The 144,179-nt window shown below is 34.1% G+C and overlaps 2 protein-coding genes across 7 annotated transcripts in view; both read left to right on the top strand.

Annotated features, from left to right (window-relative positions):
* LOC118203244 (neprilysin-2-like) overlaps positions 1–15,049 on the top strand; it is a 22,915-nt gene extending 7,866 nt beyond the window's left edge. The window contains exons 4-5 of the mRNA XM_035375511.2: positions 14,510–14,583; positions 14,839–15,049. Coding sequence (XP_035231402.1) covers positions 14,510–14,583; positions 14,839–14,938 — 174 coding nt within the window. The 3' untranslated portion in view covers positions 14,939–15,049. The remainder of the gene's footprint in view (positions 1–14,509; positions 14,584–14,838) is intronic.
* An 18,112-nt stretch (positions 15,050–33,161) lies between these two features.
* On the top strand, positions 33,162–132,757 carry LOC118192035 (solute carrier family 52, riboflavin transporter, member 3-A-like). Of its 6 annotated transcripts, XM_035362913.2 has the most exons (7): positions 33,162–33,206; positions 61,391–61,482; positions 102,663–102,902; positions 103,160–103,639; positions 126,567–126,779; positions 128,912–129,142; positions 131,719–132,757. In XM_035362913.2, exons 2-7 carry the CDS (start codon positions 61,396–61,398, stop codon positions 131,917–131,919), a joined length of 1,452 nt encoding a protein of 483 aa, XP_035218804.1. In that variant the 5' UTR covers positions 33,162–33,206; positions 61,391–61,395; the 3' UTR covers positions 131,920–132,757. The 6 variants fall into 6 exon arrangements, with proteins under 6 accessions (XP_035218804.1, XP_085682757.1, XP_035218807.1 ...); XM_085826631.1 differs by lacking the exons at positions 33,162–33,206; positions 61,391–61,482 and adding an exon at positions 68,626–68,647; XM_035362916.2 differs by lacking the exons at positions 33,162–33,206; positions 61,391–61,482 and adding an exon at positions 70,494–70,646.
* Positions 132,758–144,179: the final 11,422 nt, after the last annotated feature.

The raw sequence follows: 144,179 nt of genomic DNA, 5'->3' as shown, positions 1-144,179 counted from the left end.
CGCCACTCGCAGAGGGACGCCAAATGGTCTACAAACAAGATTTTCATCATATCACTGTGTTTTTTTTACGGGGGGGGGTGGCGCGCCAAAAAGGTATTTTGCCCTGGGCGCCAGTTATGCTCGCTACTCCACTGCTCTGAACCTCCCGAATACGCGTCCAGTATGCTTTCAGTGACACCACGAAGGAATGCGGAAAAAGAAGGGAGAAAATACCTTATATACCTCCTCCTTTTAAATTATTATTATTATTTGGAATTATGGAACCCAATCGCGAAATCTCGGTGGTGACGAATTATTGTCTACCACTTTTAGTTCGGGGGCCACTTGTAGTGTCACTGGATTTTTTGATGTTGGAGACATGAAAAATGTGCAATGTCATCGCCAGAGGAATCAAACTCTAGACCTCCCGAATACGCATCGAGTATGCTTTTAATTACACCCTAAGGCATGTGGAAAGGAGGAAAAGAATACTCTACGGCTTATAATATTGATAGGTACTTAACGGTTTGTAATCGATTGAATGCATAGAAAACCGATGAAAGCTTGACCGCTTTACAGTTCTGAAACGTTTCTCAAAAGTATTTGTGCAGTTGTTCTCGGTATGACTGAGTACAATCAGTAGTTACCACTAAGAACGTTAAAGATAGCGCAATGCAAAGCCCATCTAAAGAGCGAAGTTCGCACGGAAATCTCTCAATACCCCGAACTCAACTGAAAATTGAGAGCGGTGCAAAATGCATCTTAAAGCGAAGCTTGCACAGTGATCTTTCAGTACTCTGAACTCAGTAACATGAAATCTCTATACTCTGAGTTCAACTGAAAACTATCGTATCGTATCGCATTGATATCGGTAACGTTATGCCGCGATACTGCGAATTTCGTAATGTATCCGGCTCAATAAAAATGTTGGCCTAAAGGCACTTCATGTAAAAATACATCAAGTGAGATTACCAGAAGAGAAAATTTAGCAAATATGGAAGAGAGGAGAACATTTTCTCCTAGGTTTGAATGATCAAACTGGAGTCTTAATAGATTGGAATATGATATTAAAGTCATAGCATAGATAAAAATAGAGACAAAAAATACAAACAAAAAATTCAGATAGAGATAGAAAATAATAGGAATGCATGTGTAGAGTTTATGTTGGTAAATTTAAATCTCTTAGGAAACGTGCAGCATAAGGACGTACTTTTTTGCCCTCTTGAAGAATTTCGTATTGAAACAATTTAAAATTCATGAGATGGTTACAAGTAATAGCTTTTTTATAGAAATTTCAATCCATATTGTTGAGAAACTTATCAATAGTTTCAATACTGAGGTCCTCGTGCAGTCTTTGGTTGCGCACGTGGAAATGTGAGTCTGTAATGATACGCAGATATTGATATTTAGTTTGCACTTTTGCTGCTTTGGAGAAAGGTAGTTGATGACTTTTCTTGCTTTATTCTTAACATTTTCGATGTGATCCTTTCAATTAAGTTTGTTGTTGAAAGTGATGCCAAGATTTTTGGCTTTGTGAACTTTCGGAATAATTTCATCAAAAAGAGTCACGTTTTTCTTAGGTAAAATATTCATTTCCTTTTTACGAATAACTAACAACTGAGATTTATGGATATTGATGGATATTCTCCATTTTGTGCCTCATTCTTTAGTTATTGACATTTAATCTGGGAGCTTTCGGATCGCATGGTTTGCATTTGCTGATTTGACAGCCAAAGCGCTGTCATCAGCATAACAGCACATAAAATATTTTATATAATTTTACTGGTTTGGGAAAGTCCATCACGTAAAAGAGGTACAGGATAGGACCTAGGATAAAGCCCTGTGGAACTCCAGCTCTGATTTCTCATAAATAGGATTGCGCTTTGCCAACAATAGCTGTAAATGCCCTATCTGTAAAGAAGAACATTATCAGAAGTATGATTTCTCTATGGAAATTCAAGTTTTAGCCCCTCGTTATCCTTTCTTCGGCCTTGTATAGTTCCCCCTATCCACTCGCGAGTTTTGACGACTTTCAAAGATTCTTCTCAAAACTGGCATTCAAAATTAGTTGTCAAAACCATCGTCAGTTATTTGTCTCAATGTTAAATGGACTTATCCTGTAATCCTATTTTTCCAGCAATGCTTAACTTCTGAAGTTTTTCATATTACATTATACAAAAGATACTGCTATTTACATGTATACAAATTTCGTAATAATGCTTCTTTCCCAAAGACTGCACATCCCAGGCCAGTAGATTCCCTAAACAGATAAGCGTTATTTTATTTGAAGAAAACTAGTAACTGAATACTAAATGAAATACAAAAATAATAATTTCAATAAATAACGTACAACTATAAAATACTGAATCTATAAATAAATGCATGAATTTACGATTTTATATACACAAAGGACTATGGTCTTAGCATACTATTTACATTATATATACCCCGTGGTGTCTACACACTATGACCATAGTAAAACTCTAGTTTCAAGAGTTTCAGTTACGCACTTCGCTGCTAAGTTTCTTTTTAATAATACTGATATATTTTTCAAAATTCTGTTCTTATACTGCCCACCAGTGGCCGAGCGGTAAAGTCGCTGAACGCTGGTAGTTCGGTCCGAGGTTCGAATCCCGCGAACGGGCTGGCTGCATGGGTGTTTTCGTGGTTTTCCCCATGCGTAACGTGTATACGAGCCTGTTACCCTTAGAAAGTCCTCCACGAAGGCTTCCTTCCTCTTAGGCAGATAGCCCTCGAGGCTTAGCCGTAATTAAATAACCTAACCTAACCTATTCTTAAACTTATTTTCATAAAATAAGATTTTAAATTTTAATTTGCTTTGAAAGAATTTAATTTTGAACCAAAATTTAATTTTTCTTCTTTTTTCAGTACTTATATGAAGGATTCAAGAGAACTTTAGAATTCGGATCCAGATTCGTATTCAAGAAAATTTAGATTCGTTCTTTGTTTAAATATTGTGCTAATTATTTAAGTTTAATTGCTATATTTCTAACTAAGTTTAAAAATATTATCAAGACTTTTGACAGCAGGAAACACGAAAAATCAGCTGTACCGTTTCATATATTCAAACCATGGGATCTTCCAGGCACTAAATAGATCCACAAGGGCGATCCACTTGTGCGGCCCACGCCCCACAAGGGGACAATGCGACTGTTAAGGGGGCAATTAGAAAATGGACTCGTTCAGAGTTTAAGGGGACAAAGGACGTTCTAAATATGTTTCATGAAGTCAAAATTTTTCGAAATTTCATTTTTTATTCGCCAAAATAAAGAAAAATGTAAGTGATGTATACATATAAAAGTTTTTAAATTGCGGTGCATTTTAAATATTTTATAAAGAATTATCGCTGTAGACATGGACATTTAAATGCTTTTAAAGGCAGTTAAATAACTGACACATTATGCTTTCCAGTCGTTTCTCGCACATTTCAGCCAACGAATTAATTTTATAATTTACTGTAGGAATGACAACCGGTATATTATTCTTTCCTTGAATGGCAACAGCAGCTGCTTTCAGCTTTGTTTATATTGATCTTATATTTATTTCTTTCAGCCCTTAGTGAAATGAGGGGTGCAAGCAAGAAAAACCGTTCGTCGGTATTCGGAGGCATATTTAAAATTTGGTTTCATACCCGTCCATAAACTGTCAACTTTTGTCTTTTTATGCCAATAATGCCTGACCAACAAATCAATGAAACTATGCCTTGAGGCACATTAAGGCGAAACATAATGCTGATATAACTCAGATTTGAATTATTTTCACCCTTTAAGGAAAACTTTTGAAAATAGAGTAATATTAAAGTGTCTATTTACTGCTCATAATGCAACTGTTAATCGTGCTCTTGAGGCTATTTATCAAATTTCGTTACTCATCACTTAATCTGGGAAGAGCCGTACTATAGGGGAGAAATTAATCAAACCATCAATATCAGCATTTAAACTTTTCTAGGAAAAGATGACGAAGACGTTAAAGCTATGCCACTAAATAACAATACTGTTTGCAGAAGAAAGATTAAATGAGTGAGGATATTGAAATACAACTTGTTGAAAAGCTGAAAATAAGAAAATTTTCGGTGCAAATGGATGAACCAACTTTGAGAGACAGTGAGGCCGTACTTGTAACTTATGTAAGATATATTCATAAAGGGGATTTTGCCGAAGAAATGTTCTGTAAATCATTAGAAATCACCACTACCTCCAAAGATATTTATAGTAAGCTAAAAAATTACTTAGATATAAAAAGTATACCAATAAAAAATAGAATACATCTTGTACTGCAGATGGTGCTCCTAATATCATGGCTGAAAAATAAAATAAAGCACGGAATAAGAGAAAGGGTTGCTTAAAATTGATAAAAGATGAGAATCCAGAAATGCTTCTTGTGCATTGTGTTATTCACAGAGAAAAGCTGGTAGCTAAAAACAATTCGCCTGTTCTAAATGAAGTACTAAATTCAGTTATAAAGTGTATCAATGCTATTAAAGCTAGGGACAAATGTGAACGTCTTTTCAAGTTATTTTATGAAGAAAAAAATGAAGACTATATGAGACTTGTACTTCAATTGAAGTAAGAAGGCTGTCGAAAGGGAACTGCTTGGAAAGATTTTTGGAAGTATTTGATACTCTTAGTTATTTTTTAAGCGACAAACCTGAAATGAAAAATCCGTTAACGGATGATAACAAGGCAATTGTGAGTTATTTAGCCGATATCTTTGAAAAATTAAATATATTAAATAAACAACTTCAAGAAGAAAATAAAACTTATGATGCAAAAGAAAGATATTTGGTTTCATTATTTTTGTTGAATTATGTCAGGCATATACTATTTACCACAACAATTTTGAAAAGTCTCATTGGCTCCAAAATGTGACATGACTACCGCTATACTTGTTATTGTCGATTATCTGAAAATTTTATCGGCTGATTTAAAAGATTTTGTAACTTAAAACTGTAAGGATCTTAAGTTTTACTAACGTTTATTTTATTTTAAATCTTTACTATCACTTCTTATTTTCTACTTCCGGCCAGAATTATAAGCGTGAAGGTTTTTATGCAAAGTTTGTCTGGCGAACGCCAAGTACTTAAGTTGTGGCTTTTTGCCAAGCAAGAAAGAGAGGAAGCAGTAAGTCAACGCAGGCCGCTTACCTTAGAAGTTACGCAGTTGCTGTTCGCCTTCCAGGCCAGAGGTTTTAATCCTCTTGATAAATTAAACGTATTGTAGTGTTCACAGTCTCTGTGCTACATACGCTTCCTGTTATTATAAGGCCAATCTTCCACGTGTATTATTCTAAAGTTAAATTAGAGTTTAGTTTTATTTTTTATACTTTTTTTCGTTAGACCCCGAGTGGAGGGTCAGTGTATTCCGAAGTACGGAAGTTATTGTATATAGAGAAAAATAAAGGGTTTTGTATACCCTTCGTCTGTATCCTGTCTACTTACCACAATTAGTGAACATAGCTTTAGTAAGCTCTCTGTTCCGAGTCAGGTATTTGTATGTTCCCGAAGAAGGTTAGAAGGAACATTGAACCTGATAGTGGCGCCCAACGAAGAAGAATAACCATGGCCGAGTTTCAAGAAGAACCTGTGCTGCCTGCAGAAACGGCTCAGAATCCAGAAATGCCAGCTGCCGCCCTGGAAGGATTCGGTTACATCGTCCAGACCATGCGCGCTTCGATGAAACCAGAAGCAACGTTTAATGGAAACTCACCGGTAACCAGTTTTTTGGAAAAATTGGATGACCACTTCATGCTCTACACCGTGCACGAGTTTCAAAAAGTTACCTTAGCTACCAGCGCTTTGAGGGGCCAAGCGCTTAACTGGTTCAAATGTATCGGCAGAAGTCTCTTGGGTCAAGCAGGAAGTCCCACCTATACTTACGAAAATTTCAAGACTGCCCTACTAAAAGCCTTCCCTGTTGTAAGGGATCGTGCGAAATTAGAAACGGAACTTTTTAGTATATATCAACAAAGAATCGAAAACCTCTCGAGCTTTATTTTAAGAAAAACTCACGTTTTCAAGCTCTTGTATGGAAACCGTCCAGATCCTGAAATAATTCAAGTGATTTTGCCGAGGTTACTGCCCCAAGTGCAAGACTTTATTGAATTAAGAAATCCGACTACACTGGAAAAGTTATTTGAGCTAGCAATCCAGTTTGAAAGTAGAAGAACGGCGGACGTCGAAAGAAGACGCCAATATCAACAGCGAAACCAATTTGGTACGCCAAGACTACAGCAAACTCAAGCATACGGCTACGGAGAAAAAGCGAATCAGTGGGCAAGGAAACCCGAGCATTCAAAAACAGCCGGCGAACGTCGACAGTTCAATAGCAACCCAGGAAAAAAGTCTCAAGGCCAGGGGAAAAAGAAGGAAAGCACGGAAAGGAAAAATAATTTAAACTAAAACGGATTTCTGCTGACGAGAGGGTGCGGAAATCCGAAGGCCACGAAAACCCCTCTTCCTACAAGATAAATACAGTAATGGTGAAAAATTTGACTCTTCCGAAGATTGAAGTCTTGGTGAATAATATCCCGGCCACCGCACTCCTGGATACCGGCGCGCAGTGTTCCTGTGTGGCAGAGGAGTTTTTTTAGAAAGTATATTCGCAAATACCGCATATATAATGCGGATAATACAACAGTGTTAGCGGCGCAAGGAGAAAAATGTAAGTGCGTAGGTAAAGTACCTTTGTATATCCGTATCAAGGACGAACAAGTAAAGGTGATGTTTTTTATAGTAAAGAATCTGCAAGCACATTTGATCTTAGGAATAGACTTTCTTTCAGGCGCACAAGCTACACTGGATTTTAATGAAGCGTCCCTTAAGCTGACAATGAAACCAGTGCGTGTAGAAAAGGTTGAACCGCCAAGGTTAAATCTTGACCACCTGCCTAATGACGAGCAAGATAGAATCCGACAAGTGGTAAGTGAATTTGCTTCGTTATTTAGTGATATTCCAGGATTTACTCAGGTTACTAAACATAGTATTGACACCGGAGATGCATTGCCAGTTCGTCATAAACCATACCGGTATGATAAGAATAAGGAAAAAATTATAGAATGGCATATTACCGATATGCTACGTAAAAAGATCATAACGCCCATCTCAAGTAGTTATGCTAGCCCGGTGGTTTTATGTAAGAAAAATAATGATTATCCTTTGGAGCATCCAAAAAGGTGGAGATTCGCTATTGATTACCGTAAATTAAATTCCATAACGAAATATCCGGTATATCTGTTGCCGATCATTGAAGAAATTCTAAGGAACATAAAATCAACCAAATTTATGACGACTTTAGACTTAACGACTGGTTATTTTCAAATAGGGGTTAGGCCTGAGGACGTGCCTAAGACTGCTTTTATAACCAAGTCTGGCACTTATGCATTTTTGCGTATGCCGTTTGGCCTTTCAGGGGCCCCGGCAACATTTCAGCGATGCATGGACATTGTGTTAAGACCTGTTATTGGAAAGTCCGCATTTATCTATTTAGACGATATCATTATTACTAGTGATAATCTAGACCAACATGTACAGGATTTAAGGTAGGTGTTTTCTTTATTAAATGAGGCCGGTCTAAAAGTTAATGTCGAAAAGTGCAAATTTGCAGCCCCGGAATTAATATATTTAGGTTACAAAATATCTCAAAAAGGAATCGAGACAGATGAATCAAAAATAACCGCTGTACAAAAGTATCCGACTCCAAACACGGCAAAGAAGCTGTCTTCTTTTCTAGGACTTTGTTCATATTATAGGTCCTTTATAGATTTTGCAGCTATTGCTGAACCATTGTTAAAATTAAAAAGGAAAAAGGCAAGATTCTCGTGGACGGCCGAAGCCAATAGTGCTTTCGAAAAATTAAAACAAGCATTAACGCAAGCCCCTGTGTTGAAATTTCCTGAAAAGGATGAGAATTTAGAAATTTCAGCGGATGCTTCGGATTATGCAGTAGGAGCGGTACTTTCGCAAAATCAGCAGCCCGTGGCATTTTTTAGCCGAACTTTAAATCAAACACAAAGAAACTATTCCGCCACCGAGAGAGAGGCACTTGCAGTTCTGTTAGCAGTGCAAAAGTTCCGAGTCTATTTTGGAAAGGCGCCAATAACAGTGTACTCTGATCATGCGGCGGTAACTAGATTGTACTCAGGGAAAAATTTATCCCCAAGTTTAATAAGATGGGCACTCAAGCTGCAAGAATATAATCTGGTAATCAAGCATACCCCCGGAAAGGAAAATATCGTAGCAGATGCCCTATCAAGAATTAAAATAGATGAACAAGGTAATACCGTAAAGGTGGCAATGCTCACAGCATGTACAATAAATTCCCGAGAAACTGTAATAACCGAACTGGGTAAGGATCCTGAGTTTGGAAGCATTTATGAGTATTTGAAGGATCCTGAAAATTTTAGCCACCAAGATATTGTGGCGATAAGAAATAGGGCGGCCCATTACGAACTAATAGATGGTCTATTATTCTATACAAAAACTACGAATTCCAACAACGAATTTCGACCTGTTATCCCATCTAGTCTTAGATTAAATATCCTGCATGAGCTCCATGACAGCCCTTTAGCTTCTCATGCTGGTATTCGAAAAACTATCCAACGCGTACGCGAGGCAGTCTACTTCCTGAACTGCAAAAGTTAACAAGGGCGTATGTCCAGTCCTGCCCAACATGTCAAGCAGTTAATTATATTAATTTCCGCCCGGCCGGGTTTCTAAATAGTATTAAATCCGAATTTCCAAATGAAATAATTGGCATCGATTTATTGGGCCCTTTCCCAAAAAGTCAGTTAAATAAAAGTCGCTATCTCCTTGTTATGGTTGATCATTTTAGTAAATGGACCGAAATTGTTCCCTTAAAACGAGTCTCCGCGAAATTGGTTACCGATTCTATTTTAAATAAATATATTTTAAAATACGGGGCGCCCCTAAAAGTTATATCGGATAATGGTCCTCAATTTGTAAGTAATATATTTGAAGACATGTGCCAAAAACTGGGCATACGTCATTTAAAAATGGTCCCGTATCGGCCGCAATCAAATATAGCGGAACGGGTCAACAGAAATATAGTGAAAATTATCCGTATTTATGTTAAAAATTTTCATAAAAGCTGGGATAACTATGTCAATGAACTTGCTTTTGCCCTTAGGACCGCAAAACATGATACAACGGGCAAAACTCCTGCTGAGTTATTTCTAGGCAGAAAGATTATAACACCGTTAGATAAACTATTTTATGTGCAACAAAGAGCCCCAGAATTTAAAATGGGTGATATAGAAAAACTAATAAAAGAAGCAAAAAAGAATACGGAAGTAGCACAAAGAAAACAGAAATTATATTATGATTTGAAACGACGGGGAGTAACTTATAAAGTAGGGGATGAAGTTTTAAATATTAAGCATTCACTTTCTTCAGCACCAGAAGATAAAACTGCCAAATTGTTTCCACGATTTGAAGGACCATATGTTATAGAAAAAATAACTCACGCTGTTGTAGTTTTAAAAGCCAGAAATGGTGAAACCTGTTCCGCAAACATTGATCAAATCAAGCCCTACTTCGATCGTAATAAAATGCAAATCTTTTCAGATCTTTTGCAGGATCCGGCACGGCAGACACCGCAGGTACAAGTTCCAGAGGTGAAAAAACGACAAGTACAAGGGCAAGCCAATGAGAGACAGAAGCAAGTGAAAAGAAAATTGCCCCGCGGAAAAATGGAAGGTAACAAGAAAAAGAAGCCGTTCCACCGTCCAGAAAACAGAGTTCACGAACACCCCCAGAATGAAGAAGGGAGAAGGACGACGTATGTGTAGAGGACCAGGAGAAATGACGGCAACTATAATCCGGCTTTAAAACGGAAGATCTACTCATCCGACAGAACTCTCCGCAGCAAAAGTCGCCGAACTGCGGAAGGGCCATCAGCGGCGGAGGAAAAAGTACAAGAAAAATTTGAACGGCCAACAACGAGGTCCAAGCAGGATCACGACAGAAGTTTCCCGGTTCCGCCAAGACCAGCTGCCATCAAACGGCAAAGACCACAAGCAGAGGAGAAAAGGAAAGTATTCAAGGGTGGCCGTACTGGTGAAAAAAGGAAGCTTCCAGAGGAAAGCACTGAAGGGCGAGCCCGTACAAGAATGAGGATAAACCAAGCTACTATCTGCAGTACCTTTAAAGACTGGGCCCCCAGAAAAGGATGTCCGAATATTACAAAGATAAGTAAAATTTTATGTTACTTTGCAAACTTAAGTTAATCTTTCATTCTTACTGCAAGTGGCAGATTTCAAGAAGTTTTACCTCATGCGAGGTCTACCTTTATCGCCAAAAGGGCGAGAAATGAGTTGTGACCGATTTTCGTATTATGTTTTTAAATTACTCGTGCGTAAAACTAAATTTGATGTATAATAGCGTTGTGTAAAGACTTAAATATTGTAAAAAGTTATTGTATAAATTTTATTTAAAACATTCTAGCAAGAAAGAAGTTTTAGTCTGAAAGACGTTTTGAAATGTAGTATTATTTCAATGTAGAAAGAATTGGCACTTGCTTTGAAAAGAATAGAAGTTAACAATGTACTACTAATGTATGTTTTCAAATGTGTAAAATTAACGGCATGTTGATATGTTCTTATATACATGTGAACTGTTATTTTAAATGTTGAGAAATACCGTGATATGGTAAAAGTGAAAGTAATGTTAAAAATTTGTTATTCGTGTGACTGTAAAGATTAAATCATGGCGAATATGTGGTAAAGGTTGAATGATGTAGTTAGGCTCTCTGACGCTACACTTTAGAGTTAGCCACTTTTAGAATAGTACCTCAGGGTTTAGAGTTGAAAGTAGGGTGTGTTAAGAGGTCTCGTTATGTTGAATTTTAACACGTTAGTGTTTTGATTGTAGGAGGAAGTGTGGCACACGTAGACAGAAACACATTGGTGTTTTTTTACAACACATGTCAGAGAGCACGGGGAGAGATAATTAAAATAGTCATGAATGAAATAAGAATGTTAAGAGAAGTATATTCTATATGTTATTTGCAATGTCATTGTGTAACATTTCATTAAACTAGTTTTCCTTCCAGATCTCTGGAAGGAACCAGAATTGAATAAAGCTCCTGTTTAGATGCAGTACAGATGAAAAAAAGATTGTTGTATATCCTGGGAGCTGCTATTGTAACAAATTTCTTTCTTTTAAATTTTCTAGTTTCTAGAGAAGTTATGTTGTAAAAGATTGGCCTCGCGTTAGTTTCTAGAGCTAAAAGTTTTCAACAAGGTCGTTTTAGACCTCAGTTTCAAACTAATTAACTCTGGCGGGAAGTATGTAAGGATCTTAAGTTTTACTAACGTTTATTTTATTTTAAATCTTTACTATCACTTCTTATCTTCTACTTCCGGCCAGAATTATAAGCGTTAAGGTTTTTATGCAAAGTTTGTCTGGCGAACGCCAAGTATTTAAGTTGTGGCTTTTTGCCAAGCGAGAGAGGGGAAGCAGTGAGTCGAAGCAGGCCACTTACCTTAGAAGTTACGCAGTTGCTGGTTGCCGTCCAGGCCAGAGGTTTTAATCCTCTTGATAAATTTTAAACGTATTGTAGTGTTCACAGTTCTCTGTACTACATACGCTTCCTGTTAATATAAGGCCAATCTTGCACGTGTATTATTCTAAAGTTAAATTAGAGTTTAGTTTTATTTTTTATACTTTTTTACGTTAGACCCCGAGTGGAGGGTCAGTGTATTCCGAAGTACGGAAGTTATTGTATATAGAGAAAAATAAAGGGTTTTGTAGACCCTTCGTCTGTATCCTGTCTACTTACCACAATTAGTGAACATAGCTTTAGTAAGCTCTCTGTTCCGAGTCAGGTCCTTGTATGTTCCCGAAGAAGGTTAGAAGGAACATTGAACCTGATAAAACAAATTGATTTTCCAACTTGGATGATGCAGCCAATGCTAGTGGATTTGGCCGATATTTGAAATATGCAGTAAAAAGAAGAACTCGCAGAAATTCAAAATGATGAGTCAATTAAAACTTTATTTAATATAAAAGGAGCGATGACATAGCTTTGTGAGGAAACCAGAATCAGATATCCAAATGCAACAAAATTTGCAAGAGAACTATTGTAACCGTTTCCATCTTCATATTTTACTGCTAAAAAAAAATCGGTTGAATATAATGAAACCGAGAGACTTGAGACTCAAGTTATCTAAATTGGAACCTGACATAAAATTTCTTTGCAACAAGTATCAAGCGCAAGGAACTCTCTAAATTTAAATAATAAAAATTACTAATACTTAAAATAAAATTTAAAAAAAAAACGTTCACTAAAATGAGTTTTTCCTTGAATTTCAGTTCTCCATGTTTTTAAAGTTCACTTACTATGTTTGCTCACAAAATTTCGTAGTCATTTCTTCCTAAAAACTATCATTCAAGTTTCTTTCGTGAATATTTCAATTTTTAAATATTAAAAATTATGTATATGCTAGGGGAAGCTTAAAAATTTTAGAGAGGATTAGGTGGGGCATAGCACAAAAAAGGTTGGGAAACACTGAGTTAGCGTCTATTATATTTTAGTTCCCGTGCCAATCCAAAGACTATTGAGATTTCCGATACCTTTTCGGGAATTCGAATCGCAGGTGTTTTGGTTGTAATGCTGGGCGTGTTAGCCATTTACCCCATTGCAGAAATGTTATAGTTTCTTTCGAGCAGGGCAAATAATTCTCATAAAAATGTCCCAATGTATTCAAGGTTAATTTATATATATAAAGAAAGAGTTTGTGTGTTTGTGTAACTCAGCCACTACTAAAGCTATCGTTACCAAACTTTCTACGATTCTTTTCTGGATCCTGAAAAAGGTTGACGTCTACTCCCCCCCCGAAAAAGTGGCTGAAATCAGAGATATTGATTAAAAACTCGGAAAAACAATCATTTTCGCCCTCACTTTTCCCAGTGGCAACAGTCTCGCAAGCTGGAAATGAAAATCTGCTTTATTTTCAATAGTTGTTGCTACTGCTCGCTTTCAAATCCTGGAGTTTGTTAATAGAAAAGTTTCTAAGTTTTACGATGAAATACAAATAGTATTGCCAAACATTAAATACATTATTCCCGATTCCCAAACTTCGTGGGAAGCCATTTCGACTATTCCCATCTTCTTACAACTTTAATCGGCCGAAATATTAATTAAAAACTCTGAAAGCACTAATTTTAAAACTCCCTTTTCCGAGTGGCAATAGTCTCGCGCGTTGGAGATAAAAATGCTTTATTCCGAAAAGTGTTGCTACTGCTCGCTTACCAATCGTAGAGTTTGTTAATTTAAAATTTGTAAGTTTTACAAAATCTCTCTATATATGTAATAATAAAATTCCATAGTCAAGAATACACTTAAAATTCTAACTGTATGTTCTTTTCATTTTTTAATGGCGACGTTCTCTTATTTGAAAGTACGTGGAATTAAATCCACAGCCCCGTAGTCAAGTTGTTTTTCCCGCCTTTTCTATACGTACAGTTTTAGAATGTTCTGGAAATATTTAAAGCGAACTGGAATGGCTGACGAGGCTGACGTCATTTATCAGAAGCTCCGCCTTTCCAGAGGCTATAAAAGGACTCGCAAAAGCATATCGGGGGCTTTTCTTTAATGCAACGATGCAGTAAACTTCATACAAAAAGTTATTAGTAATTCTTTTTATTTACTCCGGATATCTCATTTTGTAACTGCTATTTCTCCTGAATAATCATAATTGGATCCTGTTTTTTAAACTTATCGTCGGATAATTTAAGCTATGACTACATCTATATTTCCTCAACGATCTATTTATTCTGGACAAAAGCTGATACATCACATATATACGTATATATATATATATATATATATAAAGGAGAATGTCTGTTTGTGCGTTTGTTTGTTTGTTCGCGTTAATGATTCTGATCAATTATGATATTTTTTTTTTGCTACATTGAATCGACTAAAATTGAATATAGGTGAAATATTGGATGGGACTTGAGCTTTTACGACCCTTTGATTAGAAAGACGAAAATCATTTGAAACTGCGTGCCATTGTTGCTGATATAATGAGAGAGAATTACTTTATTTTTCTATCGAAATTTTTTATGTGGGCTCCATATCGCACCAGACTGAAAAATGTATAATCATATTTTTTGCACCGTTATTAGAGAAGGATTACAGCGGTACTCTTAACTGACATAGGGTACTTCCGCTAGTATTATATAAAGATGAATATGCTATTGTAAAACAATCGGAATAAAATGCAACGATATTACAGATCCCTTTATACGTGCAGCTATTCTAACAGATAACAGTAAAATAATAAAAAAATAAATGAATTTTAAAAAAAATTCATTTATTTGTTGTTTAAAATGAATTTTAACTTTTATTTCATCCAAATATTTCTGTTTTCTGTAATTTTAATAATCAGGCAGTGGTTTTCAAAATAAAGTTTTCCGTTGCTTGAATATTTACGCTCTGAGCACAAATATGAATGTTTTTTTAATATACTACATTGAAATTCGTTTCAGGTATTATGTGAAAAGCAAGCAAATATAAGCATGAAACAGGGCGATATCAATGAATCACAAACTCCAGAATTTCGGTAAGGGAAATATGCACAATTTTATTTTGATATTAAGAATTTACATAAAACAAATGCAAGTGTTACTTATTTTGATAAGGAACTATTAGTGTTTTTATACGAGCAAGTTAAAATTAATGCCAAATTTACGAACATATAATGTGTGATTTTCGTTTATTAATTTTTTGTTAATACAAAATAAGCATTTTTGGTTAAAAAGCAGCAACAAAGAAATGTCGTATTCTTGAAAGCCTTTAAACATGTTTTCTGTTTCAGAGTGATAAGCTCGATGTCCAATTTACCAGAGTTTGCCAGAGATTTCAGTTGCCCAGTAAATACAGCAATGAATCGAAAAAATAAATGTCAAATTTGGTAGAATGGAATATTCAAGGTGCAAATTAAAATCATTAGTGAAAGTTATGTGATATATTTACTGGTTTTATTTTTATGTATCACATGCAAAACTGCTATTAAACAGTTCTATATTTACGAGCAGTTTCTTTTGTTTAAACATAAGCACCAGTTTTAATTTTTGTGAGTGTAAATCTAATCACATGAACAATAACTATTACATATATTACAATTACCATTACAAATAACTAACAATAATTTATAACAACTTTTTGAAGATATACAAAATGCGTTCGCTTGTATCTTATGTAAAAAGGAAAAATACACACGCACCAAAAAAAAAAAAAAAAAAAAAGGAATTATTTGAATGGGACGAAATTCTTAAGTTTGATGTATATGTATGGAAAAAGAAGAGATTAAAACTTCAGACGAATTCAAGAAATGCAGCCCTATACAGCGATTAAATCAATAAAACTTTGGCCCACATCTGAAAGGTGTTGTTCTGCTTATCATTCACTCACACATATGGCGGATAACATTTTGCGGGATTGCTTGCCAAATTCTCTCCAACTGTAGAGCTAGAATGGCGACATCCTGGAACGGTCAGAAGGCCTACTCCTCAGACCCTAAATATTCTTTATTAGGTAAATTTGATAATTTAGCTGGCCAAGAAAGTGTTTGAGAAACCTGAAGACAATTAACAGAAGTAACTGCTTTATGTGTCTGGGCAATATCCTGCTAAACCACAACTTGGAATGCCTAGAAATGAAGGGCAACATAACACAGCGGAAAATATTATCGACTTTCGACGTTGAATTGTTTAGACATGGCGACAGAACACCGAAGAGCAACTCTTGCCCTGCTTATTACCTTTGAGGAAAAATCGTCCGATCTCCAGGAGACCATCCAAGCAGGCGTAACCCCCGCGGTCCCCTCTGAGATTTATCAATAGCAATGGACGAAAGATAACGTTCAGGGAATAAAAAGTACGATGTCGCCTTTGCAACCGGATACCGTCGCAACGATTATATTCGATGTAGTGTTCCATCCGCTAAGCTCCCAGCAAAGGACCGAATGGAGCCTATACCCCAAGGAAAGCCTCATAACTAACCATGTTGCGACCTCACAACCAAGGGGCAGACAAGACAGTACCATATGGACCCTGCCTAGCGTGAACTATCTCCGATTGAACGTATGTTCTAGAGTCCTGTGAATACTGATTATGTACCCCCGTGGCAGAGACTGCTTAAGTACAGATCCCAGCCAGTAGCTTCACCGGCTTTTCTGCGTCGACCCCGGAGGGGAAGGTATGTCAATGCACACAAGATATATCTGCCTAAAAAAGGAATGCTACCGTTGGAAGGCCTTTTTAAGGGAAACTATCTCAAATTCAAGCCACATACTGGTAAACCCCGGCCCAAACAGCCAGCCCGTTCGCGAAGCTATCTGGTACTTACTTTATTCGCAATGTGCAGCTAAATATAAGACCCTTAAAAGCCAGGATGTCTAACGGGAATACGAGCCATTTTCCCTTAGAAAGTCTTCCATGAAGGCATGCCTCGCCTTAGGCACCTTCTGCTTCATTCCTCATTTCAGGAAAACCTAACTTCACCTAATCTAGCCTTATATGCACATATATAATGTTATCTCTTCACCACCTTAAACTAAAGATGTTTTTCTTATATCTTGTAACGAAAGCTAAAGTAAGCATTGTCATTAAAAAGTTTTTAGAGGGTTATTTTTCTATTTTTTTAAGCAATTAATATAAGAGATACTTTTTTATGTATGGAAAAATTTTACATGAAAATTGTTTGGTGCTTCTATTGTAACGGAAAGCATTCAGAATTTGTATTCGAGAAACAAAAGGGCGAAGACAAAGATGTTTACTGCTTCGATTAAAAGAAAAACCTATACACTGGAATGCGTCTAAAGGATATAATAATTTAACTGGTCGTTTTATTATTGTTCCATCAGCAATTTTTAGTTCACAAGAACGAACTTTGTTACCACGACCACGGAAAACGTTTATCACTCTACCACAATTCCACAAGAGTTTGCACTTATTGTTGCCTTCAATTAATACAAGATCATCAACTTTTAGATCATCATAAACGTTAGGATTTTTTAATTGATGAGCTGTCCGAAGATCCATCAAATATTGTTTTTTCCATTTAGTCCACAATTGCCTAACCAATAAATCTTGATAAATCTTTCTTTTGGTCAGAGAGGACTTGGTAGAGAAATCTTTAACAATGGAATTAAAGTTAATAGGTAATGTAGAATCTTTGTTTCCAAAAATCAAAAAATTGACTGGCTTCAGTGGCAAGTTCCTTGTGGTCATTGCACACATATGTCAAAGGACGAGAATTCAAAACAACTTCCACTTGTGCTAAAACTGTTGATAATTCTTCAAACGTTAGTAAAACTTTACCTAGAAATTTTCTTAAGCACTCTTTCACTGATTTTACTAATCTCTCATAGAAGCCTCCCCACCAAGCCCCTCGTTCTATTATAAACTTCCAACTGATCTTTCATTCGACAGAAAATCTTGGAATTTCTCATTCGACAATAGTTTCGAGAAATGTTCGAATTCCTTTTTTCCCTTTTTAAAAGTTTTCGAGTTGTCCGAATAAATTACTCGACAATTGCCTCTCCTAGATGTGAATCTTTTAAATGCCATCAGGAAAGAATCTGTAGAGAGATTCGGTACAAGTTCCAGATGATAGCCCAATTAAATAATGTTACATAGGCTTTTTGACTTCCTTCGATGTTTTTTACGTAAATGGGTCCAGCAAAATCGATACCAGACACGTAGAATGGTGGTGTCTCATTGATTCTGTCTTCTGGAAGTTGAGAAGTGGTCTGGTCAGCAGATTTCAATGAATATCTTTTACAAATAAGACACTTGTTTATTATTTTCTTGACAAATTGACGTCCTTTTGGGATCCAAAAACGACTTCGAATTTCAGCTAAGGTCATTGCTACTCCTCCATGCATCATTTTAACATGTGCACTTTCTACTATCAAATTTGTTAGCCAGGAGTCTCTTGAAAGAATTGCCGGATGTTTTTCATCATGTGACAAACTAGAATGTTCTAATCTTCCACCTGTATCAGTATCCCGTTCTGGTCTAAAAATGGGTTAAAAAGATATAAAGCTGATTTCTTTTCGACTTTATTCGCTTTCTTCAGAGACTCGATTTCTTTGGGATAAAAACGTTCTTGTTTAGATCGAATCCAATAATTTTCGGCATCTACTATTTCTTCAGTCGTTAATGAACCTGTCAAATGGTTAGTTTTCCTAATTTTACCAATGAACCGTTTCCTCCAACCAGTTATTCTCAACAATTTCCTTAAATTACTATATTTTGAGATGTCTATAAGCCTTTCTTCAACTGCTGTGCACACAAATTCATAAATATCATTAATATTCTTGCGGTATTCTAATTCTTCTTCAGTGACAGGTTTCTCTTCATTCTGTCGAGGCCACAATTCAGATGACATTCTAAGCCATTCTGGTCCTTGAAACCAGATAGGATTGCTTTTCAATTCATGAAGTTTAGCTCCTCTCGAAGCCAAATCAGCGGGATTGCATTTACCGGGACAATAATGCCAATTTTCTGGGGATGTCAAATTTTGTATTTCCTGAATACGATTTTTAACGAAAAGCTTAAATTTCTTTGCACAGTCTTTTATCCAGAAAAGTGTGATTTTTGAATCAGTCCAAAAAAAAAAAAAAAAAAAAAAAAAAAAAAAGAAAGTTGTACCTTCAAAACTTTAGTGATGCTAGTACCTAATTTGACTGAGAAAAGAGCTCCCATTAGTTCCAACTTAGGTAAGGTGAGAGGTTTTAAAGACGCTAGTCTAGTCTTTGAAGCAACAAAACCGTAAATATTTGTTCATTGTTAGAAATTATACGCAGATACGCTACTGTCCATACGCCTTTTTGCTAGTGTCAGAAAAACAGCGCAGTTCAATCCTTTCCACATCACTATTACCGATTGCAGAAATATAATATCGTGGAATACCGATTTCGTCTAAATTGGAAACTTCTTTGCACCATGCTTTCCAAACAGAACATAAATTTTCTGGTAGTTCATCATCCCAATCTAAAACAAGTGTCCAAATTTACTGCAATAAAATTTTGACTCTAAGTAAAAACGGTGATAATAGACCTATAGGATCAAAAATTCGTGCTATTGCTTGTAGGACAAAACGTTTAGTATTAACTTGTTTTTATAGAAATGTTATCAAATTTTTTACATCAAAGTAAATTATGTCACTTTAATTGTCCCAAGCGACTCCTAACACTTTCAATGGAGGATTTCTAGCTTCCGAAACATGACTAGATTCCTCGGATTCAATACCTTCTTTGATCCATAATTCGCGCAGTTCTTGAGAATTGGTGTGCCATTTATGTAGAATCATACTAGCATCTCTAAAACTGTTAACGCATTCTAAACTGGTATTGAAAGCAACGTTTTGCTGTCCTCCAATGATGTCATCTACATAAATGTGATCATTTAGAAATTTGCAAGTGACAGGGTAGGTTTTCTTATATTGTTTCAAATGGTGTTTAATGGTTGCAGCCAGTAAAAACGGACTGCTATTTACGCCAAATAACACACGTGTGAACCAATAAGTTATAAAATTTTGTGAATCATCGAATGGGTTTTTAGTAAACAGAAAACGCGTTACATCTCTGTCCTTCTCATCTACTTCTATCTGAAGAAAAGCCTGCTTTATGTCACTTGTAAATGCTACAGGATGAAGCCTCAGGCTAATAGAAGTTCAAAAATGTCAGGACAAATTTGGACCAATATGCAAGCAGTCATTTAACGAGATTTCACCAGGTCCATGTGAAGACGCGTCGAATACGATACGTAGTTTACTAGTAGTTCGATCACTGCGAACGATTTCTCTGTGAGGCAAATAAAATGTGATTTGAGATTCACTATCAACAGTGTCTGGAACTGGTTCAATGATGTTTTGTTGTAAATAATCTTGTAGAACTGTTTGGTACGAATAAAAGAGTTCAGGGTTATTCTGAAATCGCTTTACAAGTTTCTCAAATCGTTTCAGCGCAATCGCTTTATTGTCATGTAACTCATATTGTCTATCAGATTTCCATGGCAGCCTAACCTTGTAACGAGAATTTTTGTATAAAATTTCCCATTCGAATTTTTCCATTATGGTATTGCTTAATGGGTCGGATGATTCATTTTCAGGTTTTATACCTAAACTTTCAAGCTCCCAAAATTTCTTTATCTGATCGGATATTATCTCTTCCTCGACTATGATATTAAAGGCTGTGGAATTATACGTTGTACCTTTGGTGTAACCTAGCAGAGACCAACCGAATAACGTTTCAGCAGCTACTAAATGTTTGTCTAAACGCTTAAGTTTCCCCGTTACTACATCATAATAATGATCAGCTCCTATCAAAAGAGCAATTTTTTCTTTGCAATCCCAAGAATCTGCGAGTTGTAAACCTTCTAACTGTTTGCCTAAAATGTGTCTTAGGAGGTGGTAAATCAGAACTTGAAATTTGTTCAGTCATGAGAGCTTCAATTTCGATTTTCAAATTCGGTGTTTCCTTGTTCTGTAATTTTATCTTAACAACGTCAAATGCTTTTCTAATGGGTGTTTTATTTCCAAACGTAAATACCGAAAGAGTCTCTGTTCGAATAACAGGAAGCTTCAATTTATCCGCGATTTCTTTTCTCAGGAAGGAACACATACTACCTGAATCCAGTACAGCTCTAATTAAAACCGACTGCGTATTCGTTCGAAGTGTTATGCAACACGTTTGAAGTGAAATAATTTCAATTTTGCTGCGCGAGAATGCTGAAAGAACATGCGAATCTTCTATACTTTCATTTTTTTCATTTCGTTCTTTCTCAGCACGAAAGCATATTGAACGATTATGTCGACCTTTGCACTTGTAGCAGACGAGATCGCTTCGACATTGATTTATACGGTCGTTTGATTTCAGACAAAGGTAAGTAGTATAAAAATGACAGTTCTGCGGCAGGAGGGTCAGAGGGTCAGGGGGCGTGGTCAATGACGTCACACAGAGGGCGGGCCAAAGGCAACGTCATCACACTAGGACGCGTGGTTTCGAGTGGAGTTGAGTTGTTGGTAGACTGCTGGTTGAGTTGTAGACTTCCTGCTTTTCATTTAAAGTTAGTTTTTTTTAAATTGGCAACGGGGTCATGGCGTCCTCTAGGGATGAAAAATGAAAATAAAATGTTTAGGAATTGCTCATGGCGTCCTCTACGGACGAAAAAAGAAAATAATTTATTTTAGAAATTTCTATTTTTTAAAAAAAAATACTCTATTATTCAAAATATAGAATTGAACTCTCAAACAAAATATCTCACCAGCTCAGTAGTTTGAAGATTTTAACCACTAAGCTGATGTGATACATTCAGATTCAGGTAAAAAAGCCTATTTAAGAAAATGGAATTTGAATCGACTCATCAATTTATTCTGATACTTTTATCCTTTCTAGTTTTTCATGAAACTTTAACTTATTTCTCAGGTTTTCTGTTTCATAATAACATATTCATTTACTGTCATATTTTTTTTAATACTTAACGTTTCTAATTTGTAATATTTTATTTAATTTCCACATACTATTTTTTTCATACCTTTCATAAATTTCAGAATACCTGATTTTTAACTTATACGTTATATTTCACAAACGTTCCCGCACATGCTGTTTATTTGTTACATTACTTAATTTTAGATGCAATTTCACACTTTTTTTAACGCTATAATGTTCAATATATTCTGAATTTTAACTTCATTTACTTTTTTTAAACCATTCTAGTATTCTATACACACTTTAACTTAGTGGTATGAAATTGTATTTAAAAAGAAACGTTTATTTTTCATGATCTTAGTTCTTTTACTAAATTTTCTACAGAATTTCTAATTTCTTTCACGTGTTTAACAATATCTTCCTTACATTACCGAATATTTTTTAAAAAATCTTAAGTCTATAACTGTTAATTGCTTTTCTTACGTTCATGATTTCCCTGTGTTTATATTTCTTAATTCTAGCTTAACTTATTTATTATAATGTTTTTATTTCTGTCTCATCACTCGTAATTCCAACATTTTATCCCTTTTTATTCATTTTAACGATATGGATTGTTTTCATTTACTCCATATTCAAATATTTCCTTACAATTTTTATAATACTTGTTTTATTCCTAGATCATAATAGAACATCTACAGGTTTTACTCAGAAATTTCCATTCACAACTTTACAGTTTAATACCATTTATATCTAAATGTATTTCTTTCTCATATAGTTTTATGGTCTTCAAAGTTTCTAACATCATATTTAGTTTTAAATCCCTATTACCTTTAAGTGTGTTGATAATTTTCATTTTTAATTTTACAACCACGTTCAGTGTTTCATCCACACATACCAAAATATTTCTTACATTTTCTGATATTTAGTCTATGTCATATTTCAGTACTTCAAATGAATTTACACTGCTCACACTATTATTTTTTCATGTTTTAGAGACACTAACTATACTAATTTTACTATTTTTCCTGCACTAATTGCATCTATGTCAGCACTCATGATAAACTAGCAATTGTTTTGCATCACATGCATAAAGAAACTCTTAAAACCAACTTTTGCAATATCGTACTCAAATTACTGCTTTCCAGATAGGAATTACCAGTATTCTTTTTAAATTTTAACATCTTACTTTTAATTCTAACATACATCTTTTAAACAGTTTTTTCTTTTAATGATAGGCTTACCTTATTTGTTCAAATGAATTCTTTCATTCACCTTCTTTACTACCTTTCAGTACCTTCATAATTCACTATGCAAACGCAATGTCTTTCACTGACATTCTGTTTAATATCCACAAGTTTCCTTAATTGACAAAAAGCGAATTATTTCTCATTTCAAAATAGAACTACTATATTTTTGCACAAACATTTCCTTTATCCATTCAGGCCACCCCTTAACCTGTAACTGATGTAGCGATAGGAAAGGAGATTCTTATCATATGCTCTTTCGACATTTGAGGTTTCTAGAACTTCTTTGACAAGTATATCAATACCATCAGAAAATATACTTAACACTTTTACCCAGTTTAAAGGCAACATACTGTTATAAGTATAAGGCAACATACTGTTGACAAGACAGAACTTCTTTGACAAGTATATCAATACCATCAGAAAATATACTTAACACTTTTACCCAGTTTAAAGGCAACATACTGTTATAAGAATGGTTTTAGTTAAATTTATAACACAAATAAACGCATTTTGTGCTAAATAGGCATAAACATTTAGATTCAGAGTATTTCTTTTTAATCCGATGTAAGACTTGAATTTCATTCATGATACGGATTGTCTCTTGATTTTTTTTTTTTTTGTTTTGTTTACCTTACACTAATAGAAAATTTTTATTTTACAAGTTCAGCTTTTAATGAAATAGAAATAAAAACTACGATACACCTGCTGATTTTAAGAAAAGGAACTTTGATATATTTCTCGAAATGTAAATGCTTTTAGAGTTTTCTTTCAATAACGTTGATTTTCATTACTTTACTAACTTCAATAATTCTCTTATTAGCTAATATGTATGAAAGAAGATTGTCAAAAATGTGACACAGTATAATTCTTACGAACATATGTACCTTTACCAGCATACAGATATTACCGATTGAAATGAAGAAAGATACAGATATTTTACTCCAATCTACATTAAATTAAAAAAAAAATATTTAAACTTTCATACATTCCAAAGAATAAACGAAAACTCAATAGATATTGTCATGTTTGTATATATGAGATAAAAGTTTTATGAATGGTATTTAAAGTAATGCTTAGAACTTCATAAAAGCGAACATTCACTATGTTAATACACATATCATCAGTTATTTACATTAATCAATGTAATATTAATCATTACATGTACTATATGCATATATATTTAAAGTTTAATTGTCTTACAATTGAATAATTAACTATTGAGAGAAAGAGGTTCATATCTTACACTATTTAATTCACATGGAACAAATTTTTCCATCAACCACATTGAACCAAGTTTATTAAATTCGCCAAAGCTCTTTTATTTCTGCATTTTCACACTCACGACACATTTTAAATTTAACTATTGATTACCATTTCAAACACCGATATCACAACTCAGTGTAAAACTACATCATAACTCATTTTTTCCCTACTAACTACAATTTTATATATTCAAGAAGTACATCTAAGACATGATCATTTTCTATGTTCTAGCAAATCGATTCAATTGCGAACATACTATTAAGACTTGCGATTTTAGAAGACTTGCATGTATTAACGATGTCAACGTTTCTTCGTTTTTATATGATTCACATCAAATCATGTCGCATTCGAATGTGGTGTAAGAGATCACTTTTTCTTTTAAACACTTGTAAACAATGGATGCAATTTATAAGAAGAGAAGTATCATGCTGTTTCAAAACATCATCATCAGCATATTTCTGTTTCTTTTGACACCGGCAAAATTAAAAAAAAAAAAAAAAAAAGGTTCGTGAGATTTTCTTCAAATTCTGTTTTACTTGAAAAAATGTCCGAACATTCAATACGATGTAAAGATTCATATTGTTTTAAATTCTTATGCTCACTAAATATTTTTTATCACGATTTACTCTTAAAAGTAACTTTATAAGTTTTCATATCCTTTTTACATGAAAAGAACTTGTGATTATTCACTACAAAATTCTAAGACGAGAAGCTTCGCGACTTTTCAAACTACAAACTTAAATTTCTTAGGACATACACTACATCTGATGTTTCTTTCATGAGATTTCAAATATCTCTTCAGATTACTCGTATTCAAGAAACCTTACAAATATATCACATAAGTTCAGCGAATAATCGCTTCATAAACTCTTAAATTTTCAACACGAGTGAATCACTTGAAGCATATACTGCACTGTAAACATACAATACTTAAAAAAATTGTTATAAAAAATAAAAATACATTCATTTCACCAAGAAGCTTTTCTATTTAAATACATTTATTTATTTCCAAAGAACAAGTTTCTGTATTATACATAAAATATACTTAGAATTTTCTTTCATTAGTTAATATCAAATTAACAACAATATCCATTTACTGATATTTGATATACATGTTTGCTTTAAAATTAAAACTAAAATTTCAATATATTTCTATTAAAAAAAACATAAGGAAAAAAAATACTCATAACATCAACCAAAGACAGAAATTTAAATAGAATAGCTGTACTTATATTAGTGCATTTTTATAATCTTCATAATATTTCGATTCAAAAAACCTATTACAAAATAAATGAAACATTTTTTTTGCCTTAAAGAATCTCTTATATTTTTAAAATTAATACATAAAAATATATCTTCCCCAATATATTTAATTCTATCCTCAACACTTATTATAATGCAATCATGTCTTGTTTGTGAAGGATGATTTACAATACAACCTTCGCATTTAAATAGTTTTTTAATCACTGAATTTAATTCAGTTTTGATAGAGTTTACGAGTTCTTTAAGAAGTTCATCATCATCACTTACCATATCCGAACAATTGTTTTTACATTTGATTTGCAACGGTAAAATAATTTCAAAAATACTTTTATATAAAGTATTAGATACATCAGGAATAATTTCTTAAATTTTTTTTTAAATATCATAGTTTTTTTTAATAGAAATATATTGAAATTTTAGTTTTAATTTTAAAGCAAACATGTATATCAAATATCAGTAAATGGATATTGTTGTTAATTTGATATTAACTAATGAAAGAAAATTCTAAGTGTATTTTATGTATAATACAGAAACTTGTTCTTTGGAAATAAATAAATGTATTTAAATAGAAAAGCTTCTTGGTGAAATGAATGTATTTTTATTTTTTATAACAATTTTTTTAAGTATTGTATGTTTACAGTGCAGTATATGCTTCAAGTGATTCACTCGTGTTGAAAATTTAAGAGTTTATGAAGCGATTATTCGCTGAACTTATGTGATATATTTGTAAGGTTTCTTGAATACGAGTAATCTGAAGAGATATTTGAAATCTCATGAAAGAAACATCAGATGTAGTGTATGTCCTAAGAAATTTAAGTTTGTAGTTTGAAAAGTCGCGAAGCTTCTCGTCTTAGAATTTTGTAGTGAATAATCACAAGTTCTTTTCATGTAAAAAGGATATGAAAACTTATAAAGTTACTTTTAAGAGTAAATCGTGATAAAAAATATTTAGTGAGCATAAGAATTTAAAACAATATGAATCTTTACATCGTATTGAATGTTCGGACATTTTTTCAAGTAAAACAGAATTTGAAGAAAATCTCACGAACCTTTTTTTTTTTTTTTTTTAATTTTGCCGGTGTCAAAAGAAACAGAAATATGCGTATGATGATGTTTTGAAACAGCATGATACTTCTCTTCTTATAAATTGCATCCATTGTTTACAAGCGTTTAAAAGAAAAAGTGATCTCTTACACCACATTCGAATGCGACATGATTTGATGTGAATCTTATAAAAACGAAGAAACGTTGACATCGTTAATACATGCAAGTCTTCTAAAATCGCAAGTCTTAATAGTATGTTCGCAATTGAATCGATTTGCTAGAACATAGAAAATGATCATGTCTTAGATGTACTTCTTGAATATATAAAATTGTAGTTAGTAGGGAAAAAATGAGTTATGATGTAGTTTTACACTGAGTTATGATATCGGTGTTTGAAATGGTAATCAATAGTTACATTTAAAATGTGTCGTGAGTGTGAAAATGCAGAAATAAAAGAGCTTTGGCGAATTTAATAAACTTGGTTCAATGTGGTTGATGGAAAAATTTGTTCCATGTGAATTAAATAGTGTAAGATATGAACCTCTTTCTCTCAATAGTTAATTATTCAATTGTAATACAATTAAACTTTAAATATATATGCATATAGTACATGTAATGATTAATATTACATTGATTAATGTAAATAACTGATGATATGTGTATTAACATAGTGAATGTTCGCTTTTATGAAGTTCTAAGCATTACTTTAAATACCATTCATAAAACTTTTATCTCATATATACAAACATGACAATATCTATTGAGTTTTCGTTTATTCTTTGGAATGTATGAAAGTTTAAATATTTTTTTTAATTTAATGTAGATTGGAGTAAAATACGAGTATCTGTAACTTTCTTCATTTCAATCGGTAATATCTGTATGCTGGTAAAGGTACATATGTTCGTAAGAATTATACTGTGTCACATTTTTGACAATCTTCTTTCATTCATATTAGCTAATAAGAGAATTATTGAAGTTAGTAAAGTAATGAAAATCAACGTTATTGAAAGAAAACTCTAAAAGCATTTACATTTCGAGAAATATATCAAAGTTCCTTTTCTTAAAATCAGCAGGTGTATCGTAGTTTTTATTTCTATTTCATTAAAAGCTGAACTTGTAAAATAAAAATTTTCTATTAGTGTAAGGTAAACAAAAAAAAAAAAAAAAATCAAGAGACAATCCGTATCATGAATGAAATTCAAGTCTTACATCGGATTAAAAAGAAATACTCTGAATCTAAATGTTTATGCCTATTTAGCACAAAATGCGTTTATTTGTGTTATAAATTTAACTAAAACCATTCTTATAACAGTATGTTGCCTTTAAACTGGGTAAAAGTGTTAAGTATATTTTCTGATGGTATTGATATACTTGTCAAAGAAGTTCTGTCTTGTCAACAGTATGTTGCCTTATACTTATAACAGTATGTTGCCTTTAAACTGGGTAAAAGTGTTAAATATATTTTCTGATGGTATTGATATACTTGTCAAAGAAGTTCTAGAAACCTCAAATGTCGAAAGAGCATATGATAAGAATCTCCTTTCCTATCGCTACATCAGTTACAGGTTAAGGGGTGGCCTGAATGGATAAAGGAAATGTTTGTGCAAAAATATAGTAGTTCTATTTTGAAATGAGAAATAATTCGCTTTTTGTCAATTAAGGAAACTTGTGGATATTAAACAGAATGTCAGTGAAAGACATTGCGTTTGCATAGTGAATTATGAAGGTACTGAAAGGTAGTAAAGAAGGTGAATGAAAGAATTCATTTGAACAAATAAGGTAAGGCTATCATTAAAAGAAAAAACTGTTTAAAAGATGTATGTTAGAATTAAAAGTAAGATGTTAAAATTTAAAAAGATGTAACAGAGTAAAACCAAAGAATACTGGTAATTCCTATCTGGAAAGCAGTAATTTGAGTACGATATTGAAAAAGTTGGTTTTAAGAATTTCTTTATGCATGTGATGCAAAACAATTGCTAGTTTATCATGAGTGCTGACATAGATGCAATTAGTGCAGGAAAAATAGTAAAATTAGTATAGTTAGTGTCTCTAAAACATGAAAAAATAATAGTGTGAGCAGTGTAAATTCATTTGAAGTACTGAAATATGACATAGACTAAATATCAGAAAATGTAAGAAATATTTTGGTATGTGTGGATGAAACACTGAACGTGGTTGTAAAATTAGAAATGAAAATTATCAACACACTTAAAGGTAATCGGGATTTAAAACTAAATATGATGTTAGAAACTTTGAAGACCATAAAACTATATGAGAAAGAAATACATTTAGATATAAATGGTATTAAACTGTAAAGTTGTGAATGGAAATTTCTGAGTAAAACCTGTAGATGTTCTATTATGATCTAGGAATAAAACAAGTATTATAAAAATTGTAAGGAAATATTTGAATATGGAGTAAATGAAAACAATCCATATCGTTAAAATGAATAAAAAGGGATAAAATTTTGGAATTACGAGTGATGAGACAGAAATAAAAACATTATAACAAATAAGTTAAGCTAGAATTAAGAAATATAAACACAGAAGGGAAATCATGAACGTAAGAAAAGCAATTAACAGTTATAGACTTAAGATTTTTTAAAAAATATTCGGTAATGTAAGGAAGATATTGTTAAACACGTGAAAGAAATTAGAAATTCTGTAGAAAATTTAGTAAAAGAACTAAGATCATGAAAAATAAACGTTTCTTTTTAAATACAATTTCATACCACTAAGTTAAAGTGTGTATAGAATACTAGAATGGTTTAAAAAAAGTAAATGAAGTTAAAATTCAGAATATATTGAACATTATAACGTTAAAAAAAGTGTGAAATTGCATCTAAAATTAAGTAATGTAACAAATAAACAGCATGTGCGGGAACGTTTGTGAAGTATAACGTATAAGTTAAAAATCAGGTATTCTGAAATTTATGAAAGGTATGAAAAAAAATAGTATGTGGAAATTAAATAAAATATTACAAATTAGATACGTTAAGTATTAAAAAAAATATGACAGTAAATGAATATGTTATTATGAAACAGAAAACCTGAGAAATAAGTTAAAGTTTCATGAAAAACTAGAAAGGATAAAAGTATCAGAATAAATTGATGAGTCGATTCAAATTCCATTTTCTTAAATAGGCTTTTTTACCTGAATCTGAATGTATCCCGTCAGCTTAGTGGTTAAAATCTTCAAACTACTCAGCTGGTGAGATATTTTATTTCAGGGTTCAATCCTATATTTTGAATAATAGAACATTTAAAAAAAGAAACTTCTAAAATAGATTATTTTCTTTTTTCGTCCCTAGAGGACGCCATAAGCAATTCCTAAATAAATTATTTTCTTTTTTCGTCCCTAGAGGACGCCATGACCCCGTTGCCAAATTAAAAAAAACTAACTTTTAATGAAAAGCAGGAGGTCTACAACTCAATCAGTAGTCTACGAACAACTCAACTCCACTCGAAACCACGCCTCCTAGTGTGATGACGTTGCCTTTGGCCCCGCCCTCTGTGTGACGTCATTGACCACGCCCCCTGACCCTCTGACCCTCCTGCCGCAGAACTATCATTTTTATACTACTAAGGTAACATTCGGCATGTTTACGTTATAAATTTCTCTTCTCATCAACTGTTATTGATTCACAATCTTCAGTAACATGTTTGGATGTATTACAAAATAGACAGCAATTAGTAGTTTTGTTTTCTTTAACCGGCGCCAAGAGCAGGTAAGTGGAATGGGCGATACTCCCCTTCCCTCCCTTCTCTTTATAAAAACAGGAAGTGTTTTCTGATTTATGTGTGCAGAGCAAAAGATGGCTTTTCTCGCGACTTTCCAGTTCTGAATAAACAAACTGCAATAATTGGTCAACAAAAAAAAAAAAAAAAAAAAAAAAAAAAAAGAGGAATCCGTTTTACGATTGAATTCTAAGGTTGTATCAGACGGCAGAGTTTTCATTATGGCTGGAATCAACATATAACTGTATTTATTCGGTGAGACTTCTAATGATTTCAAGCTGCGTATTTGAGTTTCTATAGTGTCACAAAGTTTGCGAAGTTTTAAAGAGTCACTGGATTTGGTTACCGTGGTAAGGTTCAGGAGTTTTTGCATGTGTGAGTTTATAATTATATCTTTCCTGCCAAACCTGTTTTTAAGTATTTCGACAACTTCATCGTAATTTGGTTCCGAAATGCTAAAACCTTCTATCGCGTTTGCAGCGTTGCCGCATAAGTACGATTTTAAATAATTAAATTTTTCGATCTTTGTTAAAGATTCATTATCGTGGATTGCTACCTTGAAAGAGTTCCAAAAACTTGTCCACTGGGTATAATCTCCATAGAATTTAGCGATGGTTAATTTTGGCAGACGCGTACATTTATTGCTTTCGATTTTAGAATTAGTTCCGTTAAGAGAGTTTTCATTATCCGAATTTGTTACTTTATTTAATTCTTTCAATTTTTTATTTGCTCTGAATTGCCATAACTGGATTTTCTCTTCGTATTCGATACAAGATAGAATTTCTGTTTCAAACACTTCGGCCTCTGATTTCAAGTCACGCTCTATCTGTGCATCTAATTCACTCAGAGTTTTCGATTTCGTGATTAATTGGTCTAAACTTTCTTCTAATGTATTTGTATCAATTTCTTCTTTATTCAACTCCGATTCGATTTCTTTTAGAATCTTGGTGACGGTAGTCCTGATAACTTTTCTTTTCGATTTTAATTTAGCAACAGACTCTTCCGCCATAGTTACTCTACAAATTAGAAAATTTAGTCTTACCTTTTGCTGACTTCGCACACTTGCAATGTGCTAAATCCAATTCTTTACGGCCTTATGCACCAGCTGTTTCAAAATATTCTAAGATCTATAAATCGACATCAATCACTTTAAAATGTAACTTTTAATATGTACAATATTTACAGATCATTGATCAAACATGGTGGTTCAGTTGACAAACAAATCTATATTCTTTCATAATCGAAAATCGAAATCTTTTAAATAGGAATCGAAGTGTTCCTAATCAAATAGTGTGCGAAGCATCAGACATCCATCTATCGAACTGCCGGTAGAGAGTCTATGGAAACTCAGAAGGCACGTCGCGTCGCGTTAACACGCAACGCTAGCGCCATCTATCAATTAATCAAAATAATTTCCACAATTACTGTGATAAGAGTTGAAGAAATAAGAACTCTTTAATTCAGATTAGTAAAATCACTGTTTGGGAATGAAAACCCTGCATATTCTCTGTCTAGAGGAGACAGCTTGGCTGCTTTGAACGGCAAGGATTATGGTGGAATGGACCTCCCTTCATGAAACATGAAGACTATTGGCCACAGACGAGTATTGGCTGAATCTGAAATACAGTAATCGATTGTGTTTTTTACAGAAACTGAATTAAAAACTCGTTTTGACGTAAAGAAATTCAACAAATTTAACAAAATACTGTACAAAATCCGAGATACGATCTCGCCGGAACTTCGGAAATCAAAATGGTCTTAATCGTGAGTGGTCATCTTTGAAAGGTTATACTGCATTCAGAAACCGGCGATTTTTATTGTATTTTAATCTGCACTTTTAAGTACAATTTCTTAAAACCTTTCACTTTTTGGGAGATTTATTATTTATTACATAATTCTTAAATCTTAATGCAAAAAGAATAAATGAAACAGAAAAGAAATTATTCTGTTTTTAAAAATTATAAGTACGAAACCAAGGAAAAAATGTAATTATGTAAACGGCACTTTTGATTGAGGAAAATCACCTCAAAGCCTGAGAGACGAATGCCTTCGTGTATAACCTTATAAGGGCAACTGATTCCCATTTACTTTAATCATAGGTAAAACCATGAGAAATCCTATGGGGTAAACTTTTTCGCTGTGATGCGAATTCGAGTCTAACTACTAGAGTTTAAAGGTCTTATCTACTCTGCCGGCTGTAGGGTGCTTGGTTAGCAACAATAATTTATTATTCTTAAGTTTGACAAGCAATTAAAATTTCATCTAACTTAGATAGTAATAAATTACAATAATAATTGGTATTGTTCTATTATTATTATCAGAAACAGATTCAGAAATAAATGTACTTATGCATGCATGTATGGATGTGTACATATACACATATATGCATACATTTCTGAATCCGGTCCCGATAACAACAATTATTTGTCCTAATAATTAATTGTTGGCAGATATAAAAATTAGGTACTTAATACATAATTAATAGTTTACTTATTCAACACAAATTCTATTTTCAAAATTTGTAGCGTATTTATAAGATCTGCTGAGAACAAAACTCACAGAAGTTCTGATACTCACAAAGTCTCATTGTATTGATTCTCACAAAAAGTAGACTATCAAAATTTTCCAAAAACTCTTCGCAAGTATTAAACAAGTTTCGCACACATAATAAGTCTTAAAGAAGAATGAATGTAAATCGGAAAAAGAAAAACATCTCGTTTTCAAAGACAGAGTATATATGAAAAGAAATAATAAAATTTGTTGGCCGTAGATGAACTAATTCCATCTACTTTTTACTGGCAAGTGAAACAACGTCTGAATTCTTAATAGAAGTTAGTATAGAAAACGTAACTAAAAGAACTGAAGTATACAATACAGAACGTAAGTAAAGAGAAGAGAAGAGAACAAAAAAACAACCAAAAAAAAAAAAAAAAAAAGTAGTAAATTAAGAACATGGCTGCTACAAAGCTATCATGTCGAAGAGGAATGAAATGCTGAAACTGCTGTCATGAGATTGCCAACATAGCATTATTTATCGCCATTTTGGCGATGTTTACATTTTGCGGTGTCTAGAATAAAAGTTCGCTAACCCTAACCCGCTATCTGATGCTTCATGTTTTTAGTATAAAGTTATCAGATTATGATTGGCGCTAAATGCGTTTTTTTTTTATTTCTTATTTTCAATAGTTTTAAGGTAAGCTGTATTTAAATATCATTATTTATTTTACTACCTAGCATGCAAAAAATAATAAAATGCAATTACATGATGCCGTTTAATTTTGCATTTTGTTCTTCCTTGGTCTGTAACATTCTTATTCATGCACTAAATTTACATTAGGCAAATCGTTAGCTTTTATTCTTAAATTAAGTACTTCATGTAAGGTTTCTTTCTTTGCAGTGTTAACGCGTGATCTAGGCATTATCACTGCATAATCAAATATACTTCAGAAGTGTAGTTAAGAAATAAAAATAAACCACGTTTTATGATAGGTACTTTGGTCAGCAAATCATCTTATTCATAATTTATGGCTTTTAAATTAAAGAAAATAATTTATGCAGTAATATATAGATGTAATTAATTATTCATATGTCTACTGTACACAAGGAAATTTATAATATTGATTAAAATCTTAGTGACAATTCTGTTACAGCTTTTCTTTGAGATTGTATAATATTACTGAGCCAAAATTAACCATGCAATTTGTCATGCATTACATTGGTGGAAATCTTTTCAGTTTCACTGTTTTATATGGATTTAATGAAACATTAAGTCATCAAAGGACAAGGTACAGAAACAAAATATCACTAAGAATAATTTTAATTTGCAGCTGCATGCATTTCATTTATAATAAAACTGTATTTTTCTTGAAGGTTGAAATAAAATTTCAAATAATAAAGGTAATAAATACTATTTAAGAACAACAGTTTAATTTTAAATAATTTTATTTGAAGTTCCAGTTTTAATTCATAAGCACACATGATTTCATTGTGTAACATTCTTTCAGAGTCTAAATAGCAGAAAAAGTTTGATTTTAGAACAAAAGGAGCATTGCATAAAGTGTATGTATGGTAATAATCTTCATATAGAACTATAAAACATTACAACTAATTAGTTTCTTAAACTTATCAATTTTTGTCTCTTACGTAAGCAGTTCACTGTTGTATTCATGCAAAAAGTTCATTTTGCAATGTAAAATAATAAAATAGAATACATTTTAATTTAATAAGAGTTAAAAATTTAAATTAATAAAAATCATTTTTATCCATACATATGTTAACAATATTAATACAAAATCTCAGTATTGCATTAATATCTCAAGGAATCTAATTCAGTTTATATATTAATATACACAACAGAGTTCCCATGATAAACTATAAAACCAAGTTATATTACACTGTATGTCTTTTACCGTGTTACAGATTTTCCCTCTCATTACAAGGTAAATTCATTAATACACATTACATCTTTATTCTCACTTAAATATGTTAAAAACTGAATTTGTGCATAATAAAAAAATAAAAAGTAGATCTGCATAGGGAAAGACATATCTGGTGTTTAGATTTGCATATGATATGGTTTCTGAAACTGCATAACAAAATAAATCTTCTTGATTACATGTTCATGGTTTTAAGTATTGGTCCTTTTACAATTTTTGCCTTTCAGGCATTTACAAATCATAAAATATCAAAATGAAACAGTCTTTTATGCAGATATCAAATTGGTGATGCACAAGTGTGGGATACAAGCCATTAAATTATTAGAAGGCATATTAATTGAAATACTTATGTATACATATATTTAATTAAAAATGAAACAATGAAACCTTGAGCATTACATATTATGCTAAAACATAATTGTTGGATGTACATAATGAATTTTTAAACTGGAGTATGTATAGAAGTCTGGTTTCTAGAAAAGATACATTAAGAAATAGTCCTATCTGTTAATTCATCAGTTACATTAAAAATTCTGCAGAACCATATGATTTTAAAACATTTCAGGAATAAAAGGTTTTAACAATTTTGTGTTTATAGGAATCTCTAACAGATTATTACATATATTTATTACACATAATCGAAAAAATTCTACATTTTTTCATTTAGGAACTAATTTAACTACACATGTTTCTGAAAGTTTTAAATTTTCTGTTGATCTATGCTGTAGATTTATCATGGTAATAATCTGTTTATTAGTTAGAAATAATACATTTTTATATTGCATGCTAAAATTCCTTTCTGAATAACATTTTCCTTTCAAAATTCACATAAATTAAGCATACAAAGTTTTAATTTTTATTTCATTTAATACATAAATAAATAAAATAGTTCCAAAATAAGGAGTTTTTATATCCTGTATATAAATTACCTTTCAGGTTATATTAGTGCCTGCAGTTCTGTGTTAAGTAGTGGCTATATATGGGTTAGCACCTAAGGTGCTATGCTTTATGAGGTCTGGTGGCAAAATATTAATTTAGAAAAGATTCTTTTCCTAGTGTTGATGCTAAATTACAGACAGCTGAGATACTTTGCAAGAGTTAAAATATGTTGAAAAATGATATCATACTGCAAATGAAGAGCTTATTAACGTCATAAATACAAAGTGTCAGGATGATGTGAAATTAATATATGCAAAAAGAAACATATATGAAGATATGAAGTTATATATTTATAGAAGATGTCTTTCTATAACTGTATCAATCACTGCTGAGCTCTTTCATACAATTTTTTACTCAGTAATTAAGTTCCCCCCCCCCATAGAATTCCAAGAAAAATTTACTTGAGGATGAAACACACTTCTCTGGGTACTTTTGTAAATTACTTAATCATATTCGGTTATATAAAAAGGTCTGATTCATATACATAATTGTAAACACTGCATAAAATAAATCTGAAATGATTAAATATGTGATGTATTTTAATGTATATAAATCATTCCAAGTTGAACTAAATAATATTTTAACATATATTAATCTTAGCCTTTGTTATAATATTAACAAACCAAATAAATAATACAAAAGAAGTATTTACTAAATTCACAATGAATGAATTCTGCCTTCAAGGTAATCACAGCTTAATATATTGACAGAATATAGAACTTCTGTTTATTCAGTTTAGTACTTTCTTTGAAGTTCTCTTGATATAGATCTATTCATATGCACAGAAGACATAGTCGATTCATAGTGCAGTCAACAACATTTATTACAGTCAAAAGTCGTTAATTCGGACACCCATAATCCGGAATGATCTATAATCCGGAACTCAAAGCTAAAAACTTTCTGCGCATGCGCCGCGTTGACACATCCGCATAGGCATTTACGCGTGCGCGTAAGACCTTTACGACTGCGCATATGCTTGTGCGCAAGCGCAGAATACGTTTTCGCGTGCGCGTTTAATGTATAACGGACGGTATAAGCTAAAATTATCTAATTATCTATTTCAGTTAATGTTGATGATTGCGTTGTTCCTTAATCTTCGAATTGGATCCGGCTTATTATTTTTTGCAGACTGTAAGAGCAATTTTATAAAAGTAAACTTGAATTTTCGATTATGTCAAATAGAATTTCCGATGCTGGAGCTCCCAAAGGATCTACACAACGAAAGTATGTTTCGATGCCCATCAAACAAAAAGTGGAATTGCTGCAAAAAATGGATAAAGACATGAAGAAGGTGACAGAGAGGTTAGTGAAAACGAAAAAATTTCGATTGACAAGTTAGTCGGTATTCTCGGCACAGCAATTACGGAACTTTGTAACTGAACAAGAAATTATGTCTGTTTATAGAATTAAAGAGAAAGTATTATCACGTAAAACAAAGCAACTTAAACAACTTACATTAAAAGAAATGTTTAAAAATAAATATTAAGCTTTTTTTTTTTTTTTTGTAAATTTTGATACCCTTTAGATCGTAATTGTTCTTTATTTCATAAATTACGGTTTCATATTTTTAATTTTAGAATTTCTGCATGCCATCTTACGAGATTTAAACTGATGATCTATAATCCGGAAAAATCGATAATCCGGAATCGCCGAAGTCCCGACGACTCCGGATTAACGACTTTTGACTGTATTCAGTTACTAGGAGATAACTGATACAAGAACAAAACTGCTTTATATGCTCTGTTGATTTAATTAATATTATTCTTCCATATCTACTTATGTTTCTGAAATTGACATATGTTTTCTTAAATTGATACATTTTACTTTAACCATTTACATGAAGTTTTTAATACTTTGCAATTAAAAATGCTGCTACTGAACAAAACAATTCTGCACACAAAACTGAAAATGAGTATGACATATGCATATATCAATAAAATTTTATGTATGATACAAATGAAAACGTTGTTAGACAAATTGAAGCACTTAAATATATACACAAACACATGTATATGTATTCCAGGTAAAAATGGAACATTTAATATAAGTTGTCTTATCGCGAAGAATTGTGCATTTAGCATTGTAATCTATAGGATATTTGCGAGTACAAAAAATTAATATTCTGATGAATGTATTAACTACATTAATAATTATGCAGTGTCGTATGATATGAAATATACCAAGCATTAAAAATGTATACAAAAGAATAACAGTGTTTAAAGGGATTTATTTTTATTTATTTATTTGTGTTTACTGTATGCACATTTTACTGAGCAGTAATGCATATGATTCATGTCTAATAATTTAAACTATTTCAGATATCATACATGCTTTTAAAAGTTACAAAATCGCTTTTCATCTACTCTATATTTATATACTTATTAAGAATAATATATTTTAATTGTATATGCTTTTTATACTTTCTCAGCAACCATTCAAAAACTGCATCATGCTTATTTATGAGAAAGTTTGTAATTCACAATTTTGATGAATTTTATGTTCAGTTAAATACTTTATTTAATATCCATATACTGAACTACAGTCAAAAGTCTTTAATCCGGACGTCCATATTCCGGAATGATCTATAATCCGGACCTCAAAGCTACAAACTTTCTGCGCATGCGTAAACGCATAATGCGTTTTTGCAGGCGCATAATCCTTTACGCATGCGCATAATACGTTTACGCATGCGCGTTTCATGTATAACGGACGGTATAAGCTAAGCTAAAATTATCTAATTATCTATTTCAGTTAATGTTGCAGATTGCGTTGTTTCTTATTCTTCGAATTGAATCCGGCTCATTCTTTACAGACTGTTAAAGCAATTTTATAAAAGTAAGCTTGAACTTTCGATTATGTCAAAAAGAATTTCCAATTCTGGAGCTGCTACAGGATCTACAAAGCGAAAGCATGTGTTTCGATGTCCATCAAGCAAAAAGTGGAATTGCTGCAAAAAATGGATAAAGGCATATCCTTTGTTTCTCTAACCATTCCGAAATCTGTTTATCAATTTGACGCTGCTCTGCGGGGGGGGGGACGTCGCGGCGCGCAATGAACTGGAAGTTGATCTGTCAGCACTATCCTTATCTTTAGGGCAGATGCTTTTATTTTATTCAGCTTATAATTCCTTACTAAATGTAGTATTTCATCTCGATGTACTCCGTCTTTGATATGATTTAAATCAAATTTCTCGTCATTATAAATATCACGAATACACATCAAATAGTTTTCTGGTTGCAATTTTCTAATTTCGACTATGCGTAATGTATGCTTTACGCATGCGCGTGTTGAAAGAAATGTTTAATAAGCTTTTCAAAAAAAATGTTTAAGTTTTTTTTTTTTTTTTTTTTTTTTTTTTTTTTTTGTAAATTTTGATACCTTTTAGATCATAATTGCTCTTTATTTCATAAATTACGGTTTCATATTTTTAATTTTATAATTTCTGCATGCAATCTTTCCAGACTTAATTTGATGATCTATAATCCGGAAAAGCCGATAATCCGGAATCGCCGAAGTCCCGATGAGTCCGGATTAAAGACTTTTGACTGTATAATTTTATATAGCTGTTCTTAAATAAAACAGTATAAGAAAAGGATGAATAAAAATTCTACATGTGGAATAAAGTTCTTAATAATCAGCTATCAAACATTTTTCTTCAACGATCATAACTAAGAAAAGGCACAAATAATGACTGGAAATAAAAATTTTAAATGTTGTTTTGTGAAACTTACTTTTGTATGCTAGTGCAGTGAAGTATGTTAGCTATTAACAGTTTTAAATGATAATGAAATAGCTAATATATTCACTCAAAAATCTGTTAGACGGAAAAGAACAGAAAATAGTTTTTATACACGAAAGTTTTCGTTTTGTCTTCGCAGGCAAGTTTGTTAAGGGAAGTCCGAAAGTTAAAGTAATGTACAGTTGTTTCACACAGTACTTTCTTTATATACGAGTATGCTTATTTATATCCACTGGGCAACTTAAATATTGTATCTAACTCAAAGATTCTTTGCACATTGTGATTACTCCCAAAGTGTAGTTCCTTTGCAACTCCATTGTGATTCAAATTTTACATTCAAAAGTTTCTAATGACTTAAATTACTATTAAGTCATTAAAAAGCATGTTTAATTTTTTATGAGAATTTACATTTTATTCATATTTAAAAAAATGGAATAATGAAAAGAAGCAGAAACTTAATTATGATCTAAAAAAAAAAAACTCTCAAACTGCATGTTTAGTTATGAAATAAAGTGTTCTATCTACAGCTGAAGCATTTTACAAATGAAAAGAAATTTAAAACCACATTAAAATATGATATAAAAAGATGTACTGATAGCATGTAAAGATATCATCCAACTGGCTATTTTTTCCAAAAGACAATTATACATAAGAATTGTTTTTAGGGTAATGATATCGATTAGTGAAAAAATAAGATTCCCGGCGAATAGGATTTTTTTATTTAAATACTGATTACTAAAGCTGTGATTTATAACAAACGGTGCCATAGTACATTATTCTGTGGGGATATGTATGCATCTGTTACAGAAAAATGCAAAAAACTGATACATTGCCAGTTAAATGATTGGCTAAAAATTCTGGAATACGGTAGTTTATAAAGTGCTATAAGAACCTGTTGTTATTTACATGCCATACCACTAAAGAACAACAACCATTAGAGAAAACTGCCGAAATTATGGTTGTTCAGTATAATAATTATTTCTGTTATAGGTGACTGTCACAGAACTTCAGTCGCTCCATTTTCAGCTTTAAGTTATCCCAACGCCGAAATATAATCATTCCGATTACAGTACGAGTGCCACTGAAAATCAGCGATACCGTACCGCAATCACGTTGTGCATTTTGTTGTGTATCGAACCTTATTTCGGCCAAGCTTTGGTTTCGGCCGATTGGGCATATTTTTTTGATGAAAATAGAACCAACAACGGTTATCGCGCCAATAGATTTCACTATCAAACGAAGTTATCGGTCCGTTATTATTAAACTGAGATATTTTGGAACATGTTACATTTAATATAATTAACATCAGTTAATGATTTTTTTTAGCCTAGGTGTGCGTTAGCGCATAAGGGCTGATAGTCTTGAAACGGCAACGGCATTTTGCGTCGAATCATTTGAAATGTCCGAATCACTTTTCTAATTGTTGCCATCAAATATTATCGCCCTATATTAAAGAAACTACATAATGAAGAAGCTATATGAATGTATGTATGTTTCTTGCATTGTGGAAAGACAATGGTACCTAGAGTCATCAAATTCTGAATAACAAAGTCCTTCTCCGAAACATGGGCACCTGGAAGCCCGAATTTGGAATTGTTTTATTCTTTATTTCAGATTTTGTAAAAATTTAACGAATTTTTGATTAAAAAACTCAATATTTTCGAAGTGGGGTGACAACACTGTAGGGCGAAAACATTTTTATCTCCAGGGCGTGAGATTGTCTATCGAAATTCTTGAAGATAATCTGTTTTTAAATACGTTTAGTCCAATGTGTGTGTGTGATTACGGCAAAGCCTCGAGGGCTATCTGCCTAAGAGGAGGGATGCCTTCGTGGAAGACTTTCTAAGGGAAACTGGCTCGTATACACGTTACACATGGGGAAAATTACGAAAACGCCCATGCAGCCAGCCCGTTCGCGGGTCTCGAACCTCGGACCGAACTACCAATGTTCAGCGACTTTACCGCTCGGCCGCTGGTGGGCACTAGTCCAATGTGGCTTTAGCCAAATGTTCTCGAATCGTGTATGTGTCTGTAAATGACAGGGCAGATTTTTTTTTTTTATTTCAATACGTTGAAACTGAAAGTTGGTATTTTGCGCATTTCAAGACTAAGATAACACTATTTATTTCTCAGAACAGCAGTATCATAGAACAGATTCAAAATATTAGTAAAATAATTCAAAGAAAGTTTTTTTTTCACGCGAATACATTTGAACTCAAATTAATAGAACCATATCGCCGTTGATATTCTTGTCATCTTTGATACAAAACATAATACACATTAGTGTGAATAAATAATCAAAGAAAAAATACAGTACGAAACAATAAAAATAAAAGGGTGTAATGCCCGGTTTCATAAACTGGTGCTTAAAGTCAATAACATTCCACTGGTAACTGGTCTATAACATTCCACGAGTGAGAAAAGAAATCAGAAAAAAATAAAAGGTTAATGATCGTAATCTTTGAAGTTTTAGCATTGCTCTAAAATTCATTATCAAATGAAGCGAGCATAGACAAGTCATTTCCAATCACAGGAAACATGTAGTAAATAAATTCTTTCGGAAGAAGTTTGGCCTTAAAAATTTCTCCTTCTGAAATATAAGATTCTGTTTATTTCAATATTAATTCAAATGATAATACTCAGTTCACTTATTTCATTTCCCCCCTCAATTTGCGTGCAAATTTATTAACTGTAAAATTAAATGAAATTAAAGAAAACTGTCTTCATTGTCTTTAATTTTCAAATGTTCCTTTAGTAGTAGGTTTGCTTTAAATTCGATGCCCTCCTTTTTTTTTTGGCCTTTTGCTCATTTGTTCTTATTCTGGTTTTATTCTAAAAATTTTATTTTCTCTCTGTCTCTAGATATATGTATATATATATTGAATGATCTAAAATTCATTGAATTCGAAAATTTAACTTCGTACTTATGGGTTCCCTCATTTTCATATATTCTACTAAATTTATATTAGGAGATAATATAATCAATATTTCTTTAGTAAATAAATTATTATATACACTCTTAGACAAAAAAAAAAAAAAAAAAAGACGCACCAAGAAGGAGTTATCCGAATGGGACGAAAACCGGTAGAAGTGATGTACATGTACAAAAAAACAAATGATTACAGTTTGAGAAAAATTGGATGATTTATTGAAGTGATAGAGCTTCACAAAGCGAAAAAGTCAGTAACGCGTTTGTCCACCTCTGGCCCTTATACAAGCAGTTATTTGGCTTGGCATCGATTGATAGAGGTTGCGGATGTCCTCCTGAGGAATATCGTGCTAAATTCTGTTCAACTGGCGCGTTGGATCGTCAACATCCCGAACTGGTTGGAGGGCCCTGCCCATAATGCTCCAAACGTGCTTAATAGGAGAGAGATCCGGCGACCTTGCTGGCCAAGGTAATGTTCGGCAAGCAGTAGAAACATGTGCAGGGTGGTGTGACATTAAGCCCAGGGTGGTGTGACATGAAGGACAACACAACGGGCCATAGAACTTCGTCGACGTACCGCTGTGCTGCAAGGTTGCGACGGATGACAACCAATGGGTTCCTACTATGAAATGAAATGGCATCCCAGACCATCACTCCTGGTTGTCGGCCTGTCTGCCGTAAGACAGTCAGGTTGGTTTCATACCGCTGTCCTGGGCGTCTCCAGACTCGCCTTCGCTGGTCATCGGGGTTCAGTTCAAAGCGGGACTCATCACTGAAGACTATTCTACTCCAGTCAGTGGTATTCCAGTGCGAATGAGCCCGACACCACTGCAAACGGGCTTGACGTTGTACAGAGGTCAATGGTAGTCGGCGCAACTCAGCCCCCTGTCTATGAGCCGTCTATGAATAATAATAGTGGCATCGCTATTACTCAAATGTCGAGCTATTCGCTGATAAAACCAACCGGCTTCTTTGAGCCCAACTACACGGCATCTCTCAAATTCTGACATCTGCGCATATCGTTCGCGCACCTGTATGTGAGACATAGTTACTGTCTACCAGAGTATGCGGAATGAAATTCGTGAAGAATATGTGACCTGGAATTGTAATTTCTCCTCTTAAATATCCTGCCAGTTACGCAGATCAGATGCGCTGTAGCGACAACCGTCCATTCATTGGCAGCCAAAATGTAAAATTTTGCATTTTCCGTTGAAACCTGTCTGCATATCAATTTGTGACCAATTTGCTTTATATATTCTCGGTGCGGTTTTTTTTTTTTTTTTTTTTTTTTGTCTGTTTAAGAGTGTATATAGTCGCGTGTGTACGGGTTCGTAATAGATTGAATGCATACAGTACCTATGATAGCTTGGTAAAATTTATTTTTACCAAAAAAAACATTTTATAGTTCTGTAACTTTCCACTAAAGCACTCGTACAGCTTTTCTCAGTATCACAGAGCATAATCAGTACTTACACTTCAAACTACTAAGAACGTTAAACACATCGCAGAGCTCGCATCTGAAAGGCGAAGCTCCCACGGATACCTCAATATTCCGAATTCAGCTTTGAACTAAACAACTAATACTGAGAGACTGATGTTCTTCCCGGTCTTACATAGTTTTCCCCCGTCCGCTAAGAAATCTCTAGTGTCTTCCACTTTTTGAAATTACTGGAAGTCATGTGACGGCCGGATACGGTTATAGTTACGTATAGAATCAATTACACTTATCCGATTACTACAATACCCATTACAGTTATGCAGAGGTTGGACCAGAATGTCGCCAAATGACCGCTAAGCTTGGCATTTTCTCACCAAATTTGGCGAAAAAATTTGTTTTTAAAACTTGGCTTTGCTTGGCGATATTTCGCCAATTTAGCAGGTAGCCATTTACTCAGTGTTATATGGACTTGCTCCTGTATTCTTATTTTTTAGGCACAGCACCTTTTCTTTCAAGCATCTCATGTTACGTTATACAAAAAAAAAAAAAAAAAAAAAAAAAAAAAAAAAAACACCTGTAGTTTCATGTATTATTTCACTAAAATTATTTACATATGTGTAAATTTCGTAACAATATGTATTCTGTAATTCCCCTAGATCTAATGTTACCATGATAATTTTCTTTGATTTGTTTTGCTTTAATTGGCATTACATCTTAATAATTACTCTTAATTTTGAAACTAGATTACATTTTTGATTTTAGAATTACTTGAATAAAAATCTTCCCTGAAGAAAAAGGTAAAAGGTAATCCCTTGAAAAATCCATTTGACGAAACCGTCTCACTTTCCTGAATGTTTGGATTTCGACCTGGGTTCGTTCCCAGGAGAACGGCTTGGATCGTGCATGGTTGGTTTTCCTTATGTGTAATGTGAATGCAAATCAGTTTCCTTTAAAAATCCTCTATGAAGGCAATCCTCCCCTTAGGTAGATAGTTCTCGTGAGCTCTGCCGTATTCAAGTAACATATCTTATTGTTATAGTAAAATAAGTTTAGGTACGCAGTTGCTTTCTTCTCATTTTTTGCTTGATTGTAAATCTCCCCCCCAAAATTAGTCCATATGTGCATTTTTTTAGCAGCTATCTTTGTCTATTCATTTCCTTTTGTTGGCTGTTTCTATCAATATTTTTAGACACCCTTTTAGTTTTGCTGGTGGTTTCCCAGGATTCCCTCCTGTTTACCTCCTTGTACGAAGTAAAAAGGAAGTATTGTAATCGCAAAAAACTCTAGGCATCATATTTCAACGAAAATATCTATTTTGACCGCAACCGAATAGAATTTAACGATATTTTTGCGTGACATCCGTACGTAAGGACAGAATAAAGGACTCTTTCACCCCCCAAAAAAATTATAAAACTTATTTTCGTGGCGTCTGTGCGTACATAAGTACGCACAACGCATAGACGCCACGTACGTATCTCGCATAACTAAAAAAACGAGTAGCCTCAGAGCGTTGAAATTTTGTATATAGGATTGCTACAACATGTAGATGTGCACCTCGTATTTTGATTGCAATCCGCCGCACCAAAAGTATATAAACATATGTATATATTGTTTCACAAGAATAAAGTTAAATTAAATTTAAATAATTCTCTTGCGCCATTACTGCAAGGAATGAAATTTGAATTTAACAAATATTCTCTATTCGTATAAAGCAAATATAAAATTTAATTTTAATTAAGAAATTTTAATTGCAAAGAAATAAAATAAAAATAATTATTACTGCTGCGAACTAATTTAAATTCTAAGAGCATATTTAATTGAAGAGGGAGCTAACCTACAATACAGTGAATTTTTAAAGCAAAAGTTATTAATTTTTGGACAGGAAAAATTTTAAAAAACTCGGAATCTAAATGGTATTGCTAATTTAATTTTTAAATATTTTTACGCGTAACTAAATTTTTTAACTTTATTTAAAATTTTAACTTGCAGTATTTTTAATAACAGTAGTCCCAGTATTAAAATTTTCCGATCCGAAAATTAAGTTAAAAATTTTTACTTTAAAAATTCACTGTATTGTAGGTTAGCTCCCCCTTTAATTTACACATGATCTTAGAATTTAAATGATATTGTAAATTAGTTCGCAGCAATAATAATATTTTTTATTTTATATCTTTGCAATTAAAATATCTTAATTAAAATTTAATTTTATATTTGCTTTACAGGAATAGACTATTTTATATTTGTTTTATAGGAATAGAAAATATTTGTCAAATTCAGCATATGTCTATGTACTGTTACTCGGCTTTGTAATCTCAGTTTCTTTATTCTTATATGTTTGTAAATTGTGCACTTTTCGCTTTAAAAATGATTGAATTATATTGTTCTTATCTTCCGGTTAAGGATTTTATGCCTTTAGTAAATCTGCATGCAATATTTTTAGAATTATCAACAAATCAAAAGTTGTTTAAGTGCCGCTAAACCTAATTATTTTTGCCATGGCGGCCAAGTTTGTTTACATTTGAAACAGCAAAATAGTAGATTTGTTGCCAATCTAGAGGAATTAAGTTTCGCAATAACAAAGATAACACCCTCTTTTATTATTGCGAATTAAATCATGCTTAATCCATTCTGGAATTTATTCGAAGAAATAAGTATTTAAGATTTACTTCGTAATTTTCAACACATATATTTTGAGTTTTTATGTATTTTTGCCTTGTCGCGAAGTGAAAACTGGATTAGTTGAATGAGAAATACTGAATCGTCTGTGAAAAGTTTCTTTTTGTTGTTATTTGCCTTATTTCTTCTATACATCGTTTTAGATTTATAATAGCATTTGAATAGAACATGTAGCAACGCTTAGATAATTCTTAAGATAATATAAATTTTGCGCATTCTGAGTTAAAAAATGAATGAAATGTAGCGCTGTTAAGTGAACCTAGGGCCAGAGTGTCGCTGTGGTAAACAAATATCGTGATTTTAAAGAGTGCATTTATTCTGTTGTGGTTTATGCGCTATCGACGAAGTAAATTTAATGCAATCCAATAAGTTTAAATGAAATGCAAGAAAAAATGCGTATAATTTAATATTCCGTACAAGGAAGTCATGTGGTGTACACATCAGATTTTTCCCTGTTAACCTTTTATCAATTTAACTGTGCTATTTACTTTTTGGAAGGAGAATGATAGGCAATAATAGTGACTAGTACCCGTTTTGTTTGCTATTTTAGCTTTGTTTCTTGTAGGCTGATGGGACTTTATTATGCAGCCCATTTTAGCCTAATAGGCTGTATCAATGTATGGGTATGTTTTTTATAGATGTTTAGATTTTATCTTTATCTTAGATTTTTAAGAACAGCTGATCTCTTACTGAAGTATTATATAATCACCAAATTTTATTCAATTTATTATTATTCCAGAGTAGATTTGTTTTAAAATGCAAAATTCGTTGATAATATCATTGTTTAACATTATGGAAGTATTTGTTTTCAGTAGAGCTTTACCTATGTAAATGCTTAATCAAAAGAGTATCCTTCCTCTTCCCAGTGATATGGTGTTTTAAATATTTCTACGTAACTGCATTTGGCTGTACATGTAGGAGCAGCACTGTCCAGTACGATATTCACTTACGTTAATAATATATAGTTATGCTGAGTTCTTTCTGTTTCGTTTTACGTATGTTTAAGACAACTGATTTTGCATTTTCAAGTTTGCATTTTCACTAACTGTTATCAATGATTTAATAATGCATGTAAAATTATTAATAATAAGTAGAATATACATATCCCTCGATTTACACGGTACTCGTTTTACACGATTTCGATTTTACACGGTAACAAATTAACGGATCTCAAAAACTTGGTACAAATATATATTCGGCTGAATATACACAAATACATATATTTGCAGTCATTTTTGAATCTCATTCCTTTGATAATACTGGTGGCAACAACAAGTATGGGGATTCCCCGTGTTGTAAAAGGGGAATGCCCGTAGTACGTATATGTATTTCACACACCAGTAAAGCTATTTGGTTCATGTGAACTAGTGTAGTATCAGTATTTTAGCAGCAAAGCTTACATCACTTTTATCTATATATATGAATGTTTACTAATAAGTTTTCAATAATTATATTTTTTTCAAAAGATGCCAAAAGATTTGAAACAAAATCAATTAAAAAGAAAAGTTATTTCTTTAAAAACAAAAATTAAAATATTAGATCGTCTATATAATAGAGTAAGAGTAACAGATGCTGCTAATTTTACTCCATGAATGAAGTCACAGTAAGGACAAGTAGACAAAGTCTCTATTAGAAAAAGTGTAGCAGCTGGAACTTGCAGCACTAAGAGCACAATTTCATATGTAAGAGATGATACAATGGAAAAAAATGAATAAGGAAAATATAAAATATGGATTACATTTCATATGTAAGAGATGATACACTGGAAAATATGGATTAGTGATATGAATAGAAGACCAAAATCAAAAACGGATTCCATTAGATACTAATGTTATTACAAATAAGGTTTTAAAGATTTATAAAGCACTTAAGAATCAGCCATTGTCGACTTCGTCAGATGAAAAAAAGGTATCTTTTTCCTGTGATGACAGTGATTCAACTTATAATAATTTTTTGAATGATCTTATATTTTCCTAATGTAAAATAAATTAAATATGTGATTCTATTACCTACATATATTTGTAATTTTTTGAACGAAGTATAACTTTGTTTATTTTAAGATGTCTTACTTTGTTTTATGTAAATACATAACTAAAATTATGCGCATTTAGTGTGTTTTTCGTTTTACACAGCAAAATCAAAAATTTCGATTTACACGGTTTTGTACGGAACCTATCATCCGTGTAAATCGAAGAATAGGTATATTATTACTTATAACCATGCATTTGATATTGTTTACTATTTTGTATTTGCTTATTATAGTAAAAAATTTCCCCTCGCCCCCCCCAAAAGATGAAAATAATAAATGTAATTTTTTTCACAGTCTAACGTTTTAAACGCTTTTCTCTCTAAGACTGAGTATCACTTGGATTCAGCTTCTGATATTTTTAGATTATTAATTAATAATTATTAATAACTTTTTTAGCCCCTCCGCTAAGTTTGTTTTTTTTTTTCTAATTTTTCCTATGCGTATTCCATACATGATTAAATAAGAGTATACTAGAAAATTTTATTTTTGTCCGTTTGACTATGCTAAGAAACACAGAAGAGAAGATAATAAAAGAGAATCGAAATTTCTTCTAATGTATACTTTAGAATTTCACTAGAGTTAGTAATAGATTCCATGGAGATATGGAGAAAGAAATACTCCTAAAATAGACCTTAAATTTAGATAATATTTCACGCAAAGTTATTTTCAATCTTTAAAATAACATTAAAAACATCTTTGGATTATTAACTCTATAAATTAAACTTAGTTTTAGATTATTAATTCTTTTTTAATAAATTTAAAATATCTTTAAATATCTTTAAATTATTTTATGTGATCCATATATCAGTGGCTTTTCAGCTTTTGATGGCCAGTCATTGGAAGAATAAATAAATACCTCTACATATACGAAATCAGCACAAAGTCAGCACAGAAATAAAATGTATCAACAATTTGTTCTCCTATTTTACAATAGATGCTTCATTATTGTTATTACAAATACATTAATTTATGTCTAATACAATACGATACAATTCATAATAAATACAATACCAAATACAATTAAGCGCTGTTACAAAATATTTCCGTAAGTATACAATAAAAATTTGATTACGATATATTTGTTGTAAGTGAATCAGCTTATTGTTAATTACAGGGCAGTACTTTTACAAAATGAGTCTGATGGAATTCAATTTGCTTTTGTAAGTATTCCAGTTTTCGATTAATACACTACACTGCTGCCTTTACAAAATATTACAGACTGAGTAGTATGTATTATAGATTTTAATACTTGGATTACAATGAAATTCTTTTACAAATATTCCTAGAACTATGTTCATATGTATGCCCTTATCACTATTATTGCAATGCAGTTCATGTTTAAGACTTTTCGATATGTAAAGCAGTACGTTTAAAATGCTCTCATGTTTGTACGAAGTAATGCTAATTACGCACAATATTTCTTTTACGTGTACAATTTCACTAGTAATGCGACACCAAGCAGTACTACTAAGTAGAATAAATTGTAATAATTGATACCTTTTTTCCCGTTACAAACATGGCACACATTTTTTGCGCCACATGGGCGCATTTTGCATTTTACCATTGGCTGAGTGCTAGAAGAAACGGAGCGGTCGGGAACAGCAACAAGGAAACATTCTTTAATTTCATGACAAAATTCTTTCATATATTTCTTTGTAGAAGAAGAATGCTACTTATGTTATCTTGTGTGGATAAGTTTCCACAATTTTGTTAAGCCCATGGATTTTAACTTTAGGGCAGCCTAGCTCTTCGTTTATGTAATTATTTCAATCAACCGTTGTGTTAGTCGCCCAGACGGTATAGTGGCTAGGGAAGCCTACTACGGCACCAATGCGCCCGGGCTTAAATCCCGGAGAAGACATGGATGTTTGTAAATGTATGGTGTCGGTGCGGCATGGCTGCACTCTAAATATGTGGTGAGCCGAAAGCTCTCTCATGTGGATTGGTGGGAGAGGAGAGGGATGAGAGACCCCGGGTTCCTCCCCTGTGTACTCTCCCTCAAAACTCGGGGTGGAAAATAGAAGTCCATCTTCTCTTCGGAGTAGGCTCTGGCAACCATTGTAGCATGTAATATGGACAAGACAACAACACAAACAACAACCGTTGTGTTGTGATTCAATTTCAAACGAGCTTTGGTTCGCAAACCCCAGTAAACGACAAGTTCTGACACCAAAAGTAAATTATTAGTATGGTAGTAATGAAAGGAATACGTAATCTAACAAGTCACGTTGTTCTATTGGACTGGAACTTTGTGTTCGAACACCTTTTTTTTACTGGTATGAATGAAGTTGTACAAGGCATGTCATATTTTAATTTCATGAGGTGGGTATTCGAACACAATCTTTCTTTGTGACTAAAATCACTTTCTTGATGAAACAGGATAGCCGCTTTTTCATCTCTTTATATCCAAGTCGTTAAATCCATTGCAATTTTAAAAAAAAGAAAGACGTGTTTGCTGGAACGATGGTTATAAGCAAGCAAGGAATTACACCCAAACAAGAAAAGCGCCAAGTGGTATGGCTTTAACGGAAATGTATCCAATATATTTTAACTAAAGGATGTCTAAAAATAAAAAATTTAAAAAAAAAAATATTATTTCCAGCCACGGTTGAAAAAAATGAGAATGGCTGTTTTTGAAGAAAAAATAAGTTCAGGAAAGTAATTTATGTTGTTTCTCAATTCTGCTATGATTTCAGAATTAAAAGAACGGTAGATTTTATTAGAAAAATAAAGGAATTGCATATAAGGCAAATTCAACATATCAAGTTTGGTGTTTTGAAAGTGTTGTACTATATCATCTAAATAAGGAATTTTCAGCCACTAGGAAATTGCTGAACTTAAGATTGGTTATCCCAAAGTCAGAGCTGGATTAATCATCAAACTAAATAAGCATTGCTTATGGCATCAAGGAAAGGAGACCACAAAAAGGTGCTTAGGGACTAAAAAATGGGGCATCACAAAAGTTTCCCATTGTCGGTTTTACTATGGAATGTATGGTGCAGCTAATCCAAGACTAAGAGAAGAAATGGGAAGCGAGTGGAAGTGCTGTTAGGACCAGACGGCTTCGACACAAGGTCGAACCTCCATCGAAACTGACTTATTATTATGAAATATTGTTATGGCCCGAATAACTGTTAATGATAAGGAGTTACTTGAGAATTAAACGAAGTACAAGGACGTCGTCGCGCGCATAAAATTTAAGAAGTGGTGATTAGCTGATGACCTGTAATTAATTGCTAAAAGTTCTTAGGCAATCAGCTAAAAGTTCTTGTCAAAGTATATGTGTTCCATAAGCAAGTGGAAAAAGTTTAGGCAACATTCATAATACACTAACATAGAAGCAATAAGAAATGGTACAAAATTTGCATAGCTAGGAAAAAGAATACAGAAATATAATGAATTATTTACAAATTATTAAATAAGATGGCCATTGGCCGCTTCCCAAAGTTTCGAGAATTTTAATCATAATTATAGATAGGAATGATACCATTATTTGAGTTCCTAAGATTCAAAGGGAAACTCTGTACCAGTATTGAAGTAGGCACGAAATTGTGCTATGCCCAGTTCTTTGTGGATCGCATTATTCCTGATAAACCACGGGCAGCAGGCGCTTTATATTAGGATGCAAGTCTGCAGAGCCTGAAGTTGTTTTCGATTGGTTTTGCACGAGTATGCCCAAACAGAGTAAGCATAATTTAGCATGAAACGTAATATGGTTTTGTAAGTGCGTAACTTGATGCCTAGAGATAAAAAGACCGTTTTTCCCAATTAAGAGAAAAAGTTTAGCTTTATGAACCCTGAAATTCTGGATATTAGATTGTGTATGTGGGGACCATGTGAGATTTTTGTCGAAGATTACGCCGAAACAGGTGCACGCTTAGCCCAGGGCAGAAGGGAATCTCACACAGTTTTATATTTCCGTCAATCTTCCTTTTCCTTGTGAACAGAATTGCTGTAGATTTGTCTGCACTAATTTCTATTTTCCATTTAATCAGCCAAGTCTCAAGTGCTTTGATATAGTTTCGTAATGCTGGACGAAGAAAAGCATTTTGTGAGTGTATGGAAGTATCATCAGTGCTAGTGTAGTGTTGTCTTTTTGTGGAATATCGTTGGCATATAAATTGAAAAGTGTAGGTCCCAGACGCAATTCCTAGGATACCCAGTTTAGGATAGCACTGTGGGAAGGTTATGCGTTTCAGATGTGAGCGGTGAAGTCTCTACCTGTCAGGTAGGATTTAGTGATGTTCATGATGTCTCTAGAGGGTGAGTAATTTGTGAATTAAGCCATCCAGCCAGACCTTATTGAAAGCTTCGGATATATCCAGGAAGAGTCTCGCTGTAAGCTTTTTCTGTTGAATGCCTTCAGCAGTGTGATCAACCAAACTGATGCGGAATAATCAGATTCTTTTCTTCGATAAGAGAGTTTATTACTTTCTAGAATTGCAGTCTCGACGATCTTGCTAGGTAGCAGGCTTATCGAACTGATACTGGAGTCTTGTTCGGTTTCAGGATCAGTATAATTGCTGCTGTCTTCCATGATGACAGAAAATGCTCATGTTTCAAGAGAAGATTAATGATCTTAGTAAGGAAGAAAACTGTCTCCAAGAGGAACTTCTTAATCATCTTGTTTGTGATATTGTCTAATCTTGAGCTAATTTTCTTTTAATTTTCTTGATATATCTGCAGATTTCCGAAGGGAATACCGGACTAATTTTGTTTCATGTGGGTTGTCACGAATTTATATATAATGTCTGAAACTTCGCTTTGTGTCTGGTAATCTTGAATATGGTTTGTGCGAAACTGAGACTCCATATATGCAGCTAAATGTTCTACCTACTGAGTTTCGAGGTAAGTGGACGTGGATCTTTGTTGGGCCTTTAGGGTCATAACAGCAGTGTAACTTTTCATAAGTCATGCCACGGCATGCCAAATGGAGCCATCATCCTCAATAAAAGAATTAATACAATTTATCCAGCGTTGCCGAAAAAGAAGAAATAGGAGGAAGAGACATTTTACTGTATATGGCAAAGCATATCTAAGGCGTGGTTAAAATCATATGACCCAAAAGTCCTAAAAAAGGTAAATTAAGGCTTCGCATTAATGTTTATATTCATAGGATTCACAATGTATTGTATTGACATAGCATGGAATCAACTCCTGCATACAACATATACTAATTACCGGTGTATGACCAACACAAATTTACTTATAATATAATAGTGAGTAAGAGAATTAATGTTTATCAGTTACCTAAATACAGTTGCTATGGGTCTACGATTGATACTATAGAGTCGCATCGCCTAGCGTTGAGACTGCATATAATGGACATGGCATAGGACTTGCACAGCATAAGACTGACATAAGCAGAGTGTATGATCGACATGGCATTGGACTGACACTGCATAGAATCGACACTAGAGTAGAATCGACGACCACATGCCATTGACATATCGTAACGTAGCCGAGAATTATAATTAGCAAAGGCATATAATTAAGAAAGAATGAAATTGGTTAATTTATTATCATTCTAGGGTGCTTACATAGTATCGACACTGATATGAAATTGACACAGGCATAGGTATTATTTAGAGCTGATACAAGTATATCATAGAAAATGAGTAGGATCTGGGCGGTGTGAGACTAAGAATGCATAGAGTTGACACCGGCATAGGACCAAAACCACGTAGGATAAGGCCGGCAGGCACAGCATATCCCAAGATTATAATTAGTAACGGTGCATAATCAAAAAGGAAATAATATAATTAAATTATTATTTTAAAAGACCTGCATAAAATCGACACCAGCGTGGGATCGAAACTGTTTTTTGAATCGATACTAATGCTGGCAGATAGGCTGAGTATTCTATGCAATGTCGATCCCGTTGCCGCATTTCCTGCGTAAGCGCAGCGAAATCAATGGAAGCGTTTACTAATTCATAGTCATTAAATATAAAAAACTGAATTATAAACACATGTCTATAAATAGGCTTCCGCTTTGACCGGGACTGTCTTGGTTTGATGGTGTGATCCTTGCGTCTCGGCCAGTTTGTCATTTTCTCCCGGTCATTTGATAAAATTTAAAAGTGCCGAATGTATAAGAAGTAAAAATAGTGCAGTCTTTGCTAAATCAGCGATTTGGATACTGCCAGTCTACGTATTTTATATCTAGATTTAAGTACTTTTAATGTTGTTTAGAAGATGTCTTCCTGCAGAATGATGACAGATGTTTTTATTACATTGAGATATGGGAAAACTTATTTTGGAGGTGCTGAATCTTTTACGTGGATAAACAGCAATGAATTAACATGCTCTGAAATTGAAGCTTCGGGTGAAAAAGTTAATGAAACTTTTCGCGAATAATACAAAAACTATGGCTTAAAGTTTTGACGAAGTTGTGATTGGAAAAGAGAGGGGTCAGCTCATTATTAAATTTGAAAAATTAAAGGAAATTTGGAATAAAAAAAGTTGTGAAGAAAAATGAGTATAATAGTATTTCAGTCATTTAAAAAAATCATTCCTTAATCATACTCAAATAGCAGAATACATTTTCAGCAACTAAGGAACATCGACACCAGTCGAAACAGTATCCTCTATAATGTATATTACATCGATGGTGTCACTAAACTCTTAAACGAAGGACCATATAATCCGATCCCTAAAGATCCTTCACCTTCCGACTTGTCAAAAATAAAAACTGCGATCAAATCTTCGCAAATCATTTCAAGCAACTTAAAACATTCACTTATCCCATCTGTTGCGAATTGTGCCAGATTATATGCTCTTCCCAAAATTCATAAAAGTGGTATTCCTTTCCGCCCTATTTTATCAAATTTAGGTACTGCCTCGTATCCATTAGCTAAATATTTGGTTTCTCGATTTTCCATTCTCTTAGAGAATAACATTTACACCATAAAAAATTCAATAGAGTTTGTAAAAAAGGTTAAAAACATTTCTCCTAGTAATTTACTCATGGTTTCTTTTGATGTAAAATCATTATTCACCAATGTCCCGGTGGAGGGTGCATTAAGATGTTTAGAAATCAGACTTCGCGAATTTCATTTCTCTTGCATCGAAATTGATGAGCTAATTTCTCTCACTCAACTCTGTTTGAAACAAACACATTTTGTTTTCCAAAATAAATACTACAAGCAAACTGAGGGATTAGCCATGGGAAGCCCCCTCAGTCCCATCCTGGCTGATATCTACATGCATTATTATGAATCAAAATTGTTTGAAACTTTAAACTTCCCGGCATGGTTCCGCTACGTAGACGATACTTTTACCCTGTTTGAAGGTAATAAAGATGATTTAAATAAAGTTCTTTCAACAATGAATTCTATTGATCCTGCTATTCGGTTCACTTTTGAACTTGAGACTTGCAATTCTCTTCCGTTTCTCGACATTCTGGTCACACGTAACACATCCAACTTCAGTACTACAGTTTACCGTAAACCTTCATCGGTTTGCCTTCCACCACACTTTAAATCATGTCATCCGACTAAACAAAAGTTAGCTTCATTTTATTCCTATGTTTTCCGTGTTCTTCAAGTTTGCTCCTCCAAATTAGCCCTTGATGAAGAACTAAATTATTTAAAAGCAATAGCTATTGACAGGGGCTTTTCACCCAACATTATTAATCAAGCAGTTAAAAAATTCTCATCTGAACACACTAAAAGCCACACTCTTATTTTAGGAGATTATAAAAATTCTGTTGTCATTCCCTTCTTTCCATCAATTAGCTATAAAGTTGCACATATTTTGCAGAAATTTAACTTTCGGGTTGTTTATTCTCCCATCAATAAAATTCCAATTTCTATACTCAAGGACCCCATTCCGGACATGAATTCCTGGGGTATTTATAGGATTCCTTGAGAGTGTGGTTTAATTTACATTGGCCAAACTAAGAGAGCCTTAAAATTTCGCGTCAAGGAACATGAGGCATATGTTAGAAAAAAGGAAACACAGAAGTCCTCTGTTGAGCAACATTGTTGGTCCGAAAATCACACTTTCAATTTTTCTGCTGCCAAAATTATTCAAAAAACATCTTCCATTGGAGAAATGGATTTTCTAGAGGCATTTCACATTCATAAAAATCTTTCTGTTCTAATTAACGATCCTAATTCCAATCCAAATTTGCCTTCGGCCTTTAAAGAAATTATGTTTTAGTTCTGGTTTCACCAACAGATGGCGCCACTTGCTTATTCTTGTCCAGGCTTTCTTATCTTATCTAATCATTTTTTCCTATTTTGTTCATTTGCGGTTTTGCAGCTGAGGATGTTGGTTCGGTAAAACCATCGAAACTAGTCCTGTGGAAATTTTGGAATGTAACGCTGATTTTTGTTGTTTGTCTTCTGAATTAGTATTTATTCGGCGTGTTATTGTGTCTTAATTATATCATATGGTCTGAAGTATAAGGCAGAATAGCTGAATCAAACATAAAAGTTTTACAGAGCTGTAAAATTAACTGTGAACTAAATTACAGTGAATTTTTCTATACCATTAAAAAGAACAAAGGCTTTGTAAAAGAAGTTCATACCAGTGATAAACACTAATAACTTCATCTTAGAGATATTGAGTTAATAATAATTTATTTTCCTTACCTGTTGTCTTATGTTAACAACCTAAGACTTACGTCTTACGTTAACTGTTATTTAGATTTTTCAGAGTTACTGATCGTAGTAGGTTTTGTTCTCTGTTGTGAGTATTTTCTGGAAATTGTCCCGGTTTGAGCAAAAAGATATTATGGTTAGCCTATCTGTAATAGATATTTATTAAATACGTAGAGCGTTTAAATATGAAAAAGCCTTTATTGGCCGAGCGTCAGGAAGGATATTAGTGCATGATTGGACGTTGAGGTCGTTAGGTTGGGTTGCTAAAGGGAACCAAACCTGGCGGTTTGGCTCGTGTTTCGTTTACGAGATCTTATAATAATTGTGATGAGGTTTCCCATCTCTGTTGAGCAACTCATAATTATAAAGTTCGTCATCCGTTGAAAGCATGAAACTAGGTGAAATTTAGTGCAGATTCCAAGCCCAGATCGGAAAGAGAGTCCTTTTATGGTCAAGAGTGTGGGTATGGTGCAACGAATTCAAGCAAGGCCGTGAAGGCGTTTGCAAATCAAGCTGTTCTCCGTCATTCTCGCGATGGTCAAAAGGCTGCACTACAGCTCGCATTTCTCAGTTGCTTCAAACTAGTTTTGAAGAAGAAAGGGGATAAGGAAAAAAGGAAGAGCTATAACGAGATATGAATGCATCAATATACCCTAGAATCAAAGCGTAGAAGCATAGAATGGAGAAGGAGAATTAAAATTCGATAAAAGTCAAAATTCGATTGTCTGCGCTGAAGGTGTTGGCCACGGTTTTTTGGAACAGGATTTTCACATGCTTGGACCTGTCAAGAGCATTTGAGGGACAAGCGATTTAAGACCGATGATAAAGTGGAAAAATTTTTGCTGGTAGGTTAGACACGAACCCAGCTTCATTCAATGAGAACGCAATGAAAGAACCTCCGGAGCGTTGGGGAAAACGCATCGTAAAAGGGGAAGACCATGTAGAAAAATAATTTGTATAAATAGTAGATCATTCCTATAACATAAATTTTGTTAAAAAAAGGCTCGTTCATATTTAATCGACTCTCATGTAATGTACCTTAAATTTATATATTAATATATACCTTTATTTATTTGCATACTAAAATTTAGAAAATATATAATTTTTGAGTTTCATGTATGATTTGGAATAAATTACTTAAATGAGGGGAAAAGAAAGAAAATGGCTGGGGAAGTATGACTAGCTTGATGAGATAAGGAGATGGAGCAATGGAAACTGGGTTGATCAATATCCATTGTAAATATTGTAGCAGAGGAAATAACTAATTGTAAAGATAAATGCCAAAAGTTAATTTATACTATTAGAAAGCATCACTTTAACCTTAAAATATTTAAAAGCTATAAACAAACTATAAATAAAATTCAACTCCTATATTGTGTTAGATTTGATACTGCATATTAGGTTGATAGCTAACGTACCTTACAATAAAAGCACGGTCTATTCTGATGCTACTTTCAGATGTCATGAAGGGAATGTCTCGAGTGAGTTGGAGGTGTGATATTGTGTTGTCATTATTTTATCGAAGCAGAATTGTTGGAAATGCAGAGGTATGATAAAATGGTGCTCAGATCCATATGGAGGGCTATGAATGTATAGGAGAGGCTTTCTTACGCCTCTTTGGGCTGGTCCAATCACACGAGCCGAAACTGAAACGTTAATCGAATATATAGCATCATCACTGATCCAAGAACCACGAGCTTAAAAAATTATCAGAACCTCATTGTGAAAATTATGGTGATTCTCATGTACGAATGTGAGGCATTATACTAACGCCATCTCAGGGACAGATTGTCAACATGCAATATTACTGTACATTTTCTTAGAAATAAATTTGAGACCAGCGGTTGAAAACAAAAAGGCTAAATTTCTGCAGAATTCTCTTATCGTTTTTAAGACATGTGGAGCATTTAGAGCAATTCACCATGCACCATATTTTTTGGACTTAAAGTTTTATTTGTATCATTTGATTTCTGAGGTGAGCGAAATACTTCGGCATTATTTTCGTAACTGTTCCAAAGCTTGTTTAAGGGGACGGTGGACTTTAAAAATTAGTTTTTTAAGTTTTTGTGTTTTCAACAAGAAATTTTACACATATACACATCAGTTTATAAAATATATGTTCAAAATTTCAATTTATTTTAAATTAAAAATTTTTAAAACTAATAATTAATTATTTTAATTAAAGCTTAAAAATGCTCCTTGCGCTCTAATTTTCAATATTTTTTCCTAATTTTTCCTTTAAGTTAATTATAAAGACTTGACAAAAGTTTTTGTGTATCCATTATTGAATATGATGGATCAGAAATTTTTAAAAAGTATTTTTGTGGACTTAAGCCCAGTTTTCGGAAAAAAGTCACCTTTTGTTAAACATTATCACGAGTTTAAACTTCTTAATAACTTCATATCCAAAAATGCATACACAGATCTACTGTAACATATAAAGATAGTTTCTTCCAAATATCATTCATTTTGAACTAAAAATGAGTCGCATGGAGCATTTTCAAGGCATAGGAACTGCCAAATATTTGTTTTGTGAAAACCGAATTTAAAGTTTTTCTTCAAACTTACCTTTAATACATGGTTATGAGAAACAGCAAATTAACTTTACATATGAATTTGTAAACACTAACTAGGTAACATTTTCGTATCATGTAGCTATTTTTAATCTCATAATATTAAAAATGACAAATATAAACATATCTCAAATTGGTATGTGATTCAAAATTATAGGGAGAAACAATTTATGCATTATATCCAATGAGACTTTTAAAATTCACCTGCACCATATGTTTTACCTTCATTTGTCACATATGCATTATCTTTTAATGCTTTACAATATTTTTTTACTATTTCTGTTTTTTTTTTTTTTTTTTTTTTTTTTTTTCCAAGCAGGTAAACTTCTCTTTTTGCTTTGGTTCAAGCGACGTTGATCACGCGTTTTTGTAACGAGTAAGGAAAACGAGTTTGTTTCTTCCTGTTCTATACGTATAGCATTTACATAACCACAGTTAATTCATTAATAGTTTTCAATACTGTCATTTCTAGCCTTTTTTTATAAATAAGCACTTCTTTTGGGCAAATATATAAATTATAACTCTTTAAGTACATTGTTTCTTACATTTTCTACAAAATTTAAAGGGCAAAGTTTACATTGTTTATACATTTTAAATGCTTGTAACTTCTTTAAAAATTTTTGAATTCGGTTTTTTGCATACGATATAGTTACGTATATGGAATATCACGAGAGTAAAAAATCAAATTCAATATTTTGGTTGATTTTTAGCTATTTTAAAGTCCTCCGTCCCCTTAAGAAAGAGTCTTGTCCATTCGAACCATCGACAAAATAGGCATTGCTACAGACGTTGCCTGCAACTTCCAGATCACTAGCAATACTGGTAATAACATTTGAATTACATGTGCCCTGTTGTAAATAAATAATTGTCATTATTACAGTTTCAGCTTTCGCAATTTGTGTAAATTATGTTTTCTGAGCGATAAGAAAAATGGCCTTTTGAATCATATTTTCCGGCTAATGTGGTTCAGAAAAACAAACTGAATGAGCTCTTGATCCATAGCAAAGTGACTGTGCATATGTGTGTGTGTATAAATAAAAGCTGAGATAAAGTCGTGCAATATGCTGCGAAATTAATTGAAAAATCGAGAAATAAAAATTACTAAATCAAAAGTTTTTTTTCAATTTTGAATTATTTTTGATTAATTTTGATTTAAGTACTTCCTTTTGGAAAGTTTTCTCTTTCATTAGCTACTTTTGATTTAATTATTATCTCTTGATTGTTCCATTAATTTCGCAGCAAACTGCTTGACTTTAATAATTTGAAATCTTGATTTAGAAATTTCTGAAAAATATACATATAGATATTTACAGCACGGATAACCTAAACTATCAGCTTTCATGCATATTGTATGGGTCTAAAAAATTACTAATTTTATTTTGTTTTTGAGAGCTTTTTAAATATTTGTCGAATTTCACTACGTATTTTTGGAAGTGCTGTTTTATCACTGTATTCGAATCCCCTTTAATCGAATATGTTAAACAGAGTTTCAACACAGAATACAACAACAAAGTCATTGCTGTCTCGGAACTAAATGTAATTGTCAGTATTTTCTTCGCTTATATTTTCAGTATCACTCCCTACCTTTTCTGTTCTTGTGAGATTTGAAATAATATCCGCATCGCTCAAAGACTGAAAGCCCAGCTCGGTTGATTCGCCATCGAACCACTTCTCGATGTTTTCCCGATCGAGATTTCTTTTACATTTTCAATTTTTTTAGCATACGACTTCAGATATTGCCTGGTGTTCTTCACAATTAAATAAATCTCCTATTTCTGTGTTAAGAAGACTCTTTCTCAAAAAGCGAACTTGCGTGTTTTTTTTTTTTTTTTTACACATTCTCATGCACAGCCTTGAGTGTGCACGGCCACGTACGGATAATCTTCACTTAGATAATCGAGAGTACACTGTATATAAACATTCAAGTCATTATAAATTATAACTAGATCTTGCGAACTTATTTGGCAATTGTATTCTAATTTATATTTATTTATTCTATTTTTTTAACAGTTGTAATGAATAATATTTTGGAATATTCACTCAACAATGATTCTGTCGAGGACAACGAGGATGATGATGATGAAGCATCTGAATCTGTGGAGGTAGGTCTTATTTTGTTCTATGATATATTTTATGATTAATTTTGTCCTGATATATTTATGAGCCCAGAATTATCTGTAAAAATAGCTAAAAGTCATCTGCATTCAGTTGCCGAATGAAGTAAGCAAGAGGTAGCAAATGGTAGAAGACTGACTTAGCTCCTGCACTTGCTGATTTTATCTGGGCAAAAGGAAGCTGGGCAGGGACTATATTTCTCGCAAACCATAAAGGATGCCCCCAAATATTAAACCTAACCATCATTCTGTGGCTGCTCTATAATACCCCAATAAAGCCTTTGACAAAGTGTAGAAGCATAAACTGATCATAAAACGAAATGGCACTTTTAAAATTCGAGGCAATACACTGACTTGGATATCGGACTTCTTGCGGCATAGTCTATCAAAGTGGAAATTAATAAAATTTTTCAAGTCCATGTGAACTTAGCCAAGGAAGACCCTCAGTAATCAAACCTTAGTCCTATGCTTTTCGTTATGTACTTCGCTGGTGTAGAGATGGTGCCTTCTTTTGCAATTAGAATTGGCATATTTACAGACGATATTGTTCTCTGGTGCTCTGGCATTGATACTGACAAAATCGAATCGAGACTTAATGACTGTCTGGCGGATTCAGACTCGATAAGGCTGTAAGCTATTTGAGATATGGGGCCCTTTATAAGTGTGTTATATTTTAATTTGCGGGGGGGAGGGGCTCCAAAAAATGGAGGGCCCTAAGCTATAGCTGGTACTGCTTATACATAAATCCTGCACTGGGCTGATTGGTAAAACTCTGAAACCAAGCTAAAATCTTCCGTCTTCTTCACTACTAATAAGCACCTATACAGATATCAGCTAAAGTTGAAGCTAGATAATCAGAAGCTGATTTGTGAGAAGCACGTCAAATATCTGAAGTTCATTTTAAACCCCAAATTTATGAATACCAAACATACTGAGCATATTGTTTCAAAAAGTAGAAAACGGCTGAACATTCTTAAATACATCGCAAATAGGACTTGATGCTGTTACCCTTAGAACATGTATTTGGCATTCATCCGCCCCATTCTTGAGTTCGTATTTCCAGTTTACTGTGCTGTGTTTATGATACCAAACTGAAGAAATTAGAATAAATCCAGTTCAGCACTGCCTGTATCATTACTGCTATGAGGCATAGCTGTCCTTCAGAAATTGCCCTTTTTAAGGCCGACCTGCAACCTCTTCAATTTAGAAGACAGGCTGGCCTTGTGAAATATCATAAAAAATTTTCTAGCTATGGCCAACATAACAAAAGTGATAAGTGGAGAAATCGTCAAAGGTTAAAGAAAAACAGTTTTTTTCGGTCAAATCGCATCTCAGCACTTATATTATTGTATCGTTGAGCCTTACTCCGTACAATATTGCTTGAATCTCTCGGAGGGACGAAATCACCCTATATGCGATCAGGTCGTAAATTTAGAACCCCTTTTTTCACGGGGGGGATCTGAAAAGGAGGGGATAATCTTGCTCGTGATCTTGAGAAAATGTGGGGGTCGTTTAAACATTTAACTTCTCTACATTCAGTTTTTATACAGAGGAAAATACAAATTTAATTCTTCGAATGAATGCAATTTTGTACAATGAAAATGTATTATTGAACTATAAACTGTAAGGCAAATAACATCTTTTTTTAAAGTAGGAGTAGAATGACAGATATTTGTTACATCAATGAATTTTTAGTAAATGTTGAGTTTTTCATTTCGAATGTTATGCTACATGTATGCGAAGTAGCTGAGTATCTGAGAAAGTAGTCATAACCCAAATGGCTTTCAATTTTTTCACGTCTAAGGACTGTTTTTCAATTGCATTGTGATCGCTGCTTTTTAGTTAATTTTCTAATGACATATAAACAATAATTGTTTTTATTTGAGACTTATGAATAAAATAACGCAAACTAGACTACAGAAAATTCTTCAGAATGAAGTTAAATAATATTGAAAAATACATTATTGATGCTCTTTTGTGTTTTATATGTAGTAGTTAATATGGAATCCTTAAATTATATATATATCTACGTATAGGTATATATAAATGGAACCAAATATAGAACAAGGTATAAAATATCAAAGAAAAATATCTTTATTATACAATGTTCATTACCATACGTATATATTTACGTAATATCAGTATGAATGATTAGTTATGTTTCGTACATATATAATTTATTTTTATATTTATAATGTTCATTACCATACGTATATTTACGTAATATCAATATAAATGGTTAATTAGGTTTTGTACATATATAATTTATTTTTATATTTTGTATTATATTCAGTATTTTATACGTATCTGAAGTTTAATTTTACTTGTTCTCCTTTGGGTTACGACATTTATGTGCCTACCCTAAATTCGTCGTTTTGGTGAAAATTTTTGAAATTTTTTTTTATTTATTCATTTTATAGGCCATACATTTAGGTTTCCAAAAATGCTTTATTTTTGTTTTTACGATAACTAGAAGAAAAGTTATAGTATAAAAAATAAACCGGAAGTGAATTTTTGGATGCCGGAAGTTGGCATTTAAATGGTCGTAAAAATGTAAACAATAAGTTTAAACAACTATTTTCTAATTATTAAACAATATGAAAGCTGTAAAAGCAACACATCTTTCACTGTGTGACACTTTGCTGATAAAATGCCTACCTGGGAAGACTCAAAACAATAATGAGTGTTTTAGTAACCTTTCGAGGACTATTTTACCTAAAGAAACTTTTGTCCAACTGAAAACATTGCTTTTAGGTGCACATATTGCTGTATTATTATTTAATTCAAGATATTTAGGACTTTTACCTATTTTCAGGTATATAGAAATAGAAATTAATCCCATTTTGCTTGAAAAATACATGGGAATAGACAAACAGTGAATTCAGAAATCGAAACGCCAATCTCTACAAGCAACAAAGTTATCCAGGAAAATGCTAAAAGAAAGTCAAAATTAGTTAAGAATGAAGTAAAAGAGGGCCTAACATACAAATACGGCGAGTTTTAAAGGTCTAAAAAGGCTACAAAATTTTTTGTGTTGTTAAAATCTTTAAATGCATTTTCTGAGAATGTTTTTCGTTACTTTTGATTAGCTGTGTTCTGTAGCAAAATCTGACCTCTTTGTATTTATTTATTGATTTTATTGACAGTATTTTGAAGAAAAGAGGATTTAGTTTTTGTTTTAATTTTGAGTTTTTGTACTAAGTTTTGAATATTTTTTTAAAATTTTATAAGTACAGCAAATTTTTTCACACGCACACGCACACACACACGCACACGCACACGCACACACACACACACACACATACATCAATTAAATGGAATTTTAATTGATTTTAATTGCCATTTTCCCTCTGATAAACCCCTCTTTAGAGTTCAATAGCAGTCGATCAGCTTTTGTTGGGGTTCATTTTTCTTTATGGTATGTTTACGTTATATATATGTATGTATTATGCATTGCTCATACTCGTCAATTGCAACTTTTAATATCTCTTGGAAAAAAATCAGGATTGGAATCCAGAAAATGATTCTTAGTGACGCTAAAACTATTATTACTAGGCATTGTCATGCCACAGTGTTTAAAAAAAATCCCATTGCTTATAGGTAGAGCCTATGCTCATATCCTAGACTAAAATTAAATTTAATCAAAATTAATTAAGGGGGTTGCTCTTAGGAAGCCGTAATTAGAAATAGTTATAGGAAATGTTAATCAATACTTATTCTCTTGTGGATTAAACACTTACTCCCTATTTGATCACGTGTATGGAAAACAGATATTCGTCATTCATAAAGAAAAGAAAAGTGAATCAAAATGAGTAATATTCTTGTTTTTCCAACTGCAAAACCATCTTAAGCTACTATCGGATTTAATCTTTAAATTATTCCAATAACAATCAGAACAAGAGGGGGTCAATATTCTTAACTATAATTTACTAATGCAAATCCTATTTTAGTTTCAAATGCCTTTCATTAATTACATTAATGATTTGGATATTTCCTAATTATTTTTATTACTAAAATAGTTGTAAATACTTTATTACTGATATGTTTATGTACTATTTTATTAAAAAGCGTATTTATTAATTTATTAATAAATTTATTATAATTTATTAATATTAATTTAATTATTTATTAATAAACCAAAAAAGTGCATACTAATATTATTAAGCTGTTTAATAAATACGTAAAAGAGCACTTCAAAACTTTTTGTATCCTATGTAATTTGTCTCCATTCCGATACCATGTGCATCCTTGTACACGTTACTGACTTACAGTGAAAAACAGAGGAGAGCTCCATTCAAGATTTTATTCCTGATCTACTGATACTGAATGAGACCTAAAAACACTTTTATTTTAAAATATATGTCCCCTTAGGATCCTCGACACAGCCGTTTACTTTCCCCTTTCGTAATTAACGTCAGTCTCTCGCTCTTGACCGCATTTGCAAAGCCACCGGAGGGACACCCAAAAGTCCACTTTGATCTTTCTGCTCCTGTTAACAAGAAAGATAGATTTTGCCTTCAAACATTTTAAGCAGTTGGTCTTCGAAATCATAAACAACATACGAAAAAATGGCATCAGTGTTATCACTGATGGTAGTAAAATTGTTGACAGTTCAGACAGAGCAATTTATATTGAGAGCGCTCAGGTAAAAATGACTTTTTGCCTACATAACCCGGTTTTCTGCTCGGTTTTCAGAAGCGAATTAATAGCAGTTGCTGTGGAACTCGAAGCTATTGTAGCTGAAAGGGAGTTTTGTGATCTGTATCTTATCTGATAGTCGTAGTTCTCTATATCTTAGCAACTTGATCTCAGTGAGCAATAAAGCCAGAGCCAGTGTTGCTGTCTTACATAAGTTAAAACTGGTTTTCCTGCACCATGATGTCCATCTCCAATGGATTCAATCTCATGTAGACATTTACAATAGATAAATAAATGTTAAATAAATAGCAAACAAAATGTTAAAGGAGGGTTGCACTCATTTTATTCTTTCCCCTCCGGCCTTACCTTTTCAGAACTATTCTCTATGGAAAATTCACAAATAATGGTGGAGTGATTGACGTCCCCCACTCATCACTGGTATCTGGGTAGTAGGCTGGGAATGACTGCCTACTACCCAGATACCAGTGATGAGTGGTGTCTAAAACTAAAATAGGATTTGCATTAGTAAATTATAGTTAAGAATATTGACCCCCCTTGTTCTGATTATTATTGGAATAATTTAAAGATTAAATCCGATAGTAGCTTAAGATGGTTTTGCAGTTGGAAAAACAAGAATATTACTCATTTTGATTCACCTTTCTTTTCTTTATGAATGACGAATATAACAGGGGCTCGCGGACTGCGCTTTCACGACTGGCAAGTGGGCGCATCAAGTGCCTCCCTTTCTATGCAGGAAAGTCTTCGGCACCTGTACCAAGTGTTACGACATCAAGCTTCGGCCGAACACATAGTGGATTGTTTAAGCCTTTCAAGAGAGGACATATTTTAAATCCTATTTTTGTTCTCGCTTTCTTAGGGTCAAAGGGACACAGCACTAAGCTCTAAATGTAATCAATTCCGGGACCATTTATTTATTTATTTATTTTGAATTCCATCGACGAGATCCAAAAGGCTGAAAAGCACCTATCCCAATGGGCCGGCTGTTCCGTCGATGGCGGAAAGGAAAGGACCTCCAACCACCCAAAAGGACTTCAACAGATTAACAAAGAAATACTTTTTAATCTGGACAGATCCATATTTTCACAGATAAGTCTGATGTGGGGGAGAAGAGTAGTCTTCGCCTTGAAAACATATTATTACGGCATTGAAATTGATCACAAAAATTGTAAATTGGAAGCATACAATTCAGTTTTCCAAGCAGAGGTAGCAGCTATCATATGCAGCCTGAAATGGACTAAAACAGGACTTAATAATATAAATATTTGTACTGATATTCTTTCAGATTTTCAGGCGCTCTCCCATCCAGACCAGTCCAGTAAACTAGTTTAGGAAATCTATTGCGAGCTGTTCAGGAAACATATCCGATTTTGGTAAAGGCACATGGGAACATCTTCTGAAATGACACGAAAATGAGGAACACATTATGACGTAACACTCTGATACATTTTTACCCTGATTGATTGTGTTGAAAGAAATACAAAAATCACATTAGTCTTATGCGATAATTACATATTTTAAAATGTATGCCATTTTACTGTCAAATTGTGCAGTGACTGTGGAATAAGTAACAGTGAGAAAACTATTATGTATTAAAATATTATCATTCATTTACACTTTTGTATCTTTCATCAAATATTTATAGCAGGGATTTCCAACCTTCTTCTAGGATTGACACCCGTTAAAGAGTGGTTTCCTTCAAAGGACCCCTTTGTATTTTTCTCTATAATATACAGTATACGACATAATCATATACAAATAGTTGCATATGAATAACTTGCAACGTATAAATAAAAATTAGAATAAATGCTTTTTAAAAATGGTTTATTATATTTATGTTTAATTATTTTTCATATTTTTATTATTTTTGGATTTTACAAACATAAACAAGTTTTTGGAAAGGAGGAAATCACATTCTAATGGCACAAAAAGTTTGACTTTTAATTAATGTGACGCGCAAAAAGTTTGACTTTTAATTAACAATTAATGGTTGCGTTTGATGTACTGATGCAGTTTTTTTAATATTTGGGATAAAATAATTTATTTTTTTAAATCATCTCTTTCAAAAATATTCAACCTATTTCTTGTTTCTTATTATAGTTTTGCGTTCTCCATATTTTTATATTTTTTTCTTGTGTACTTGGAATTTACTTTTTTATATTGCACAAAAAATTTGTATATTAAAAAATATTATTGATTTTAAAAATATGTTAAATAATTTTAGTGGATTTTCCCCTTATGTTTATTTGGCATGTTTTTTTTCCTTGCTACATGATAAAGCGTTATTATCAATAAACAATCAATTATCAGTTTCTTTAATAAATAGTTTTTTCTAATCAGGGATCTTGATTATGCCGATCAGTTGGTGGCACATATTTGGCTACCGATCGCCTGATCATCATTGACATCCTTTAAAATTCCATCCATTCCCTAGGGAGTCAATTTGAATCCGTTGGAAACCCTTGGTATATAGTTTTATTTATTTCTTTTCCGCAGGGTAAGGAATTTTTGTAAACACTTCTGTTTATGTATTAATGATAAAGAATGATGGTATTAATGATAAAATGTAGCTTTTAACAATCATATCATGAATTAGTAAATAAACTTTATTTGTAACAAGCGAATAAGAAGTTTATGAAAAAAATCACTGTTATCTCTTTTATCTAATTTTATGCATTTGAAAAATTGCTTATGATAACGTTTTTATTTTACTTTTTATTTTATATTATTTTGCCAATGAATGGCTATTTTCATAAAAATTTCTAATTATGACACGCTAATGATAAATGTAACTTTCAGTAGTTATCTGATTAACTAGCAAATTAACCTTTCAACATCATGAACATCAGTTTCATGAAAATTATTAAAAGCGAAGTGAAAATAATTTGTAACTTTAGTCAGTTCATTTTGGACTTTGAACCCAACTTTGAACTGCTCGGCTAAAGCTCTAATAATAGTAAACTGTATTATTTCGTAATAATATAATTCATATCAATGGCCAAGCGCTTGTAGATTGATGAATACTTTTAGTTCGTCTTGGGTTGGCACCCAAGCGAACTGGCTGGCTGCATTGTTGATTTTCGCGGTTGTCTGTAAGATCAGTTGACAAACAAGGTTAGGCTCTTCGCTGTGCTGACGTCACGTACTTACACAAGTGGGAGAAACGAAGAGAGAACACAAAGATGCTTTTGAGCAGACTAGGAGGCAGTGATGTCATCCACGAGGAAACCTTGCGTTATAGCAACCTTACTTTTCCCCATGTGCATTGTGAATGTGAATTTTTCCTTAGAACGTTCTCTACGAAGTCATTCCTCCATTTAGCCAGATAGCTGTCATGTGCTTTGCCATATTCAAGTAACCTAACCTTAATATATATACAAAAATTATACTACGATTTCAATCAACTGGCCAGTACTGGAAACGGCAAATTTTTTTTTATTTTGACCGTAGCATAGATGTGCACTGATTATCTCGCGCAACGAATGCCTCGCATAATAAACGTTTCTGCATAACGAACACCCGCATTAACCGAAATGTATTTCTGATTAGGAACTGCACGCAGACACGTTAAATGAGAGACTAAATTTGTCCTGTTTCCAAACTTTGTTTTAATGTCACATAAAATTAAAACAACGAATTAGGAACAAGTATGTACTCGTAAACATAATTTTAAATAATATTGCGTTCTTCTGGCACTGGCTTGTATGATGTTACCAAAGCCCCAAATACTCAAGAGTCTACTGTTGCGTGCTTCCGGTTTTAACTTCCTGCTCCAGCCCAAAGTGATAATAAGCTCAAAGTGATAATAAGCCAAAATGTTAATAATGTATGTTCCGGGATAAAATATTATAAAAATATTTACATATGTAGGTATGTACAGTTTCGCAGTTCTCCAGACTCTACATATAGGGAGCTCATTACATTTGTTTTCACCTTTTATGACATATAGGAAACAGCGTTCGGTGTAACGAGCCGTAGCGGAACGGATTATATTTGTTATGCGAGTCATCATTGTATTTACTATAAATAAAAAGACTTTCTAATAACATTGTGTATACCGCATCTCCGTACGGAGTATAACTCAGGGTAATATAATATTTCGCTTCAGCAATAAATTTTTTGTAACTTTAATGATATTTTCTACTAAAACAAGTGACAGCAGCAAATTCCTTTACTTAAAAACGGTCATAAATAATTCACATTTTATTTTCATTGTATAGTTTTTACTGGGCTGGAAATATTTTTGTCTCCCGAAAGGAGATATCTTATCTGATCAGTCTTATCCTCTTAACGATAGATTAACAACTACGCTGAATCGCGATGTAACTGTTATTTGTGACCAAGCTTGCGTCACATTGTCTCGGCTTTAACACTTCAGTTCCTTTTTATTGCATCAATGATAAGTTAGATTTGAAAGCTCATCATTTTTTAATCTAGGATATTACTATATGAGGATCAATCCTGGAATACCTCAGTAACGTTTCATCATTAACAAGGTAAGGTTTATTACCGCTTTTTTATGTGGTACTGGAAACTTAATTTACAAGGAATACAGCATTATGTTTCGATATGATTTCATTTAACTAAGTTTATATGGTCACGCTATTAATTTTAAGCTGCCAATTAAATACAAGCGTAAAAGATTGGTTGGATAACTTTTCGTCCAGTCTTGACTTCTTACCTATTACAGCCACAGCAAAAGGCAAATAAAAATAATTATTAAACCTGTCGACTTGATAGTTACACAAGCTGAAAGTAACAGAAATATGTTAGCCTGCGGATAGGTAGCTGACTTTAAATATAAATTCAAGTTAAATTGAAGGTTGTAAGGTTTATCCTGAGTTTTTAACAGTTAATTTTGAATTAAAGCCACTTTCCTTCTTAATTTTACCTTACAATTTTCTGCCAGAACGAGTTTTCAGAATCGCGGTTAAATGCAAATGAAGGAAGAGCAAGTATTTAAAGTTGAAGTTCTACTGGCTTCGTGAGAAAGCCAGACATTCTGACCAGCACGCGTACGCGTTTTGGCTATACTCTCTTTAAAGCTATTTCTACGCTCGGCCCTACTTTAGACCCTTGATAGCTTCGCCGTTTAGTTAGCGTTAAGGGGCCAACTCCTGTGAAATTGTCATAGCTTCGGCTGTATCTCTTTCGTTTAGTTAAGTTTTATTTCTTAGCATTCTTGAGTTCAAACCCAAGTAGAGGCTTTTCTGTACGTCCTGAGCGAGGACTGACTGTGAACTTTATTTGAGCAATAAAGGGTAATTAACCCTTCGTGAGTTTACGTTTCTATCTTTCTGAACTAAGCGATTATTCGCTTACCAGTTCTCAAGATTTCACACATTTAGCTGTAAATTTTAGGTTAGAGCACTACAAGGTAGAATACAATATTATTGAAGTCTAGCATAAATTTTGGCTCCCTTCCTCAACTAATCATTTGCGAAGTATCAGAGCAATCAAAACTTTGCTAGAAAGCTAATTGTGACAGTAAAAATCTAAAGTAGAGTTACAGCCATGGTAAGCTGCGGAACGCTTTATAAACTTTCAAATTTCACTTCTATTTATACTTCAAACTAATTTGCTTGTGGTGAAAGTTAATGAAAACAGAAGTATAGGAAAACCAACCTCATAAGAGTACTGGTTATTTAAAATAAAATCTTTCAGGTGAAATCCAGTTACCTTTTATTTGTAATTATTTTGATCCAACTCTTTTAAACGAGAGTATTTAAATTTTTAATCCCTTAAAAATATTAAATTTAATTTGAATTGAAAGAATTAAGTTATACAAGCTTAGCGAAATCCACTAAACTGTAAAAAAGGGTTTATTTGTATACTTAGTCACTCTCGAAAAGAAATAAAACCTTAGAAGCTGCTTTGAATGGCATGTTTTAAATCAAAATTGTCAAATAATAAATTAAAACCTTTAAAGGCATTTGTCCTTATATACATATATTATATGAATTCTATTCATCTCTTTTGATTTTGTTTAAAATTCTGTTAATATTCCAAAAAGATTTTTGTGGGAACGTCCCACGTTTTTATTTTTAATTGCATATCATCAAGAATATTGTGGTATTGAAAAAAACTGCTTTTTATTTACTAGTGGTAACCATGTAAGAAAATGTCGCATTCCTTTGCAGCATGCTCTCGTGGTGTAAGTGATAGCATGTCCGACTGACAGTCGAAAGATTTCGAAGCCTGTTGATGACATTGCTGATTTCTCATGCTTCCTGCTAAAAAAAAATTCTAAATAGCTGTACTATGGCGCTCGACTAAAATGTGGTGGGTGTAATTCGTCGCCACCTAGATTTGACGCCATCTAGATCAGATTAGATACCCAAGTCCCCTTTTAAGTGGGAAAAAATATAAGGAATTATTTCTTCCATTATATGCTTTCGTGGTGTAAGTGGTAGCGCATTCATTTAGCATCGGAAGATCTGGAGTTCGGGTTCCAGCGAAGGCATCGTTGATTTCTTACATTCTCTACTGCGGGTAATTACCTAATATCTCTGTACTAAAACTGAGTAACTTAAAGAAGTTTTATCCGGTATATTTCACTTTCTCCACTCTGAAGAAAGACCAGGGGGGGGAAGAAAAAGAAAATCATCGCTTCTGAATAGTAAAAAATTATTTCTTTTCATCTGTCTCGCAGCGATAACTGACATCTTGACGTCTTGATCTATTCGACAACTTAATATTACAATGCATTCATTTAATTTCTGTAAGATCGAGCTCATCATCATCACTATAATCGTTGAGCTGCCAATTATGACTGATTAAATTTTTAGATTTCAAAATCTGTCATTATTAAATGTTTTTTATTAATATTAACTAAATGTTTTTTGTTAATGTGTTTTATGTAACTGCTGTTTGCTGCGAGATAACTAAATAATAGCAAATGTTTTTTGAAAAAATATAAAAAAATTCTAATAAATATATTTTTTACTTATATTTATTTGTTATCATTCTTGATTTTAAGAAGAGCAAAAGAGGTGAATAATAATCTGTGAAATACGTTATATGTACGATCGATTTTCAGATGTAGGAATGTAAATACAATGTATATAAAATGATCGAAGAAATATATCGGATTTGGAAAAGTTTGAAATCATTAGTAAACTGCTTTGAGATTTGCAATAAACATAATTTAAAAGATTATATTTCTGTCTATCGGATGGTGCAAAGATCGAAACTCTACTACAGGTAGCTTGATAATTAAACAAGGATATGTGAACAAAATCTAGAAAATTGCTCCGATATTAAATAGAAAAATATCGAATTATGAAAAAACATTGATGTGGAATGTAGTATTGTCTCCGCAAATGCATATACTGTAGAACCCGCTTAAGAAATTTTCGAAGGTGCGCAAATAAAAAGATTCTTAAACGAGAATATCTTTTTACGTAATTATAGTAGTTATTTACAAAACAGCTTATTAACAATATAATGCTAAATTTATAATTTTATTAATTGTTTTGAAATTATTATAGTCTATTTAATCTTTTAATTCTATTTCAAATTAGTTTTAGTCTATTTAATCTTGATAAATGCAATGAACGTTTTAGTTCATAACATTTTATTTAAAATGCAAAATTACCTGCATTTTTTATAGCTACTGTAATATGTTTTTTTTAAATCTTTCGTCAATTAAAATTTTTATTCATTAACCAATTTTCTAAAAATATAATCTAATTTCACAGAAATTAATAATATCATTTCGAAAGAGATAGGAAGGGCGGCCTAATGATCTTCTTTTGTCCTGTTTCCACGTTATGTGTGGTTAAAGAAAATGGACCGAAATTTAGCAGCATTCCTCGCCATCTGAAATGATGAATTCGCTTAGGAATCTTCTTAACCATTATGATGATAACAAGCGAAATGTGACTAGCCGAGAGACATTAACAACTGTATGAAAAAAAAACAACCATCATATAAAGAAAAAAAAAGAGTAATGACTCGCGTTTTTAAGTTGAAACTGGGTAAATGCATGCATTTAATAAGAAGTCCTTTTTAAAATAACTAATAAAAATTTTGCTTTTAGAAAGAAAGAAACATTTCCTGAAAAATTAGTGCAAATTTCTTATGTAGGAAAACCTTTCATGATGAAACGTAGTATATGAAGAAATTTAGCATTAATGAAATAAGAAAATTTCAATTTGGTAAAATTTGGTACTTTGTCAAATAAATTTCTTAAACTGGTTTTTTAGCATGAGCAAAATTTGAAAAAGAAGTCAAAAACTGACTTGAGCCAAAGAAACAAAGAAAAGGTCCAAATAAAACAGTGTAAAAATATCCTAACTTTAGAACAAAATTCTTTGTATTTATATTTATAAAGAAAGCATTCATGAACAATTTTTTGGAAGTAGTTTTGACTTCGAAAAAACAACTGTGAGTACTAAATTCCTTCAAAATAAAACTCAAATAGCATAGTTGCGTAACGAATTTTCTTCATATTTTAAGGAATTAATAAAACTTCCTATTCTTGTTCAAAATTTTACTTTCGTATGCTAATCACATTTTAAAAACATTTAAATCCATGGTAATTAGAGAAGTATGTTATGAAAATTAAGTTGTAGAAGGATGAAGTTATGGGAAAACTGAATGAAACTTGCTTTATTTAGAATTAAGCTGCAAAAGCTGAAAAAAAAATTAATTACTAATAAGCGCATATGCAAGCCATATTATCGAGCAATTTTTGAATTAACTAAATATTTAGCTTGTAGAGTCATTAGGTAATTTTTAGAAACAGACAAGATGAAAAATTAGCAAACGCCTTCGACGTTAAATCGAACCACGGACCTCTGGAATACCGGCCCAGCGTGCAGAACGACTACACCACGAAGTCACGCTAGGAAGGCTAGAGAAATGCCTTATATACTCTCCCTTTTAAAGGCAGACTGGGTATTAGGGGACCCAGTCACCAAATCCTGGGTGTGGAGAACAATCATCCGCAATCCTTTTAGTTTGGGCGCAACTTTGAATTTTAATGATCTCTGTTTATATGTGATAATATGTTTTATTTTTCTCTCTTTGTGTTTATTTGTTTTTGTGTGTAATTTGTGCTTTGTGTGTTCCATGTCATATTTTTAATTAATTTTAATGTGTATATTAATGTGTTTTATGTAACTGCTGTTTGTAATTTATATATATAACATATGTGCTACGTTCCCACACAATGTCTTACATCGGTTATAGCCCCTGTATGGCCATATAACAAATTTATTTAAGATCCAAATGAACTCCCGGTGCAGCCTCCTGGACCTCCAGGGAGTTGTTGTTTCTAGATAGTGGAGGGCGCGGGACATACGCTTGTTTACCTATGTTAAACACAAGGCGTCTCCGTCCTCCGTCACCTGTACCTGTAGAGACATTAGGATTTTTAGAAGCCGGAGAGAGGAAAAATTAGCAACCGCCTTCGTCGGGAATCGAACCTCTGGAATATCGGCCCAGCGTGCAGAACCACTACACGACGAAGGCACGCTAGGAAGTTGGGAGAAATACCTTATAAGCTTATGAAGGATAATTTATGTTTAGGTATAGGTTTATGACATAAAAGCATATTCAAATGGTTAAAAACCAAATTCGGATTTAATTAAAGGTTTTGATGTGATTGGTTTCGTTATTAATCGACATTTAATTAAAGGTTTTGATAGGATTGATATGGTTTGTTAGATGTGAAATGCTAATACAAAAGCAAATCACAGTGAATAACTTATTTTTATGTTAAATTACACTAAGTGGAACATTTTTTTCCGCCCCATATCCACTATACGCTTTCCCATTTCTTACATAATTTTCTTTTTCACGATTTTCTTCGAGAATGAGTGTGAAAACATAGGTGTAATTTACTTGTATATGTAACATATGGAAATATATATTTATGCTAAATATGAGTATTTATTTTTGAATACTAACTGTATTCGTATTCATATGTCATGTAATTTATATTGTTATTGCTTGGAAGAAAGGAAGTACTGAATTTAATGAATACTAGAATATTAAAAATAATCATACTAGACTATTAAATTAAAAAGAAAAGAGAGAAAGAAAATCTGAAAAGGATTCAGAATTTTAATGGAGAATTTGTTAAAGTTTTTTATGCTCTCGCTGAGTATCGTTAGTTATCACTTTGCGCTTGGACTCGCTTCTGCTAACACAGTTTTTAGCTTATTATTAAGCATCGCTTTCTTCGCACTTACGCTACATCAAACTGAAAAGCAACATCACTTTACCATACACATTTCTTATATTCGTAAGATTATTTTTTTGAAAATTAGCCGTTCGAGTGACCAGCCACTTAAATGAAAATTAATATCTAATTATCTGAAAAAAGGAAATTAATATCTAATTTAGACATCTCATGATTTAAATGCATTTTTATTAAATCAGTCAGATTAAAAAGTAGAAAAAGTAATTTTAAGAACTGCCTTTATTGCTCTTCAGTTACGTAGTTTACTACTCTATAACAGAAAGATCAAATTTGAAAGTTAAATATCTTACGTTTTACTGAATGGCAACGGGCTGAACGTGGAGTTAATAAATATTCCTTTTAACGCATTGGTAAGACATTGCTTTCATATAGCCGAATTTGTGGACTAAAATTGAAAGTTAAATATTTTACATTTTGCCGAATGGCAACAGTCTGACGCGCTGGGATTAAAAATATTTTATTTCGAACAGTGTTGCCACTTCTAGCTTTCAAATCGTTTATTTAAACAAAAATTAGTTATTTTTTCAAAATATGAAACAAATCTAAAAGAAATTCAAAATTGAACCTCCAAAGTTCTCCTGTTTCGGTCGAGGACTACGTTAAAAATTCTGTAGCTGTAAATTGTTGTCGTTTTTAACGCGAGGAACGTATATACATGCATACATACAAATTCTTCATTATTAAATTTTTATTTTATTTTTGAAATAATAATTTTATTTTTAACATTTGGTGACAACAAGTTGAAGTGATTTGGGTAGAAAAAATATACTGACAAATATACTGAAAAAAGGTGAATTATATCAATATATTATACTAGAATATTAAAAAGTTATAAAAAGTTTCAGATCTAGTACATAAGTACTAAAAGTGATCACTATGATTGCGTATGATGAAGAGATTCATAACTACCATCATTTGAAAGGTTTATTTTAATTAGCTTGTTATTTCTTATGTGGAATCTTCCCTGCGCTTCTATAGTTGAATTCCATAATATGCAAATTTAAATGACTTTAAATAACGAGTGTGAATTTGTGCTTAGAGATGAAATTGACAGTTTCAGCCTGCTGCTCTGAAATTTTGTTGTTGCGAAATTTTGTTGCCTCTTTTTTGTGCTTTGCTACGAAACAGTGAGTTTGCTTTTGATTCAAATTGCGTTAGTACTCGCGGGTTAGGTGAGCCAGGAAATTATGCTTGAAATTTAATTATTGTTTGTCCATCCCGTTAGAAGACGAAGTTATTTTTGTTAATATATTAGTTTCCTGTAATGATAATACATGCTTTAGTTTGATTTTACTTTGCTCTTTTTATTTTAGCATCGTAGGTTTGAAAGTAAAGAGGGATGATAATTAGTTCGACAGTGTAAGAAGATTAAGACTAGGCATCTTAGCTACATCAAATACAATTAAGATACAATAATACGCCGAACAAATATTAATTTAGAAGTCAAACAACAAAAATCAGCGTTATATTTTCAAATTTTCACAGAATTAGCTTCGATGGTTTTATCGAACCATCATCCTTAGTTGCAAAAGCGCAAATCGATTGCACTTTTGCAGCTGAGGATGATGGTTCGATAAAACCATCGAAGCTAGTCCTGTGAAAATTTGAAAATATAACGCTGATTTTTGTTGTTTGACTTTTAAATTAATACATCAAATACAGTTTAACATTATTATCCACAGTTTAATTTTTCTCACATATCCTATGCTATATGTCATTTACCACATATTGTGTCATAGTTGGCTGAGAAAATGGAAGCTTCTATACCAGTATTTTGGTTAAAGGTCGTTTCTTATCCCAGATAAGATTATCCTAGAGTACGGAATGATAAAATTAAAAGAAAGCTCCTAGAATAAAATTTTGTATATAATACTAACTCTTAAACTGTTTTTTGGATATGGCTTGGATCAGTGGGCACTCAGTTCTTAATGGTAGTAAGCTGAGCCAGCTGCCATATAATTTGCACCCGGTTCGAAACCCGGAGAAAGCATGGATGGAAGTAATTTTCTATATCCCTATGTTGTTGGTATAATATAGGTTGCCCACTATAGTGAAAGCTGAGGAACGTTCTTAGTGATGAGGTGGTTAACTAACCTATGTGTTCAGCTGTTTCGGATGACTGCTTATTTAGCAAGTGTCCGATCATTGGAAAGAAAGACTAATACTTACGTACGGCTGTGAAATCCCGACATTAATACGAGATTACTGAAGATGCTTTTGAAGGAAAAGTCCTGAGAAAAATCTTTGGCACTGTAAACATCGATGGACCAAATAAACCAAACCCTACCGAAAGCACTGACAGGCTTTGCAAGTTGTCCTTCGATGCTTGTTAGTGCCGAAAAAGTATTTCGGTCCCAAAACATCCTTTTTTAAAACCTGCTATTTTATTTAAAAAAATATGTGTACCTGCATTATAATGCACAGAACAAAATAGCCAGTTAAATATTAAACATCTTGAACTGAAATAATGATGTTGAATACGTTTGTAGATAGTGACTGGTTTACAAATGGTGAATTTCAATTAAAGAATGTATACTGTAATTTTATATAGTTACATTCAAACCAGTATTTGGGTTATTGTTTTGTTTTGGGCGCATATCCCCCCCCCATCTGAAATGTTAAGAACGCGAGATTATTAGCGTAAATTTCAGGTACCAGAAATTTTGGTGATTTTCACTGCTTAACCCGCGATTTACTCTCGAATTTTATCATTCTTCTTTTGGTGATAAAACTACTTTTGTAATTATAAAGGTATAACTATATCAGCAGTTATGAAACATCACAATATAGATAACTATCATTAATCGCGTATTTACAGATTAAAAAAATACATTTTTGAGAAATGTCTGCAATTTTTTGTCACTTTATCTGCATCCAAAGTCTAGGCTCCTCCATTTCCAATAAAAGCGATAGTTAATCTTCCGTATGATAGCAACTGAACACAGAAAGTAAATAAAGAGGGCATTTTTACTTTAAAAATCAACTGCAGTTTTCTATCTGAAACTATTTCACTATTAAAAATATTGTCCAAATCCATTATTTATCATATAAACATTGCATTACCTTTGCAGTATTCCTAAAAAGGCTTTTGACAAATGAAATGTCAGTTCTATTTTTCAAAGTTTTTCTTTTTCTTATACTAATAGCCGCGCACTTATTAATTAATTTATCTGAAATGGCCCAAACTATCAGTATTCACCTGTTTTATAGAAAGCCTTGCCAGGGTGCTCTACATAGGCCGACTGTTTAATACTCCCAAAGAGGGAGGATTAACGATAATAAACAAGCTTGCCATCTTTCTCTGGATTCTGGACTCGGGATCGGGATATGATAATCGGCACCATTTGTCAAAGGTTCTAGAACAAACAAGTCTCGTATTGTCACTCCGTCTTTATCACTGAGCAAACAAGGTTATGTTTAAGTCACAGCATAGTTCCCATATTCATATGAGATGCGACGTTATTTGTCTTCTAACCCTCGTAAAAATAATCTTTCAGCTTAAAAGCAAAACTGTACTAGAATATCATCTAATAGAGTCTAAGTCTTGTCTCTCTCTCTTTTACTAGCGGCTCAAAACAGGGATGGCTGTGAACGGCTCCCTATGAGAAAATCTTTTGAACGAACTGCGCATGCGCCGTTTCTTTTTATCGCCAACAAATGATGGTAAACATATTGTAATTTCTCGCCACCGTTTCGCGTTTCATTTGAATTAGCGTAGGTGTTATCAGTGAGATTAATAACAACGATAATAAAAAAAGTCATTTCAAATGTTTACGCAAGTAAATATTTTTTGCTCTTTTTCACACTATATATGCTATCATCGATAGAATTAAGAACTTTTAGTAATTAGGTCAAAATTAATTTTAACGTGTAAACAAATTTGAGTACAGATTTTCATCAGATGTCTGAAGGCAGTTACTATATTTCAGTACAGCAAATCCTGGAATATAAAAGAAAAAAAAATTTAATTGAAGTCTATTCTTCAGCTTCATTCTAATTCCTATCGATACATCTCTCTAAAGCAGTTTATTACAGGAGTTTCAGATGTAAAAGAAGTTCATAAAAGTATTAATCAATGAAATTATTTCCAATGGTCGGTGAAATTGGTTGCAGTTTCAGACACTGTTGCAGAAGTTTTCACATACAATTGCTGTTTATTGTGCAAGTAATATTGAAACTAACTAAAGTGTTTGCATAGATTTCTGCATCTTGGCGGAAAAAATGGAACATTAGTGGAAACAAATTATGTATATATTGATACTGTAAAATTTGGGAGGTTTCAAAGACCCAGCAGAAAATATGGTGGCATTGATATCAGTTGCATATTTACTTTTCCAGACTATTATATCTGAAAAGTACGAAAAGCATTTCATCTACACCATCAGCTTCTTACAAAAATAACTGAGGCTCATCTCAGTTATTTTTGTAATATAGTATGTACGTATTAATAAAAGATGCTGTGAATGTAATTTGCTGTACAAGATAATAAACATGAGTGTCGTTAGGATTTCTAAATATATGTTTGAACAATTATGTACAAAACATTCCTTCAAATTCACTTGAAAGAAATGAAACGAAACTGAAAAAATTCAAGAATCAGTAAAAAGCAACTTTTTTATATTTGGATGATATTTTCTTAATGCTATGTTTAAAATCACAATTTCTTAAACTGTTTGTTTTAAGTATACATTTATACTTCTTGCAGGGTTAAAGTGGCCCTAAATCAACATAATTTATTATATTATAAATAATGAAAATTGTACATTACTTATATAAAGAGAAACATAAAGTGACATAGTATGTTAAGTTAGGTTTGCAAAGGTAATTTAAATATTTTCATTGTGCAAGACTTGTATGCTTAAGAATTTTTCAATCTTGGTGTTATTTATCGTATAAAACATCACAATTCAAATAAAAGTACTATTTTGTGGTATAATTCCATTATAGGGGCCGTAGCAAATTGCAGCAAAAATATATGCGCAAAATCTAACGAAAGCGGCGATTTCACACCACATAAATTTAAATAGTTCTATATTTGTAAGTCATCGCCCACATGATATATTGATTAGGGAAGCTGACTGCGATACGACAAGGCCTAGGCTCGAATTCCGGAGAAGGCATGGTTATAACTGCTGGTTCCTTCATAGATTTTTCCGCACACCCCTATTGGTTTATTAGGTGCCTCCATAATAAAGTGACCACCACCTGGCCTTAGTTGTGGCCAAGCCAAAGGCCCGCCGTTGGGGGGGGGGGTAATATTTGTAAGTCGCCATTGGAATACTGGTTTATTTTTTTTATTCTTTTTTGATAATGATATGGATCTAACAATTTGGGAATTGCCCAATGACAAAATGTCTGCAATATAATTTTTCCAAAGAAAAGACATCATTCATTATAGAATATTATGATCGAAAAACCACGAGATGAAATTATGCTTTAGCGGTAACTCAATAGCGAAATGGAGGTGCAGGAATGAACCTGTATTCTGAAGAAAGGATTAAGAAGTCAGATATTGGATTGAAGGAACGAAAATCCCCTTCCTTATAACTGATAGGCAGGCTCACCTATTTTTGGTATCAGGAGGTGACATCTATTGAATTTTGTGAACTCCAACTGAAGATGAATCACAATACAACTGTAGACTGGAAGATATGCGTGAGGTGTGTGCCATAGCTTTAATTTCTCAGCCTAAGTTGAAATTCGGTGGATGTGGAAAAAATTATGAAGCAGACAAAAGCCTTTTCAGTAGAAGCAAGAATAACATTGGACGTCTTCTTCTGCCACAATGGGTTTTCGGTGGATTGTGCAGAGAATCAAAAGAATGTTTTAGTCGCTATTCCAGATCGATCGGTGAAAACCTTATGGAACATCATAAAGGTTTGGTTTGGTTTATGTGATTAGAGCAAAGCCTCGAGGGCTATCTCCCTAAGGGAAGAGAGGCCTGTGTGGAGGACTTTCTAAGGGAAACTGGCTTGTATACACGTTACACATAGAGAAAACCATTAAATTGTCCATACAGCCAGCCCGTTTGCGGGATTCAAACCTCAGACCGAACTACCAGTGTTCAGCGACTTTATCGCTCGGCCACTCATGTTCGAACATCATAAAGGAAAATGTCACAGAAGGAAGCATTATGTATACTGACTGCTAGAAATCATATAAGTTGGATGAACTGCGATATGTCGGCATTGAACATTTTACTGTCAACCACAACTAGAATTTTGTGGACCCCGAAACGGGGACCATACGCAAACGATACAGCGACTGTCGGGCAGTGCTAAATGGCGTAATAAACACCATCGGGGCACATTTCAATTCTTATTTGTCCGAGTTTATGTATAGACATTTGCACAAAAAAAAAAAAAAAAAGAACTGAAATTTTTTCTGCGATGTTGCAGGATCTTAAAAATTTTATGCCTCCCGTTTAATTTCACTTATTTTTAACCCTTTTTTTTAATAAATTAAATTAACAAAAAAGTGTAATATATGAAGTTAACCTTCCATCAACTTAAATTAATAATCTTAGATAGTTACAATAATGCTTTCTTACAGTTAGAATTAGCCGTTTGTTTATATTAACTTATAATAATAAAGTGTATTATATGAAAGTAAACTTTCATCTAAATTAAAATAATACTCTTAGATAGTTATTTTTTATTATTATGCTTTTCTTGAGTTAAGGTTACCATAATTATTTTGGCATCAACAATAGTTTTGGTGATTTTTTGCGGTCCCTATAACGGAATTGTACCGTATTTTTAAATGAAAATCTAGTTATTTAAGTCCTTTGTATCTATAAAAATACATACTGCAATTATTTACTTAAGTCATAAGGCCCTTTTCAAAAGTTTATGTCTAATTTAAAATAATTAGTTAATGTCAACTTAATCATATATATAATTATTGTAAAATCGTGGTGTTTAAAATGCTTTTCGCTACTGAAAAACAGTGTTTTTGTTATAACTTTATAGAATTAAAAATCCCTCAAAGTAGTATATTTATAGTTTAAAATGTTTGTTAATAAAAATTTATTTATTTACATGATGTTTCTTAGAGTGAAGTAAAAAAAAAAAAAAAATGATTGCTTGCTTATTTATATTCATGAAGGTATATTTCTAATACAAGTAATAATAACTTTTGAAAAATGTTTCATGATTCGAGTAAAATCTGGATATAAGGGCCTTTATAGCAGTCGAAACAATGTCGTTTCTTTTCAAATTGTATGTGCCATGTTCAAATGCATGATTTATGTGAATTCAATCACAAATTTGATTCTGCTTTGATCTGAGTGTTTCATGATTTTTTGCTGTATTGAAGAAAATTTTTTGGATATTAGTTAATGGCATTAAGGTTCATTAAATTAGTGTGTTCAAGATTCAGCGTATATGAATCTATTAATGCACATTATGCTTCTGAGAATAAAATCAGAAAACTGTTATCCTCCTTATTTATAAATATGTTGGTAATTTCAAATGTAGGTAATAATGGAACTCTGATGTAAATAGAATTATTATAAAAAATGTTGTATGATTCTGACAAAATTTGAATGTAAAGGGTTTTTATATCATTTGACACAAGGCTGCGGTTATTCACTTAAATCAATTAGGCCCTTTTCAGATTGTATCTGCCATGTCCAAATGCATAATTGATGTGAATTTAATCACAAGTTTGATTCTAATATATGGAGTTTTTCTAATTTTGAAGAAAGTGTTTTGTATATTGACTAATAGCATTAATATTCTTTCAAATAATGTAGCTATTATTTAATGTAGAGTTTATGTGAATCTATTCATGCATGTTGTTCCTGAAAATGACATCAGAACATTAAATACCTGTTTATTTATATTCATGAAAAAATATTTCAAACCTAGGTAATTATTTATTACTATTGTATGTAGAGCTAATATAAAGTGTTTTGCATTTGTGTTAGAAGTTGGATGTTTGAAGTTTTTGCTTTGAAAATTATTTCAAACCTTAAAAACTATGTCTTTAGTATTACAAAGTTTGCTTTATCTAAGTGTAATCGTATAACAAGTTAGGATATATAATTTAGATCTTTTATGCTTGTTCTCAGCATTAAAAATCAAGTTATGGTTATATGCCAAAAAAAAAAAAAAAAAAAAAAAAAAAGAGAGAATCTTTTCAAATTATGTGTCTAACATTCAGATGTTTGATTTAAGTCAGTTTATTTGAAAATGAAACTGAAGAAATTTATTACTTGCTACTATTATTAGTATGCGGTGTAGCTGAAAATCAAGTAAAAACATTTTATGATAAAATTTTTGTATCTGAAACTGCAAGATAATTTTCTTTTTTCCCTTTTTGTAATTTATTATGTACTTTAAAACTTGTTATTGAGTTCTTACATTTCCTTATTTTTCAAGTGTTAAAATACTGTATGAAATTTTTATAGATGATTACTATATGATATACTATATGGTTTTTTTAGTAAAATAAAAATTTATTTTTGATTTGGGCAATTTTCTTACTTTATGAAATCACAAAACTTGTTTAAGAACTACAAAACTCGTTTAAGAACATCTTATTACAAATAATTTTTAAACATTTAATACTTCTAAAATCTAAATTTATAGGTGATGAAAGCATAAATGAAGAAGTATGTCATACTCAATTAATCACACTACATAAGAGAAACATTTACGAAAGTCAGTAACCATGTATTGCCACTATTTCATTATTATTTTTTTTAATTTGCATTTTTAAAATTCTCTAAAATGGGGCATAAATAATATAACGATAGAAATAAAATGACTACATAATAGGTATATAAAGCGGTTGAAATCTGATGTAAGAAAGTTAATTTTACTATATTATGCAACGATGAATTTCAGTCATGAAGTTGGAAGGTTTGTTTAGAAGGAGATTCTGATATAACCCTAGAGCTTCTGTGGAAGTTTCTATTGTTGGTCGTGAGGCATTCCTGCTTAAGGCAGATATCTGTAAAATACTTTTACATAATCCAAATAATCCTAATCCGTTAGTTCTCAGTAAAGATATTCCTTCTGTTAGGTAGCTAGCACACATTTCATCATTCTCAATTAAACTAGCAAACCTCTTTAAATGTAATAGCTTTGATTCCCATAGAACATTTTAAAATTTAGGAAAATATTTTTTTGTAATCTACATGAGCATTAAAGTTATATATGAAGGGAAAATACTCAAATAATTATTCGAAAACTAAATAAATATGATTATGGTTATTAGAGAAAAAATTCTGAAATTTGTAGGTTTTTTTTTTTTTTTTTTTTTTTTTTTTTTTAAGTTTGTTAAAGATGTCTTCAAATCAATCCATAATAAAATTATTACTTTCAGGTTAGGTTAACTTCATATGGACTATCTGCCTAAGGGAAGGGATGCTTCCATGGAGGACCTTTCTTAGGGAAACTAGCACCCAAAATATTTATTTTTATGACAGGAATTTCTCTTATTTTGTTCTCAGAAGCACTATCATAATATTCGAAAAATGTCTCTTCTGCCTAGTGATGGCTCGGAAGCTGAACGTGAATGTTTTCACGGAAAGAATTTTAATATTTAACTGTTCAGTTTTCATTGTTCGCAATGAACTCTATCTAAATAGCAGATCTTTCATTTTCAACATTTAAAACAGTTATCATATGTGTGACAAATATTATTTATATATAAAGTGAAAAAGGAACCACTCTCACATTCGAATTTTCCGATAATTGATAGAAACAACGCCAAGTGGCGCATAATAGCCAAATGTAGTAGCCCAATAATCATTTGAAAATAAATACATTTCACTATGTCCGTGAGCAGAAAATAAATACATTTCACCATGTCCGTGAGCATGCGCATAACAGGCCTTCCGTAAGGAGCCGCTCACAGCCATCCCTGTTTTGAGCCGCTAGTCTCTCTTTTTCGTTTTTTCCCTCTTGCTGCCTGACGTCGAGTTTAGCGAGTGTGTGGGCCTTCGGGCCATACACACTCAGCAGTCGCCATTTGTTCCTGTCTAATTTTGCCGAGAAAGAAGCAGAATGAAGAAATCCAGTACTTAAAGTAAAAGTTTGATTTGTGAATAATATAATATACGCGCAAGTGTGTGGAATTTGTGAATAAAATAAACGCGCAAGCAGAATATAAGTAACTGTTCGACTTCAAGATGTGCTGGACCAGCAATGTGTCACCACGTGCGATGTGTGTAAAGATCATATGAATGTAAAAGGAAAAAAGAAGAGCTTATAAGTGTGTAACCAGACAGCGCGATAATATGAAGATAGAATTCATCAAGTTTCAACCGCAAAATTATTCGATGGAACATAATTGCGCGAATAGTCACGCGTCGGCACTCCACGGACATTCCATTTGAGTTATCGCATTGCGAGTATCTAAGTTATGATATTTTAGTATGTATATGTGTGTGATAAATATGTCTTATTTAATCCAGAAAGTATGTGTATTGAAATAAAAATGTGATTGGAAAAAGAAAATAATCGGCTCATGCATGCATCAGTGGGTAAGTCTTGTTAATCTATTTAGTAATGATTATGCAATGTACTAAACACCAAATTTTAGTTTAAGTATTTACGCAAAATTAATTTGTACTCGATATTCTTAGTATCGACACTTTATACGATCAAGGCCAGCAACACCACATTTATGGTGCCGTGACCAGGATCAAAATAATAAAGGCACATTTATGGTGCCGTAAAAAAAAAAGGGAAATTAAGTTTTAACTGTTTCATTTCAGGTAGAGAACCATTTTATGCTTATGCCTAAAAATATAACTACACATGTGATTCCAGTTTGATAATTGCTTAAATATTTTGAATTTTGTGATGATGTCTGATATCAAATAGGTGAATATTAGTAATGATTGGATAAAATTTTGAATTTTGTGTTTATCTGATATGAATCATTAAGAAAAAGTTGAAAATTGCGTATGTAAAAAAAAAAATATATATATATATATAGAATTCCATATGACTGTTTCCTGCTAATGTGAAATACTTTAATGATAAAAAGTAGATATGTGAAAATGGTAATATCAATTCTAAATTGGTCAGTATTTAAGAAATTATTCCTGAATGTATATCATATTGTGTGGTAAGGAGTATGTAATAACTTGTATCCATGTGAAAAATTTCGATAAGTTACAATAGTGTATTTATGAATGTACTATATATTAGGAGTAATAATAATAGTAATTTAGAGTGGTACTAAAGTATAGTAAATTGATTCAGAATGGCTAAGAAAAATAATGTAATGAATATGAGTCTGGCTACTGCTCTGCCTACTTTTTCAGGGGAGCATGACGAAAATATAACGTTTTTTTTAGATCAGTTATGCCAAATGGCAAATTTAGAGAACTGGAATGAGAACAGAAAAAGTTTGGTGTTAAAAATTCAATTGAGGGGTAAAGCATTAAAATTTGTAATTGATAATGAATCGTGTAAAGATATGTCATTTGATGATTTAAAAGCATTACTAAGTAAAAAATTTGCAAAATCTCAGTCATTTGACACAATTCAAAATAACTTTAACGCAATTAGACAGACCCCAGATCAGTCAGTGGAGGACTTAGCGGAAAAAGTGAATACTTATGCCACAAAATATTTTGGGTGCTATCCTAGTTCGAGTGAAGAGGTACATAACCTCACTCAAAAAGCAATGCTTTCAAAATTCTTAGAAGCTCTCAGACCAGATTTAAGACTGGAGGTTAAAAAACTAGGACCTATTGATTTTGCTACTACTGTTAAACAGGCAAAGAACATAGAAAAAGCATTGGAGGATTCTGGTAATAGCTCACAGACACATGATTTTTCACCTGAATTAAATACATTAATTATGCAACAAATGCAAAATAATAGAGCCATTGAGGATTTGTCAAAAAAAATTCAATGAAATTTTACCTAATGGTAGCGTAAACAATGTAACTAGCCTAGAAAATAATACTACACCAAGTAGTAGTAATAGAGAGTCTTGTCATATTTGCCAACAGAATCATTGGACTACAGAGTGTCCTTATTTTCCTTCAAACAATAATTTTCAATATTATAGACAGGCTAGAAACAACCAGAGAAGAAATTTTTATAGGGGTAACTTTATCAATAGAAGGAATAGATATAATAGTCGGTATGCTTTCACGCAAGGTAATAGACTACAGAACAGTAATAGAAATAGGCCACAATACAGAAGATACAATACTCGTACAAATAATTTAAACTAATGAAGGGTACTTGCAGATCTCCCAGATACACAAAGTATTACTCAAGTGCCCATAAAAAAATTTGGGGGAAACAAGACAAAATAAAAAAAAGTAAGGAAATCAAATAGGCCAAATACACATGAAAGATTCAGACACAAAATTAAAGAAAGTAATGAACAAAAATTGGTAGCTTCTTGCCAGACTAATAGTATCACAGAATTACCAGTAATAGAAATCAAATTTGGCGACTTTGTGGTAGAAGCATTACTTGATACAGGTGCAAATTTAAGCTTAATACAGCCAGACACCTTGCAAGTAATAAAAAAGTACACAAAGATTCATTACTTAAGCAGATCTGTAAGAATACATACGCTAAATAATGCTACTATCCCATATGTATCTGCTGTAAACTTAAAATTTCGTTTAGGAAATAAATGGCTTGCCAACCAATTTTTTGTTACACAACATAATTGGAACACAAATTATCAAATGATTTTAGGGTATGATTTTATTCAAAAAAATAAGATACTTATAGATGCAGATAAAAGTCAGTTAATCATTGATAACACATATTTTGATCTTTTGGACAAAAGAAAAAACTGTACTAATATTAATGCAAAAAAGGTAGACAAGAATAGTAGACCAGAGGATTCGGGTATTGTAAGAGTAGTATTGAATACCAGAATTGCGCCAAATACAGCAGAGATAGTAAAGTTAAGCATTCCAATTAATATGCAGAAAGAAAAGCAAATAATGTTCTCACCAGACAGGCGAAAAGTGGGCAAGATAGGTGTGACTGATTCAATTCATGAGATAAGTGACAGGCAATATATATTCACCATAATTGAAAACAATTCCAATGCCGCAATTATTCTAAGAAAGGGTGAAAAGATTGGTAAGGTATATAAAGTTGAAGAAAAACAATTTGAAAAACCTAGAGAGCAACAAAATTTGCAGATTAACCATATAACTTTAAAAGAAATTAAACAATTAAGAAAGGAGGAATTAAGCCCAGATGATTTTGATTTAAGTCATTTAGAAGCAGAACAAAAAAATAAGATGATTGAAATGCTCATAAAAAATTCAGCTGTGTTTTCAAAATCTTACACCACTCTGGGTGAGACTGATGCGGTCGTGCCACAATTTAATTTATTACATAACTTTCCAATTCAAACTAGACCATACACTATTCCTCGCATTGCTAAAAAATATGCCCAAGAGGAGATAGCCAAATTGTTAGAAGCAGGTATTATAGAGCCATCGACATCAAGTTACAGTTTTCCAGTAATTTTTGTCAAAAAGAAAGCACCACCTAATACTGATCCTAGCAAATTAAAATTTAGAATGGCAGTAGATTATAGATTGTTAAATTGCATAACTGAATCATATCAAATATGTCTACCTAAGATTTCAGATATTTTGCATAATATAGCAGGTAAAAGTTATTATTGTGTGCTAGATCTTAAGTCAGCATTTTTTCAAATAAAGTTAGATCAGAAAGATAAAGAAAAATTAGCCTTTTGCACGGAACTTGGCAATTTTCAACCAACTCGGTTACCTTTTGGTGCAAAAAATTCATCTGCTTATTTCCATACTCTAATATCAAAATGTTTAGGTGAATTGCAGGGTCCAAATTTACAATATTTTCTAGATGACATAATTGTTGCAGCTAACAGTATAAATGAACTAGTAATTATTTTACAAAAGGTGTTTGACAAGTTACAAAAATTTAATTTAACATTAGACCCAGCCAAATTGCAGTTATGTAAACAAGAGATTACGTATTTAGGTTTTTCGGTTAATAAGAATGGTTTTGCTCCTTCAGAGGAGAATATTCAGAAAGTAGCCAAATTTCCTAGGCCAAGAAATGTGAAAGAGGTTCAAACATTCATAGGCATGGTAAATTATTTTCGACACTTAATTTTTAATTATGCAGAAATTGTCAAGTCAATAGTAAATTTAACAAGAAAGAATATACCATTCGTGTGGAACGAGAGATGCCAAAATGCATTAGATAAAATACAAGAATTAATTTTAGAAAAACCCACAATAAAAAACATAGAAAATGATAAACCTTTATATTTAGTAACCGATGCTTCTAGATCAGCCATTTGTGGCATATTAATGCAAAAAACTGATAAAAAGTTTTTCCCAGTACAATTTTACTCAAAAATTTTAACACCTGCTGAGGCTAGATATCCTTCAATTAGGAGAGAACTTTATGCAATCTTCAGATCAGTAAAGCAATTTCACGAACATCTGTATGGGAAAAAATTTATAATATTAACGGATGCTAAACCTCTGACTTTCCATATTAGTCTTGACAAACAGCCAGATATTGTAGCACGTTGGTTGTTATATTTACAGGAATTTCAATACACGATGGAGCATATTCCTGGTTTAAAAAACCCAGCAGACTACTTGTCAAGAGTTTCAGAGGATGTAGTGGTAAACAATGTAAATATATTTAAGACCAATGATAATTTGTCTATTCAAAACATAATTAGTAAACAGCAAAGTGATCCAGACATAAAATCAATTATAAAAAAATTACAGGATAACCACAAAGAAAGTGTAGAACAATATTTTATTGATAGTCATACAGATGTAGTAATGATAAAATTAAAACCTGTAAATATGAGAAAGAAAGACAGAAGTATCCAGAATAAAATTCTAATTCCTAAGGCATTAATTAAAGATGTATTACAGACAGTTCATGCGCCTCACTTTGGTATTCAAAAGACATATGAGTTTGTAAAGGCAAAGTATTACTGGAAAGGTATGTACAGCGATACGAAACGTTTTGTAGAAAATTGTTCAGATTGCTTACAAAATAAGTCTAGACCTCACAACACTCTGCCACGTCTAATTCCTAAGAAAGATCTTGCTCCTGGAGAGATGATAGCTATAGACATAGTTGGTAAACTGCCAAGATCCATAGATAATAAGTTTTATGTACTCACTATCATTGATCATTATTCCAGATATTTGGAAACAGTTCCGTTAAACAACTGCACTTCTCAATCCATCATAAAATCTTTAAATGATTATTTTGCCAGATTTGGCATTCCAAAAATCTTGTTATCAGACAACGGTTCCTATTTTTGTTCCACAGAATTTACTCAATTTTTAAAATCGCTTAAAATAGAACACAGAAAAAGTTCAATTTATTATCCACAGTCCAATGGGTTGATTGAAAGAGTTCACAGGGTAATGAAAGAATCAATTGCAGCAATATCAAACAAAATATTTGAATGGCCACAAAAAGTACTGATGTTTAAACTGTATTCTGTAACTCAATTTTCACCAGCAGAACTATTTTTCGGTAGAACATTAAATACTCCCATAGATAGCAATGATCCTCTTAAATTAGCAGAAGATTTTCAGGAATATTCCAAAAGAATAAAGGAACAATTGAGTAGAGATAAGCAACAAGTAAAATTAAATGAGGATGAATACTTTAATTGTGCAAAAAAATATTTGAAAGGGAGAAAAATTCCAGAATTGAAATCAGGGGATAAAGTTTTTATGCAGGAATTTACTGATAGAAGGGTGTTACATCCAAAATACAAGGGGCCATATGAGATCATTAAAAAGCTACGAAATGATAATTATATAATACAATTAGAGAATAAAACCACTAAAGTTCACGTAAGTAAATTGTCTTTACAAAAGCCTTCAAGAGTAGATTCAACACAAAATGAGGATTAGGAGTATAACACAAATGTAAATTGTCGATCAGCAAATCAAAAAAAAAAAAAAAGTGTAAAGAAGTTGTGATTATCATAAGAATGTAGTATGTGTACAAGCTAGATAATGAATGATGATCATGTGTGGTATGGATCAATTTAGTGTAATAAAGCGCTAATTGCACGATTTTGGTAGAGTTGGCTGGTCCACATACCAGAAGAATTGAATTATACTATGCAGGGTCTCATTGATTACTAGGTTGCAGATTCAAAAAAAAAAAAAAAAAAGTGTGGTTCAAATCTCCTTGTCTTACTGCTGAATCAAATTGAAGGTATGTAATTTAGTAGTGGATCTAATACAAATGTAGCTGTAGCTTGTAACAATGTCATGACATATTGGTATATGTAATGTATATGTAAAATGAATATGATCAAATGATAAAAGTAGCTATGTAATGAAATAGTGAATGTGATTCTAAAATGTAAAGAATGAAATAAGGTAAACAATGGTTAAGAGGAGTTCCATCAAAATTGATAATGCAAATGTTCTTAGTTTAAGTGATTGATTGGATATTTAATCATATGTGAATTGTAAATTATGTGTCTTAAGTGCCAAATTTTCATTGCCTGGAATCGCATCTGTGGTGATATTTTAGGAAAGAGTAGACATGCATGAGTACGTAAAAGAATAATACTAATGTAAGAATGTAAAAAAATGTGTATCACAAAGTGTTTAAAGTGCTGTGTTTTTTTTCTCAAGCAATGTGAAAAATTAATGTCAATTATGTGTGTATAGTGCATACGAAAGCTCAACTGTGTGCGTGTAATGTGAAATGTATGGAGTGCCGACGAAATGATAAACTGCAGTGCCTTTGCAAATGATGTAAAGATTGGTGTGAAATGCAGACGAAAGTTCAAGTGTGTCCAGCAGAGAGGGATTTCATTTGTCCAGTGATGGGACAAATTTTTTTTTTCTTCGGCCGGAGGGAATGTGAGAACATTGTGGCTACATCGATTCTTGTATCGTTATCACGCGCGAGCACGTGCGTCGAAAGGTATAAATACTGGAAGGACTGGTTTGTCTCTCTCTCTTTTTCGTTTTTCCCCTCTTGCTGCCTGACGTCGAGTTTAGCGAGTGTGTGGGCCTTCGGGCCACACACACTCAGCAGTCGCCATTTGTTCCTGTCTAATTTTGCCGAGAAAGAAGCAGAATGAAGAAATCCAGTACTTAAAGTAAAAGTTTGATTTGTGAATAATATAATATACGCGCAAGTGTGTGGAATTTGTGAATAAAATAAACGCGCAAGCAGAATATAAGTAACTGTTCGACTTCAAGATGTGCTGGACCAGCAATGTGTCACCACGTGCGATGTGTGTAAAGATCATATGAATGTAAAAGGAAAAAAGAAGAGCTTATTAGTGTGTAACCAGACAGCGCGATAATATGAAGATAGAATTCATCAAGTTTCAACCGCAAAATTATTCGATGGAACAGGATTGCGCGAATAGTCACGCGTCGGCACTCCACGGACATTCCATTTGAGTTATCGCATTGCGAGTATCTAAGTTATGATATTTTAGTATGTATATGTGTGTGATAAATATGTCTTATTTAATCCAGAAAGTATGTGTATTGAAATAAAAATGTGATTGGAAAAAGAAATTAATCGGCTCATGCATGTATCAGTGGGTAAGTCTTGTTAATCTATTTAGTAATGATTATGCAATGTACTAAACACCAAATTTTAGTTTAAGTATTTACGCAAAATTAATTTGTACTCGATATTCTTAGTATCGACACTTTATACGATCAAGGCCAGCAACACCACAACCTCTGACAGCAAAACACGTGAAAACTGTCAGCCTAAAGTGAAAGATGCTTTTGTGCGACAATTTTTCAGGAAATCAGGTTTATATTCTCATTAAACATAAAGTAACGTAAATATTCATGCAATGATTCCATTCGTCGAGATCAAATTTTGGATTGAACTGCCAAAACCAAAGTACGCCACGGCCATATTCTTAAGTAAGAGTGTGAACTGTGTCCCGGAGAACTTTCCGGTAGAAACTGGCTTATATTTCAAGCATATAAGGGAGAACACCTCCGAAAAACAAACAGTATGATTCTATCATGACTTTATAATCTCGACCACGGAAATGCCAGAAACACCTATTTCCTGAACCTATTTCAAAATTGCGATGAACCTGAACCTATTTCAAAGTTGCAGTGTAAGTACGTTGAGTAATTTGAAAATATCTACAATTAACTCCCGATTAAGTGAGGTGCGACAATCTCTGGTTAAATCCAGTTTTTATTGCAAAACGATGCAAAAATTATTGTTACAATTGCGGAGATCTCTGGTTAATTCTCTGGTCGCCAGCCTTTTTTTTTTTTTTTTTTTTTTTTTTCTAGAAACGATGGAAAAATTATTGTTACAAACCACCTTTGTAAGACAAAACTTTGTATGGAAAATAACGGCGAAGAACCCTGGTATCAAAGGCTAACAAGCCCTAAACCGAGCGTTAGAAATAATTAAATATATTAACGAAAATGCGAATTCTCTGTTAATAATCTCCATCAAAAACTAGTCTTTTAGAGAACTGCAAATATAACAAATGCAGAATCTAATATAAATTCCCATGAACAGCAACAAAATATTCTGTGCTAATAAAGAGTAAACATGTGAACACTGAATAAATGAGCCTTACAAACGAACAAAATCTCTTAAGAAAAGTAAAGCAAAGCAGATAAGTAGAGTAAAAATTCTGTTCTGCCTCTTACTTCAGTTTAATTTTTTTTTTGCTTTCGCCTCCTCTCCTTGCTTAACTCGGAGTATAAACTCAAGAAAATGAAGACCGTGTCTAATCCACAGTTGCATCCCATGTACCAGAATGTGCAACTGTCCTCAATAATGTAACCACTGTGCAAAGTTCCAGCTCCAAACGAATAGCAAACGTATCCACGTACGGGACCTGTAACTCTGGAATGTACGCTTCATAAAAATACATATAACCAGAAATGTAAACATTTGTATGAGGAATATTTCACAAATGCTGCAAATGCACGCCTAGATGGAGTTGGCTGCAAGTGAAGTTTGTGAAGTTAGCTGCAAATGCACGCTGACTTCACAAACTAGACATTAAAACGGCTTGAAACATCATAGCACGCGGTTCGTCCAGTCGATAGTCTACAGAAAATTCGAAACTACAGGGTGCGGCAGCGTTCATAGTAGGATATTATAAACACACCATAAGACAGTAACTGTAATTTATTTATTACCTCTTATGTCAATTAATAGTTAAAGGTATGACATTGCCGACGGGATTGCCTGGGATATTCTCCTAAATGAGCGATCGAACATATGCAAAGTTTGCGAATGACCACAAGGAGATCTTTTTGGGCTACGCAATATTGCAGCGCGAACATTTTCTACGGCTTCTGGTGTCCGCACAGTTCTTTCACTACTTCTCGGTTTGCCATTGTAAACAGAACCTGTTGTTCAAAATGCATTTACCCACCTCACAATGGTCTGTCCATCTGAAACTTTCCCATGACGTCCCATGTTGAAATGTTGCCGAAATGGACGCTGGGTAGGAATAACAGAGTAGTTATTTTTGAAATAACTTTCAACAGCAAAGGCATGATGTTATGCACTTCACCGATCCATACCTCTGTCACACTCGAAATGGCAGCTCATTAGTGCACGAATGCGGCACGAGCTGGCGCGCATTCATGCAGTACGTCATTGTACTACGCAAGTCAAATTTCGCTATGAACGCTGCCGCACCCTGTACTACGGAAAATTCGAAAATGCGAAAAGGCAAAGAAAACTGAATGGAATAACGATGATGATAACGGATGATATCTGCTAAAAAGAATAAATTCTAATTCGCCTCTTACCATTTTTTTATGAAATGTTTTTACGTGAATATGAACTTTGCTTTAAAGTTCTGTGCTAATATTGTTCTTTAATGTCATTTATAACTTACTATTAATGATGTTTATTTTTCTGTTCTGTAAGTACTTTCTTTTTATATAATAGGATATTCCCCTTTCTTCCTCTCTGCTTTTTAACTTCAGTCGGATTAACAATGATTTTGAATCAATTGTGGATGTCCCTCGTATTACCTCGATTAATCGAGAGATGAGTGTAAAAAGTGTGCTACACAGTTTCAGTTTCGATATAGCTCACGCTGTTCGATGCATCTTTGCAGAAATATATTATTCTTTTACGTCAAAGATTACATGTTATCGGTAAAGGGTGAATAGAGTAATCGTGTTCCTTTATTTATTAGACCAAAGTCTCGAAGTGATCGCTTTCGCCACTGCCTTATCAACATTCAGTGCTCGCTCGACATTAGTAATACCGCCTGTTAACGACAGTTTATTATTATTTATTACTATACACGTTCTCGGTAACATTTATACGATATAGTTCATAACACAGCAAAGAACATGAATTCCCCCTTTGTTTCTATTCAGGTATGTAAAGTTGCAATCTTATTGTCATAACAGTCGTTTGTAGCGAATCGCCTAATGACGTCTTAGTGCTTCTAAATGTATACTAATACGATTGTTCCTTGAATAATGCTCATTTGAACTGCGAAGCTCCTCTTAGGGAAAGTTTCTTCGACAGATATATTGGAAATGTTTTGGTAATTTTCGAAAGCACATGAATTTTTTACGTCGTATAAACTCTGGCTCGCATATGAAGCGCTTGGTCTGAATTTGGTCAATGCTTAGTGTGTCATGAATGTATTAGTCAAATATATCGAGATATTAGTCTTATTCATCATTTACTACCGTAAAATATACAGATATATTTATTGCAGAAGGGTTTTAATTTCGATGTCTGATGTTTAGAAATTTGTGTAACATCTGCATTGATTTGTATGATATAAGATTATTGTGACGCAGATACAGACAAATAGATAAGCATATGATTCATCTCACAAACAGAGGGCGTGGATTCAGGTATCGATAAATACAATACAATATTTCAAATGTATTTAGTTTTCTTTAGAATATCTGAGTAGCATTAGATAAAACTGTATTCTAGGAATGCAGTATCAAATGCCTGTAACATGATTATATGTATCTTAATTTTTGCTATGAATAGGTACGACTTGTTTGCTTACCCAATTATAACAAAGGATACTGATATATGTTAGCACAATTAATTTGGCAAAATTTGGCTCTTTTAACAGAAAAATAATAATGATTTATACCTGCGCAAAAAGTTATTTAATACATACGTGTTATTGCATACATATTTTATCTTTTAATTAGTTATTTGCCCGTAAAATTCAATCGATAAACTTGCTTAGAAGTGAATTTTTGATCTGGTGGAAATTTTGTGGCGATCGCTTTAGGAATAAATTCTTTGCATTTGTTTCTTTTAATGATTTTGCGGCAAAGTACTATATTTCTGCAAAACTTTTACAGCTATCTCTTCCATTTCAGGCAAATCTTACAACCCCATATTTTAAAATGAATTTCAGGCAAAAGATATCACGATCTGTCAATAAAAATTGTTAGAATTTGAAATACAACAAAAAGAACGTATACGAAAATGGTGATGTAGCAAGCTAAAATTGAAGAATTATTTTATGCGAGAAGCTGCGAAAGTTTAAAGGGCGTTCTGAAGATGTAATGATATTTATTTACCAAGATGGTTTACGTAAGCGAAGCACGCGATCTGTATTATCGGTGAGGCTTAGAGTCAGCAGTATATTTTTAATAGTTGTGTCTGTAGAAAGTAAATGCCTCTCTATAGATTTTCGAGCTTAGTAAGCAAAATTAGTTTAAATTTCAATAATTACAATAGGGAAATCATTATAAATATTACATCACAAAATTATTGGAAGTACATAAGTATTGTTATGAATTTTGCATTTAGATAGACAATTTTAGTAGAATTATAATAAAAATTGTTGTATTTTTCTGCGTAATGTAGCGCAAGACGAATTTTAAGAAAAAGCTATGTCGTAAAAGTAAGAATACAGAGGCATGTGGCTTATGTATCTCGGTAATTTGAATTGAAATTGAATAAATGTTATTAGCTGTAACCATATTAGCTGTAACCGTAAATCCACCCTCGTATTGCTTTTCAGTAATTTCGAGAAGCAGAAAGTACTAGAAATCTCTCGCGGCCGGTTGAAAGGTATTTAAGGCCGAAGAGAGAGCATCTACTCTGAGTTGTTGGCTATTGTTATTGTTGCGAGTTTAGCGTGATTAGTTTTCTCTTTAGATGCGCTTTGCATTGCCCTGTGTTTAACGTTCTTAATAGTTTCAAGTGATATACTGTGTGATACTATGAACACTTCTTATACAAATATTCCTGTAGAAAATTCCAAAGTTCTGAAAGATTTCTTTTGATAAAAATAAATTTTATAAACCTAATATCGGATTTGTGCATTCAATTTATTACGAACCCGTACGCATGCAACGGTATCTTAAGAAGAGAGTGCAACAAATACATTTTTTATTCATTTCTTATTTTAGCAATGATTTCCGTAGCAATAATTAAATAAATATTTTACACGTTACTCATTAGCTTTGCACTTAACTGACTGTTTTGCTTTTCAGGTAATATATTTTTGCCATTTAGTAGTATCTGTTCTTTCGCATTCCAAATGATCATACGTTATTTATAAGGAATTATATAATTAACTTTTAACGCTTGTTCATTATTGAGAACACATTTGCATATTAAACGGCTTATTCTGGATATTTGAATTACTTCAATCATTTGTATCAACACTTTTATACTTTAAGCATCTGTGTTCCGTCAACGATTGTAATTTTGTGATAATAAATACATTACTTATAAAATTCCTCACGATTAAAATACGAATGCTATACCATGCAAATTGCATAGTGGACGTATGTATGCAAATTATGCAAATGATTAAATTTTTAGGTTCATCACATGAAACAATCACACGTGCTATAACCACACAGATCAGCACGCGAAGCCATCATGTAAGTCGTTCTCAGAGTTGCGCAAAGTGCATGTGTTTGCTGTTATTACGCTGGAGAACCAACAATATACTAGTGGTCTAGTGTTAGCTGGTATTATACGCTGGAGAACCAATAAGGTGCGTTAACGCCTTTAAGATACCTTCGTACGTAGTTTCATCAAATTGATGTATTGAAAAGTGAAAATAAAATTTGGCAAATACATTCACTGTTATCCTTGCTAATCCTATGCTATCAATGTTATCCTAGTTAATACTTTGAAGCATAAGGGAGCGTTCAAACGATGGTCTGCCTGTGATTATTGTGATGGGCTAAAGGTGTAAGGGAACATTCACACAATAGTCTATCTGTCATTATTGTCATAGTCGCAATGCGTAAAATATTATTGCCATTGGTGTAAGACGTAAGAAAGCGTTATACAATAAGTTAACCGTCATTATAGTCATAAGGCATAAAATACATTAGTTTCATTCAGCCTTGTGTAAAAGGTTTTGAGCCTTAGCCATTCAAAGAAGGTAAAGTTGCACATGCTTGAAAGGGCAGCAGACTCTGTGAAATCGTCCACTAAATGTCAGTTTGTGTTTGCTTCGCTGTAAATGGTCGGTTCTGAAACCAGACTGACATAAAGTTCAACAGTTACGGTATATAGAAAAAAATCATTCGACCAGTTTCCGTGACGTAGCGATGACTGAATGCCTGGCAACGTAATTCGGTTTGCACTACCTGTGCCTCGTAAAGCCCTCGCATGAGCTCTCGATTGGAGAGTTACCATCGTTTGTCTATAGCTATCACATTTAACTGGATGAACTGAATTATTATGGCAGTTTGAATCAGTATTGCACGCCGCACCTAAGCTGATAAAGCTCTCTTTCTTTCTAAAAATATAAGGTTTTCCTCCTTCTTACATGGTGCGCCTTCATGGCGTAATTGGAAAGTACGTTCGGCTAGCAACTGGAAGGACAGTAGTTTGAGTCCCGGCGAGGGTATTGCATATTTTTCACGTCTCTTTGTCCAAAATAAAATGCCCCCCCCCAATGATGTCTGCAAATTTAGGCTCTCGCTTGTTACTTAAGCTCACTTAATTTTTTTTCTGTATTATTAAGTTGTTATTATTTATTCTCAAGTTTTGTTCCACTCAGAAAGTTTACATAATTTGTCCACTTTTGGATTAAATTAAAGTAAAGTTATTTGGTGGTTAATTCAGGATGTCGAAATTATTTGACATCAATTATGTCATTATGACATAATTATGAATTATGATATTATGTCAAAATTATTTGACATAATTGTTTATTTGAAAATTTAGTATTTAGCTATTCAATACTAAATTTGCAAATAAATAATTATGTCAAATAATTTACCAATTTTTATAATGAATTACAAAATACAACCAGCAGAGAATTTCTTGCGGATACCAGCCTCTAGATTTCAGACATAAAATATATAAAAACTGAAATTTTTTCTTTTGCGTCATTATTATTATTGCTTGTGTATGCGTTGATAAATATTTAGTTAAATTTGTTTTGTTAATTTTTAGTCCAAAGGGGATTTATCCCTGAAGGATTATTGTTTTCGCTTTGCGATTTTACGTTGAATCGCTATAAACGGCGAATTTATTTTCAAACTGTTGCCACCAAATGTTAGAGTCCTGCATTATATTTGAAGAAATTAAATAATGAAAAATCTGCATAAATGTATGTATATTTCTCGCATTGTGATAAAACAACGGTACATTGAGCCATCGAATTTTGAAGGACATAATCCTCCTACGAGTATGGGTATGTGGAAGACCAAATTTGAAATTTGGAATTTGTTTTATTATAGATTTCCTATTTTGTAAAACTTTAACGAATTTTTGATTAGCAATGTCAAGGATTTCAAAGCGAGCAATTGCAACGTTGTACAGTAAAAACATTTTTATCTCCAGCGCGTGAATTTTTGTATCGGAAATTCTAAAAGATATGTTCATTTTAAAACTATTTTGCGATATTGCTGTTGAACTTAAATAAATGTAACACACAAAATGTTAAAAAAACGCCCCTTTGGACGTAATTTAAATCTGAAACATTTCAGATTTTCTTTTATATATATTCTTTATATAATTTAAGAAAGGAGCTTACAGATTTTAGATCGTGAATTCGATCCATGTAATTTTAGTTAAAGACCACTAGTGTATTGTTGCGTTTATCTTCTGACACCGGTTGTTACGTTATTTTCTTCCTTCAAGTTCGTACGGGGTTCGTGTGGATTTGGAGTGAATAACGACGATAGCGCTTGATGGAGTATCGAAACACACTTTATTAGCCAGTATTCATCAGGACAGATCCAAAACAATTTTACAGTCGTCGAACTGTTATAAACACGCTGACACGTTCAGCGACACAGCCTTCACACTTTCAGGTAATAACGGTGAAGACGGCTTCACTGCAAAGCACCAGAGTACAGCTCCCGACTCTGCTTGGTCGTTCTCGGAACTCCACGTACTCTCGAGATTCTCCACGCTACAATTCACGATGCACTCGACGACACACAGAGCATAGCTCTCGACTCTTCGGTTCAGTCGTTCCCGGTTCAATACGCTCCGTCGACGATGCACTAACCGCGATATACGAAGAGACTCTTTCAATGCACTTGACGTCCCACTCGGCACTCGACGGCCGGCTGTCAACTCGATCGTCTCTGCACGGACTAACTAGATGAGAGACACTCTATCTCGCACTCGACGAGGCACACACACACTCGTAACTAACTCTGTACCAGCAGGGTTTATATAGCTTTTGACTGGTGTTCGAGAACTTTCTGGGCTAAACCGGTAAGAATTCGTTCCAGAAGGTTCTCCAACCGTCCATGGTATGTCGCCAAATGGGCGATTTCCCGCCAAATGTGGCAACCCTGCCTTCCCTTGCCATTTTATGGCAACCCTAAAACTGCTTTGTGGGGAAGCTATCTTACAGCGCCTTTCGTAACAGTATAGAAATGCACATGCCGCTCTGTAAACTTCCTTTAGCCGGTCGCCTGCTCAAAACATCTGGCTCAGGTTATTAAAAGGCACTGGATCACATGATGCAACTGGACGAAATCCTTGCGAAATCAAGATGGTTATTATATCATAACTCAAATGCGAAATTATAAAGGATGATAAGAGAATTCGGGGAAATTCAGAAAGTTTCAGATTTCTTTTTCACGTAAAATTGCTAGTCGTATTTAGAATCTTCTGATGACTTAGATTAAATCAGACAATAGGCAGACGTTTAGCGAAATATTGCTAAATTGCTGTCAAATATTTAAACCATTTATTTAATTCTGTAACACTTGTTTACATATGCTAAATGGTAATATTCATAAAATGTTTTATATTATTACATGATAAAATACAAAAATGTACCGTAAATTTATTAACTATTTAGCTATATTAACATATTTCTTTGTTTTGCTTTCTAACAGGTTAGTCCAATGGGCGCTAAACCGAAGGTCTCTATCCGCAGTGTCAGTGTTGACATATTAATAATCTTGTTTGGTGTCAGTTCATGGGTAGCCGTCAATGGACTGTGGGTGGAACTTCCGGTGCTAGTCAATGCACTTCCAGAAGCATGGAAATTGTCTGCTTACATAGTGATCACCACCCAAATAGCTAATCTGGGACCCATTCTCTTCAGTGCGGCTCGGAGAAAATGGTCACAAAAGGTGATTACTTTTGCCTACTTATAAAAACAAACTGTATTTGCTTGTCGGAAATGAATGCCGTAACAAACGTACCATTTATTTTACACAGGTCGCATTCATTTTACACAGGGAGATAAACCGCTTTTAACCATGAGAATAGTGACTTAGTAGAGAAAATACTACACTTACAAATAAATCAAAATCTGTGATATATATATATATATATATATATATTTGTATGAATAATTTTTTTATATTATCTCATTTCATGATTTCAGGTCCTAGAGGTACCCATGATACATGTGTCACTGGTCATCGTCATAACTGCTTGTGTATTACTAAGCATCTTCTGGGAATCCACAACCTACCTTGCTGGAGAGATGCACAGCACAGCTCTGCTCACTCTGACATTTTTCTTAGCTTTCGTTGACTGCACGTCTTCTCTGTTGTATCTGCCCTTCATCGCTAACTTTAGGGAACAGTATATTGCATCATATATGGTAGGCGCTGGACTGAGTGGACCTATTCCCGGTGTGATAGCTTTGGCACAAGGTGTTGGGGGCTATGCCGAGTGCAGGAATATATCTGTCATTAACGTGAGAGAGCATAGCAAAGTTGTGGAATATGTTGTCGAAGCTTATTATCCTCCTCCAAGATTTTCTGCTAACGTGTTCTTTTTAATTTTGTGCGGACAAATGGGAGTCAGTTGGATAGCATTTGTACTTCTCAACAAATTGCCAGTAGCAAAGCGAGAGATGGTAAGATTTTAGAATTACCATTACTGACATATAAAGGTACAGACGTGTGTGTATGTATATATGTAAAAAAATATGTAGGAAGTTAAACGTAGATGTAGCTTGAAATGGATAATGTGATGAATCATTCATAGAGGTCGCTTAGTGAAGCATATTTCGTTCAAAACTAACACAATAAGGCAATACACGTACAGATTTTACGTATTCATAGAAATGCAATTGACAATTGAACAGAAGCGGCAGACATGCATAGAGGAAAGTGAGCGATAAATACATTGATTATGATATTTAAATTAGAATAAGGATAGCAAATTTATGGTTCTGTTTTTTTCTGTTCGTTAGTTATAAGTCTTGGTTTGCAAATTTAACTTTAGTTACACTTTTTCCTTTAGTAAAATTAGTATCATGAGCATTATGTAAACGTTGCATGACAGAGATTAATTTGGAAATGAATAGTTTAGAAAGATTTATTATAAGTATATTACTATTTTTAGGATAGAAAGGGGAAATAAGCGAATTAAGAAGGAAAGAAAAGAATTTCACAAATTAAGGTTATAATATTAGTTCACTTATTCTTTATCTTAAATGGGTCTATATAGATATATAAAGAAAAATGTCTGTTTGTTCGCGATTATTAACAGTCATTACTATAGCTATCGTCACCACCAGACTTTCTACAACTTTTTTCTGGGTCTTGGAAAAGATCAACGTCCACTTGTTTTCAAAAAAAAAAAAAAAAAAAAAAAAAAAGCGCTAAAATCAGAGATATTAATTAAAAACTCTGAAAACGCTCATTTTCGCCCTCATTTTTCCGAGTGGCAACAATTTCGCGCATTGGAGATAAAAATATGCTTTATTTCGACAGGTATTGCCATTGCTCGCTTTCAAATAGTAAGGTTTGTAAACATAAAATTTCGAAGTTTTACAATGAAATAAAAATAGCATTGCCAAACATTATTCCCGATTCCAAAAATTCGTGGGAAGCCCTTTCGACTGTTCCCGTTTTTCGCACGTCTTTAATCAGCAGGTGGCAACAGTCTCGCGCTTTGGAGATAAAATTGCTTTATTTCGAAAAGTGTTGCTACTGCTCGCTTTAAAATCGTAGAGTTTGTTAATCAAAAATTTTAAAGTTTTACAAAATCTATACATATAAAAAAATAACTGTTTGTGTGTTTGTTTGTTCACGTTAATGATTTCTGATAAATTATGATAAATTTTTTGCCACATTTAATTGACTGAAATTGAATATAGATGATATATTGGATGGACGACCCTTTGATTAGAAAAACGAAAATCATTAAAAATTGCGTACCATTATTGTTGATATAATCAGACAGAATTAGTTCATTTTTCTATCGAAATTTTTTGTGTGGGTTCCATATCGCATCAGACTGAAAAATGTAGACTATGAATCGTAATTTTTACATCGTTATTAGAGAAAGATTATAGTGGTATCGTTCTCTCTGTTGCTAGATACATTACTCTCAATCTAACTTAACTGGTATCGGGTACTTCCGCTAGTATATATATAAAGAAAAAATTTAGAACCAATTTTTCGCAAAGACCAAAAATTGAAATTTATAAGCAATAAATTTTAAAAAATCCTATTTTAAATATACAAAAGAAGAACTGCTTCTGCTGCTATAATACTAGTTGGGATACTCCAACTGCGCGAATCCAAAATTTCTTTCCCCGTTGCCTGCAGGGGAACTACAGGGTTACAATTTTACTTTTCGAAGCCAATTGTAGCCTAGAGGAAACTGAATTACATATCACAAGAACAAGTAAACAATATCTAACAAGCAAGCTAATTACTTGAATAACAGTAGTATCCCAATGCTCTATTTTAGGCTTCACCCTTTTCAACTTGTTATGAAGTTCAATGTCCCAAAGTTGCTGCCATTTCTTTCTGATCTTCTCTTTGAGGGCACAACGGATATCTCTAAAAGGGATGAGGCGGTCGGACATTTCAATAGCAGATTTCGCTGCGATTTCCGCCAGCTCATTGCCCTTTATTTCTATATGTCCAGGGACCCAGCAGTACAGAATTTCATATCCGCAACTTGTCAATTTAATATTCAACTTGAGAACATCCACTATCACAGGATTCTCAGTGCTAGAAAAGGATTCTAAAGCTTTCAATGCACTGTAGGAGTCCGTATATACAATGAATTTTCCATGGTGCAGCGTTGAGATGTACAAAAGCGCATAATATATGGCAGTCAGTTCGGAGGTTAAAACAGAGGAAGCGTCGTGTAAACGTCTGCCTTCCATGTGGTCTTCAATTATAAATGACATGCCAACATGGCAAGCTGACTTAGATCCATCCGTATATATGGAAACATAACTCCTGTAACTATGCCTGTGCTCAGCAAAAATTTGTCTGTAGATGTTCTCATCAGTAGTTGTTTTGACGTAACTGTGGAAAATATCAAGAACCTGGATTTGTGCATTTTTCCAAGGTGCAATTTCAAAATGCTGTACTGCTTGTGGGGACATATCAGACAGGGAGAATTCTTCATTGAGGGGACGAACTCTGACAGAAAAAGAAGGCACACAAGATGGACGTGCCTCAAATAAAAGGTCACAACTATTGTCAAGTAAACACAGTTTATAAGGATGGTCAGGTTGAGATAAAATATTAAAATACTGTAAAAGAGACAACTCCTACGCCTCAAACGGAGTGATGATTCGTAACAGTCAACATAAAGGCTCTGCACAGGAGACGTCCTGAAAGCTCCTAAACAAATCCGCAGTGCTTGATGGTGAACAGGATCTAGTTTTAACAACACTGAAGACCGAGCGGATCCATAAACAGCTGAGCCGTAGTCTAGTCTAGAGCGAACAAGAGTTCTGTAAATGCGAAGCATGGAGCAACGCTCTGCACCCCAGGAGGTGTTCGACAGGACGTTTAAAATATTTAAAATTTTTGTACACCTTTTTCTCAAGTTTAGGACATGAGGAAGGAAAGTCAATTTTAGGTCGAACATCACCCCTAAAAATTTTACTTCAGGTGCAACTGGAATCACGGACCCATTGAGGCCCTAATTTGTAGATCGTCAACATATAAAGATCCTGAAATGGTGGGAGGAAGTTGTTTTAATACAGAATTTATTTTTAGGCTGAACAGAGTTACACTAAGCACACAGCCTTGAGGCACACCCTCTTCCTGTCTAAAAACTTCTGACAAAACAGAGCCAATTCTTACTTGAAAAGTTTTATTTCCAAAAAATTTTGAATGAAAAATGGTAGGTTGTGTTGTGTAGAGAATTTATCTGATCGCGTTATAAACACTAGGTGAATGATTTCCTGATTTATGGAAATCTTAATTTTATTTGATTCTGAATTATTTATTTTAATGCTTTAATTTTGGGGAAAAACAGATGCTTCTGAGAATATTATTTAGTTTAAAAGAATATTATTTATTTTTCTTTTATTTGCAATTTTTGTACAAGCTTTGATTCATTGTGAAAAGAAGCAAGGAAAGGGAGGCAATTTTGCTAAGTCATGATTTCGCGCGCTTTTGTCCTTTAGAATGTTCTAGAAGAAATTTCATTGTGCAGTTGACCTTAGGACAGGAAGTACGTGACAGAAGGGTCAGAGGTTGCTACTTGACTTTCGATGTAAGTCATTCAGGTTTTGGCGATTGAGGGTCCGGTTGTTGGCTAAGTGAAGAAGGGCGCGCATGCGCGATCACCCTTATTTCCGCATTCAGGGGTTAAAAACGCAAATTTTGCCAAAATTAAGGGGGCGATAATTGAAGCCATAGAGGGAGCCCGCGTTTGTGGACGAGAGGAAGAAAATTCGAGTTTTAACCACTTTTCGTGCGAGACTTGCTTGCGGAGCTTACTTTGGACGTCACTCTTGAAACTTGCTCTGGGGTTGAGCTTTCGAAACGATGGAATTTACGAAGAGAGATGCTCCCCGGCCGCGTTTTGACTAAGAGGCGAGAGACTTTACTCACTTACTCTTCTTACTCTTGGAATCACTTACTGGGTGGACTTGCTTACTTTTGGGCCAAGATTGTAACTTCGACCTTGCTCTTGGGATGAGCGAGTGAAGGCGAGCTGTAGTTGCCTAGAGAGACGTTTCCAGCCGGGAGCTGCAAACATGCTCCCCTGCCGCGTTCTGGTTAAAAGGCGAAATTGAACCCGGGCGAGTGACTTAAGACTTTCAAGACCAGGCGGACAGCCGTGCTGGGCAGCAGTGCTCCTGCTTCTGTTTTCCAGAGTGAAAATAGCTTCGTCGTTATGAAAAAGAGTTACCTGCGTGTGTGTTTCGCCAATAGTGCCAGGACAGGACGATGTCCTCTGAAACTTCCATTTGTGACCGTAAAAATCAGCGCCGCCGACGTCAACGCTTATTAGGATACGAGTCCTCCACTTCAAGACGTCCTTACAAGATAAGTTCTATTTTTTGTGTCTGAACTTTAAGTAAGTTTTCAACAACTTCCTTGGAATGTAAAAACAACGTCGAATCTTAAATTAATTCTCAGGCTTTCAATTGTTTCCCTTTCCCCTTCTTAATTGACCAAGACAAACCTTAAGGTCTTTATATGAATTAGGATGTAATAATTTAAGTTGTTTGTGTAATCTCCCTTAGAACAGATGTGAATTGCAAATAATATGTTTTCTTTAACCTCTTAGAAATTATAGAACGGATACCCATTAAATTAAAAGAGTCATGTAATAGATTTGCAAATCATGAATTTAAATGTAACAAAAAAAAAATGACAAATTGAAGAATTCACCTGTGTCTAAAATAAGTAAATTGAAACTAACAAAAATAAGAAGTTTGACTCCCTGATTAGGATAAGATTAATTTTTAATTGTGAGGAATTTGAATAAACTGGTATTTAATCTGGAAACCTATTACTTAGGTTTTCTTTATATCCTTTATGTGTTTTTCTTATATATATATATATTGATTTTACATGTTATTTATTCGATCCTCTCACGGCGCGGTCCCGGATGCATTTTCACAACGCAATGCATTAAAAATTCACTTATACGATCACTAAAAGTTTGGTAATTAGCAAACTCTTAAGAGTTTAGTTTCTCAGTTGATATTTAGTTAGTTGCGGTTTCACCTGTCTGTTTCTGCATTAGTTTCCTCCCTAAGAGGAAGTTGTAACACAGCATTGGTGCCCATGATTTTTCGGCAAAGTAAAGAAACAGAACATTGGTGCAGTAGCTATTTAACAGTTGCCACGCAAGCCAGTATCATGAAGATCACGAAGTATACCATATCTCCATGCCTTATCATAAGCTTTCTAAATATCAAAAAAAAATTGAGACAAGGTGATTTCTTCTTACAAAAGCTTTTCGAATGGATGTCTCTAAAAGGAACATGTTATCAACGGTCGTTCTGCCCTTTCGAAAACCGCTTTGATAAGGCGATATAATATTATTCTTTTCCGAGAAATAGACTAGGCGGCTGTTTACCATTTTTTCAAACAGCTTGCATACGCAACTCGTAAGGGCAATTGGCCGATAGTTGGAGGGATTCTTTGGATCTTTCCCTGGCTTAGCATTAGGAATTACAACAGATCTCCTCCATGCACTGGGAAAAGTATGCTCCTTCCACACTCTATTATAAAGAGTGAGAAGGGCATTCAATGACTTATAGGACAGATGCTTTAGCATTTCGTAATTTATGCCATCAAAACCCGGAGAAGACCTATGTGTCTGCAACAAAGCTCTCTTTAATTCCAGCATAGTAAATGCTCTATTGTAAGGCTCAGATTTGGAAGAGTTGAATGCGATGGGATTCATTTCAGAGTGCTGCTTTATAGAGAGAAATGCAGGTGAATAGTTTCTGCTGGAAGAAACGGCAGCAAATGTCTCACCAATAGTATTCGCAATTTCTTCTATAGAGCTAATCACCATCGGCCATCTTTTTCCAAAAAAGAAAGTGAGTGGTCTTTATATATTCCGCATGCTTTTCGAACTCTTTCCCAAACCCGCTTACTAGGTGTAGAGGATGTTATTGACGACACATATGAAATCCAGGAATCCCTCTGGCTCTGCCTTCTTACTTTTCGTGCATTTGCTTTGGCTCTTTTAAATGCTATGAGGTTTCGCAGAGTAGGATATCTACGAAAAATACCCCATGCTTTTTTCTGTTTTTTCAGTGCTTCATGACAGTCGCGATTCCACCACGGTTTCGAATATTTTAGTATTTTTCCTGATGTTCTAGGAATCGAAAGCATAGCTGCCTGAATAATAGTATTAGTAACAGCTTTAACAGCGTCATCGATGTGCACATCTTCTACCATTTCCTCTGTGAGCTCTGCAGAGGAAGAGAAGAGTTCCCAGTCTGCCCTGTCCAGTACAAACCGAGGGAGTCTTGACATGGGGTTTGCTCCTCTTCGTGCAAGAGACACAAAAATGGGATAATGATCGCTGTTGTAAAGATCATTTCCGACACTAAAGGTGCAAAATGGCAACAGAGATGGTGAACAGATGGCAAGGTCGAGAGCGTGAAATGTCCTTGAAGGCTCAGGGAAGTAAGTTTCCTGCCCATTATTCAGGAGACAAAGACTATGATCTTTAATCATGGTGAGAAGACCTCCACCTCCACAGGCACGTTCACCTGCAAGGTGATCCTTCCCGACGGAAGAAAACCTCCGAAGTTTTGCATGTTGATCTGGTTTCAGATTTGTTTCCTGTACTGCCAAGCACACAGGCTGATAAGCATTGATCATAGCTTTGATGTCAGGGAAATTTCGATGGAATCCGCGACACTTCCATGAGATCAGGGTGGCCATTATGATTTATGTTTGTTTTTTCTGTGCTGCTTTTTTGTTTTTCGTGGAAGTATATGCTCGGGAACATCTAGCCCCTCCTCTACTTTCATACTATCTGAATCTAAAGATTCAGATATCATATCTTCAAATGAACTATTACTATTGCTTCTATTTTTGTTTACTATTTTTGGAGGCTCATTTTTGGGTTTGCTCTGGATTGCTATTTCTTTTTCTTGTACGAAATGAGTCGGAGTTTCCTTTTTCTGGTTAGCAGGCTGCTTTTTTTTTTTTTTAAGGAGTCTGAGTATTTATCAAGGTTTGAGTGGCAACGGTCCGTGTGGCTTTTAACGGCACTAGCATATGATCTATTTATTTGAGGCTGCGTGCTTTGAACCAGCCTTCTGGCTTCTGTGTAGGAGATGTTTCTAGTGACTTTGGCCGTCTGTACTTCCTTTTCTGTTTTCCATTTTGGACAGGAACGAGAAAGTGCTGGATGATCGCCCTTGCAATTTACACACAATGCTGCAGCAGTGCAATTATCACTATCGTGACCAACCGACGCGCATCGAGCACACGTCAGGCTGCCACGACAGGATGTTTTAGAATGACCAAACCGCTGGCATTGGAAGCATCGCATTGGGTTGGGAATATACGGTCTTACGAGACAGTTCAGATACCCAACCTTTATATTCTTTGGCAGATCAGGCTATTTGAAGGTCAGGATCACGTGTTTTGTGTCGATCAACTGACCTTCTTTACGCATCTTGATCCGCTTAGCAGCACAAACCTTTTGGTCAGCTAACTCGGAAACGAATTCTTCTGAAACGAGCATAAAGTCGATTTCTGAGATCACGCCTTTACAATAGTTCAGTGTTTTGTGCGCTGACACAGTTATAGGTACTTGTCCAAGTTTCTTTTTGACGCAAAAGTGAAGCATACTGGGTGGCCGAAACAGTATCAATAAGCAGGTCTCCAGAACGGAGACGCTTAATGTTTTTTGGCTCACCTATGCATGAGTGAATGTGTTTGCTTACTAGAAAAGGAGACATCTTTTGCAGTTCACCAGAAGGACTAGAGACAACAAGGAAGCGTGGATTTTCAGTAGTTTCTATAGGATTTGCATCGGTACGGATCTTCTTGGTAATGGATTTGTCAATAATTTCTATTTCTTGTTTAGTTTCGTTTGAGTCAGGTTTTTTTAAGATAAAAAGTGAAGCCATGTTTGAAAGAGAAAAGATTCGGGTCCGACGGCCCCGCCCACCACGGAGCCCAACAAGGGAACACAGATTCCTGTGTTAGAGCTAGCCGGACCTATACGCAAATTGAAGCCCCACAGTCGGCTTTCCCGAGAGCTTGACCCCAAGCCACTGACACAAGGACTAGTGACCAGCCGATTGACACCCGTGAGGACGACTAAGGTTCCTCCCGTTTAGCTGAAGCAGAGGCCAAAGTAGTGTGTTGAGGACAGTACCTCGCCCCTCAACTACCAGGACCCTCCTTTCCAGCGACACGGGTCTCCACGCACGGCAAACACGTAGGCAGTTTTCTCGCCACTCGGAAACTAGAGACAAGGGCTGCTCCAGTCTCTCGTAACGAGCCCCAAACTCCGTAGAGAGAAACCACGAGGGAGAAGGGAAGGGAAAAAGTTCTAGCCAAGAGGAGAGGAGACGGAAAAGAGGATAGATCACTGGGGCTCCAGGATCGTGACCCCCGTCTCACCAAGAAGATGATCCCCTGAAGGGCTAGGGTACCTCGGGATTGCCACACCCGTACTCACAAAAGTGAGCCCCTGAGGGAAAATCCGATATTAGATAGGTTGATTATGTATCAGTTTTATTCATGTCATTAATCTATCAATTTTATAATTCAAAACTGATATATCTTCCGGTTATGATTATCAGCAACTAAAATCTACAACTTGGGAAGTTTTTAATTCTTATAGAGAATAAAAAAATATCTGGCTCATTATTCTTTTAAGCATCATAAAACTTTAAAATGAGTGTAAAAGGTTAGGTTAGGTTAGGTTATTTAATTACGGCAAAGCCTCGAGGGCTATCTGCCTAAAAGGAGGGATACCTTCGTGGAGGACTTTCTAAGGGAAACTGGCTCATGAGTGTAAAAGAAATTTATTTTTTCTTTAGCGCACACCAAATTTTAAATTAATATTTGCTTTGTATGCGCAATTTTTACAATACCTGATAAACGCAAATAGAGGCCTGTAGTCTCAATAAAATGTCCCATTAATGGCGATTAATGACTTTTTGTAGCACCCATCTTCTTGGGAATTCAATTTCTTAGAAAGAGAGGACAGGAAATTATTACGTCGCGCAGTTCGTGGATTAGATAAGAAGTGGATGTCTTGAATTAAATTTCGCGCAGTTCGTATCCTACCTAATAGTGTTTCGGAAAAAAATTCGATATTGTTATACATACATGGTGTCCATAATTAAACTTGAAATTTGCGAGCAGTCATTAGCAAAAACTATACCGCGGAATTGTATGAAAAATGGGTAATGGCAGAATGAAATGATGGGAATTTTATCGAGGGGGAAAACAATGAGTTTCAAAACCCCACCCCTAGGTGGCGGGTATAGCTGTATTGAGAACATATAATAATCTGCAAAAGTTTACGAAACATGCTCGATATGATGTCCACCATTGTCTGCTACTGTCTGGAAGCGTAAAATCTCATGTTCGACTGTTGAAAGCAGCATGAACTGGGAAATGTTACGCACATGGCGTTCTGTCCTTAAGGTCGGATAGAGATGTGATGGGATCACGGTAGACCATGGCCTTGAGGTATCACCACAGCCAAAGGTCGCGAGGATTCAAGTTGGGAAATCTAGGAGGTTAAGCTGTAGGAAATTGTCGTCTGATGATTCTGCCGTCACCGAAATGGCGGCGGAGCACTTGTTTCACACAACGGGCGATGTGTGGAGGAGCACCATCCTGCATAAACACTGTGGTTGTATCACATCGCCTTGCCTGAAGAACCCGGTATGCGGATTGCTCTAATAATGAAGCGTATCGTTGGCCGGTTACGGTGCATGTCACAAGCTTTGCGGCACTGTGCTCTTCGAGAAAATAAATGGACCCACAATGAAGGTTGCAGTAAAGCTGCTCCAAACCGTTACATGCGAAGAGTGTAATGAAATTTGTAGAAATTGATGTGGGTTTGTAGCAGCCCAAATACGGCAATTGTGCGTGTTAACCGCACCTTCAATATGAAAGTGGGCCTCGCCGCTCCACAAAATGTTCCATGACAATTCATCCTAGAACTCAGCTGGTAAGAGCTGCTGCACTAGCGACGGTTTATAGGGATAGTGGCATAAGACCTTTTGAAAAATCTTATGAACCATGGAACGAGGTTGGTCAACAGATGCTGCAAAACGCCGAACATTAGTGCTGTCGATGGTTTGAGATCTGTCTTCCTCCACTTGCGTCGCTACGTCATCCACTACCTGTGCTGCAACACATTTTTGTCCCTTTCCTGGCTGAGCGTCACCTGAGATAACCACTGACCTGATTTTGCTGTAAAAGTCTTACAGTGTTAATAGTCATCCTGGCAGAAGGGAATACTTCCTCCGTGTAAAAATATAAATATAAATATTACATGGGCATACAACGCCTGTGTATAAGCATTGATATATTGATTACAAACATTGTCTTGTACAAGTTACATATGATAATTACATAAAATCATGACAGCTATATGTACATTTAAACATTATCTGAATTCATATTTACAATACTTTTACTGAGATAATCAAAGTAAACTTGTAATTCATTTACACATTGACTGGATTTTCAGTATCATTTAAACTGCTTTACAATATTATTTTTATCAAGTACATACAAACTGGATAGTAATATGCTTACATTACAATAGTTTTGCTCTTACAGCCCTGTTACTATTCTATGGGGTGAGCTATTTTTCTAGTGTTGATTTTCAGTTGTTGTAGTATTTTGAATTGCTATTAAAATTATGCTGCGAAGATAAAATTCTCAATGGAGGGGAAGAATTTCTTAGTACCTTGCTGAGCATAGTCTGATTTCCTCCTCTATTTTAGTTTTCGTCTGCTGTTGCCGCAGGTATTCTACGCCCATTGCGGCCAGTATTCATTGCTTGGCATTTTTAAATGTAGTTTATCGGTTTGTGGGCAGTTGAAGAGGAAGTGATCTGCATCACCTACCGCACCACATTCACACAATTCTGATGCTCGCTTGCCGAATCTCTTAATATAATGTGGAAAGGGACCATGTCCAGTTGTAGAATTGAGTTTGTGCTCCGCTGTATGTATTCACTGAGCATGTAACTTTCGGAAAGAACTTGTAGGTTCTCCTCCCTGTGCTTTTCCTTTCCCATCTTTTCTGCCATTCTTGTAAAAGACTATTGAGCGTAATTTTTTTAATAGGACTGCGGAACACTTATTGCGTTTTCCAATCTACTGGAGTCATTGGCTGTAGATTTCGCAAGCACGCCCGCCGCTTCGTTGCCAGTAATACCCACATGAGCTGAAACTCAGATCAGGATAGGTCTGTCATCTGATGGGATACTTAGCAGAATTTTCTGAATATCTTGCACCAAAGGACTCCTTGTCTTGTGCCATCGGATGCACTCCAAACTTGAGACAGAGTCGCTATATATGTTGTCCTTTATTCCTAATTGATATTTTTCCAAATTGATGGCTGCTTTTAATGCAAGAAGCTCTGTCTGAAAGACGGTATTTTTGTCTGCCAGTCGTCTTTCCCAAGTTTTAACCACTTCTCCTTCTTGGAGTACACAGTAAGCGAATGCGCCATGTTTCCGTTGCTTCAAATTTCCTAATCATGTTTGTTAGCCCTTGACTAGTGAGTGGACCTTTTCGTAACCGCTTCAAGGACCGAAATTTCCGCAAAGCTTCGGTAGCAGAGTCTCCGTTTTAGTAAAACAATTTCACCAGTAAAGCACGTTCCTGGAGAATCAACGTCATCTTCCTTGACCTGAAAACGAGTATGACTGTGGTTTGCCTCTCGCATTTTTATAAGGTTGCTGTGCAAGCACAAGATTACTATGATTACGATATTTGCATATGCTAATAGTTTACATTGCACAACGCCATCTAGTGGTGGTTTTTGAAACTCATTGTTTTTTTTTCCTCGATAAAATTCCCATCATTTCATTCTGCCATTACCCTATTTTCATGCAATTCTGTTGCATAGTTTTTGCTACAGACTGCTCGCAAATTTCAAGTTTAATTATGGACACCCTGTATATATATATATATATATTATTCATTGCTTAATGTACTGAACATTGCTTGATTTTTTTCTGTTAAAACACGTTATGAGCCTGTAAAAATTCAACAAAAGACAAAAAATTAATGAGCTTTTAAGGGGGGTGGGAATCTTATGAAATTGTAGAGCTCCGCGTTATTTATCAACTCCTAGAACCATAAAAGCAGACAGACAATTTATCATTTCATTATAGCTTCTGAGTAGCCCAAACTCACATGAATGTTTAAAAATGAACGTTTTTATGCATACGTCAACCTGAAAAATACACAAAATTAAATTTGCGCAGCTTGCGGGAAATTCAGAATAAAAGTTCGTGTCAAATTAAAGTAAAATATCATGTGCTTAAGTAAAGTTTGGCTGAGGCCTCAATATTTTCTCGAAGTAAGTGCGCTATCGAGGCAATTTAAATCGATTAAGCAATCTAGTCGATTAAGCAATTTAAATGAGTAACAAGAAGTTACTGCAGATAGCGATAGCTGCTTTTTTCCAAAATGCACTAGACCAAAAATGCACAAGTAGAAAATTACCAGAATTACGAATAGCATTTCTTTTGTGTGTCAAAATGAACGGCAATGAGTGTCGCAGGCGAAATTCCTCGTGGCTAGGGGCGCAAGTTTACGCCGGCCGTTGGCAACAGCTTTGAGCGCCTTATACAGGTGACAGTGGGATTTAGCTCAGTTTCTTTACCAATTTGAATGGAGAGCACACCGGGGGGGGGACGGGGGCCGAGGTTCTGCCACCCTTTTTTTCCCTACCCTCAGCCTCTCGAGAGGATTTTCGGCTCGCTGCATATTTGGAGTGCCCCTATGCCGAACGGAAGCTATACATTAACCACGCATTTTCCGATCCAGGAGTTAAGTAAAAATTAAATTCCTCAATATTTTTTATTATTCATTTCTAATGTTTTCATATTTTTGTGAATAAAATAAATAATTATAAATGTATATTTTAGAGGACGGTGCTTAGTCCGAGGGAATGATAAAAACTGTGACTTTTATGCTAAATATTTTATGATGTAAAATTATTAAAGTACGGAGAAACTAGCAAATAACGAACACAATTCAAATAACTGTAACTGAACCTGTACGTATCCAAATGATCAGAAGGTTGTTGATGCGTGTTCCTTGATCTATTGCACCAAGATATTTTACTGTACATTTATTTACAAGTCGTATGCCACCTGGCATGTTTACAAGCGTTATGCCTCCTGGCATGTGAATTGATACATCATACTAGTTTTCTGCCACCTGACAGATACGATGCAATTACCTCAATTAGCGGTAATACGCCCGACATTTTGGCGTGTCCGCTTCCCTTACGTTCTGTAACGCAACTAACTTTTTGTGCGGTGCGCTCTCTGGGCACAAATCACCGCAATCACCGAGGAGGCCAAAACATCCTCCCCCCCCCGATGAATTACATTCATCTTAATACAATCTTCAATATATGCAAACAAGTAAATGAAAAATATAGAAACTGAAAACATACAAAATCCTTCAAAAAGTATAAAATTACATGTTACACTTACCAATCTTCTAACAAAACATCTTATATCTTACTATATTGAAACGTTAACTATGAGGGTTAAACTAGAACAAACAAATAAAATTATTAGTAAAATAAGAAATAAAAAAAAATAAAACATATTCAATATAAACCAAACACTTAAATTAATGTTCTTCAACTGGTAAAAGACACAGTTTGGTAATAGGACGTTTAATGTCCCCGTGCACAGTTTTTAGTCTAACCACTCGGACATTATTGTCTCTTCCAGGAAACACTTCTATTACTCGCCCGAGTTTCCAACGTAATGAAGGCATATTATCTTCTTTAATGAGAACCAAGTCATTTAGACGAATATTTCTGCTAGGCTGTCTCCATTTGCTACGCTGCTGTAGTTGGCACAGGTACTCTTTAGACCACCGCTTCCAAAACCCTTGGAACATCTGCTGTGTTAGTTGCCATCTTTGCAATGGAGACACTCGTACTTCGGTTAAATCTTGTTCCGGAACAGCTGTTAAAGAAGTCCCTATAATAAAGTGTCCAGGAGTCAAAGCTGTCAAATCATTGGGATCACTGGAGACCGGTGTTATTGGCCTCGAATTTAAGCATGCTTCAATTTGTGCAATTAGAGTTAGAAACTCTTCATAAGTCAAAATTTGAGTTCCAACACATTTCTTTAGATGCAGCTTCATAGATCTAACAGCTGCCTCCCATATACCACCATGATGTGGAGCAGCTGGCGGGTTGAATATCCACCTTATGTTTTCATTTGCTAACCACCCTTGAAATTCTGAGGTTGACTGGACAGATGAAACTGCTTCCTTGAGGATTTTATTTGAACCTATAAAATTTGTTCCACAATCACTTCTTATTTCTTGAGGTTTTCCTCTCCTCGAAGCAAATCGTTTTAGAGCAGCTAGGAATGCTTCAGTTGATAAGTCGCTAGCAATCTCTAAATGGATAGACTTTCTAGCTAAACAAACGAAAATACAGATATAACATTTAATTGGTATTATACCTCTTCCCCTTTTCATTTTCACAGAAAATGGGCCGGCATAATCAACGCCAACCTTTGAAAAGGTTCTACTTGGAATCACTCTACTTGCAGGTAGTTCTCCCATTAATCGAATAGATGTTACTGCTCGTACTCTGCAACATTTTATGCATTTCCAAATGCATTTTTTAATTTCATTCTTTGCACTTATTATCCAGTATTTCTGTCTTATTGCGTATAACATTAAATGCAACCCTCCGTGTAAATGTTTTTCGTGATAATGCTGTATCATTAATTTTGTGAAGTGATTATTATTTGGCAATATAATTGGATGTTTACTTTCTCTGGTAATTTCTGCGTTTCTTAATCTACCTCCTACTCTTAAAATTTCGTTTTCATCTAGAAATGGATCAAGTGAAATGATTTTGCTTTTAGTTTTAATCGTTTGTTCTGTCTTTAAAGCCTTAATTTCTTCTGAAAATTCATTAAATTGAACATTTCTTATAATAAATTCTGAAGTCTTCCGTAACTCATAGGTGGTAAGCACACCAGATTGCTTTTCACGAGCGGATTTACAGTTGTTCACGAAGCGCAGAACATAAGCCATTATTCCCAGTACTTTGGTTAAATTTCCGTACAGTTCAAGATTTAGTAACGGTTCTGTAGATTCCACAAGTGTTTTCAAAGTAACACATTTACGTTCTTCACTAACGTTTTGCAAGTCAGCTTCGGTATTCATTTCGTTTATGTGATGTCGAATATCTACTTCTGAAAGCCAGGGTGGCCCAGAAAACCAATAACTATCATTAATTAGAGCTTCAGCATCCATCCCTCTCGTAAGTTTATCAGCAGGGTTTGTCTTCCCACTGCAAAAGAACCAGTTGTTTAAAATTGTTTTCTCCTTGATTTCTACCACACGATTTCTAACAAATCGTTTCCAATCGTTGGCAGATCCCTTGATCCAGTGAATGCAAATTTGGGAATCAGTCCAGTAAAATATATTTCCCTTATCCAACTGCGGAAATATCGATTGCAAATACGAACCTAATCTTGCAGAAATTAATGTTCCCAAAAGTTCAAGCCTAGGGAGTGTTACCCTTTTTAAAGGAGCCAAACGGGATTTCGACATTATGAAACTTGTTTTACATTTATTTTTCTTCTTAAATCTAAAATATGCTACGGCACCATAACACTTGGGACTGGCATCAGAAAATATGTGAACTTCTATAAACTTCCAACACATATCACTGAAATACTGTCTGGGAATTTCGAAAAACTTTATTTTTTCAACTTCCTTTAACCATTCCTGAAATATGAATTCTGTATCAATGGGAACATTTTCGTCCCATTGAATACCCTTTTCCCACATAGTTTGCATTAAGAGTTTAATTCGAACAGTAAATGGATTCATAATTCCCAAGGGATCAAAGAGCATACCACATGCTGCTAAAATGATGCGTTTAGTTACTTTGAGATTTTGTAACTTCTCAAACTGAGATACATCTATTTTCAAATTATCATTGACATTGTCCCAAATAAGACCTAAAACTTTCAACGGTACCAACGGTACCAAAGAGTCTTCAGATGTTTCACGAGAGTCAATTCCATTAAGTTTCCATAGTTCATTCAGCTCAGGTGAGTTTGAAACCCATCTACGTAAATTCATACTGGCCTCGCTAAGAATGAAAATCATGTCCTTGCTTAAATGTAAGGCCTTTGCTACATTAACTGTCCCAGAAATTAAATCATCTACGTAAAGCTCTTTTAACATACTGCATGCCTGTTCGTAGGCATCTTCATACTTTTTTCTTACTGTAGCTGTTAATAAATAAGGTGAGCACTTGACCCCGAAAGGAACTCGATTGTGTTGGAGAACTTGTAAGTTGGGATTATTGTGATCGAGATTTGACCCTTCTTCATTTATCCACAAAAACTTTAAAAAATCCCTATCTTCTTTAGCTAAGCCTACTTCTAAAAATGCACGCTGAATGTCGGCACAAAACGCAATTGAATGTACCCTGAATTTAATGATAATCTTTAGCAAATCAGGATTTAAATTAGGTCCGCTTTCCAAACAATCACTAAGTGATAAATTTCCCGTACTTTTAGAAGAAGCGTCAAAAACTATTCGAACCTTTGTAGAATCCTTCTGCTCGCGCACTACCGCGTGATGAGGCATGTAATACCCCGTTTTCAAACTACTATTTAAATACGTATCTACCCGTTCCACTATACCATCTCTCAAATGTTCATTAATTATCTCATTATATTTTAAATATAGCTCGCTATTTTTCTGAAACTTATTATTTAAAAATTGTAAACGCTGTTTCGCGATTTCATAATTGTTCTTTAAACCTTCAACACCCTCTTTCCACAATAATCGAGTTTCATACCTTTTATTCTTGTAAGTTGTATTTCGTTCAAATGACTCTAAAATTTCTTTATCTGATAGAGATATTTCTTTATCCGAACTTATCCAATTGCTTCTAATTCCCATAATTTTTTAACTCTTTCATAATCTAAGTCCTCATTTACAACGGTTATATGATTAACTCTTGCGTCCTTACACTTTGATCCTTCGTCCTTGCACTTTGATCCTTCGTCCTTGCCTTGAATCACAAAACCGAAAGTGCTTTCTGTTGCGACTAATTTTTTACAAATCTTCACGTTTCGTTCTCCTAAAATTTCCCAAATATAATCCGAACCTATTAATACTTGAATTTCGTCACTCGTACCAGCATCTGCTAATTCTATTCCCTTCTCAAACGCCATCTTTCGTATCCACCGAGAAGGAACTTTTACTTGCCCTAGTGTTATAGAATCAATGACTATTGCGTTAATTTTTATCTTTTTACTGGGATGGCTTACATTTTGCAATACGATTTCTACGATATCATACAAGCGCTCTTTTGCATCTTTGCATCCAAATGTGAAAATAATAAGCGCTTCTTTATTAATAATTTTCAACCCCAGTGAATCAACCACTTCTCGTAAGATGAATGACTTTGTTGACCCTGAATCTAGCATACAACGTAATACCTTTTCGTTCCCCCCTTTACACCTAACTGTTGCCGAAAACGTCTGTAAAAGAACGGAAGTCGGTAGTTTAATTTTGTTATTATTTTCATTACATAAGAGGGAAAGAGAAGCTTCAGGGATTGGCATTTGTTTTGTCTGATTGGAAGTATCCGTCTCTAAACCTTTCGATGCGGCGTCACATATTAACGAATTATGTAAACCTTGGACATTGCACAGTCTGCATTTTTCATCTTTATGAGCACAGAAACGCCTTGGATGCCCTTTCGAAAAGCAAATAAAACATAAACCTCGATCCATTAATGCCATTCGGCGAGCCTTTAAATCAAGTGCGCAATCATGATTCATATGACAAGCAGATAAACAAAATATGCAGACATTTTGATTCTCTTTCTTAGGCGGGATAGAGAACTTTCGATTTGGATTAAAATGTGATTTTTGAAAGTGTTTAGAGGGAGTTTCGCTTTGACTAGTTAATACCGAAGCACCTTGCTTATGCGTACTGTAATCATTTCTTTTAGAATGCATGTAAGATTTATTTTGATAACATTGATGGGAACTTTTGTTTCGTATTGATGTTTCATTTACATCAAAATTCTTAGAACGCGCTAACATCATTGACGTTTCCCTACATTCCACTTCCGTTTTCAAGAACGTTAGTAGTTCATTAACATCGAAATTTTGTTTATCACTTCTTTTCCTAGTGAATTCTAGAGTTAAATTCTCGGGTATTAACTTTAACAAAATAGGGGATAATAAATGTCCATAAGAACCACTAGTAACATTTAAAGAATTTAAATTCTTTATTTGTATTTCTATATCGTCATAAAGCTTCCACAAAGAAGCCGTATTTCCGGAATATTTTACAGGTTCTAAACTCAACAATTTATTCATACGCGCATTAATTAGCAGGTCATCTCTGCCGAAACGGTTTTTTAGTATATCAACAGCCACCGTATAGCTTTCACTAGTAAATGTTAATCCACTAATAGCATTTAAAGCTAAACCTCCCAAAAGCGATTTTAAATAACAAAACTTGTCAACCGAACTGAGACTTTCGTTTTGGTGAATGGAATTACTAAACTGATTCCAGAATTCAAGCCAAGAACAAGGATCACCGTAATATTTTGTAATCGTTAATTTTGGCAATTTTAAAGTATTAACTTCACAAGTTTTCAACTTCGGAGATATAGTTTCCTCACTAGAATTTCTAGATTCAACTTTACACGCGTTTTTTCTTAATTTTTCCTGAATTTTACATTTAAAACTTATAATTCTTTCCTGATATTCCTGCGCGGAAATTACTTCTGTTTCCAACTCCTGTTCCTTAATTATAAGTTTTTCAATCTCAGAATCGTATTGTTTCAACAACTGCGATTTTTCAAGTAACATTTCGAGTAATCCTTTTAATTTCTCATTCGCGGTTTCACCCTCTTCTAACAATGCAGAATCTATTTTACTCATCAACTTAGTAGTTAAGCTACGCGTCACCGTACGCAACTTCTTTGCCTTATTCATAGACTCCATTTTACCATTAGAGTCTATAAACTATAATAATCACCAAGATTTTTATTCAACAATTCTATTCAAAACTGGAAAAATAAAAAAGGGCCTACCTCGAATTTCTTCGCGTTAAATCCTGGCTTTTCAGTCATAAACTCACTAATTTTCTTCGTCCATTCTTCATCTCCACAAATCAAGTCCGGTGTCACCAAAAAAATGTACGTATCCAAATGATCAGAAGGTTGTTGATGCGTGTTCCTTGATCTATTGCACCAAGATATTTTACTGTACATTTATTTACAATTTATTTACAAGTCGTATGCCACCTGGCATGTTTACAAGCGTTATGCCTTCTGGCATGTACATGATAGACATATTCTGCCACCTGGCATGTGAATTGATACATCATACTAGTTTTCTGCCACCTGACAGATACGATGCAATTACCTCAATTAGCGGTAATACGCCCGACATTTTGGCGCGTCCGCTTCCCTTACGTTCTGTAACGCAACTAACTTTTTGTGCGGTGCGCCCTCTGGGCACAAATCACCGCAATCACCGAGGAGGCCAAAACAGAACCTTAATATGATATTTTTAATGAAAGTTATTATTTAGTACTTCTTTTGCAAATGTAGTAAAAAAAGTTATCAGTTTTTATTTATTTATTTATTAGTCAATTTTTATACTTTTTATGAGTGATTTATTTTTCTTAACTGGATGAGATGTAGCGAACCAAACTACCGCTCTCTTAAAGTTCGTTATAGCGGGGTTAGATTATATTTTATTCTGCTATATCTTTAATAATTTCCTAAACTATTCTCCACTTCTCCATTTGCTAATAAGCTGCATGTTTGAAATTATTATTTTGTCTGTGATATAAAAAAGCAGGCGGGAGCCTACTTTCGTCGTCTTCGGCCAGAATGCAAATTAGTTAATGCATATAAGAATAGAATTTTTGAATTTAGTAGTGAGCTTTTGTAGGACCGCTGACTCTCTCAATACTATTTTATTTTGACCCAGCTTTTTTAAGTTTACTTGAATCGGCTTTAGGCTTTGCTAGCCGTGTTTAGTGGCTTGAGTTGTGGGCTTTAGCCAAAACTTACAGGCGAACAATGCCTTGTAATACCATATTTTACATACTTTTATTTTTTTGTTCTGTTAATCCCGCAGGTAGCGGCGAGCTTTCTGTTATTACAGGATCTGTGTAAATTGTTAGACCGAAGTTGTAATATTAAGATTTGTTTTAAACTTTCTCCTAAGTTGATGCTACACTTTACTGGTAAAATATGAGGAGGTAATAAGGCGGGTGACTATGTATAAGAGCCAGAGAATTACATTTAGCATATTTAGGTTATGTATAAATAACTATATTAATTTAAACACCCTTTTCAATCCAACGTAATTCTTAGCTCTTCACTTTTACTTTGGAACACCACAAGAGTAATATTTATTAAGAATAATGTATTGTTATTGCATATTTCTTTTGTAACGTGAATTGTTTTTTCCAACTTTATATTTGGTTGGTTAATTATTTGAACTTGGGAAAACACACGTGGGCTATCTTAAAGAAACGGAGGCCTTCATGGAGGACTTTCCTAGGAAAACTGGCTCTTACTCACACATGCGAAAAACTGCGGAAACTAAACTTGCAGCCAGCCTTTCGCTTGGGTTCGATGAACGACTAGTATTCAGCAGTCTTTAGTCTTTCGGCCACTGGTGCGACAGGTTTGATATTTAAAAATCTTACTTACTTTTTTGAAATGACATTATTGCATGTTTTCTGTAGGAGGGAAGGTTGCATCTTTAAAGGGCCGTTCCCATTGGGGTTTATCTAAGCTAACGGAGTCAGTTCCATGTGTCGACTAGCTCCGCTATGCCTGCAGTTCAGATTTTTCAACTTGCTGCCCTATGGGAAAAAACTGTTTTTGGAGATGGGTCGGCTACGTTAGTTGTCCCCGTTAGCTCAGATAAACCTCATTGGGAACGGCCCTTAAGGGGTGATAAAAGTTTCGCAAAAGTAAAAATTTTCATAATACAGTGGGTTATGGAGTATGAAATGTAAACTCGGAAACACGGTACATACGAAGAATAGGGAGAACGAAAAGTCATTTTAATCACCGGTATTTGATATAGATGATATTTGATAATTTTAACGGCAAGGTCTTCAGAAGAGTCCATCTGCGTCTCGATAAAACTGCTTTTAGTTTCTTCTCTTTTTTAATGCATAGTGTTTCTCAAAATTCACGTAAGAAGTAATTTTGACAGAAAACAAAGATTTATAATTAAAAATTGTAACTTTTTGATTGATTAATGAATTATAAAGTATAAGGTTATGTATAGAATGGCATATTGGGTAAATGGCCTCCACGGATTTGCTGACACATATGAACTCTTTTGTTGAAATATTCTATGACCGTTTTGCATAAATGTGGTTGAATTTCGTTGATACAGCTCTCGATTTCCTCTTTTAAGTCGTGGGGTTTTTGGCATAAACCTTAGACTTCAAAATGTCTCATAGAAAGAAGTGCAACATTTTATAATCTCCTGATATGGGGGGGGGAGCGGCAATTCTGGTTACCAGATCTGGAAATTACACGACCAGGAAATGACTCATACCGTACCATAATTGAATTCTTTCATGGGCTGTATGACATGCGGCTACGTCTTGCTGGACCCACAGCTATTATTCCTTGACCAGCCATTAACTATTATTCCCTGACCAGCCATTAACTATTATTCCCTGACCAGCCATTAACTATATTCCCTGACCAGCCGCATTTTCGAAGAAGAATGGTCCGATGATGCCTCCAGCCCCAAATCCGCACAAAACAGTGACATGTTGTTGCATTTGTTTTTCAACAATCACTCATAGATTTTCTGAATCCCAAATGCGACAATTTTCTCAATTAATCAAGATGAAAGTGAGCCTTATCACTGAAGATGATATTGTTCGAAAAATCAGCATCCATTTGTTGTTGTTCCATAATCCATACCAGCGAACACTCTCGCTGTGCGTGGTCAGTAGGCTTCGGGTTTTGAGTCAGTTGAACTTTATAAACATGGAGATGCAAATATTTCATAAAAATATGCCGTAGGAGACTTCTCGAAATATTCAGCTCTTAACCACGATGCCGAATTGATGTCTTTGGATTCTCAACAACATTCTTAAGAACTGCTTCAATGTTTTATGTTGAACCACTTGTTGAAAAGGACGGCCAGATTGTTTAAGATTGCTAATTGATTCAGTCACCTTAAATTGTTTAATTAATCTCTTAGTTAATGAAATTAAATCACTATTCCGACCATATACTGTATTTGCCGAAACTTCATTTTTTAAAAATATTGTTCAACTATGAAAAGGCGTTGTTCTTTCGTGTAGCGCACCGTTTTTAATAATCCTGAACTGCCAGCTGTCATGCTGTCTTTTTGTTTGCATTGTCTTTTTTTTCGCACAAATGGCACAAAATTTAATTCGCACAAATGGCACTTTTTACGGCATGTGAAAATGCGCATTTTGCTATTATTTCTAGTCTTGCATAATTAAAATTAAGCAAATATATTAAAATTAAGCAAAATTCCACAAGAAAACTAGTTAGATCTGTGTTACTGGAACTGGGGGAAAAAGTATTTAGTCATTTCATATAGAAGAGAAACTTTCCAAAGTACTTTGGCGTAGAATTTGTATAAAATTGGAAATTCCCTCCCCCTCCTTGCTGAAAAAGAGGTACGTGTATCTTATAGCTCTTTGAAATCGATAGAATTTTATTTAAAATATATGCCAAAGTAATGTTTTTTGCCTGTTTTAATCTACTCATTTGATGTGGATACTTCCTAAAAAGAATAACGTCTCACACTGCATTTTTTAATAGGTACCCACCATACCATTTTCAAGTTCTAAACATCCAGCACTGGACGAGAGTTTACACAATTCTATGGAATTTTCATCAAGCTTAGAAAAAACAACATCTTTAGAAAAGAATCTCTTGGGAAAACCAAGGTTTTCTAAATCACAGTACATCATATTGCTACTACTTCAGGGCCTCGTATGCGCCTTACATAACGGAATTCTGCTATCAATACAGGTAAGTAAATTCTATTACTTACAAAATATTGTGGAGTATCTGAAAACCAATCTTTTCCCTTACAGGAAGTGTATCTGTGGCTGCCGTTATTGGTTTCACCGCGTATTGCTATTACTTAAGCTTTTGGAATAAATAAGGAAATTATATAAATATATTATGTAAATAAGAAAATTATAGAAATAAATTGTAGAAATAAGGGAAAAAAAAAGCCATGAAGTTTTTGTTTTCTTTCTTTATTTATTTTTTAAGTATACCTTTACGTACGTTACGTTAATTATACTCAATATCAAATGGATAAGTGAATAACCTGCCACCAGAGCTGGATTAACCATTAAGCAATATGAGCACGTGCTTAGGGAATAAAGGAAAAGGGGCACTGCAAAAAGGTTCTTAGGTATTCAGGAAAGGGGTACCAAAAAGTTTCCCATTACCAAAAGTTTTACCAAGGAATGCATGGTGCACCTAAACCAAAATCGAGAGAAATAAGGAATGAAGAAAACGGTTGGTGTAAACGTATCTGGAAGCACAAGTGCTTAAGGCTTCTCAAAATCTTAATCCCACTTTGCCTGTCACTGCGTAGGGAAATTGCCGCATTCCTCGCATGTGCTATTATGGTGTTCTCACTATGGCTTAAAAATAGTTGCCTTAATCAGAAATCATAGGTATCATAAACAACATTCATGCTTTCTAAAGTTATGCACAATTTACATCTAAACCAATGGGCACGAAAAAATCAAATTTGAGGCAAACTATCTTTAGCCAATCATTCGAAATCCAATTTTGGTGCCCTCGAGGCCAACAAGGCTCTGTCATTGGTGAATTTAGATTGCCAACGGATTAGAATAGAGGTAATACGACTCCATTTTCAGGTTAGTTCAATTCACTGTTATTGTGATACATTTCTTTCCAGTCTAGAAATCATCGGTAAATTGCGTCACATGTTCCTTTGCGTTCGAACCTGACAAGATAATTTTGTTTTATTTTTAATTTTGAGTTATCATGCATGGTGTCTCATAATTTAGCAGCATTTTATACTGTTTTCCTACTGGGAAAACGTTTTATAACTTCTGGTTACTATGCTTGATTTTGGGCGGCATTCAAATTATGCTGCCTTTGAAAATCTTTTAGCCGCTCTGGCATTTTCGAACATGTTTTAAATTTGTTATGATCTGAGAAATAACACCAGCATTTTGCAGTGTTATTTCTCAGATCATCAGCAGTTTCTTTTTATTATATGTCGCAGATGCAAGCGTTATTGCTACGAGACCTGGTTTGTTTAATAGCGCCATCTGCATTTGATTGTTGAAAAACGCTGTTCGGTTTTGCTGTTGATGATGCTTGCCACTAATAAACAAATCCAGATAGATGGCATCAGTGCAAGTCAATGATCGTTGCTGCTCTGCTAGTGCCGAAGCTCGATCTCAAATGCTGTATTGCCGTTGTGTAACACCTGGAAACTAAGTTAAATGTGCAGTTCCAGCTCCAACATGTCTTTTGCATGATTTATGGCGAGCGAAATCTCCATAAATCATTAATTACTGTCGTATATTTGGAGCTGCTTTCATTTCCATAACAACTGGCTAATCATAATGTTCTGGCTTTTCGAGTATTCCTTTTTGATACAGTTAGAATTGAGCGATTTATTTCGTTTTTGATGTTCAATATGTATACAACTCACAAAGATATAAATGGCCTTAACTGAATCGTTGTAAGTTTCCTTGGCTAGAAACTGAAAGCGTGTTCATAATGTAAAGCTGTGTTTTGAACTAACTGCTTACTAGAGAGTTATATAAATTTGAAAGCTTTAACATTATTTTTAACATTATGGTGTTAGTACATTAGAGTAATTTAATGGATTTAAAGGCTAATTGTAAAAAAAAAATTATGTTTTATAGTGTATGTATTTGCAAATATACAATATAGAAATGCACACTTTTGTTTCATACTGAAAATTTAACAAATACTCGTGCGCTACATAGGTAATTTAACTTTCAAAAAAATTATTTTACCGTAGTATGAGTAAAAGAATTTTTAGATTCCATATTGATTCATGCTGAATATTATTTTAATTAAATGATTTTGAAATTCTTATCTTTTCTCGATAATTTTTTATTGTTGTTATTTATTTATAGACGTATTCCTGCTTGCCGTATGGGAGCTTGGCTTTCCATTTGACTGTTACTCTCTCCAGTTTTGCTAACCCACTATGCTGTTTTGTAGCAATGTTCTTACCCATCTCAAGCGTGGCTGCAATTTCCGGTTTAACAGTCTATGTATTCATTTGGGGAGCTTACATTATGACAATAGCCCTTTTAAGCCCAACACCACCTTTTGTTGACTCAGCTCTGGGTGGAAGTCTTGTGGTGAGTATGATGGGCAATTTTTTTAGCTAAAGATAGCTTTTTAAAATAATAAACCTTGCAAATCTATGCTATGGCCTAGATTTGCAAGTTTAATAGATTTTGGATATAGATGACTTGCCAGGAAATCGCGTCCAACAGCAAGTCTGAATTCTACAATTGCTCTTGCATGAGATTTATCTACTATTTTTTAAATCCAAAATGTTTCTTCTGCTATTAGAAGAGATACAAGCAGATAGCTGTTCATTTCGTATAAGTTCCAGGCGTTTATGAATTTAAAGATTTGTAGAATATCAAAAGTGTGCAATTTCAACTGTGCGTGTGTGTGAGTGATTATGGCAAAGCCTCGAGGGCTATCTGCCTAAGGGGAGGAATGCCTTCGTGGAGGACTTTCTAAGGGGAACTGGCTCGTATACACGTTACACATGGGGAAAGCCACGAAAACGCCCATGCAGCCAGCCCGTTCGCGGGATTCGAACCTCGGACTGAACTAGCAGTGTTCAGCGACTTTACCGCTCGGCCGCTGGTGGGCTTCAAGTGTGCGACGGTAGCTCTTCTTAAACATGATGCTTCCAGTGACGTCTTGGACGGCAAAGCGCAGCTTTCGGCATGCAGCTTAGAGACCCCAAGTACGTTTTTGATTCTGGAGCACTTGTGTGTGCTGAGCATTCTGCAGTGGCATATGGGAGGCGTGTGTTCTCCTACACGTTGGGAACCCCCTGTCCTAACCATAGAAGTAATTTAATTCTAATATTATCATGTAGTTTCATTTTCCTTTGTTTAAAAATTTAGAGAAAATATTTATAAGACTATTTATAAGATCTATTTCAAATGTAGTGGAATATTGTTTATTTACCATTTAAGCAACATTCATCTGAAAACACACATCTGCTCCAACGGTTCTGACATTTCTGGCAGCATTGTGAGCAGGGCTTAAATTTACTCGCAACCAAAATTATCCTAATAATTACACCAAGTGTTATTCGTTGACTTCAATTGACTTTGAGAATGCTTTTGAACTTTAATTTGACTTAGAAGCAACCAGCATGCGTAAAAATAGTCAAAACTAATAAGATACAAAACATAGAACTGTGCTTCTAAATTATAGCACCATAAACAAACCTCAAAATAACGCCCATAATATTCCTTCATACACTAAAAACTATTAAAAATGCTACACCATGAATGAAGCATCCAATAAGTTTGAAATGTGCGTCACGTTTAGATCTCAACAGTGATTAGATACACGTGATTAGACATATTGTATGTAAGGCCGTAACAGATCCCTCAGCAACATTAAGAAAGTTAGCACAAGATTTAGGATCTGCTCCACAACAACCTGCATAAACACGCAGCATTCGATATTGTCTGCAGAAGAAGAGAATCTTTGATTTACCGTTGTCTCTACTCTACAAGCATATACGGCTATAATAGACAAACATGGACAAAAGAAGGGGACGATATTGTCCTTTCAGACAAAGCTCAGTTATGCCTATAGCTTCGCAATGGTTGTATACGAGTCTCGCGACATTGTAGTGACAGATATCACGCGCATTTTAATAGCATTTTGAATCACTATATCATAATATTCGTCACCTGGAGTTATGGTTTGAGATGTCATTGAGTTTCACTACCGCACTCGCTTGATACGCATTGCCGGCATATTTGATAACTGTCTTTGAAGTTTTGGAGTCTACTACTTTGGAGTCCGCAGAGAAGTCTAAGACTTCTCTGCGGCCAAGTATGAACAGTATAACTCGCGGCCGCACGTGGCACGCAAAGGTCAACAATTCATTATTGCCCCACCAGATCGCGTTGCTGCCCTCCCGTTCGCAAAACATATCGCCTATCGAATGTGTCTGGGTATTGAGTGATCTAAATCAGTGCTCCGCAACCTTTTCTCACCTGCGACGCACAAAAAATCTTTCTGGAATTTCGTGGCACACCAAAGAGTTCCGAGTTATCAAGGAAGTGCCGAAAAAATTCAAATGCTGACACACTTACAATCAGACACACAACCACACAACAGTGAAATATATAAAAACATTTAAAATAGACATTATTAAGGAAAAAAAATGTCATTGTGTATTAAATACATGATAAAAGATTGCAAAATGTCAAATACATGTATTTGATTGCGGCACACCTATATCCTACTCATGGCACACCAGTGTGCCGCGTCACACCGGTTGCGGAGCACTGATCTAAATACAGTATCTGAAGCTGAACTTAGTAACACGTGTAAACAGCCGAGTGAATACCCAAGCACACATCCAAACCTTCTTTCTTTGAGTGCCGAGACACGCCGCAGCAGTTATTCCTAGTCAAGTCAGCTACATAAGATACTGATTTCTTCGTGTTCCTTAAGCCGAATAAGCTTAGATTTAATCAGTTCACTCTCATATATTACACTATTCATTCAGTAAATACGTCTTGGTATCTCTTGTTCTCCGTTATGTGACATTTTGGATGGCTAGTAATGTTAGACTTCTTGCTTGGTTTCTGTTTAATATTTGAGTACTTACATTTATATGCATATAAATATATCTGAACCATTATCAAAGGTATATTCTTTTCAGGTTCTCGCTTGGGTTATGGTATCTGGTATAGTGGCTTATATCAAAACTTGTATAGCTTCAGTTTTGCGACGAGAAGGCGGCCAGCCTGCACTTTATCGATGTGGTATTCTCACTCAAGTAGGCACAGCTGTTGGGGCTATCATAACATTTTCATTAGTTCAATACACAACAGTATTTCATTCTTACAGTCCATGCACCTGAAATTTAGAGAACTTTGTAAGATAATTTGAGAAATTTTTCAAAGAGTTTTACAGCTGTTTGCAGAAGATAAGGCCAAGAAAGCAGAGGGTTCAGTTTTTATTTTTCCCGGTATTAAACACTGTAATATATTATAGTATACATTAGCAATGATGTATTAATGGTGAGGAGTTTCTAGTTTAAAGATTTTTTATATTTATTTAATTTATAGAAATATATTTATTTATGATAGCGAACAAAGTCTTATATGTTGACATAATATATGCTGAGGTAATATAAATGAACGCCGTAACTAATAAAAGTTTTGTAATGTTTAAGACCTCTACTGCGTGAAAAGTTATATTTAAAACTAGTTAACTATATGGCTTACGAAAGCCCGTCAGTGGAGCAGCTAGGGGAGGCAAGGGGAGCATCTGGCCTAGAGCGCAACGTCGAGAAAAGTTTCTTTCCCTTCACCATTGCAGTTTTGCAAACAGGAGAAAGCACGAAATCTTCAGCTCTCCCTGGTAGCTGATAGCCCTAGCTACGCCTCTGGAACTCTTTAAATTGAAATCTGTTTGTTTAAATGGAATCGGGATTAGTAAGATTATTTGATAATGGCAAAGCACACTAGGGCTATCTCCGTAAAGAAAGAGATGTTTTTATGGAGTTATAGAAATATATTAAACTTTGTTTGATGATGTATTAATTTTTGTTATTTATCACTTCTAAATATGTAATAAATGTTTCTTGTTAAATGAGAAGATCAATGGAACTGAAGGTCACTGTAGTTACTGAATGCAGACTTTAAAAGTTTTTTTATTCTGTTGTATAATAATAATAAAATTATAAAATAAAAGTTGTTATTGTTAATTATACTTTAGTTTGGACACGCGTCTATTATCTTTTTTACCTAATAATTTTGAATAGTTTGAATAAGAACCAAACAACAACTACCCCAAAATAATATTTTTCGAAGCACGCCTTTAAAGATTTCTCTCGGAAACTAAAATAAATTAATGATATCTCTTTAATATTAGATACTAAAGCAGGGGTCGCCAAAGTGGTCTATATAGACCCCTAGGGGTCTATCTGATCCAAGGGGTCGAATGGGGGTCTATTGGGACTTAAAGGAAAAACAGTTCTTAATACGCAAATCACACATATCTAACTGCGTACGTAAAAATTTAAAATATTTTTATAATTGACTTAATATTATATTCTTTATAGAAAATAAAATAATAAATCAGAAAACAATCTGCCCCTTTTTTCCTTATGGGTTTTCGTATGTATACCGTGACGTCACAAATTGACCTTGTGACCAGTTTGTAATTTGCACGACTCATAGTATGTAGCCAGAAGAGCGATTGAGGATTATCCGTGTCTCTTGCTGGCGAACCCATCAACCAATTGGGAGCCTTTGGCGCAGACTTGGCAAGCGACGACACTGCCGTTGGCTTTCTATACATTAAGCGCGAAGGGAATCTTCAGTACTCCGTTTTCTTTCTTCTTATGTGTGTGGCTTTAGTTCTTTTAGTTTTTTTCTTTTTTATACGGCAGTTACGCATTGTGTCGTTGGTTCGCCCTTTGTCTCCATCGCAAACCATACGAGCCTTGCATGTGAGTCAGATGCATATGTGCGCTTGTCCAATTCTACACTGGATGCTACAAACGCAAATATCATATGCATTTTCAGCTATCTTTGTGAACTGTGAAGAGTATTAAATGCTTGTAGTGTCATTATTACTACTATTATATCTACCATTGGATAATGAGTTATTGTTTCTATAAAACTATTTGTTTAGTTTTGATATCAATTTTAATTATTGTTACTTGTGAAAAGGTAAGCTTTAATAATGTGGATTAGTATAATATACCAACTTAATTTTAACTTATTTACAGAACCCTAATTTAAAAATGACAGCTTCAGTATCTAAAAAGAAATGTCGGTATTATTCATTAGATTACTTAAAATTTGGATTTATTTGTTCACCGACAAATGAAACTATTCCTATGTGTCTTATATGCGAAAAAACTTTTGGAAATGAATACATGAAACCGTCAAAAATGAAAGATCATCTTGAAAGGCTTCATTCAGATTAAAAAAAATGAAGAATTAGAATTTTTCAAAAAACTCAAAGAAAAATTCACATGTCGACCAAATCTAAAAAGTTTTATGAAACAGTCTACTGAAACTGAAAATGAAGGAGGATTAATTGCTTCGTACAAGATTTCGCTTAATATAGCAAAGAGGGGAAAACCCCACACAATCGCAGAAGAAATTGTAGTACCTGCAATTAAAGACGTCATTGAGAATGTGATGAAAAAAGACTACTAATGTTTTAAAGTCTTTGCCATTAAGTGCAAATTCTGTAAAACGGCGTATTGACGAAATGGCCGAAGAAATAGAAAACACAGTAGTTTCGGAGCTAAAAAATTGCAAGTTCTCTATACAACTTGATGAATCTGTTTTTGGCGTTTTTGCTATTCTTAAGGCGTATGTTAGATATTTCAGTAAAATTAAAGAAGTCATTGATGAATTTTTATTTGCTAAATAAATATCTTGAAACCGATGGAAAGGGAGTGACAATTTTTAGATGTTTACAAGAATATATAAATAAATATGACATTCCGCTTGAAAATATAATAGCAGTAGCCACAGATGGCGCGCCTTCTATGGTACGGCGTTACCGAGGTTTTGCTACATGCCTCAAAGAAAAAGTGCCCGGTATTCGTACTATTCATTGTGTGTTGCATAGACACACAACTTAGTAGCAAAATATCTGAGTTCAGAGTTACATGAAGCTTTACAGTTTTGTATTAAATCTATTAATCAAATTAAAGCTCAACCTCTTAAATCAAGATTATTTGCCAAACTTTGTGAGGAAAACAATGAGTTTTTTAACCAATTACTTCTGCACACCGAGGTTAGATGGTTGTCTAGAGGTGTATGCTTGCAACGGCTCGTCAATTTATTTGACTCCACGACAGAATTTCTGAACGAAATAAATCCTGTTCTAAGCAATGAACTCCAAAACAATAAGAACCATATTTTTTATTTAGCAGACTTATTTGGAAAATTTAATGACGTTCAAACAAAACTGCAAGGAAAAGATGTAGCAATTATCCAAGCTCGGACAATACTGTTAGGCTTCCAAGTAAAATTAAATTTATTTAGATCTTCATTGCTACGTAAGCATTATAATATTTTTCAAATCTGCAACAATTAAAAATAAAAGAAGAAGACTTGGAAATATATACAAATCATCTTCAAAAATTAAGCGACGATTTTAAACTGCGCTTTGTAGATTTGGAAAACATCGACACCCTGATTGGATTATTGCACCATTTTCGGCGCAAATTGATAACGTCGACATCAACATACATGATGAGCTTGCTGAACTATTGTCCGATCTTGAAGCAAAAACGCTACAATACATAAATTTTGGACTAATATAAATATAAAGCAAAAATATGTGAAACTTTACGAAATGGCTCAGCCATTTATGCTGGCGTTTCCAAGTTCGTATATGGTTGAAGCCGGTTTCAGTCACGTTAATTCAATTTTAGCTAAAAACAGAAATAAATTAGCTTCGAGGGGATTTATGGTTAAAATTGACTAATTTCGAACCCAATATAGCGAACCTTGCCAAGAAACACCAGGCACACTCATCTCATTAAGAAGTAAAAAATCTGTAGCTACTTTACTTACTGTTTCTGATTTATTAAATATTTAGACTAATATATAGTTTTATTTTAATTACCTGAAAATTACCTTTGTGGGGGTCTATGGAGATTTCGAAAAATTATATAGGGGGCGATGATCAAAAAAGTTTGGCGACCCCTGTACTAAAGTATAATAGAAAACTTTCTGTAAAGGCTGAAGTCCTCAGCTTGCTCTAAAGGAAATCCAAGAATTATCTTTTTGCCACAATGGTTCTGAACGGTTTCTATGCTCCATTCCTTTACAAAATATTTGCTTAGTGTTTACACCTCCTATAAAAATATTGTCACATTTGAAGATGAAAAAGGTCTAGTTTTTAAGTAAGTAAGCTCGTAAACTCGTCATTCAAGAACACAACTACTATTTATCGCATTTTCTGTAATCCCATATCGTCCTTTAGCTTATTATTATTATTATTATTATTATTTACAATGATAACGGGAAACTAGTTTCAGAAGAAAAACTGCGTTGAACACAAAACAAGAAAACATCACAAATAAATATATCATTCTTCAACCGTTCTAGGATCTCACAATACCGAAGACTGCACATTGTGGTAAGAAAATCATAATGTGATTCCTTTCATTTCTCTAGCTTTTCCCCACAAATCAGAGAATCCGGGTTTTTGAGATGCCAATATGTTGTAGATAACTTGACAGGAAATCGCGTCCAACAGCAAGTCTGAATTCTACAGCTGCTCTTGCACGAAGTTTATTTACTATTTTATAAATCCAAAATGTTTTCCCAGCTATTAGAAGAGATACAAATACACTCATGTCCATAAATTAAGGATAATGCAAAATCAGGCAAAGGAAGAGTTAGAAGCAAAACAAATTTGACTTATTTGTAAAGCTTATTTATTAAACAAAAGGTAAAGAGCAAAAAAAGATGCTATATGTTTGATATTATTAAAAAAATTAGAGATTTTTTCTACCTAGAGCAAATTAAAAAAAAAAAAAAAAACCCTATTTACAAAAAACCAATATTACATGGTTGGCATGATTGTTAATACATTGTATGTCTCCCAGACGATGCAATACAGTCCGTACAACGCTTAGGCATGCTGAGTATCAAATTATCGATCAGATCTTGGGGGATATTACACCACTCAAAAAGCAATGCTCTCCGAAGTTCCGGTAGACATGTAAGAGGAGGTTGACGGGCTGCAAATCGTCGGCCAAGCATGTCCCACACGTGCTCTACTGGATTCAAGTCCGGTGAGAATGCTGGCCAGTCCATACGGGTGATATCCTCCGATTGAAGGCATTCGCTTACGATGTTTGCACGGTGAGGACGGGCGTTGTCATCCATAAACACAAATTGTGCGCCCATGGCACCCCGAAACAAACGTACATGTTGTTCCAGAATGACGTCCCGATAGATTTGGCTTGTCATGGTTCCAATTTGAACATGCAGGTCAGTTCTGGAACCCAGAATAATTCCACCCCAAACGAGCACTCCTGCACCACCGTAACGGTGTCGTTCAATGATGTTTTCTTGGTGGTAACGGGTACCTGGAGCTCTCCATATGAAAGTCCGGCGAGAATCAGACTGCATGCTAAACCTGGACTCGTCGGAAAACATCACACAAGCCCACTGTTGCGGTGTTCACAATGCATGCTCTCTACTCTAGGCTAACCTCAGGCGACAGTGAGTTGCAGTAAGTAGAACGCATCTGACAGGTCTACGAGCATATAGACCAATATGCCTTAAGCGTCTGTACACAGTCGGCCTTGAAATTGTCGTACTAGTGGCTGAAGAGAGCTGACGAGACAGGTCTGAGGCTGTGCTTCGCCTGTTTCTTTTGGCAGTAACTGCCAAATACCGGTCCTCATTCGGCGTTGTGACTCTGGGGCGACCTGTGCTGTAACGTCTACTCACATTACCATCATCTCGGAATCGTTGCCAAAGCCTGGAGATGACACTCTGGGCAATTCCAAGTTCGTCTGATACTTCTAGTTGGGTACGCCCACATTCCAGATGGCCGATAATTCTACCACGTAAAAAATCATCCAAATGCGTCCTTTGTGTCATAACTATTCGGTTATTGCACTGAAATGCTTATAAAGTGCCTGCGAACAATTTTACTTCTTTGCCTGCATTCCTTATATATCACTCTCTTACACTCTCGTCCACAGCCAACTCTATAATGGCCTTGAAGCGCAAAAGTCACGTGATGCAGATGGTCGTTGTGTTTCTGTGGTAATGTGTGGTTGTGTATCCGTGGTCGTGGATATTTTGGATGTATATTTTGCTATTCTAAGTGATTGTAAATCACTTACGCTAAGGTAAATAATATTTTTATCTATATTTCGTTTTATACTTTTTTAATTTTTGTATTTATTTGGGAAAATTTGTAGCTCATCTCAATCCTATTCAAGTATTTCGTTTTAACATAACATCGAATACATTTACTCTAGTTTGAACATTTTGCATAGTGTTGTTTTGAATATTTGTTTGGTATAGTACATTAGGAATTCTTTAGTTTGATTATTTCTTTCTAACAGCATATTTGACAATCTGTCCCAATAAAAGAAACTTAATCCCACATACATTTGAGGCATTAAAAACAACTACAGATGCATTCATTCAATTGATTCCATGTTTGTTTCAAAAGTATGAAGCTGAATACATATTGTTAGGAAAATTTCAAACTGATGCTTCTGAATCACGTTTTGGAATGTATCGGCAAATGTCAGGTTCCAATTATTAAATAAATGACCTACAATTATTAGAAAGTGAGAAGAAGCTTCGTTTTAAAAACAGTATTATAATTTCATCATCAAATATGAATGTCCCTTTTAACGTCTTTTTTACCAGATAAGATTTTTACCAGATAAGGATTCTATCTTTACTTTTGCGAATATTAATGATTATTCAAATTTAATAATTAATGATATTTTTATAGAATATATTTCTTCTGATATTTAGCAGTGCTAGTTTATGTTTGAGGTTATGATGCCATGAAAGCATTAAGGGTGATAAAATGCAATATTTGCCAGGACTGGTTGCAAAGTATTCATTCAGTAGATACAGCAGATGGTATTTTTGGTTTTCTTAAAGAATTAGATAGGGGGGGGGGAATTAAAAATTTTCCATCTGAAGTTACTCTTTTAAAATCTTCAATTGTATATTTCTTATTTGGTGAAATTCTTAAAAACGTGGAAGATAACATTTCTTATGCCAGGAAAGCAAATGGATATTTTATATAAGTTATCTTGCATACAAGTTAGGTCGAATTAACTTTAATTAACAGATTCTTGAACTTGTGGAATGATTTTACAGACTCGGTTAGATAATATGTTTGATAACTTGTAAAAAAATGTTAAATAATTATACAAAATATAACAAAGACAAAATTAATATAAAATGTTCATATAAAAAGTTAAAAAAATTAAATTAATTTCAGTTAATAAGTCACAATTGTTTCTTTTTATTTATGCTTTGTTTCTGCATAGATTATGTATAATATGTAGCATGTATGCATATGGTACAGCTCCAAGTTTTATGAATTTATTTTTAATAGTGGAATAGGCCTGTAATTTGTGGAAATCACTTTGAAAAAAACCAAGCCTAATCACTTACCTCTAGGATGGTTTGGGAAACGTGATTCAACATAAAATTGGAACTGTTGCAAATAGGTGGCTGTCCTTTTTTATGAATGTAATTAGCATTTAGTTCTTTGAAATTATCTTGAAAGATTTATTTATAGTATAACATGCATGTAAGTTCATCTTTATATTCAAATTTTCTAGCATTTAAGGAATTTTACTTTATTTCCCTGTTTTGACAAAATTGAGATATCCGGATTTTATTAGTGAATGGAGTGAAGACAGATGACTATGGGTATTTGCTTTCTAAAAATTTATATAGCTGTTGCGATAGTAGCGGCAGGGAGTTTTACAAAATAACTCTGCCCTTATTATTTATTTTACTAGTATGAAAATCTAAATTTTACATCCATAAATCTATTGGATTACCCCCCTTATGTGGATTTTATATTATTTAGGAAATAAATTTGATTCAGATTACATAAATGGATTTCATTTTTATCAAAATTACATAAATAAAGTTCGCATATAGTGATTCTGAATGATACTTAGTTACATAAACGAAGTACAAATTGCTTTAAAAATTATTGAAGATATACATTTTTACTGCCTGTAAAAATATTGCACAATGAAAGATTTAATGTAAATCATACGACCTACTCGCGTTTCAGTGGCGTAGCGAGAGGGGGGCAAGGGGGTGCATGATGCCCCGGGCGCCGCTCGTACAGGGGCGCCAAATGGTCTCCAAACAAGATTTTCCGGAAAATTTCTATTTTTATTTTGATCGATTTCTGGAAAATATATTTAAAATTAATAACTATTGTAATATAATTAATTATTTTCTTGATTTGTGTGATAAAATGTGTAATAAAATGTTTGCAGTACATCAACCAAAACGTTCTTTCTGATCACTTTATTTCTCCAAAGTAGAGATATATATTTAAACGAAATGCACGTATATCTCCCGCTTTTTATTTTAAAACGATAACACGACCTTGTCCCGAATTTCTCAAATATATCCAGTTTCCAAAATCCAATTCCATAATCTGGAAATGACATTTTTTGAGATTCGTAACGCTTCCGCTACAATGGATTGCGTTTGACTCTCCTATAAACGGCTGATGGCCTTCCTGGCTACCAATTCAACTAAGCCATCTTCCTGAGACGTTGTATATTAACTTCTACGAAGCATTTAACGCATGTGAATTGTTTTTAATCTTCTATTACAAAAGGAATACTGCAGGTCGTTCCTTACTCCTTATCTAAAACACATAGTTTTCGACGTCACAGACTAAATTTGCGTATTCCCAACTTTGTAAACGTTATAATTTTCCTTTATAATCTCTTCTATTTTCTTTTGTTCAAAAATGTTATCGATTATATGGTTATTTCATACCGAACCCACAATATCCCCTAATTGTTTTGAGCAGTGAATGTGACTGCATGACGTTACTTCGCAGTAGAAAAGAAACAGAACCTAAAACTCCACTACATATCTATAGATAATATGTTTTTCCAAACCTAAGAGTCGCACTTTAAATACTACTTACTATGAACGTTCGTTCAGCAAATTAAAATAAATTTTCACATATTTACAATCAAAGGTCGGACAAGATCTCCTAAGTCATCTAGCATTTTTAAGTGTGGAAAGAGAAAAATTTGGAAGGATCGACTTTGATGAAGTAAATGATAAATTTGCTTCATCCAAGGTAAGAAAAATGTATACACAATAATTAATTTTATTCATGTATTATATTATTATTAATAAATATAAGAGCCCGACCAAGTCGAGGTGCACGTGATTGAAGCGAGATGAGGACAAATTAAAATTTTTAAGTTGGTTGGTAGTGTGTCTGACAATTTTAGATCTTTGGCACTCCAAGCATGAACGTATCCAGTTGGCTATGTCCTTTTGCATGCTAGGCCATACGAAACGTTTCTATATAAGTTTCCTTGAAGCCTTGATGCCAGGATGTGACAGACGATGTAACTGACTAAAAATGGCATGGCGAAACCCGGAGGAACAGTCGACCCGGAGGGAAGTCGAAATCTTGAATCCTGAACATCACAATAAAGTGATTTTCCAGGTGACAGCTGCATAGGCTGCAAGTTGAGATTAGTGGAAGATTTTCTTTTCAAGAGGGTTTGTAGTTCTGAATTCCGGTGTTGTTCATCCGCAAGGGCAGCAAAGTTTATTGGCGAAGGAACGGCTAGTTCTTCAATACGAGACAAGATGTCTGCTACAATATTCTGCGAACCCGCAATATAACAGATATCTGTTGAAAATTGCCCTATGAAGTCTAGGTGTCTCATTTGACGAGGAGAAGCTTTATCCGAACGCTGCTGAAAAGTATAGATTAAGGGTTTGTGATCTGTGAAGATCATGAAAACGCGTCCCTATAGCATATGCCGATAATATTTGACAGCTTCATAAATTCCTAATAATTCGCGATCGTAAGTGCTGTATCTGGTTTGTGCTAGTGAGAGTTTTTTAGAAAAATATGAAAGTGGTTTCCATAATTCTTGATCTTTTTTTTTTTAAAACTGCTCCTATACCTGTCGTTGATGCGTCAACGTGTAGAGATATTAGGTTATTTTTTGGAAGCAGAAGAGATGAAAAATATGCAACGCCTTCGCCGGGAATCGAAACGCGGACCTCTGGAGTACTGGCCCAGAGTGCAAAACCACTACACCACGAAGGCACGCTAGGAAAGCGGAAGAAATACCTTATATACTCCCCTTTTTAAAGGGCGACTGGGGTTTTTAGGGGACGCAATCGCCAAATCCTGGGTGTGGAGAATCCTCATTCAACACCCCTTTTATTTCGGGCGCCACTGTAGAGACATTAGGATATTTGGAAGCAAGAGAGATTGAAAAAATAGCAATCGCCTTCGCCGGGAATCGAACCGCGGACCTCTGGAGTACCGGCCCAGCGTGCAAAACCACTACACCACGAAAGCACTCTAGGAAAGCGGGAGAAATACCTTATAAACGTAGAGTGATAACGGTTTAGATGCGGAAGGATACTGCAAATTTATTGCCGAAATTAAATCATTTTTGCATTTTTGGAACGCTTCGCGAGATTCTGCGGTCCAGCTTATAACACGTTTATCGTTTTTCTTGATTCCAACCAAAAAAGAATTTAGAGGTGCTTGTATGGTTGTTGCATGAGGTAAGAAACGTCGATAAAATTTGAGCATAACAAGAAATCTTCTTAAGTCGTTAGTCCTTCACTGTAGATGGTTCGGGCATATCGCGGATAGTGGTGACTCTATCTGGAAGGGGTCGAACGCCATCAGAGGAAATTTCATGACCAAGAAAGCATACTCTTGGTTGGCCAAAAACGCATTTGGATGAATTAAGACTGACACCGTACCTTTGAAAACGTTCAAAAACTGTTCTCAAATGTGAAAGGTGTTCTTGCTCTGAAGAGGAGGCGATTAAGACGTCATCAAAATAAGGTACACAAAAGTCGAGGCCGTTTAACACCTGGTTCATGAAGCGTTGGAACGTTTGAGCAGCATTGCATAAGCCGAAATCATGACCGGAAACTCAAATAGTCCAAAAGGCGTAATAACCGCAGTTTTTGGAATATCAGTTGGCTTATCGGGCACTTGGTGATACGCCTGCTCAAGATCAATGGTTGTAAAAATAGCTTTTCACTCGAAAACTTGCATACAGTCTTGAATGTGAGGGACTGGGTAACGACCAGAAATTGTAGCTGCATTTAACCAGCGATAATCGCCACTTACCATTTCGTTTTCGAACTAGATGGAGCGGATTTACGCAGGAACTTTTTGAAGGACGGCAAATTCCCTGTTCCATCACGTATTGAAATTCCTCTTTGGCGGCTTTAAGCTTGTCCAGAGGTAAGCGTCTTGGTTTAGCGTCAATCGGAGGTCCGGTAGTTTCAATATAATGTAATACATTCTGCTTGGGTTCGGAAATACCCATAACTGGGCGCGTGTTTGTAGGGAATTCTCTGAGAAGTTGATGTCGTGGGTAGTTACCGGAAATCAGTTTAATGCTCAAATCTTGACTATTGCGAATTACTCCCGGATAAGTTAAGTTGGTTGTGGAATCTATCAATCGGCGATTCTTAAGATCGGCAAGAAAAGAAAATATTTGAAAAAAATCTGCGCCAATAATAGGACTTGAAACAGTAGCAATCATGAATGGCCATTGGAAGTTGCGGTGCAATTCTAAATCAACAGATATCAGGCGTTCACCAAAAGTTTGAATAGGAGTTCCATTTGCTACATAAAGTTGTAACTTGGTAAGGCGCTTTTGTTCGTGAAAACGTGGTGGAACGACAGAAACATCAAAAGACAAGAACTACAAGAAACCTTAAGCCCGAATTCTTTTCGATGAGAAAAAGGCGTGCAAAATTCCAGCCGCTGTCGTTCACAACTTCGAGCAACAGCCCTTCTCGTTTCCCTGGTCGTTATAACGACACGGTGGGCGGTATTTGTTTGCCTTGTTTCGAAATTTGTGGTGGTAAAAACAAATACTCGGAGGAGGGCTTTGATAACGTTTCCTCAGTTGGCTACGGCGTGTATTTCGACCACGTGATGTGGAGCGGTTGCGCTGAAAAGGTTCAGCTTGGATGACTACTAACTGAGCAACCTGTTTGAACAAATCATCAATATAAGCTTGTAACGCCACAATACCTGGACCAGGAGCCTGCATTACGTGTATTTACGCTGGAATGGCCATCTCGTGAATTTTATCAGCGATTTCGGGAAGATTTTTAAGTGGCTCGCTACTGGCCGCTAAAATGGTTTGCATGTTAGATGGGAGTCTATTCATTCATAATGTTTTAAGAATGTTATCCGTTAGTTTACCGGCGACTAAATCTGACATTTTAGACAGCAAGTGAGAAGGCCTCATATCACCCAACCGTAAATCATGCAACAGCTGCTCGATTTTAACTGTCTCGGATTCTTCATAAACAGAAATTAATTTTTTTGTATTTGTTCGTCGTCGGTGGATTCAAAATTATTTCATGA

The sequence above is a fragment of the Stegodyphus dumicola genome, chromosome 1, assembly GCF_044657685.1.
Source record: "Stegodyphus dumicola isolate Sdum_Otavi_A_Nest chromosome 1, ASM4465768v1".
Lineage (NCBI taxonomy): Eukaryota > Metazoa > Arthropoda > Arachnida > Araneae > Eresidae > Stegodyphus > Stegodyphus dumicola.
The sequence above is the reverse complement of the archived record's forward strand: the minus strand, read 5'-3'. Positions and strand labels throughout refer to the sequence as shown.

Excerpts from the sequence above, each read along its gene's own strand:
- LOC118192035 (XM_035362913.2), top strand. The coding sequence starts at position 61,396 with ATGAATAATATTTTGGAATATTCACTCAACAATGATTCTGTCGAGGAC. Across the intron at positions 102,903-103,159 it reads GGAGAAAATGGTCACAAAAG|GTCCTAGAGGTACCCATGAT; the intron begins GTGATTACTTTT and ends TCATGATTTCAG. Across the intron at positions 103,640-126,566 it reads CAGTAGCAAAGCGAGAGATG|GTACCCACCATACCATTTTC; the intron begins GTAAGATTTTAG and ends ATTTTTTAATAG.